The following is a 121896-nucleotide window of genomic DNA, read 5'->3' on the forward strand; positions in this document are numbered from 1 at the left end:
AACTAAAATATACTTTTCTAGAGGTTTTTGGGGTGCTGGACTCGAATCCGAAGTCCAAAAAATTTGATTGGCCTCCGTTTTTGAAATATTACCGTTATAAAAAGCAAAAAAGCGTAATTTTGGCTGTTTTCGAGGTTATGTTTTTATGTGGGATAATTCATTATAAACAAATTTGTAAGTGTGTCTATGAGAACATATATTATTCTTCCAAAAACTGTACAAATCTTTTCGATATCTCTTTTATTGGCTGAGATATCTTAAGATTCAGTCAATAAACCAAAGACAAACTTAACTTAATCTAAAGTTTAAGTTAATGGTTACTTTGGAATATTATTTCGAACATATAAATCTTCCAATATAAAAAAAAGTATGAAATTCGAGAAGTCGGTTTTAAGAAGCCCACTTGAGAAAATTTGACTCTCAAAGCAATTGCAATAAATTTCTTTAAAATTTATATAGGTAGAAACAGTTCTTATAATCTACAAGTTAACTAACCTAATATAGAAGTGCTTTGAACTGTTTTGTTTAACAGATACGAGTTCACAGTGGATAAACCTATGCATTCAGGAAAAAAATTCATATCTGTTTTTTTTTTTTTTAAAGATTTTCGAGAAAAAATCAAGGCCAAAAAAATAAAAAAATTTTCAAACATTTCCTCCAAATCAATCGAGTGGGACATTAAAAGAAAGGTCTCTTAAGCTCTATTAATCTATAAAATCCATGATTTCCTTTGTGGTCTGGTCTGGTTGCTGAGTTATTTGCAATCAACCGACAAGTCATGGGGCTAAGAAAACGATGTTTTAATAATTCTCTTGAATTAAAAAGTTTTTGTTTTCGATAATGGAAGCTTCCGAAATGTAAAGACGAAGAAGAAATTAATTAAATATCATTCCTATGAAGGAAATATTATTGAATTCAAAAGGTGCAAAATGTATATACTCTGTACATACACATAACTAACATTCCTATGCTAATAGGAAAATTCATTCAAATCATAAAAAAGGAACACAAACAAAATAAAAAAAAACCCTTTTGCGTTTGATTTTATCTGATTTTCTATAATTTCTTGCCCCTACTCTGAATGCAACACATAATTCTATACCTCTAATGAAGAAAACTTTTTGGGTAATTGCTAATTTTTGGCTATAACGCTCCTACCTCCATTTTATATGCGCTATACTCAACTCTGGAGAATATATATTATATAAGTATAAAGTATACAGCTATCAAACGCGGTCGACAGCTGCTGCTTTTATTGTTAATCCTGGATGGTGCTCTTAAAAAGATGACTGAATTTTGTTGTAGAGAAGAAGTAAGCAGCAAGAACTCTTTGCTCGTACGTGAATTTTAAGGCAAAAATTATTATAATATATATACTTTAGTATCACAGCTATAGAGGAAAAACTTTTTCAGCAAGTACAAGACTTTGGTATTCCTGTCACCTAAGTTCCACACATGGAGTGTGTGTAGCACACATAACTATAACTACCAACTACCAACCAACCCCCAACTCACTCCAATCCATTTTGACGTTTCCATATCCCTCCTCTCAGAAAAAGTCACAATAAAGAAATTTTATGCATGGATGTCTCTAATTGAGAACTTTATTCGGAAGGATATATATGTAGGTCTGGTATATGCACATTATTCATAGGTGCCATTTATTTTTAATAATTTATGTAAATAAATGAAGATTTTCTTATCTTTTCTTGTGCTTTTATGAATAAATTTCTTATAGGTTTATTTCAAAGAGCAATTCTTGGGGTTTTTGTTATTCTTGTTACCCTGAATGCTCTATAAAATGTTTCTTTTCTTCTTTTCTGTATCCCGAATTATTACTTTTTAAACCTTTGCTACAATTTTAGACTGCAAAAAATTCAAGGGGTGCCCTTTGACCAAAAAAAAAATGCATCAAAACAAAGGTCTTTTTAAGCTTTATTCATACTTGAAAACTATAAATTTCGTGGGGGTCTGGTTGCTGAGTTATTTGTAAACAAACAGAATTCCAGAAGCAGATACGGCGGATCTAGGGGGGGGGGGAAGGGGGGGGGCACGGGGGCACTTGCAACCCCAGAACTGGTTCATACCAGGGTTGCGAGTTTATGAATTAAAAAAAACACTAAGTCATAAGCTACTCTTTAACTTGTGAATTAAAAAATATTTTGAGAATTGAATAATATTCAATTCATAAGCTTTATTTGAATCTTGAATTCAAGAAGTAGGTACTTCATTCAGAAGCCCTTAAGAATTCCCGAATTAAAAACAATCTAATTCATAAGCTAGTTTTGAATTATGAATTGAAAAAATATTTTATTCATAAGCTATTTTTGAATTGTGAATTGGAATAATTTTTAATTCACAAGCTCTTAGAAAATTGATTTGTGAATTAACTATGTTGAAATTCATAAGCTCTCTCCGGAAAAACGAAAAGATGTGTTTGATGTATAAAAATATCGGCGAGTATAGTACGCTAGGCCTCAAAAAAGAGTTTTTGTCCCAAAGCCGATGAAAGTGGTTTTGTAGTAATGCAAGGATTCTTAGGGTTAGTTTTTGGTGATACTAGGATAGAATAAAAAAGTTGTGTTTTAGATTGTATGGGCAAGCTACCACCATTTATCGTTTTCAAAAGAGGCGCTGTTCAAGCACGATGGATGGCAACATGCTTTCTTTTCAGGAATTCTTTATTCAGCTTCAAAGGAAGGAAGGAATATTTATTATTGTTAATGCATAGTGCAATGCGTAACCAAATAGAATTATATTTTTATTTTAGTATGAAATATGTTTCAATATCATTCTTTGACAGATGATAGAGCATCATCATACTTTGCAATTAAAATATTCACATTAAAGTTATAATCAGGGATAGGATGTTGTGGAATTTGCCTTTTTTTCTTGCTTAATCGTACGACATTATAGATTAAATACAAACACGTTTCACGTCCCCCTCGTTCCAAATATATGTATTTTATTTTGCCTTTTTTTGCCTTTTCTTTCGTTATTGCCTTTTTTTCCCTTTTCTCTTGTTATTGCCTTTTTTTGTCTTTTCCTATTTTTTTTTTATCTTTTTAGCATCTTAAAGGTAATGCCTACACACAAAACACTCAAATATACAAACAAAAAGCTAACTTACTCAGTATATTACTTACTCAATATATCTATTCTATATTAAAAATTCACTAATTACCCCACACAAACAAAATTCGAATGAAAAGATCTACCTATGCAACTTGTTTGTCTGCTATTGCTACCATTTATTGTCTTCTACGTTCTATTGCGCGGCCGACAACCGACACGTATCAGAGTTCAAAAGCTAACTTTCTCAATTTACAATACTCCATTGAAGAAGTTCTCCAGATTTTGGACATAATCCAGTGAGATTTGGAAGCTGCGAAAGGGGCAGTCGCAAAAGATGTTTTTGAGGGACTCGAAAAAGTTGAACAAATAAATTGCGTAATTTATTCTAATTAAATAGAGAAAGCAATAGTCAAAACGGTAACGAACTTATGCCGTAGTTCGACCCCAGAGCACCCTGCAAATGTTGAAGTGGGCGATGTCGAGTTATTTAATTGGGGTCCAGTCGTCTCTACAGATGTAGAGAGATATTTTAGCTCCTTTAGAGCACTCTTAAGCCTGGTACGCTGCGCGCGCTAAATTTTAGCTCCCATACAAATTATCGAAAAATTTTAGCAGAGCTAAAATGAGTACCAAACAAATTATCGATAACTTGTATGGAAATTTTTATTTAACTAAAATTTAGCGCGAGCAGCGTACCAGGCTTTAAGGGACAAAACTGAAAATTTTAAAAAACTCATGATTGTTCCAAATTACTGCAATTAATTTTTATATTTCATTCTTTTCTCAATAAATGCCTTTTTATGCCTTTTTCGGAGTTTTATTTTGCCTTTTTTTAAGTTTTTAGGTCCACAAGATCCTATCCCTGGTTATAATAAATCATTCCGGGGGTCCTAAATAATTCTGTTTTAGTTATTTGATTTAATTCATAAATATAATTGACTCTGAATTGTTGTTTGTTAAATAAACTCAATAAAAACATTAAAAAAACATGATTGTTTCATATTTTTTTATAAAACGAATTTCAGTTGATTTATGATTAACGTTTGCTTTTATTGTCTGACATGATATTTTTACTTCTATTAGCCTGATATTTAAAAGAAGGCCTACAAAAATTCAAAATGAAAACAATTTCCAAGAAGTGATAAATATGTTAGGAAACTCCTCCATACCATAAACAATTCACTGCCGTTTCTACCAGTACCAGCTTTATTATAGGATTTTGGTACTCTTTTATATTTTTCTTCAAATTTTGCCAGATCCATCTGAGCAGTATATTTTGTCTTACGTCCATATGAGTAATGGATGAGATTTATCGCTGAGAGAAAAAAATAAATCTCATCTGCAAATTTATCAATTCCTAGAGACATGGGAGTGGTGCCATATGAAAGCTTATATTCTCAGCTACCCGATAGTGGTATAATCGGGTTTTGGATTTTTTTTTTTTTTCAAAATTCCGAGAAAATCGCCTTTGAAAGTTGGGGTAAAATTTTTTTTCGAACAATCTCCGAATCTTTGAACGCTCCTGGAAGCTAAACCGCTTGAGAGAAATTTTTGGGAGCAATGCAAAATGATAGCTTGTGTCATGCGCCTACGCTTGGCACATTGTCAGATTTTTAAAAAAATCATCTTCCATGTTAAACCGCCACATCATGCCTATTTTTTCAGAATCGGGCTTAACTTTTTTTTTACCTTTAAGTTCTCTCGGTTTGAGAACGCGTGCACCTACAGGGATGGGAATTGTACCCAAATGTAGGTTACCTTTTAATATCAAATTTTTTTTTCTTCATTTTTTTTTCAAAATTCCGAGGTATAGCCGTTTGAAGCTGGGCGGGCGAAAACGCTTCTGGAAGCTGAACGCTTTGACCTAGATATTAGAACATATCGGTCTCCTGGAATATTCGAAATTGCATTGGTTGTGCTTGTCGTCCCATTGACTCAAATCACAGTGGAAAGCACATTTTCGTCTTTAGATTTTACTTTAAACGAAAAGAGATATAATCTTATAATCTTGGGTCTAAAGAACTTTGAGAGTCTATTTAGTTCATACATTATTTAATACATAAACTTAGAAAAAACATCCTTTTCATATTTATTTTTGGAATATAAAGACATTCTTGACATATTCGACATTTTCCTTTAAATTGCCCATTTTTGATTTATTTTCAGCGAAAACTGTTAAAGGTTGACCTTTTCCATTTATCTATTGTAAAAATATTATTTTTATTTTCGTATTAAAATTTTCGTATCTCGTCGGATAGTCGAGTTATTGTCGAAAAATCTTCTTTGTGACTTTGTGTCAAATGGCGGAAAACACTCATTAGAAATCTTGGTCGAAAACTTCAAGTTAAGATTTTCTAAGCACCCCCATGTCATATCAAAAATGTAGCTCTCTCGGTTCATTTGCATTTTCAAATATATGTACATTATATTATATTGACTGGACTATAACAGATGATTTATGAATTGATTTTTCTACAATTCATAAGTCCCTGAGAGCTTCTGAATTGAATCTTTTCACAATTCACAAGTCAGACAGAGCTTATGAATTAAAATTTTGTCTTATTTACAATTACAAACTAGCTTGTGAATTGAATTTTTGTTCAATTCCTAATTAAAAACTAGCTACGAGTTAAATTTTTGTTTAATTCAAGATTCAAAACTAGCTTGCGAATTAGATTTTTTTTTTCAAATCATTGAGTTCTAAGAGCTTGAGAGTTGATTTTTTTTTAATTCACAAGCCAATTATTGACTCTTGAATTAAATATAAATAGCTTAAGCTTTTGCAACCCTGGTTCATACTTAAAGCAATTCAAATTATAGAATTGTTAAAATATATGAATAATATAACAGAAAGAACTTGATCGAAACTCTTATCTATTTCTGGCTGGAAATGCAAATTTTATTGTTTGTTGCATCCCTTATCCATGAAAAGCTCCACCTTACAAATAAATAAACGACTTTTTGTTGGGTAAACACGAATTTTTTTTTTTCGATTACAAAAAAAAGTGAATTTTCTAAGTGTTTTTTTTTTTTTTAACGTCAGTATGATTTTGGTGAAAAATTTTGGTATGGACAAGGTATGAATTGTATTCTAAAAAAAATTTAGTTGTATATGGAACTTAATTTTTTCATACTGAGGGGTTGAAGTACACACTTAAAAAAATTGCACTTTTCTCGTTTTTTTTTTTTTTTTAACATTAGTGTTTTTAAAATAGCGCACAACATTGTAAAGCCTATATATTATTAAACTAATGGATATGTAGAACAGTCTTGCATTTCAAGAGTTTGCCCAAGTTTGCACCCCCGAAAATAAAGACCCCTTGAAAAAAAAAAACTACTCAAAAGCGACCCTTACACTGAAAGAAAAAATAAATTGAAGTTAAAACGTCGTTGTTTCAAAGTTGAACTACTTTGATTTATGTGACTTTAAGATACGAAACCATCAAAAATTAACCTATTTTCCACGTTGATTTTAAAATGTCCATCTTCAACGCAAAATCATTCCGCATAATAGTTAAATCAATGTGGTTTTCATTGATTTCACGTGGTTTTATGGTGGCTTTTCCTTCAGTGTACTTATAGATTTTTATAAATATTATGTTTTGATAGCAGAGGGATACCTTTATGGAAATATGGAAAGAAATAGTGTTCCGAATTTCAAAAGAATCGGTGCAGTAGTTTTGAAGTTATGAGGTGAACTGGCTTTGAAAGCTTTAGTTGTGGGGAGAACGATTTAAAGTTTTTAACTCTGTACTTAAATGTTCGTAAGCGAAATAATAAAATACTCATAACTTGGTCAATTTGGCTCCAATAGACCTACAATTTGAACACAATATTTTTTAGATATAAAAATTTCCAGGGTTTCTCTGGAAAAAAGAATGTTTCAGTTTTTTTTTTTTTTAATTCTTATTAACTTTAATATTTATTAGAATGTAGTCTTTAGTATTTGACTAAAAACTACCAGGTCATTAAATAATGGTATAAATATGTCATAATATTGCAAAATTTTATACAAAATCAATTAAATAACGAAAACATTTTTTTTTTTTCTAAATTTCATCTTTAAAACTTAATTTCTCAAAAACTATTTAATAAAACAACTTGAGTCAAAAAATAAAATTAAGAATAAATTACTAACTTTAAGAAAAATTATAGCACAGGATTGTACGTGCATTTTATGATTTTTAATATTTGTTTTTTCACCCGGCTAATCGGGAGGTAAGTAGTGTGTAAGCACTTAAGTGACTTTTGCTGTACCAAGAAAATGAAATTTTTCCTTCCGAATAACTTTTATGTCATTTGGTACCTATTTGATGTGGAAAATGTGCCCACATATTTATGGCCAGGTTTTAGACCAAAATACCGCATTGTGCGGTGTTGAAATTCCCTGCTTGTCAGTCAGTTTTATGATACTTCACTTTATTTCTAACTGTTATTGCTGAGTTTTTTGCCAATCCGTCCCTTGTGCCCTCCCCCAGAAAAAAATCCTGGATCCGCCCTTGAAAAATTTTGATCCAAAGGGATACCTTTATGGCCTGACTCTTTTGAAGACATTAAACGAACTCTACCATCTTCTTAGAATGCAATATCATATGGTCGCATTTCTTAATTTGTACAGTGACTTAAAAAAAAAAGAACTATACATATTTCGAAGAAAAAGTCTGCCACCTCTTAGACTATCAGACTTTATTCACTAACTTTTGAAAATAAAACCTTTCAATCAAGTATGCACACTTTCATACACTTTCTCATCCTATATCTTATAAGCTTTTTTTATTTCATACCAACAATATAGACATATCTACTATATTTACATCTACATACATACAATATATATGCATGTACTCACTTATATCTATGTATGTATAAATTTTTTATTTACTTTTCTCGAGTACCTCTACATACAAACATACATAAAAGTTGGTAATATAAAACTTTGGTTTATTTGAAAAGATTTAGCACGGAACGAGTGGGTCTGATCGGGCCGGTTCGGTTCGGTTCGGGTATAGCTATACGGAAAGACATGTAACCACACGGCACGGGGCTCATTAAGATTAAAAAAGAAAAAGGAGATGCGAGTATAATCCTTCAGCCAAGTACATTTTGTATTAAAACATTTTTAGGTGAACGACACAGTCCCATTTTGGTATACTTGGTGTGTGTACCCAACTTACAACATCCACTCAACTTTACTTCTCCATTCCGATTCCACCATCCAGCACAGCCATCAACCATCACCATCATCACCCAGGTTTAAATTCCGGCACTACATAATTTAAGTTTACAATTCCATGTTATGAAATGAACGAATGAGGACTTTTTAATGAGCAAAAAGAGGGTGAAAAATTAAGAAATCCATTTATTTTTGTATATATATGTTATAAAATGTATGTACGGATTTGTATAAAAGAGAGGGGGCAACGAACGCAACGCAGCGTCCCAACTTGGAATTTTTTTTTTTTTTTAATACTGGAAGTTTTATGTAAATACAAATAAAAAATTTTTTTTTTTTTTTTAAATAAGTATATGTGAAATATATTTATTTTACCCTCGTTATAAAAATATGATGAAATTGTAATCTCATACCTATTTACTTGGAAAACTGCAGAGTTTTGTTTCGTTGCTCCTATCCAAACCAATCTTCTCCACATTTGGAGTTCCTCAAGGGAGTCACCTTGGGCCTCTTTTTTTTTTTTTGTTCTAAAAGTCAATGATGGACCGTTTCCTTTTAATGTTTGCAGATGATATGAAAATTTCAACTCAATCTGGGTCCAATTTTTTTCCAAAACGACTTTCGTCGCCTTTTCAATTGGTACAAGGGATGCCCTCGAACGACTTCCATATACATAAGTTAATCGTTTCTTAGAACAACTCTCCGGAATAACCTACTGCACTTATCATTCCCATCTGTTGCCCCCACCTCCATTCAAAACCCTTTACTTTTTCTTCTTTTTTAGGCTTGGTTTTAAATTTAAATTTTTGGTTTCTTTGATTTCCGTAAAACATCTTTTATGTGGGCCTTAGGGCCCCTTCTTAGTAAAACAAGAACAAAAAAAAAAAATAAATGTTAAATTAGTCCAATGGCTAATTTCACAGAGCCCTTTTAAATATGTATTTATCAGGCTTTTACATCCTAAAATGACGTTTTTTCCATGCAAAAAAACGTCTTTTAAAATTATTTTAAAAGCCTGTTAAATGTTTATGAAATCGACCATGAGTTAATTTTAATTAGATTAAAAGTTAAAGCTTTTACTAAGCTTAAATAAATAAATGACAAATTTAGATGCTTTTGCAATCTGTGGGCCATATTTGCCGTAATTTCGTTTTTGTTTCCAAAACGAACTTTAATTTTTTTTTATAAAACAATATATCCATTTCAGTTTTGGTGAAAAAAAATATTGCAGTTAGTTAATTTGGGATTTTGTCATTTTGTTTTGTCTGCAAAAATTATTATATTTTTTGGGGCCCCTAGATAATATGTAATTTTTCTTTCAAAGCAGCAATTTATTTTTTAGGACCCCTGAGGTAGTATTTTTTTTTTTTAATAATAAATATCTTATCTTTTTGCCTTCTCTAAATTATCTCCTGCCGGGGCCCTGGCGTGTCGGGGGCCCCGGGGCAGCGCCCCGCTTGTCTCATATTTGCAAACCTAAACTTTTTTACAGACTTGGAAAAAAAAGAATGTTTAAGTTTAATTGCAAATAACTCAACAACTAGACCTTTAAGAAATATTTACTGTTTCACAATGATTAGAGCTTAAAAAGCCCTTTTTTATGACTCACTAGATGGAATAGGCATTATTTTTGTACTTTTAAACCAAAACTTTTTTAGTGACTTGGATCCAAAGATATCTGCTTGCGACCAACCTAGACTAGACAGTTTTATGAGAGGTACCGAAAATAACAATTCAAATAATAATTATTTTGTTTATTTCAAAAAGTAGGTACCTACGACCTTATTTGTGATAGAACCTCATTCAATTAGTTCATACCGTTTATTTCTTTGTGCTGCGGGTAATATGGACCACTATGACTGTGAGGCAATATGACCCAGGCAAATCAGAAATATAGGAAACACATTAGAATTGTTCTAATCCGGGACCGCCATTCAGTTGGAAGTGTTGAGAAACAATATAACTTTCTCTCCCGGAATTTAGGTGATTTTATAAGGATTTTATAAGGAGTATTCCATTAGACTGGAGGATTGTACCGGAAGACTTAGCAGTTGAAATAAAAAATCTGCAAAAATTAGAGAATTTTTTGTTCGATACTTAGAATTAAATGATATCTATCCGACGTGGAACTTCAGAAAAAATAATAATATCAATGTAAGGACCACCCTAATATATACATTTATAAAGAAAAGGCTAGTAAGATGGTAGAAAGATATGTGTTTGAAAACTATTCCTACTATCCTACTTAATGTACCAAACAATATATGCATGAGACCCCTGAAACTACTGACCCGTACTTTACATAGCAGACCATGTCAGTGAAATGTATGCTAAAACTTTGAGCTTAAAAAACAACGCTTGTTTTAAATTTTGTCTCCCAAAACCAAGTGGGCCATTATACCCTCCATGTTTTTTTCTTTAACGAGTAAAAATAGAAATTGAATTTTTAAAGAAAAAGCTGCACCACCGCCATTTGGCTGAAAATTTCGTTGCACCACCGCCGCACCACGACATTTGTTACTCAAGTTAAAATAACTTTGAAGACGACTTAAACATTTGTATAAGTACGAGAATAGAATTTTTTTTTCATTCATAATATAATGGTGCGGACGTGGCGTGGTGCAGTCGTTGTGCGGTGGTTTAGAAACTTTTAAAATAGTGCGGACGTGGTGCATTGGTGTTGCGGCGCAATAGAAATTTCTGATTATAGTGCGGACGTGGTGCAGCGTTGGTGCGGCGGTCAAAAAGTGCTGCAGCGGTGGGTGGTGCGGCGGAATTTCATTTTTACTCGTTTTTCAATGTTTTTGTTGTTCCTTTTTTTCACTAAAATATTATTGTTGGTCCATATTTGACTACCTTATTTATATTTTGGCTATCTTTTCATATCGAATATTGTAATTATCGATGATATTATGAGATTTCATGCAGATGCTGGAGTGTTTAAAGAAAAATATATTCAGCAATTACTTACATATATACATTTTTATCCAACATAAAACCATTTAAAAGAAAAAGTATTAAGATCCGTTCCCCATTTGGAGTTTTTTTAATTTAATTCATCCCATATACAGTTTACTTATCATACCCTCTGAAATTTTAAACGTTGAAATTTTAACATAGGTACCTACATACATATCTTATACCAAGAGTTAACACACAAATCTATCTTTATATATATGTAGTACGCGTTCTTATGTATATATTTTTGAAAAACCCTAAGAAATAAGAAAGACAACCAAATATTTATTTATTTGAATAACGAGTTTTTCTCGAATCCTTTTTCCATCTCCTCTCGCTTTCACATGCTTCTCTTATATACCTACCTCTCTGCCATTGTACTTGTGTGCTGTATAGAAAAATACACCATCAGAGCAAATTATGAAAACGACCCATTTCGGAATAATATAAGAACGAAAACCAACGGCTTCATACATATAGAGACGATAACAATCTACTACACCATCAGCATCAGCACAAAAAAAAAAAAAAAAACATAAAACAAAAAAAGGGATAGAGACATCCACTCGCACCCTCACTTTTTTAAGTGGAAGATGGAGAGGCTGCTCCTGCTCCTGCTTTACTTTCAAACCCAAAAATCACACAAAAGGAAACTGTGTTGTAAGCCAGAATTCTTCTACAACCCAAAATCTTCAACCTCTTTTCCCTTTTGAAACCTCTTGTAAAAATCTCTCTCTGCGAACGTTTTTTGGTATTTAAAATGAATTTTTGTAGGTAGTCTTTTTATTTTTTGAAACGTGGTGGAACGGGTTGATTTTTGCCCCATCATTGGGATAGTGGGATTTTTTGTTAAAAAAAAAATTATATTATTTTTTGAGAAGGAATACAAACTTTTCTAATTCGTTTTGCAAAATGGAATCCATCATAACGTTCTCAAGAGAATGTCCTTTTTATTCTAAAAAAGACTTAAAAAAAAAAACACGCTTGATGTATGAATATACGAATAGCAACTCACACAAAGAAATCCAATCAGCTAGCTAAAAGTGGCAGGATGGGGGAGGACTTGGGACAAAATGTAGTATCTACTGAAATTTTCAAAGAATTCTATACCTATCTAAACAAAAAAAAAAAAAAAAAAAAAAAAAAAACATTTAACAACACAAAAAGGAATACTCCACTGTTTTTGCTTTTGTTCCTTGTATTTAAGAGGGTATAGGAGGGAAAAGGGGGTAGATATACTGTGTAGGTATCTTTTAACACTTTTAGCATCCTTAAAAAGAGTAAATTTAAGATAAGAGTTCCCGTATTGGTTGGGGTTGGTAAAAGTCAAGAGGTTGTTAAGCAAATTTATTGTTTTTTGTAAGAAAGCAACTATAGATGAAAAAAGGGATATGAAGGGAGGTTGGAGGTCGAAGGGTATAGATGTAGAAGGCCTTTTGCTATAGTTAAACTAAGATATACAGGAAGAAACGATAAACAAGCGATTTCTTTGGGGAAAACAAAACTATATAAAAGGGTGTGTGGCGACTGGGGTTGTCTTTGTAATACAAAAAAAAAAACATAAAACATACACAAAGACTTGAAGGACAATCTAATAAATGAAACTAGAATGTTAATAGTAATTTATTTTAAAATATTCTGTATATATGTAACGTTTTATGCTAAGAATATTTTTTTTAACATAAATTGTTTTGATTACGAAAGGCATATTTTGAAATGAAGTCTTATCGAGTGGAAAGAAGGTATTGGTATTTTAAATTTTTTTTTTCGGGACCCATAATTTTGTTAAAATAAAATAAAAAAAAAGCAAATAAAACATTTTATTGGCTTTTTCTAAATGTATTTGGGGAGTAATTTTTCTAGGAAACGAACAAAAATAACCCCAACTGCCAATACATCACAACTTTTTGTATATGACACGAAAACACTATAGCATAAAAAGAATACCAAGGGAATCACTGTTATTAATAACAATTTTGATTTTATCAAAAATGACTAAGAATAATTCAAAAGCTATTGCTATCTTTTGATGAAAACTATTTTTAATTGCCAAGTCGTATATTTTGAAATTGAAAACGTGTATTCTATGGATCTGTATCATCGGTATGTGGTTATAAAACCATTTTATAAATTTCTGACTTTCTCGTGTAAAAAACATAACCGTTTTCCAAATCTTTTTTTGTGACGTGTTAGCACATGGGTTTTGTGAATACAATTTTTTAGTTTATCTGGCAGCACCGACATAATACGAAATGTTAGCAACTTCAAGTCATTATGTGAAATTTAAAAAAAAAAACTCTAAACATTAAAATTTAGAGAAAGTAAGTAATGTAAGCAATAAGTATTTTTTATTGACTCATTGAACCAAGTTGGCTTAAATTACCTATACATTATTTGTTTTATGGTATTAAAACCATTCTACCACAGATAATAAAAACAAGATTTTCCAAAAGCTTTAACATATCATCTCGCTCATCTTCTTAAACGGGTAAAATGGCCTACTAAGAGCTCGGCTAAAATGGCATAGTGTGTTTCTTTACCTACTTTTTTTCACATTTTGATTTTTTATAGTTAAAATGGTTGGACAATATAAATTGTCTATACTAAGATTCAGTCCTGAATGGAGGCAGCTTTTGATGTAGAGCTGAGGCTGCTTTTCCAATAGCTGCTTTCAATCATTTTGCTTTTCCACTGTGAGAGCAGTTGCTATTGCTATTCATTCCATCTACTCACTGCTCAGCCTTACAATCCAACTCAATCCGAAATTGAGGAGCGTTTTTGCAGAACCCAACAAATGTATTTTGCAAATTTTTCAGAAAAAAAAACTGTTAACTTTTCAATACCAAAAATGTGAATTCCTTAAGTAAAAATATAGAAATATATGTTATATTGAAAAAAAAAAAAGGCTAAAACGCTCCTCAATTCAGCTGACTTTTTGGTAAGCATTCTGTTCTTCAAGTATCAAATGATTTGGCTCACAGAAAGGTCTGGGGATGATGACATTGAGCACCGCTTTTACTAAGAAAATGAAAAAGGAGCCTTGTTATTATTTTCTTAAAATTACTTTAATATTTTTTTTAATAAAAGTTCACCAGGCAATTGAACAAAAATAAAATGCACGACTGGGGGTCGCACATACTTGCTCTTATGTAGAAAGTTGCCTTTTAAAAAATTCATAAAAGAATTTTTTTAAGAAATTAAAAAATAATTAAAAAATAATATAAAATTTGTTTTCAATAACAAAAAATATCTCCTTAAATGTTTTTTTACCTTCAAACGACGTCTGCCATTTAATTTATTATTTAACAAAGAAATTTTCTAAGCAAATTTTTAAAATCTTTAGAGCCGTTTTTTTTTTTATTGGTTGCTTTAATATAAAAATTTTCAAAAATTTGATATGCCATTAAAAAGGAAATATTATTCAACACATAAATACAAAATAATAAGAACAATACATTGCGCGGTATTCAAGAAATTAATTTTTCAAAAAAAAAAAAAAATATATTAAACTTTTTTTTGTAAATCCAAAAATGATGCCTTTGAAATTTTTTCTTGATTTTAATATAAGATCTAATTGAACATTTTCGCACAAACATTTTTAATGAATCTTTCGTGTCTTCAACGAGAAAGTCAGATATTAAGAAAATGGTTCTATGGGAAATAGAGTTGAAAACGGTCAAAAAAATATTTTTTTTATTTCAAAAGTAAGACGTTTGCCGCATTAAATTTATTTTTTTTTAATAGAAATCGTTACAGCCGTTGTTGAGAAAAAAAAAACAGTTTGTTCATTTTGGTCATATGGAAATTACCTACCTACCGTTAATTTTGAGCCTAAAAATTTTCAGTTTTGGTGTTCAGTTGTGAATAGAGCTTTAAGGGACAGACTTTTCTTTTAAGTCTCACTCGATGGATTTGGAGGGAATTTTTTAAAATGCCTTGTTTTTTTTTTGTTTTTGTTTTTTTTTTTTTTGAAAATCTTGAAAAAATAGATATAAATAATAAAATATATAAGTTTTTACACCTAAACGGATAGCTCTGTTCACTTAGAACTCATATCTTTAAATTAAAACACTTGTTAAGTGATTTGAATCACAATAAGATATGTATTTATCTGCTTCCCAATATTTTAGAAGAAAAACATTTTTGTAAGTATTACCATAACTCAGCAACCAGACAACGGTAGAACTTTTGGTTTTCACCAAACACCTAGTAGAATTTAAAGAGACCTCTTTTTGATAGCACCTATAACCTATCCCTTGTTTTTTTTTTTTCGGATTGACTGGAAAAATGAAGAAACTAAGAATTTCAACTCAAAATTCTGTCAACACTCTGCTCTAGACCCAAATTTAAAGCTTTTTCGAATTTTTCGATAGGTATTCATTATTTGATTCCTTACATAAGCATAAACCTTTTAGGCCAAAAACTTTATTTAAGATTCAAATTTCCTGCTAGACCTCCTTTGACGTATCGAATATGTATATATACCAACCTATACGTAGCTATAATTCAACAAACTTTACATTTATGTCACGAACAATGCAAAATTATCATTCACATTGAGCGTATACTCGACTCCTTTAATTAATATTGTTAGAATTTAATTCGATAAAAAACACATTCCACGTGAGTATTTTTCTCATATCCTTCTTAAGATTGAATTTAAGTTTCTACATGAAGAACTTTTTTCTCTGGGGGTAGCAGGTAATCCAGGAAGCTTATTCAAAAACTACCCTTTTCACCCATCAGCCATCACCATCGTATACCTAACCTCTTTCAAAAATTAAAACAACGTTTTTTTTTTCCTAACGGATAGATGAGAAACAGCTCTACCTACTCCTACAACATTCGTTCGTTTTAAGTAAAGTTTCATTAAAAAAAAAAAATAAAATTAACAAAAAAAAAAAAAAAACAAACCGAAAAATATAATAAAAAAAAAGGAAAGCAAACACCATGGATGAAAATCAAGAAAGAATAAAAAAAAAAAATTAAAAACCGCGTGCGTGTGCGCGAATATTTTTAATCGTCACCACCCCCAAAAAAAAATTCCGTTTCCAAGACACAGCCAGAGAAAAAGGGATTCAAGAAAAAGCAAGGAGAATTTGACAAAAATACAAACGGAAAACTTATCCTGGTGTCAGATATTTGAGGGAACATCGGGTAAACAAAGGCTTATACCCTGTTTCATACTACATTCGTCTTGATGCTATTGCTGCCACACACGAACGAAAGTCGTTATTGTTTTCTTTTGATTTTTCTCGACACACCAAATCCCTTACCGCTCTCTCCCTCTTCATCCCCAAAGTTCTACTTCATACCAAGGATAGTGTAGATATGTACATACAGGTGCGGGGTACATAGACATACATTTTTGCCATTTCCATTTTTATTCTATTTAGAAGTTTAGAAGAACGTACCTACTTCGTATTTCATTCTCCTGGGGGATTGAATGGAAAAAGAAAATTGTGTGTGTTGTCCCCATCTTAGCGGGTGATGTGAGGAACTGTAATGGGCTTCTTCAAGGGATGAGGATCGTATTCGTATATGCGCGCACAGGCGCCACCAATCCGAGAGGTACCAAACGAAACCCAAGAAAAGAAATCCACTCCACTTCCACACTTGCTACACACATGATGGAAAAATTGTTCGCTGTATAGCTCTTAAGAATGAAAAAAAAAAATAAAAATAAAATAAAAGGGAAAAAAAAGTGAAGAAAACTCTCGAAGAAAAGAAGAAAAACCCACCAACACGGAGGAGGATGAATAGAGAGAAAAAATAAGGAAAACCAACCAACCAACCGCACACGCTGTACCAACACCAATCAAAAGTCTACAAGGACTCACAGAGCTCTGGCTCCACTTAAAGAAGACGCGATTTTTCCATTTTCACCCACTTCTTCTTTACCTTATCCTCCTCACTTCATCCAGCAGCGCCAGATATTCTTTGTTTTTTTCTTCTTTTTTTTTTTTTGTTTGTTTTTTTTTTTTTTGTTTTTTAATTCATCTTTTGCAAAGAAAAAGTTTTTCTATTTCTTCATATTCTGTGTGTGTGTGCGAAACACAGGCAACGAACAGGAGTAATGATGGCGGATTCTTAAGATTTTCTTTCATCGATCGAGTTAAATTGAATGAAGGTGACAATGTTGTTAAAATAAAAAAAAAAAAAAAACAATTTTGTTTACTTATATTTTGCAAAAATACTAAATTGGTGAACGCAAACAAACTCCCCTCTAGTATAACTAAGAAAAATACAATTTAATAAATACATCTTATCATAGGACAAGTCATCACGGTCAGGTCAACCCAACAATGCATCACAATCGTCACTTCAATAAGAGAACAAATTTAATTTTCTCTTAACCCTTTCGGACCCAGCGTTACTCTCATGTAACATTTTTTTTTAAAATTCGTAAAAAAATATTAAATTAAACAATTTTTTAGGTTACGATGGCTTAATTGAAAGATAATAATGCCTAGTTACTGGATTATTAAAAAAAAGTTAGTCAAATATCATACCTTTAATTTTTTTTTATCGAGAAAGGGACTGAAATTTTTTTTTTTGTACATATACAGGGTGGCCCAAAAGTTAACGTCGAAACGAAAACAGTAGATAGGGTAGGTGGTGACAGTTATCAGAAAAATAATAAAAAAAATGGCAGCCATACCTATCTATATTTTGTGAATTTAGGGCATTTGCAAAAAAAGTCGAAAAAATGGTCACCCTTAATTTTTAATTTTTCTCATTTTTTTCTGTTGTTACGGAACCTTGAATAACCTTGCTACCAAATGCATTCAAAATTTTTAACTCAGCTGCATCAGTTTTAAAGCAAATATTACTTTTTTGCCCAACTAAGTACTAAAAATTTTTACATGACTCTAATTCAATGAACCGTAGTGTAAAACAAATGCACTACGATGTTTCGGCAGGTTACCTTAAAAGTTGGTGCGTGTTCAATTCTCTTTTCAAAATGATATAACATTGTTGAGAATATTCCATAAATAACCGAGATAAAATTTATTTTCTTAAGAAATCCGACTTTTTTATTAGATAATTTTTCTGAAAGGTACTGAAAGGGAAAAATACATTAGTCACCACCTATTCTATCTACCGTTTTCGTTAACTTTTGGGACACCCTGTATGGTCATAATTTTGAAAAAAAAAGATATAAAAAATGTTACTGCAGAAAGTGTTTTGTTTTTTTTTTTTTTGCTTACATTATAGTTTCATAATAAGTTATTTTCTCAGCTCTTCGACTTTTTTTGGTGGTCATAGGCAGTGCATGTTACTTACATGTAACATGAGAAAAACACATTAGTTTTGCTATTTATTATTTTGGAAAATAACTTTTTGCTATTCATATTTCTTAGTTGTGATGTTTTTGACCCGATAATACCGAAAAAAACATTTTTTAATATTGATTTTCATAACTTGGGTTCGAAAGGGTTAATTGAAACAACAACCATCGACAAAAAGCTCCTTCCTAAGAAAAGAAGAACAATTACATGCATTTGTTTCAATCGAAGATTGTGATGACTTTTCTTATGATGAGTTGTCCTTTGATGTGCTGTGTTATGTTGGGTTGCGGTTGTAATGTACAACTTTCGCTTTTTTTCAGGAAAAACACAGCCAACTATGTATAATTAATTGTCTTTGAGGAGAGGCAAAAAAATAATTATGAAATGTATGAGGACCAATACAAATGATCTGGTTTTAGGTAAAACAGGGTCTTTTTTATTACCTACATCAGAATTTTTTTCAAGAATATAATTGCATCATTACACTACAGCGACGATATATTATAAATAATTTAACGACGAATTATAATGACCTTTGATGACCTCCGAGGAATATGTCGCGAGATATTTGTGAAAAACTGATTTTCGTGACCTTTTGACCCTTAACATTTTAAGTCGGCACGATATCAATGTCGATTTTTCAAATTTTCAACGACGTAATAAAGGTGTATACCATTAGGAATTTTATCGCAGATAAAACCTTAAATTACTGGATTATTTAATATTTAATAAGTCTCAAGCTGTAAAAACTAAAAATGAAAGGCAATGTCATACAAAAAAAAAAATTGCACTCCGTAAAAAAACATTATAATAGCCATAAAAAAAATTAAAGAAACATTAAAGTAAGTAAAAGGTTCTTGTAAATATGCAATTTCAAAAAAGCCCTGCTTTTGTAAGTAAGATCCAATTTTTAAAATAATAAACATATTTTGAACACTCCAGTGGATTTATAATTTGACCCACACCCAAATTTTTACTTGCGATATAGGTACTATAGGGCAAGTTTAGGATTCGTAAAAAAAATCGAACTTGAGATAACAATTTTACATGACATTACGATGATGGAGAATGCCAAAAAAGTGGGTCCGGCAATTCTGTCTGTCTGTCTGTCTGTCTGTCTGTCTGTCTGTCTGTCTGTCTGTCTGTCTGTCTGTAAGAACCTTGAGCTACAGCCTAAACTACTGAAGCGATTTTCTTCAAACTTGGTAGTTAACAGTTTTGGGTGATTCCCTAGAGGAGAAATTGAAGTTTTTTTTTTAGGACGAAAACTAACGGTACCTGTCATATAACGGAAACAGAAAAGTTGATTTATTTCAAAAACGGCTCTAACGATTTTGATTAAAATTTTTCTGCTTACTGTTACAGATAAGAGCCTCCTTTGATAATAAAAAAAATATTTTTTGTACCGTTATTAACGGTACCTGCCATAGAACGGTTTTTTGGATTTATGAATTTCTCAAAAACGACAAAACAGATTTCGACCAAATTTTTAATACAGAAACATTTAAACAATCATTATTTAAAAAAATTTTTAATTTTTCAAAAAACACATTTTTGGATTTTTAAAAAATATTTCAAAATTTTTTTTTGAAAAATCAATTTTTTGGAAACGAGTTGGTGAAAAAATTTGAAATTTTTTTATGTGTAAATTAATTATTTATTCAAAATTGCATATCAACTTTTTTTTTGAAAAATGTTAGAAATTTTGTATATATAAAAAATTATTTTTTTAAAAAACGACTCTAACGATTTTCGAAAATTTTTTTCTTAAAATTCCTTTTTATACTAGAAATAAAATGGCATACTTAGTTTTTTGTAAAAGATCATTTAAAACGGCATTTAATTATTTATAAAATCAGATTTTATTTTTTTTGCACCACTAACGAAATTCCGTGAAAATATCAAATTTTAAACTTTAACATTAGAGTAACTTTTACCATAAGAGCAAGTACGTGCGACCCCAGTCGTGCAATTTATTTTTTACTCATTCGATCGACAATTGGTTGAACATCATAAACCTGATTTTTCACACTCGTAAAATTCACCTTTTGGCCGCCATCTTGGATTTTAGTTCTTATTAAATATCTCAACTTCTTTTCATCCTAGGTGAAAGTTGGTCATACAAAAAACGTAGACAGTTAAATTTCGCGTTTTCTATGTTAAGAACACTTTTTCGATATTCTGAATAATAAAAATGTTACAAACCAAAGAGTAAAAAAAAAAAAAAAAAAAAAATAAGAAAATTTTTAAATTTTGAGCACTTTTTATCAAAATTATGAAAAAAACTTTAAGCGAAAAGAATTTTCACCTTAAAATTCTCTACACAGTTTTTACTATGCAGTTATTTTTTGTATCGCTATAAAGTTATTAATTACTTTTTTGTTAAAAAATGCCCTTTTTTCTGTGTTTTTTATCTTAACCTTTTTCTTAATTTTTTTTTTCAACCAAATCTTGAACTTTAAATTTATTATTTTATTTTTAAGTCTCTTCTTTGTTAAAAAAATTTTATTTTTTTTTTTCTTAACCAAAAAGTATTAATAACTCTTGTATTTACAACGATACAAAAAAAGTTGTAGAGAATTTTAAGGTAAAGAATCTTTTTTCGGAAGTTTTTTTCATAATTTTTATTAAAAGTGCTTAAAACTTGAAAATTTTCTTATTTTTGTTTTTGTTTTTTTTTTTTTACTTTTTGGTTTGTAACTTTTTTAATATTCAGAATATCGAAAAAGTGTTCTAAAAAACGCTAAATTTAACTATCTACTTTTTATTCCTAGAATGATTAAAAGTTGAGATATTTAATAAAAACTAAAATTGAAGATGGCGGCAAGAGGGTGAATTTCACGAGTGACAAAAATCAGGTTTATAATATTCACCCAATTCTCTATCGAATGAGCAAAACAAATTTGGGGTGGTACATGATTTTATATAATTTTACACTGCTGATGGAATACCTTAAAAAAGACAAATTACAATTTTCCCTTAATTTTGTTGTCATAAAAGCTTTTTCACTTAAGAGCAAGTACGTCCGATTTGGTCGTGCATTTTATTTATTTCAAAGTAGGCCTTTGTTGCAATTTAGGAGACAGAGCGGGGAGAGGGGCAGTTGAGGAAAAAGATTCCTTTGGACGAAGCCAAAAAAAGTATACCTAACAAGAAATTTTTTGTATTACTTCAGTACAGTTTGTAAGAAACAGTGGAAACTCATTTTTTTAAATATTTTTATTGTGACATTTATCCACAAAATTTACATATGTAATTAAGAATGACACAAACATTTTATTGTTATATTTAGTTAAAGATTATAATACGATGTCATTATTATTTCGCAATTGTCCCAAACATTATTTAATGTTGTTAAAAAATCTTAATTTTTATTGTGTAAGCCCCCTTGGGGATCATTTAGAAGTGCTCTTATATTTCAATTTAAATTCTATCATGGAATTGGCGTATTTTTGAATATACTCATCGATTTTTTTATATACTCTTACACCCTTACACTACAAAAGCAATGAAAATTATGTTTTCACACAACACACACTCCAGCAAGAGCAACAATAGTTGGTAATGAGGCAACTGGACAGTATTATATAAATACCTATAAGCACATAACAGCCCGCAGCTGGATTTTTTTTTTTATTATTAAATATATAAAATGGCCAGTGCATGCACTATTTCCCCGTCAATCAAGCACTTCATTCAAAGAATTGGTAGGATTTTTCTATAAATTCCTACCCTTTCCAAAAAAAAAAAAAAAATAAAATACAGGTCAAAAACTTGCTAAAAAGTCCGGTTTCAATTTGGAATTCTTACTTGAGGCACAACCGAAATCTAAATAGGGGACGAGAAATGATGCAAAACATCTGCATTTTTTTTATTTTCTGAAATAAAAAAAAAAAAAAACGAAATCCACTTAATTTAAATATTGGACTGATAATTCTACATTATATTGTCCCTTTTGCCTACATTTTTACCAATACTTCCATTTTGGGGTTGAAAAATGTCCTGATTTTAAATATTATTTTTTTTTTTTAAACTTTGTTTCATTTGCATTTATAAAATTACCCGTTTTTAAACAATGACTCTTGTTTGACCTTTTTTGGAAGAAATCTGATGACCGTTACATCAAGAAATCAGGTTTCTTTTCCCAGGACACAGCGAGTCCAAAAAGTGAAGCCTTTGACCAGCCACTGACCAAAAATACCCCTACATGAAATTCAAAAATAAGCTCATTAGTAATTCTCACTCTTATAGATCTTCTGTGTAAGAATAGTTTCAAGAAAAAGAAATAATATCCCCGAGTCTTCATTAAACCAGTTTATCTCCTTTACCTTCTTTGTTTTGTACCGTTGAAGTGTATTCAACAGTTCCTTGGACATCGTCCTCAAAAAAAAAAAAAAACATTAGAAGAATCGAATAACACAATGGACTGACCAGTGGTCAAACTCAACTCAATGCCAGAGACAGTGGCGGATACACAATCTCAACCCCTTTGGTATATGAGCTTCAAACGTGCATAGTAAAATAGAAGAATATCTACCCCCTTGCAACAATGAAATAATATTCAAAAAAGGACTCTGTCCTATAGTCCTTATTGTTCTTAGACATTGGTCAAGGGCTCAGCGTGAACATGTTTATAGATGATAAAAAAAAAAAAATTCTCACGAAAGACAATTCTATAAAGTATCGTAATAAAAAATGTTTCAAGAAATATTGCCACTTCCTTGTATAATGAATGGTAGACGCAGTCATATAGCAAAAGTGAATTCCGAAGAAAACTATCTTCTGAGACGAAAAAAAAATATCTAGCTAATTCGTGCAAAACCAGGGGCGGACTGGCCCACCGGGCATTCTGGATTTTTCCCGGTAGGCCCTCGGGCAAGAAAACATTTCTTAAAAGCACTTGAAATTCAATTTTTAAATTCACTCACGTCATGCTTCAAATCGGTTTCTGGCCTTTTTAGTCAGTATAAATCTATTGTGCCCCTTATGGATCTTTCGAGACCTATAGAGTTATGTTTGTGAGCCTCCTATGTATGTTTCGAGGCCCACAGAATTATGTTTGCGGCATTTAAGTCAACGTAGGCCTCCTATGGATCTTAGTGGGCCTACCGAATTCTGTTTGTGGGCCCCCTATGGATTTTCAAAGGGCCCCATATGGATATTTCGAGGCCCACAGAATCATGTTTATGGCGTTTAAGTCAATGAAGGCCTCCTATGGATCTTTAGGGGCCTACAGAATTCTGTTTGTGGGTCCCCTATGGATTTTCAGGGGGCCCCATATGGATCTTTCGAGGCCCACAGAATTATCTTTGTGGCCTTTAAGTCAATGAAGGCCTCCTATGGATCTTTAGAGGCCTACCGAATTCTGTTGGTGGGCCCCCTATGGATTTTCAGGGGGCCCCATATGGATCTTTCGAGGCCCACAGAATCATGTTTATGGTGTTTAAGTCAATGAAGGCCTCCTATGGATATTTAGGGGCCTACCGAATTCTGTTTGTGGGCCCCCTATGGATTTTCAGGGGGCCCCATATGGATATTTCGAGGCCCACAGAATCATGTTTATGGCGTTTAAGTCAATGAAGGCCTCCTATGGATCTTTAGGGGCCTACAGAATTCTGTTTGTGGGTCCCCTATGGATTTTCAGGGGGCCCCATATGGATCTTTCGAGGCCCACAGAATTATCTTTGTAGCCTTTAAGTCAATGAAGGCCTCCTATGGATCTTTAGAGGCCTACCGAATTCTGTTGGTGGGCCCCCTATGGATTTTCAGGGGGCCCCATATGGATCTTTCGAGGCCCACAGAATCATGTTTATGGTGTTTAAGTCAATGAAGGCCTCCTATGGATATTTAGGGGCCTACCGAATTCTGTTTGTGGGCCCCCTATGGATTTTCAGGGGGCCTCCTATGGATCTTAATGGGCCTACCGAATTCTGTTTGTGGGCCCCCTATGGATTTTCAGGGGGCCCCATATATATCTTGCGAGTCCCACAGAATCATGTTTATGGCGTTTAAGTCAATGAAGGCCTCCTATGGATCTTTAGGGGCCTACCGAATTCTGTTTGTGGGCCCCCTATGGATTTTCAGGGGGCCTCCTATGGATCTTAATGGGCCTACCGAATTCTGTTTGTGGGCCCCCTATGGATTTTCAGGGGGCCCCATATGGATCTTTCGAGGCCCACAGAATCATGTTTATGGAAGGCCTCCTATGGATCTTTAGGGGCCTACCGAATTCTGTTTGTGGGCCCCCTATGGATTTTCAGGGGGCCTCCTATGGATCTTAATGGGCCTACCGAATTCTGTTTGTGGGCCCCCTATGGATTTTCAGGGGGCCCCATATGGATCTTTCGAGGCCCACAGAATCATGTTTATGGAAGGCCTCCTATGGATCTTTAGGGGCCTACCGAATTCTGTTTGTGGGCCCCCTATGGATTTTCAGGGGGCCTCCTATGGATCTTAATGGGCCTACCGAATTCTGTTTGTGGGCCCCCTATGGATTTTCAGGGGGCCCCATATGGATCTTTCGAGGCCCACAGAATCATGTTTATGGAAGGCCTCCTATGGATCCTTAGGGGCCTACCTAATTCTGTTTGTGGGCCCCATATGGATCTTTCGAGGCCCACAGAATTATCTTTATGGCCTTTAAGTCAATAAAGGCCTCCTATGGATCTTTGGAGGCCTACCGAATTCTGTTTGGGGGCCCTATATGAATCTTTCGAGGAAAAAAAACAAAAAACAACAAAAACTTTATCTGTATAGATTGTTGAAAAATCTAAATGAAAATTACTTTCTTTCGATAAAAACAGTGGTGCCAAGGCACTTAATTTGTTGTGTTAAGCCTGAACTACATCAAAACACAAAGTCAAAAAAGTACAAAAAAGTAAACACGATGTTTTTTCTTCTTCCCCCTAGTAGCTTGTTTGTATATCTCTCTTTCATTTTAAAAAAAAGTATTCGGTTCAAAAAGCTTGAACAAGACCAAGCTTTCGATTTTCACAAAGTTTTAAAAACAAATACACTGAAACAATATTTTATATCCTTTCCGTAAAGTAGCTCTTCGATCACATAGTTCCTGTCATTTTCCGAAAAAAAAGCTCTTTTGACAAACAATTGAAATTTCAAATACATTCGATTCCCTATAAGTCGTACTGTATCTCTAACGATTCTCGAGCTACATGTGTTGTTTCAACCGTCCTTTGCTTCAACAGTACCTAATCTCCCCTATTTAGAGATTTAGGTGACAAGATATGAAATAAAAGTAACAAATTGAGTTTTTAAAAAATATTGAACTCTTAATTGATTTGCAGCAAAAAATATTTTGTTTTATTAATTATTTCTTATTATTAAGAAATGTTTTAGTGAAAGAATTGTAAAAAACAAAAATCTATTATGAGCGGAGGGAGCAAAATACAGTTGCAAGGTCGGGACTTTTCAAAATTTCGCAAAAACTTACCAAATTCTGAGAGTCCTAAAGTTAGCCTATCAGCATATTTCGTTTGATCCATTACTTTTGGGACACCCTGTGTATACAAAATATTTAACAAATTTTTAGCAAACACGAGTTGTGGTATAATTTCGGTGACCATATTTATGGGAGCAAAACCCGGGACAAAAAGCATTATAAAATCGTAATAGAATGCATAGATAAAGTTGCTTAGAATATCAAAGCTTTTTATGTACCTGATAACCAGGGATAGGATCTTGTGGACCTAAAAACTTAAAAAAAGGCAAAATAAAACTCCGAAAAAGGCATTAAAAGGCATTTATTGAAAAAAGAATGAAATATAAAAATTAATTGCAGTAATTTGGAACAATCATGAGTTTTTTAAAATTTTCAGTTAACAAGCGCCTGCGATTGTCCCTTAAAGCCTGGTACGCTGCTCGCGCTAAATTTTAGCTAAAATAAAATTTCCATACAAGTTATCGATAATAATTTGTATGGGACTCATTTTAGCTCTGCTAAAATTTTTCGATAATTTGTATGGGAGCTAAAATTTAGCGCGAGCAGCGTACCAGGCTTAAGAGTGCTCTAAAGGAGCTAAAATTATCTCTCTACATCTGTAGAGACGACTGGACCCCAATTAAATAACTCGACATCGCCCACTTCAACATTTGCAGGGTGCTCTGGGGTCGAACTACGGCATAAGTTCGTTACCGTTTTGACTATTGCTTTCTCTATTTGATTAGAAGAAAATGATAGAGACATAAAGCGTCAATACGTTAACGTACGTAGTTCGACCCCTGGATTTGTGTTCCAATGTATTACGCAATTTATTTGTTCAACTTTTTCGAGTCCCTCAAAGACATCTTTTGCGACTGCCCCTTTCGCAGCTTCCAAATCTCTCTGGATTATGTCCAAAATCTGGAAAACTTCTTCAATGGAGTATTGTAAATTGAGAATGTTAGCTTTTGAACTCTGATACGTGTCGGTTGTCGGCCGCGCAATAGAACGTAGAAGACAATAAATGGTAGCAATAGCAGACAAACAAGTTGCATATGTAGATCTTTTCATTCGAATTTTGTTTGTGTGGGGTAATTAGTGAATTTTTAATATAGAAGAGATATATTGAGTAAGTAATATACCTACTGAGTAAGTTAGCTTTTTGTTTGTATATTTGAGTGTTTTGTGTGTAGGCATTACCTTTAAGATGCTAAAAAGATAAAAAACATAGGAAAAGACAAAAAAAGGCAATAACAAGAGAAAAGGCAAAAAAAGGCAATAACGAAAGAAAAGGCAAAAAAAAGGCAAAATAAAATACATATATTTGGAACGAGGGGGACGTAAAACGTGTTTGTATTTAATCTATAATGTCGTACGATTAAGCAAGAAAAAAAGGCAAATTCCACAACATCCTATCCCTGCTGATAACTCACAAAAATATTTTGAATTTAATTTTATAAGAATTTTAATATCAATTTAAAAAATGATATAAAATTTAATAAATTTATCGAAGTACCTAATTTACCGGTTCAGTAAAAGGTACTGTTAGTAACTGTTAAAAATATTGTTTTTTTTTTGTGAAAATCGTGAAGTGTTGTTTTTTAACATCATCATTTTATTTTAAAAGATTTTTAAATTGTGAAATCTTAAATTTTAATTTAACTTTTAACATGTAATTAAAAGTTTTGAAATTTTAAATGGTTCATTATTTAAAACACTTTTTTTTGTGAAGCTTTAACATGACAAACAAAAGCACTGGATAAATTCACGAAAACTCTTAAAAACAAATGCTTTTATTTGAAAAAATAAATGATTTTTAGCATTTACATTTTCCAAACTTGGTCAATTAATTAAAAGTAGGTACAATTAATAAAAAGGACTGTCACCGACTAATTTCTATAAGTCGGTTAATGTGGTTGCAGTCCTTCAGTATTCAAGTACCAACCGAATATGGTGGTTTGGGTCTAAGCAACACCCAATACGGTCGTCTTTGCGAAATCATTGGCGCCAATGATTTGGGTGTTGGTATTACTTTGGGTGCCCATCAAAGTATCGGATTTAAGGGAATTCTTTTGTTCGGTATCCCTGAACAGAAGGCCAAGTACTTGCCTAAGGTTGCTACAGAACAGGTGTATGCTGCATTTGCCTTAACCGAACCCAGTTCAGGATCTGATGCTAGTTCAATTAGATCGAGAGCTGTTAAGAGTGCCGATGGCACACATTACGTATTGAATGGATCTAAAATTTGGATTTCAAATGGTGGAATTGCCGATATATTCACTGTTTTTGCACAAACCGAACAGGTTTAATGTGGTTGCAGTCCTCGTAAAATGCCACATGTTCCGAAAAAATAGATAAAACGTCCTTAACAATTATTCCTGACAGACCAACCCCTTATATTTAAGAAAAAGAAGGTGCAATAAAGACGAGATCATTAATAAAACATCAAGCTCTTCAAATGTCTCTGTTAAAAAATATTTCTAATGTTTTTTATTTATATTAAGAACATACATACATTTTGAAAAAAAGAGCTTGTTTCTAATTATTTTTCAACCACTGTATATAAAAAAAACAATTTCTGCATATCAACTTTTATTTTTAAATATTTCGAGTAAGTAAATAATTATGTAAGTATTTTGTGGCCCTTTTCCTAAAAGTCCCGGAAGGCCCTTTGCATCCCAGTCCGCCCCTGTGCAAAACAAAAACTAATCAATTTTAATAAATAGGTACTTGAAATACATTAACCTAAGATTAAGTAACTTGGTAAGAAATAAAAACTAAATTAAAGCGATTGAGTCGAACGACACGTAGGTCGTAGGGTAAAATTGGCTTCGAATATTGAAAAATAATTTTAAAAAAACTTAGAGGAGTGAAAAAATTGCCTTTTTATAAAAAAAAAATTATTTATTTCAAAATATTAAAATAAAAAAACAGTATTATTTTTCAAAAAAAAAAACAATTAATCCAAAAATTGAAAACTAGGCGTTTATGAGAAATCAGATAAGAAGAATACATGTCAAGTTAATGAAGGTTCAAAAAAAGTTTTTTTTTTCTTTTATTATTATATTATTTTTTGTAAGAAAAAAAAAATTAAAGCCCAATGGGTGTCTTGGGATCCCAAATAAAAATAACACTGGTGTACAGCCAAAATAGACGCTCAATCCCACTATTTTTTTCTAACGTACTTTGACCTCAGGGACTCGGAAATCACTTTAAAAAAAATTACGATGGAAACGTTTTCGAGATATGATTTTTCAAAGTTTTTTGTCGTTGTTTTTGTTTTTTTTTTTTAGAAGAGTTTTGTATTTTTTATTTTTCTAAAAAATCGTTTATCCCGAGCTATTTTTTTATTTTATAAAATGTAATTTTAAATAAAAAATGAAAAAAGACCAAAAATACTAGATTTTGAAAGTCCATATTTTATCCAATTTTAACCGTATTCAATTTGTGTGACCATTATGTTGTAAGATAAAATATCTTCTTTTCTCTTTTACATGTTCAATATCAATAAATGCTCAAATGATAAAAACAGACCATTTAGTAAAAACATCAAAAATTTCTTTTTTTTTTCTCTTTTTTGAATAGTTTTTCTTAAGTTTTTTTTACAATATTTCAATTTTAAATTTGTTTAAAAGTTTACATATCGATAGGAAATTTCATTATCTACAAAAAATTACTTAATAAAAATTTTCAAATTTGGCTTGCTTTTTAAGTTATTGAAAAAAAAAACTCAAAAAGTAACAGAAAAGTCAAAAATATCGACCGTTACAAAATAATTTTAATTTTTTTAATTTTATAATTTATCAATTGATTTTGAACAAAATTATATTTTTTTTATCTTTTCAAGAAAGTGTACTATAATAAATTTTAAACTATGAGGATTCGAAAGATTTTGATTTGTTCTTTTAGTAATAAAGTTTTTTGTTGCAAAAATTTTCTTGAAAAAATCGATTTTTAAAAATTTTTTTAAAACATTACACTTAAACATCTGAAGTGACCCAGAAAAATTGTTCTAGTGTTTGTTGTTTATTTACTTAGCTTTTAGACAGTTGTACAAAAAAAAATTCTGTTGTAGTTTTTATTATTTCGACCTTATTACAGAGTTTTTAAATAATTTTTGTATTAATTTTAAATATATTTTTATTAAAAGAGATTCGAATTAAAAAAAAAAATTATAAGAATTGAAATTAAATACTCGTCTTCTTTTGTTTTAATACAAGAATATTAAATTTAAATCAAACTGTACTTAAAATTTGTAGCTTTGGCTGAAAACGGTTTTCGAAGTAGTTTGCTCTGCAAAGGCTTTTACCTTATCTTTGTTGTATATAACTTCGTCATTATAGTGCTGGTGATATATGGTTGTTGGAATAAAAGGCATATTTCCGATTAGTTCTGGTTTGATGGCATTGAGTCTTTATGATGATTAAAATATCAAAACAATATTATTTGTATGATCAGGATGATATTTAAATATGAAATTTTTTTTGATATTTTATTATCAATTTTGCATATAAATTTCTCATTTCAAATGATTGAAAAATATTAAATAAAAAATTCTTAATGTGTACTTATTTAAAGGCCCTTTAAGTTTTTTTCGAAGTAAAATGTATACTTTACTGATAGGGTAAATTAGGGCATTATGGCATACCTAAGCACAAACTCAAATAACTTTACTACGGACTACAATTTTTACTTCAATCATTTTTTTTAATTAAATTTCATAAAAACGTAACATAAATAAATTATTTAAGAATAAAAATTCAAGCTTTTTAACAAAAAATAAATTAAATTAAAAATAGTCCAAAAAAAACCATATTGCCCTATGTACGGGCAATATGGCGAACCCCATTTACTTCGGAACCCTTTACTTTTTTTACGTATATTCAGCATTTCTGAAATATAATTGTAAATAAGTTTCATAAAATTAACGTTAAATTGAGGTTATTTTCAAATTTAAAAAAATGCAGAGTTACTTTTGAAATTAGTTTTACATAAGGGCATTATGGCGCAGTCGGGTATAATATAGCGCCATAATGCCCTTATTACATCTGCGCCATATTGCAAAATATACACATGTTCACAAAACTCCAAAAACTAAACACAATTCTTACTTCAGTTAAAATATAACAAGTGATATAACCAAACCAAAACTGTACTCTGCGTTTCACTCTTTACAACAAACACGTGCACTGTATACTTACCGAGATACACACAAACAAAAACAAAGCGATATTATATTGGAACCCAGAACCGGTATATTTTTTTTGTTTTCTTTTTTGTTTGGCACAAAAATAAAAGCACTGACCTGCGATCGTCACAAGGCTAGTGTTCGACGAAGGTCAAAGTTTCTGCATTGGTTTTATTTAAATGCGAGTATTGGAAGTATGGTAGTTGAGAGGTGCGCCATAATGCCCGGTGCGCCATAATGCCCGAAGTTACCCTATCACCTATAATAGAAAAAATAATATCACCACTATTTTATAAAGAATATTCACTTTCAGTAATGTTTTGTTTGATTTTAAAGAAAATACTTAAAATAATAAAAATAATACAAACGAAAAGAAAGAAATATCATTAAAATAAACTGAAACGTAAAATCTAGTCAACATTGATATTTTAATTGTCAAAGTGAGATTTTCACTATCCACCTAAAATAAAAAAATGTCAAAATGCTATGATAATCATATCAAAATTGATATTTTAATTGTTGGATGGCTTTTGTAACTCAAAAATGTTAATTTGATAGCTGTTATTAACAATTTTTTTTTTCAGTGTAAAAACTATGAATACTTTTTTAAGATATTCGAAAAAAAAAAATAATTTTTTAAAATACAATTTATTACAAGGGAATTGGTTTACTATTTCCTTAAAAGACTTGGAATTTTATTTGAAGAAGTGCAGTAGATTTGATTAAGTGGCAGTAAATTTATTTTTTGCAATAAATGCAGTAGATCTACTGCAATTGCAGCAAAGTGGCAACGCTGATCTTTGTATCCAAGCCTCTAATCAAATTTTGGTTTTAAACTGGTGCTGTACCTACAGAGTTCCTAAACACATTCTGTTAAGCTCTTTTCGATGAAATTTAACAAAAAAAGATTCATCTACCTATCTACTTATAACTTATTACATTTTCGTATTCTTTTTTCAAAAATTTTACACTTTATCGACCTAAAAAACTCCATTTAAATTTTTTTTTTTATTTTTCAAACCTATTTCCTTTTACTCTTTTTTTTTTTATTCTAATCAAAAATGTTATTTTTCAAAGTTTTCTACATCAAGTCGATGCTAGCCCCAAATTTTATTTTATTTTTCTTTGATGTTTTTTTTTTTTTTTAATAGTCTTATGGTGGGTATACCAATACAATTTCTTCAAGTAGGTATGTATGTGTAAGCCACTAACGCAAAAAAAAAATTAATCAAATTCCAACAATGTTTCTATATATGTATGAAAGAATGAATTCAAAAACATACCTACCGCTACAATATTTAATTTATTTACTTTACATGTTCTTTTCTTCTGATTTTCAAATTAATTTCTTCTTATATATAAATATATATAAAATGTTCATGTATAAAGAATCCATACGACTGCAGGTTAGTGAAAAAAAAAAAAAAAATTCAACCCTTCATACACATTTCTGTATCACAAAAACGAAAAATACCGACTCAACTTTTTCTTACTCGAAAATTTATCATTTTCCATTCTCGTTTGGGATGGCTGTTGCCTTTGTTGCTATAATCAGATTGAAGCAAGAATAATGGTGGAGGTGGTGGTAGTGGTGATGGTGATGGTGTTATTCACCCTTCATTCAGTTTAAAAATTTTTCCAGCAAAAAACTCCCCCGACAAAACTGTATACACTTTCGAAATCAAACATTTCATAACTACCCTTAGAGAACACCATACCGAAAATCCTCCACAGTTGAGCGCTATAAAGGTCCCAAATAAAGAAACTTAAAAAAAAAAAAAAAAAAAAAAACTACCAACCTCCTCTGTATCCTCCACCCTCACGACACGAGGCTGGCAGCCATGTTTCATTTATAATGAGCACCGTCGTCGTTTTGCCATAGAAAACATTCTTTAGCAATTTTTTGTCGGTTTCTTTTTTTGAAGAAAGAAAATCATCATCATCATACATAGCTACAGGGTGACACGCAAGGGGTGCGGTAAAAAGTTTAAGCTATGGGGTAGTCAATTCAGTACATTCGGTCCAAAAATATTTTTACCAAATATACTGAAAAGCAGAATAAAAATTGTAATTGATTTGTTAAGATTACCTACACCGAAAAAAAAATTTGATAATAACAGCTAGCAAATTAACATTTTTCAGTGACAAAAGTCGTCCAATAATTAAAATAACAATTTTGATATGATTATCATATATTTTTTAAATATTTTTTTATTTTAGGTGGATAGTGAAAATTTCACTTTGACAATTTAAATATCAATGTTGACTAGATTTTACGTTTCAGTTTATTTTAATGATATTTCTTTCTTTTTCGTTTTTATTATTTTTATTATTTTAAGTATTTTCTTTCTTTTTTCTTTAAAATCAAACAAAACATTACTGAAAGTGAATATTCTTTATAAAAAAGTGGTGATATTATTTTTTCTATTATAGGTGATATCAGTAAAGCATACATTTTACTTCGAAAAAAACACAAAGGGCCTTTAAATTAGTACACATTAACCCTTTCGAACCCAAGCTATGAAAATCAATAATAAAAAATGTTTTTTTCGGTATTATCGTGTCGAAGACATCACAACTAAGAAATATGAATAGTAAAAAGTTATTTTCCAAAATAATAAATAGCAAAACTAGTGTGTTATTCTCATGTTGCATGTAAGTAACATGCACTGCCTATGACCACCAAAAAAAGTCGGAGAGCTGAGAAAATAACTTTTTATGAAACTATAATGTATGCTACTTCTCCTAAGCAAAAAAACAAAACACTTTATGCATTAACATTTTTTATATCTTTTTTTCAAAATTATGACCATATATAAAAAAAAATTTTTTTGAAAAAAAAAAAAAATGTGAATTTCAGTCCCTTTCTCGAAAAAAAAAATTAAAGGTATGATATTTGACTAACTTTTTGTAAAAATCCAGTAACTAGGTATTATTATCTTTCAATTAAGCCATCGTAACCTAAAAAATTGTTTAATTTAATATTTTTTACGAATTTAAAAAAAAATGTTACATGAGAGTAACGCTGGGTCCGAAAGGGTTAAGAATTTTGTATTTAATATTTTGTATTTAATATTAATATTTTTCAATTGGAATTGATATGAAAAAATCGTAATAATACCTATATCAAAAAAAAAATTCCAAAATGTGACATTTTTGATAGTAAAAATATTGTTTTAACATTTTAAACATCATAATACACATTTTATAGAGAATTTTTGGTTGATATTTAAAAAATGTTTAAATGTTATGTTATGCAGACAAAAGAAAGATTTTAACCATTTTTTTTGTACCTTTTTATCCTTTTTTTTTCTTACTTTGACATAATTTTATTCTATAATTCTCTTTTTATTTCAGATTAAGTTTTGCGCAAATATATGTAGAGCTATTTAAAGAAAACTATAATTACCTAAAAACATACAAAACTGGTATAAATTGATAACCAAGTGAAAATGTCTAAGAGAGTTACATCAGAGTTTCAGAGACCAATGATAACTGTAGGGACACCCTGTATATAGTAAAATCGCCATATTTGTTGGACCATGTTAAAAAGTGAAACTTTGCGGGTGACCATTTTAACTTCTTACAGGTTAATCTAAAAGCATTTAAATAAGCTTTTCTTTCGTTTTTTTTTTCTATTTCTGGATTTTATTTTAGGAAAAGTATCTGCAATTGTTTTTAATAAAATTTGTATATGAATTTCAATCAAATTCAACCAACGAGGGGTTTTTGCGAGTGTTCATCGATTTTGAAAACATATTGTTTCGAAAAACAGTCATTTAAAGTTTTACACTTGATTTATGTACCTACTTAAGATTTATGTGCAGGTACCTATTGAGAATAGGATCAAAGAGTCGTCAAAGGTTTGATAACATATTTAGAAAGTATTTATTGAACTTGCTTGCAATTTTCTATTTAAATTATAAAATTAAGATAAATGGGCCAAAATTCTATTTAATTCCTAAAAATATCCCTTTTTTTGAATTTCATTTTTCTTGTAGAAAAGTACAAATTAGTAGAAAAACTATATTGAGTTCTAAAATTAACATTATTTACTTTTACAAGTTTGAAAACCAAATTTGGATCGAATTGTTTACAAATCACCGTAATATTGCGGTTTATCTTGGTAACGCAGTGGTATTTAAAGTTTTAAAGCTGATTTTTTGTAATAAGCTATTAACCCTTTCGAATCTAAGCTTTGAAAAACAATATTAAAAAATGTTTTTTCGGTATTATCGGGTCAAAAACATCACAACTAAGAAATATAATTAGCAAAAAGTTATTTTCCAAAATATTAAATAGCAAAATTAATGTGTTATTCTCATTCTAGATGTAAGTAACATCACTGCCTATGACCACCAAAAAAAGTCGGAGAACTGAGAAAATAACTTTTTATGAAACTATAATGTATGCTACTTCTTCTAAGCAAAAAAAAACAAAACACTTTCTGCATTAACATTTTTTATATCTTTTTTTCAAAATTATGACCATATATAAAAAAATTTTTTTTTGCCAAAAAAATGTGAATTTCAGTCCCTTTCTTGATAAAAAAAAATTTAAGGTATGATATTTGACTAACTTTTTGTAATAATCCAGTAACTAGGCATTATTATCGTAACCTTAAAAAATTCTTTAAATAAATATTTTTTACGAATTTAAAAAAAATGTTACATGAGAGTAACGCTGGGTCCGAAAGGGTTAAGAATATTGAATTGAAATTAATTTTTCTGTGATTTAACTTCATGGGGGACTTACATTGTTCCTATAGTTTCAAATAGGAATATCAGAGAGCTTAATTATATGATTTTACAAATAAAACTGAAATTTGCAGTAAAGTAACGCAGTTGTTTGGTTTTGATCACTTTCTCTTTAAACTGTCATAAATATTGAAATATCACTCCAAACATATCGGTGCAAATGTTATTTTTAGATTAAAGTATAACCATTCTATGTCAACTAAAATATATTGATAAAAATATACATATTTGTTTTTTTTTTTTTTAAATTCACAGTCCAAAGGGGCAACTTTTTAGGCACTATATAGTATTTTGGTAAAAATTTAAAAAAGTTTGATGAACAATGTCTGCAATTGTAATTAATATGTCTGTTTAATTATAAAGCGATAAATCTTGTGAATAAAAAAGCTGCAGATAAAAAAAAAACACGAAGCTCGATAGGATTAATATAATGTAGTTTTTAAAAGAATACATAAGTTGCAGTTTCTAACTGTAGTATGTTCTATTGTTTTGCTAGTTTTCCTCCCTTTTTTAGAAAAGTTGAAGCTATTGTAAGTTAATTTTTGGTAACGCAGTGATTTGAACTATTAAAAATATTTAATTAAAATTAATGTTTCTTTGATTTCATTTTACAGAAGGCTAACGTTCTTGCTTCTAACTCTAGTTTAAAATATTTATAAAAATTTCAATAATGGTGATTCTGGTAATGCAACAGTTATGCATGGACTGTTATTTAACATAATTTTAAAAGTCAATTTTGAGATTCTCTTTTTTTCACAACAAACAATTTATTTTGAAATCTGTTGAGAGGGAAAATTTTCGGACTGCGTTACGTCTCGTGACAAAAACTTTTACATTTATGTTCATATATGCAATAATAATTCATTTATAGTTCTAAATTATACATCAGAAATTAGTGCTAGCTAATTGTTTATTTTACAATAAATGTCATCATAATAGCCGTGTTTAATTGGTTCTCAGTATTTTACTGAGTAAATATTTAATGCTGTAAACAACAACAATAACAAACGATTCCTTTATTATTATTAATAATGGTCAAAATGTTTAGAAAAAAATCTCCTCTGTAAAGCAACAAATAAAAAACTTTTGTTTATCCTTAACAATCATTTATTGTTGTTTCCCGTGCAATATTTTACTGAGCCAAGTAATGAGTTACCAAACTAAAAAAAAACTTCTTATATCGGGTTCAAGCATTTTGAGTTTGAAAAATTTCAACAAAATATCATAGAATGTTTTTTTTTTTTATAACATTGCGTATGTTTTTTTTAAATATGTTGTGTTTTCGAGAAACTTCTATAGAAAAAAAACTTTTCTTTTTTTAGAAAATTTTATGGAAAAATGTAGGTATTCAAAATAATTTCAAAAATTTTTTTTTCGAAATAACAAAAGCTTCAAAACCTTCAAAATTGTTTTTTTTTTTTTTAATTTTGGATTTGTAGAACACGATTTTAACCAACAGCTTAAAGCATTTTCTATTAATTGCTTTGTTAACTTTAAATTACAGAATTTTTGTTTGAAAAGTAGGTACCTATAGCGGAGAACTTAGGTAATTTAATTTTGGGGTAGGTACTTAATTAGCAAATAATCAAAATAAAAACAAAGTTTCAAAATGTTTTATTGGGGCGTTTTCAAAAAAAAAAATTGATTTTTGAAACTAAAATTTTGAAATTAAAAAAACCATAATAAAATGAGTTTTTCGAATTTTTTACTTATTTTTAATAATAACGATGACTTGAACACTTTTGTAAAAAATGTTCCTTGAAATCGGTTGAATCGTTTACGAGTGAGTCAGAAATGACATTTCAAAAATTTCAAACCTTATTTGCCTTAGTTTATACCTAAAAAAATTTAAATCAATATAGTTAAAGCCGTTTTTTTGGTAAATGATTTTATTTTTTTTCATTTTAGTCAAATAGCAGGTTTTTTATTAATTTAAGTAGGTACTTTCTTTCTTTTTTCTTTAAAATAATATTTCTGTCTTTTTTATAAATTTAAATATTTTCTTTCTTTTTTCTTTAAAATGAAACAAAACATTACTGAAAGTGAATATTCTTTATAAATATAATAATGTGATACTATTTTCTCTATTATAATTACGTGGTATAATTTATTTTATAATTTTCTTCCCAAACTATGTGATGTAAAATCTTATTGCCAATCAAATTTTCTCAGTAATTCATAAATTAGTACAAATTAAGAGTTTTCTATATTTTTTAATGTGAAACAGATGAAAAATTGATTTATGATAAATTGACATAATAATGTCAAAAAAAATTTCAAAAATTTGATGTTACTTCATTATAATAAAAATATTGTTTTGATATTTTATTTATCATAAAACACATTTTTTCCAGCATTTTTTGCATTTGTTTTGTTAAAATGATATTGTTTTTTTTGTCGGTGTACCAGTTTTATATTAATTAAAATTATCACCCCTATTGCAATTGTCAGCAACTTTCAATTGATTGTTGTTTGTTGATAAATAGTGAAATTTTCTATTTTAAAAGCATTTATTTATGGAAAAGCTGGTCAATTTTTAATGGAATTTTCCTATTACTTTTCAATTAATAACGATTGGCATTCAAAACTTTTATTACGTAGATAATTAAAGCACTTAGGTACCTAATAAGATATTGAAAATTAACTTTTATCAACTGTCAATTGATAAGGGTGTAGGTTTTAATGATACATAACAACAATTTACCAACAACACAATTAAAACAGACATTGAAGTAAAACATTGTGCTGGATTTTTTCTGTATCTTATAGTTCACATCTGGTTACTACAGAAAGAAACATAAGACATCAGATAAAATCCAGTACTAATACAAATCGAGTTGTGCTTGAGGTAGGAAAGTACCAATCGTGAGTACAGAGTACTTTTCCACTTTTTGAAGAACTATGGTTCCAGTATTGGAATTCCAGGTTCTAAAAATAGTGACATCTGCTACCTATCTCAGACTGTAATTCATAATGACGCCTTCTATCTCAGATTGTAATTTATAATGGACCCTGCTATCTCAGTCGAACTAGACTTAAGAACCTGAATTATAAAATGTATAATATAAAAACTCTTTAAAATGAAACACCTGGTAAAAAAGGAAATAAAAAAGGTGAACCTCAAAAACAATAGTTTGTTGCTTTCTTTAGTAAAATCCTGGATCTAACGAGTTTACCCCAGCCTATGACAAAAAGCTCCTCACAAAATAATAAGGTAATACAAAATACAATGTAGGTATCTACTTTTTTTCGAGTTTTGTGAAGTTTTCGTCTAATTAAGGTCCATTTTTTGCCGCACGTCCTTTATCTAGAGAATCATGAAGGTGGACACTGGACACCAAAGCTAGGAAGATAGATATTTATGATTTTGGTATGATTTTTTTTTTTTGCATTATTTTCAAACTACTTACCTAGTAGGACCTTACAGGTATCTAACTAACAATATCTAATAGATCTATGATTAAACTCAATAAGAATGGAATTAAACTAAAACCAATGTCCCGCGGTGGTAGTATATTCTATATGATTGTTCATCCTACAAAATCCTTTCCCCTTGACCCGCGCACCTACAAACCTAATGTAACGCTAAAGTCCTTTATTATGAATAAAAGACAAAAAAAAAAAAAAAATAAAGAAAAACTCTCTACCACTACAACACGCCTTAGTATAGTTTAAAAAGTTAAAAAAAAAAATTCTACTTTACAAAAAAAAAATATATAAAACTTTCTTCCCTGCCTTGCCGCCGCCGTCCTCGGTTAGATTTGGTCTGCGGATTCAAAGTCTCCTTTTATACACATACACTCACTCATGCAGAGTATCATTACCAATGGTAATTTACCATACAACGGAGCAGAGTAGAAAAGTTGTGAAAATGAAATTCCATTGTAACACCGCAGCCACACACACTCACTCATATTGAGGACGCATCATATCGCTCGCATTAACTTAGCTCTAAGGAAGGAATATGGTGAAAAAAAATCCCTGTGAATCCTAGCTCCGCCCATTCTTGTATTACAGAGCCCTTCTCATTTTTTCTCATTTGGGATGTATTATAGATGTTGGATTTTGCTGGTGGTGTTCCTGATGCTGATGCTGGTTCTTCCTCGGAATCCTTTTTCCCTCTTAGTCTACAGCGTTGGCGCTGCTGTCAGTTTCTTTTCCTTGCTTTCATCTTTTCGTCTTTAAGTTTGTTGGTTGGGTTCCTTACGCCTTTGTTGCTGCTTGCTGGTTTATGATGCTTTTTTTTTCTACTCCTTTATTCTCTGAGAAGGAGAATTTCGTCCTTTATGATGGCTTCCGTGCCTTCGTTTCGCCTTGGTAAGGCGGTGGCGGTGGCAGAGGCGGCGTGCGGGGGGGGGCGGGGGTGAATATTGTACGATAATTTTTATGGTGCCGTGGAAGGTCTTCTTTTTGGAAAAGGAAAATTATATTATTAAAAAAATAAAGAGAAATTTTGCTATGAAGGAGCTGTATGCTGTACCATTAGCTGTAGGTGTATAGTTGAGATTGGGAGGTGTCTTTGTATGGGTTAAAGATGTTCGGTTGGTATGCTATGGTTTGGTATGGATATGGAATACTTTTGCTCCGTGTATTTAATAGCAGCTGGAGATTTTTATATATTTTTTTTTTTTTAATTTCTGGTGCTGAGTAATGTTGGTATATTTCATTCTTTTTCCTGCAAGTTAAGGTTTACAGCGAACGTTATGTGCTCTGGATCTATTCTTTTACCATTTCCATATCTGTGTTTGAGAGTTGGGCGGTTTGGTAATACCTAATTCGAAGCCAAAAGATAAGCATAGTTTTAGTTTTTTTTTTTTTTTTTTGTTTGCTATTTACAGTTTTGTTGTTGTATTATTTTTGTATTTTGTATTTTAGCAGAAAGAACGATACGATATCGTGATGGTGTCGATGGTCCTCCTGAAACGGATTTTTGGATGAGTATCGTCGCTCTTTCGTTTGTTATATAGGTATTTTATAGCGTTATAATAAAATAATGAGTATAAGGACAAAGTTGGGAGATAGGTAGAAGCCTGTTAGCAAGGGTGTACATACCATACGGGCAGACGGGGCAGTTCCCGGGGCCCCCAATGGATGCTAGGGCCCCACAGGAAAAACAAAATAATTAAGCAAAAACGTCTACGAAACACCTAAATGTAAAATATCTAAGGATTGAAATAAGATATCGACATAAATTAAATGCAGTTACAAAGGTTAGTGTTTTATATAAAAATTAAATTATTAGCGAAGTTTTTAAGTGTAGTATTAGAATTTAAATTTCTATTGAAATGGGTCAGGGGATGTCAAAGTAGCATTTTCTTAAATCCCCCATAAACGACGTCATTATTACAGAAAAGTTCTCAGTTTGAGTGCTGCATATAGCTTTTAAGGTTGAAATAGGTTCTAACAAATATAGCAAATACAAACAAGTTGTAAAAGAAATTTGTTCTGGGCGGGATTTTACACAATTTAAAAAAATCTGATTTTTTTGCGAAAATGTGCATTTTTCGGAGCCTTCTCGATTTCCTTTTTTCCATTGACGACTCAAAAAAGGGGATCAGATCAGGTTCTAGAGACCAGTCAGCATAAGTAATGAGCAGTTGGTAGTGAAATGAAAAAGATTAAGTCAATTCAGATGGGTTCTAACGCCTCATAAAATATCGATTTTCGTAAAAACGAGCAATCTTCAGAGAAGAAAAGTCCAAAAACGCTCCACTCTACTATGTACCTACTTCAATTTCAAAACTACTGCAAGACTGCCGGCCGCCCGGGTGATCTAGATCTTTTGAGGGCCTTTCGAAACAGGGGCTCCAAAAAACCAAACAAAATAATTATAGACAGTTAATATTCAGTCACCTCTCTTTTCAGGGGCTCAAGAAATTAAATAGGATGTGTTGCTTGTAAACAAGTAGTATAATATTTCTATCTCAAAAATTGTAGTTTAATGCTAATTTCCTGAGCAAAGTTGAAAATTCTTTGTTTTAATGTTTTAAAGATAAACTACTTTGATTTATGTTGCTTTAAAATAGGTTACCACCAAAAATTAACTTTTTTCCACGTTGATTTTAAAATTTTTATTTTCAATGCAAAATCACTCCGAATAATAGAGTTAATTCAATGTGGTTTTCATTAATTTTACGTTGTTTTATGGTGGCCTATCCTTCCAATGGAGAAGTTTTGGAAAAAATACCATTTTTGATCAGTAATTGTAGGGGAAAGTGGCCTAAAATGGCACCCCAAGGTAAAATGGCCCCCTTGCTAGAAATCGTAGAATCGAAAATAATTTGAAAGTTTTATGAACGCGATTCTTTAGTTTATCTGGCAAAACCAACATATACGAAATTTCAGCAACTTCAAGCCATTATTTTAAATTTGACAGGTCAAACTGTCTCTATCCACCTCAAAAAGTACACTCGTTAAAATTTTGTGAAATTTTTTGTGCAAAAAATAAGTATAAAAACCATTGTATTTTGGAAAATGAAGTTAATGTATGTACGCATGAAGTATATTTCTTATTAATTTACTGAAATAAGTTGGTTTAAAACGATTTAAAATTTTTTTTCTGCAAAAATTAAATTGAAAAAACTCAAAATGGGCAAAATGGCCTACTTAGTGCTCGGGTAAAATGGCATACCTATTTCACATGTCATTTTAAATTTTTTTTCACATTTTCATTTTTTTAAAGTGCAAATAGTTGCTATTTATGAACGATGTACAAAGTGGAAGTCCTGGACTGAGGAAAGCCCTTGATTCCGTCAAAAACCTGGAAAACAGCATCAAAAACATTCAAAGTTCCAAAAACTACAAAAACGAGACGACCAACCAACATGAACTGGGTTTTGAGTGACTCGTAGAAAGATCTGGGGGGATTAAGCACCACTTGTTCCAAGAAAATGGAAAAGGAGCCGTTTGACTCAATTTTGCATTTAAAATCACGTATGTTTGGACAGTGTGCCATTTTACCCTGGTAAATTTGATCAGTGAAATTTGTAGACGTCTTGAAAATTAAAAAAATCAAATACTTTTTGGAACTTTTTTAACTCGCAAATAAAAAAAAAATGTGAGAGTAATATATTAAACTTTGAAAAGTATATAGCATTTAAGTTTAAATGCTGCTGTTTTTCGAGATATATAGGACATTTTCCTTAGGGGGGCCATTTTAGGCCACCTTCCTCTAGTTTGTAGGTTTTCAAAACATACTGTTTTCAATTTTTCTTTATTTAAGAAAGTTTGCTCAAATCTATGTATAATCACTGTAAAAAAAAAAAACATTTTACAAACATTTTTTTTTAAAACATTTGCATAGGAACGTAATTAACAGGTAAAAACAAACAGTGCACTTACTAAACTTCAAATTGAAATAAAAACTGACCTATAGGAGCTTTAATATGTTGAATAAGGTAAACAAAATTAAACGAACCTTTTTTGTTTTCTTAAAAAAAAAAAAATAAATATACAAAAGGCCCCCAAATTAAGTCTTGCCCAGGGGCCCCATCAGCTCAACGTACGCCACTGCCTGTTTGTTTCTTTTTCATTTGCGACTGGAGATGACAGAAAAATTGGTAGCTTAGGTAAGTAGGTATACAACTAAGAATACAATTTTTTGTTTTTTTTTTTTTAAATAATTTATAATTCAGTTATTTTAACTTAATGAGCACTCTAAAAAATATTGTTAATGAACAAAGATCCTAATGGCTTCATCATATAAAAAAAATACTGCAAAGATAGTGAATTTGAGTTGCATGATACATAAGGAGCAGACCGCCCCAGGTGTCACCTATTTGGGGGTGACGCACGTTTTTTTTTTTTTGTAAAATAGTCCATTTTCGTGTCGCCCTTATTTGTTCCCCTTTTTTTAATTTTACATTTGAATTTAAATACAAATAAATTACTGGATAGGAAGTACTTGCTCTTGTAGTTAAAAATACATAAATATAAGCCAAAAGTAGGAAATTTAGCAAATCGGTTAGGTAACAGACAAAAAAATTTTTAAAATTCATTACCCTTGTATTTCATTTTGTATTGCGGAAAATTTCGCCGCACCAAAGTTGGACCTTCTCATTTGTATGAAAAAATTCGCTAAAACACTGCCGCATCATTTGATTTTGTATGAAAAATTGTATGTTGCGGCACGCGGTAGTACGGCGGTGCTGCGGCAATGGTGCGGCGGAATAGAATTTTTGAACATGGTGCGGCTGCATTGATGCGGTGGTGAGTCTATCAAAAAGCCGTGTGGTGCGGCGGAATTACATTCTTTCTCGGAAAACAAATTTAAATTCTCTTTACCCAATTTTTGTTGAACATTTAATTACCAAAAATTTTTCAAAATGATAAAAAAAATATGTACATGTTTTTAAAGTATGAATAAAATGAGACCTAAAATGTTAGTTTTCGCAAAAAACGACAATGCCATATTTCCACTAGGTATCCGAATTATTTCAGAAATAAAAAAACCGTTTTCCAGAAAATTGCAAGATATCGAAAAATTTGTAGGTACCCATGAGAGGTACAAGTTCTAAGTGAGATACGAACGGTATGCCAAAAACATCGTTTTTATACTACTCAGTAATCGAAATGATAGTTATGATTAAACCCAAATTTTTTTGAATTTCATTTATTGAAGTTATAGGTACCTACTTCTTATGGGACGTAGGGTATGAAAATTTGTTTTTTGACAAGAATGTCAAAGGGTTTATGGCGCGATCGCCATCTCCGAGACATTTGGGCAGCAGGGCTGTCGTTTCACCTTTAGAGTTTGTATAGTACTTTAGTATTTAAAAATGCAGTACGCAGCAGTACGGTAAAAAAAAACATGTTTCATGTCGCAAGTTGCATGGTGCAAGTTCATGTGGCAAGTAGCAAAAGGTATGCGGCATTCAGTATGAAAAATGCGGCATTATTTATAAATAAATAAAATAAAGAATAAAAGTACTGCTATAAAGGCAATCAATCGTAGATAAAATTTGATTTTTTTTTTTCTCAAAAATTTAGCCCCGGAAATTGGTATGAAGATTCTTGATTTCCAATTATTAAGATTTTTTCATGAATAACAACTATTAAATATACTCAGGGAAGTCAGATTGTCTTGGGTTAACGTATGGAAATAGCATCAAAAAATTTCCTAAGAATACCTTAAGATGAATTGTTAAAAAAATATACGCTGTTTGATTATTTTAATAATAATATAAAACAAAAATAGAGTTTTTTTTGACTTGTAGTCCAAAATGCGTTTCGCCCAGGTACAATAGTTGGGCTCATTAGTTAGATGCTGTTGTACCCTTTCTAAGACGCAAAATTTTGGTCGATGATTATTGAAATTACAGCATAAACTTACTGTGAATTCTAATATTTCTAGGGGAATTTGATTAAATTCGTGCACCTAAAATTTTGGACTACAAGTCAAAAAAAAAACTCTAAAATTGAATATTATTCATAAAGTCCACAAAACATAAACAAAAATTATGAAATTATTTTCATTATTTTAGTTTTCTGTTTTCTTTCTACTAAAACAAAAATAATAAAATAAAAATATAAAATGAAATTCATTTAATATACTGAGTGAGAAGTATAACTTCAGTCGAGTGTACGTACATGTTTACACACACTCTTTTTTACTTGCGATATAGGTACTATATGGCAAGTTTAGGATTCGTAAAAAAAATCGAACTCGAGATAACAATTTTACATGACATTACGATGATGGAGAATGCCAAAAAAGTGGGTCCGGCAATTCTGTCTGTCTGTCTGTCTGTCTGTGTGTCTGTCTCTATCTGGAGCTGCAGCCTAAACGAGTGAAGTGATTTTCTTCAAACTTGGTAGTTAGCAGTTTTTGGTGATTCCCTAGAGGGGAAATTGAAATTTTTTTTTTATGACCAAAACTAACGGTACCTGCCATATAACGGAAATAGAAAAGTTTATATTTTTCAAAAACCTCTCTAACGATTTTGATTAAAATTTTTGTGTATATTATTATACATAAAATAAAACTTTTGAAATAAAAAAAATATTTTTTGTACCGTTATTAACGGTACCTGTCATAGAACGGTTTCTTTTATTTATGAATATCTCGTACAAGACTAACCCGATTTCAGCGAATATTTTTATACAAAAGCGTTCAAGTAAAAATTTTAGAAAATTTTCAAAAAACACATTTTTGGATTTTTAAAAAATATTTCAAAATTTATTTTTGAAAAATCAATTTTTTGAAAACAGGTTTGTGAAAAATTTTGAAATTTCGTTTTTATGTGTAAACTTATTATTTCCTCAAAATGGCATACCCATATTTTTTTTGAAAAATGTTAGAAAATTTGTATATATAAAAAATTATTTTTTTAAAAAACGGCTCTGCCGATTTTGAAAATTTTTTTTTCTAAAAATTCCTTTTTATACAAGAAAGAAACTTGCATACTTGGTTTTTTGTAAAAGATCATTTAAAACGGTGTTTAATTAATAATAAAAACAGATTTTTTTTTTAATTTTCTATAATTTTCTTGAATAAAAAGCTTTGACATTAAAGTAACTTTAAGCATAAGAGCAAGTACGTGCGACCCCAGTCGTGCAATTTATTTTAATATGTTTCATTTTGGGGGCGACATATTTTTTTTTTTTTTTTTGTTCAATGGGTTAAACCTTGATTTTTTTTCTCGAAAATAATAAAAACTCTTATTTGTTAACCAAAAATTGGTTCGAAACCATGATCGGAAAATATTTGATTCCTATAATGTAAGAAAAAATAAATTTCGATTGCAAATAATTCAGCAACCATCAGATCTAAAAAAAGAACTTTAGGTTTTCAGTTATGAAAAGAGACCCATTTTTTGATATCTCACTCAATGAATTTGGAATTTGAAATTAGTTTTTTTTTTAATTTTTTTTTTTTTTTGTTCACGAAAATCTTAATAAAATAGATTTGCAAATTTTTTATCTGAGGCCTGTTCATTGTGAATCTAGGAGGAGGAGTAAGGGTAATTCTAAAATTATAAAGAAATCATTTCTTTTTTCACGTCAAAAAGCACAATAAATCATTTTTTTTAATCCGTGCAAAAATTGTTGGTTTTGCACTATGGTTTGTTTTTCCAACTTTATCTCAGGATAGCCCAACTTTTTTTTTCTTTATTCCACCACTTTTTCAAAACATACAAAAAAAAACTTTTTTTTATATCAGAAACCGAAAAATTTTTTTTTTCCTGTGAAAAAATCGTTAGTTTAAAACTGTGGTTTGTTTGTCCAAGGTTAGACCAGGAAAGACCAACTTTTATTTTCGCTTAGTTTAAAAATTACAAAAGCATTATTTTGTATTCACCTTACAAAAAAAATAATAGTACGTATACACCACAGTGACCTTGTTAATTTGTAATTTAAAAAAAAAGTAAATGTGGGCATTGCGCCTCAAATTTTATATATGTATTTGACTTAGAATTCTTACTTGATTGAGTGTAGTAGGGGAGAAGGGGGTACATTTGACATTTAGTTTTTAAAAGTCTGTATTTTCGAAAACTGTTGATTTATTGACTATTCAAGATTATACTAACAGTAAATTTTTTTGTTTTACAACATTTCAACATTTAAAAAAATAAAGTTTTCTAAAAAATGTCATTTTGTCAAAAGTGCCCCGGGACCGAGGCACATTTGACTTTAAAAGGGGTACATTTGACAATGGTGGATTAAACCCCACATCGTGTGCATTATGTTTTAAAAACTATCATCGGATCTTGCTCGTCTATTGTTTGATTAGAAAAAAAATACATTTTTGGTTTTAAACAATCTACTAAACAATATAACGAAAAATATAAATCAAAAAATGTATTTTCTAAAAAGAAGAAGAAAAAAAAAAAAAACCATAAAATATTTCAAAACATCCATCCATTTAAATCTTAATCAAAATTAATCGATGTCGATTTATTTTTAAATAATTTGTTTAATATATATTCCCCCAAAATCAACGTAAAACTGTGCTCACATTGCAAAAGTCAAAGGTGCCCCGAAGGAGCCTCATAACTGTTTTTCTTTTTTTTTTCAATAACTAATACTCTCTTTTTACAAAGTTGGTTTTAATTTACTAAACTTTAAGCATAGTGCTATCAAAATATTGATTCACCATTTTTTTTTTTTTTTTTTTTTTTTTTGACGGGAGGAAATCTTCAAAAGACACTTGGCAGTATTCGACACCAAGTAGTGTGGGACTCTTAACCACTAAAACCACCTCTTTATCAGGACCAATCTTGAGAGATCGACATCAAATTTTTCTTTCTTAACTTTGTAAAATCACTTTGGGGAAGTTTAAACTTTTAATACTTTCCCATGTTTTTTTAGACCATAAGCTCATGAGGCTTGGTTCTTCTTAATCTCCGAACATGGTTTCTTGTATTCAAGACGGACACCATTTCAGAATTGGTATGACTTTGCAGTCTCTGATTATGCGATACAGCGTATTTTTTAACAACTTCTGTAACCGTTTCTATTTGTAGGTCACGATGTAGATCGCTATTTCTTATGTACCAAGGTGCATTAACTATTCCACGAAGGACTTTGTTTTGGAATTTTTGGATGATTTCGGTATTTGTTTTCTTTGTACAGCCCCATAATTGGATACCATAGGTCCAAACAGGCTTTAGTACTTGATTATACAGCATTATTTTGTTTTGGGTTGATAAATCAGAGTTGTTACCAAGTAACCAGTACATTTTTCTATATTTCAAGTTTAGTTCTTCTCTTTTCTTTTTGATGTGCTCTTTCCACTTTAGCTTTGCATCCAAAGTCATTCCAAGGTATTTGGCCGTATTGGCGTAAGGTACAGCTTGATTACTAATGAATATTGGAATATTGTTTATCTTTTTATTTGTAAAGTTTATATGTGAAGATTTTGTTTCATTGAGTTTGATACGCCATTTTTCGGTCCAATCTCTGACTGTGTAGACGGCATATTGCAGCTTTACTGCTCCCCTAGAGACACATTTGTCGGGTACCAAAATTGCGGTATCATCTGCAAAAGTAGCCATTATGGTGTGATTCCCAACTGGGATATCCCTTGTGTATAGTAAATACAGGGTAGGACCTAGGACACTTCCTTGTGGTACACCGGCTTCTATTTTCTTCAATTCCGAATATTCTTGATCGTACCTTACTCTAAACAATCGGTCTGAGATGTACGATTTTAATATTTCATAGTACTGTCTGGGAAGATCCCTTTGCAGTTTGTACTCAAGTCCCTCATGCCAAACCTTGTCAAAGGCTTGAGCAACATCTAAGAAAATAGCTGAACAGACTTGTTTTTCTTCTAATGCTTTTTCTATTACATCCGTTATTCTATGAACTTGGTCTATCGTGGAATGTTTATTTCTAAAGCCAAACTGATGATTTGGGATTAACCTTCTTTCTTCTATAATTTTGCTAAGTCTCTTCAGAAGCAGTTTTTCAAAAACTTTTGCCATAATTGGTATAAGCGATATTGGTCTGTAAGACGTCACTTCTGTAGGTGGCTTACCTTGCTTGGGTATGACAATAACTTCAGCAATTTTCCAATGGTGTGGGACATACCGTTGCTTAAGGCATGCATTTATTATATATTGGAGTTTTATGAAGGCTTTCAAAGGCATATCTTTCATAACCTGAGCAGTAATTAGATCGTAACCTGGTGATTTTTTATTTGATAGTTGATGTAAACACATACTTTTTATTTCTTTTAATCTAACAATTGGTATTTCACTTTCATCTATCTTATCAACTAACTGTAAGCTATTTTCAGCCGCGTTTGTTGAGTATGGCTTAAAAACATTCGCAAGATGCTCCGCGAAAAGGTTAGCTTTTTCTTTTGGGTTACCGATCCATTTCCCATCTTGAGATTCACCATTAAAAAAACTTTTTTATTAGGTTCAGAAATCGCTTACATACCGGTGGTCAAAAATTAGATCAGAAATACAGAAAACACGAAAACACGTGGTACTCCGCGAAAAGTTAATGAAAGTCTGAGAAATTTAACAAAATTTCTTTAAATCAAATTAACCTTCTTTCTTCATCCAAACTATTCTTTTTTAAGGGCACGATCATACCGAAAAACGCAAAGTCAAATGTGCCCCGGTGTCAAATGTACCCCCGCTTACCCTACATATAAAATTCATTTTCTTTCATTTCACCTTATAAAAAACCACAAAATACATTTTTTTTTTTCAAGCATAAAAATCACTTATTTTTTTAGTTTGCCATATGAGCACATAGAAAAGTAACAACAAATATAGAATGGTGTTTGAGGTGATTTCTTTTTCAATTTTTACACTGAGAAAAAAACAAATTTTGATTTTTAAAAGGTTGGTAATTTGAAAAAAGTTTTTTTGCCATAATTTTTGAACTGAAAAAATGTTGGAATTTATTGGAATTACCAAGGTTAATTGAGAAAATTTATAAAAGTTTAAATATCATATAGGCTACAATGGGCTGATGTATTTGATAAAAAAGAACAAACTAATTTTAAATTCCGTCAGTTCTTCTCTTCGAAAAAGCCCCAACCGCTTCATTCGAAGTGGATAGGGGCCCTCACATCGCAGGCCACTGTATCCAGATCCACGAACGCTCTATCAAAACTACATTAAAATTCGGTTATAACGACCACTCACGGGAGAAAAATTTTCCGTCCTTATGAGCGGATGTTGTTATATCCGAGCGAAAAAAAAATATTGTAAGCAATAGTATAATTTCCTAATAAGCGAAGTCTCTATAAATGAATTCAACTGCAATTGATTCTCTCTTAGGCATCCTTGCAAATTAACAAAAATTACAAAAATGTGATTTTCAGCATATTTTGTCAATTTTCTTATTTTTCTCTTTAAACTTGTTTTACCTATTTACTTATAATTTATAATTAGTATTATTGATTTAAGAACCGTTATAATTTAGAAAAATTGAATCCAAAAGAAATTTATCTGCAGAAAGTAGCACCATCTGCATGTTAAAGGTTTGTAACATTTCAACCCCTTCGTTGAAAAAATAAAAAAGAAACTCTCACCCTTTTCTCATTCAATGAGAAAAGTTTGTTTTTTTTAAATCTTATTGGGAAGAAATTGAAAGAACAACGTTGCATACTTTTATGAGAATTTTAAAGCCAAAGAAAATTTTGAACCTTCATGGAGATAATTATTTTTTTTTACAAGATTGATTTTTGAAAAAAAAAAATGATTTTAATCTTGAAAAATAAAAAATTGCTTTAATATTTAGTGTTCTTTCGTTAGGGAACATAAATTATGTGAGTGTTTTCGAGGTTTTTTTTTATATCTAATAGGTCTCGAGATCGAGACTTTTTTAACCGTGTCGGGTCAAAAGACCGTTGAAATACTATGTCTAACAGAGATTTGTAACAGTTAAAAACCAACTCAACTTAAATCATTCAAATTATCTCTTAGGCATCGAGAACTTAAATTGCAAAAATTTTAAACTATAGTCAATGTCAAACTACTAAAATACAATTAAATGAATTTTTAAAACAAGAAAAAAAAAAATAACCATTCCCACATAAATATTTAAATTAAGAGAATTTATCCTTTGAAAGGATATTTTCTCTTACATTAAAAAATAATGTTTCTCTTTGAGTTGAATTCGGTTTCTAAGTTCGAGTTCCTTTGTATTCCACTTATTCAGTTCCCATTTTGTAGCTATCCCGTTATCATATCGCCATCATCACATCGCATCAAAGTCTCAACAAAAATCCCAATTGAGAAATATCCTTTTCTCAAGAACATTATAATACAAAGAGAACTTTTCTTCCTACCAACCTACCCTATCCACAACACAAAAACTACTCATATGTCATATTTGGGAAATAATTATTTGGGGTTTTCTCCGTGAACCTATTCTCACACATGCTGAGCAAGAAATAGCTTCACAAATTTATCTACCCAAACAGAGAGAGAATCTATATAATGAACATATCTTTTTAAAATGAGACTTTTTTATATTCCCACTCAATGTCAGTCAATGGCCCTTCAAATGAGCATAAGCAAAGAACCCAGAAGCCAGAATATAGGAGATATCCCATCCCCCAATGCCACTCTATCATACAAAGCATACACATATTCAGCTAATATGAGTAAGTATACATACGTATGTAGTTACCATGGTAATCCTTTTGGGGTTTTTGTATTCTAATCCCCACTCGCACGTATGAGGTATCAAAATGAAAAGAAGACAATTTTCTTCAATTCTCTTATCGTGCCCTTTGCTTCTCCTACATTTCCCCACATACACATTACACGTATAAGATTTTTATATTGAAAAAAGGACACGTATAGGACTTAAGGCATACAGATAGATCCTTTCGTTTTGCAGTCAAAATCGAAATTCGGAAAAACACATTCAAAATAATTTACACAAAGCGGAGGTTTATTTTAATAATAATAATAAATATTTTGTTAAATGCACTCAAAAAAAAAAAATAAATAAAAAAGTGAAACGGAATATATAATTTACCATACAAAGTTTGCCAAAAAAAAAAGACCCAATCAAAAAATAAAAAAAAAAAACAATCCAATAAGAAGGACAAAACTGATTGGACTACCTATATTCTCATTTAAATGGAACTAAAAAATGTTGTTTTAAAATATTTGTGAAATCAAGAAAAAAAAGTGATATACGACATCTTACGGTTAATAGAGTTCAATATCTAGTTTTTATGAACCTTTACGTGCGTGTCGAGGTAGGAAGGGTTGGTACAAGTTTAAGGGATTTTTTTTCAATCCGACGGCAGTGATAATTTTTTATTTTCAAATAGTTAGAATTTCCTTGTTTTCCATTGCGAGAAAAATGTTCAGCTTTCCTCTGTAATTTTGTTGGCTCCTAATCCTAATATATCTATCTTCATATGCACTCTAAGCGATAATTAGATAAATAATCGAAATTCTCATAAGACTCTCATGATTACCGGTGTTTTTTTTTTCAAACTAAATAAAAAAAATAAAATAGTTTTCTAATGTTTTCTGAATGTTGGTAATTCTTAAAATAAGATTTAGATTCTTTAGGTTCACTTCATGCAAAAACGGAAATTTTTATTTCTGTATGTGACAATTCACGTTCTCATATGTGAGTTTTAAATAGAATACAAAAAAAATAAAAAATTTGAATAAAATCCAAGTTTTAATTGAATTGGTCGCAAATCTATTTTAGTAACGCAATATTTTTTCATACAAAATATTGTTGTTTAAGGACATCAAAGTCTTAATTTCTAGTAATATCCCTTGTACGGCGTTTTTCATTCCCAGTTAATACTTAAGTACCTACCTATTTCACATAATAATAAAAAAAATTTAAACTGTGGAATAAAATCTTAGCTACTCTGCGTTACCATGTGAAAATATACTTCAAATAACTGTAGTTTAATTTTATGTACCTCATTTACTTCGATTTGTTGTAACACTTTAGATAAATGATAGTCATTGTTTAGTAGGAATAATTTAGAAAACATAATACCTTCAAATTCCAAAAAAGAGATGCGAGTGTTAATTGCGTTACCACTGAGTTACCGCTTTTATGAGATAAGTATGGACGAAATTTGTATTATTGTTATTCTTATATTAAGTTTTTATGCTAAAAGATTTGTTTTTCAATCAAGTTCAAAGTTAAGATACATTAGATAACAACTGTGTTACTACTCCATTGCGTTACCATAAATAATAAAGCAATTGTTGTATATCTATTTTTAAGTTATTAAGAATAATACTCTGGTTATAAGATAACCACTGCGTTACTATATGTCACCAGTTTTTTACAGCATTTGTATGATTATATTCGGGCTTCTGATCATAAGTAGAAGCTTCTAACTGTAATTTTACCTAATTTTTTTTTTATTTTTGCTATTTTTTCTCTGTTTTTTTTTTTAGAAAAGTTAAAGTTTTTGTAGGTAAGATAATTTTTGGTAACGCAATGATATAATTTATTAAGAATATTATTTAATTGAATTTAATATTTCTGTGATTTAACTGTATTAATTTTATTATTTTATAAACAAAATTGAAACTATTATATTGTATGCAATTACAGGTAACGCAGTTGTTTAGTTTTTCGATCACTTTATGTGTAAACTGTCATAAATATAAAATGCTATTGAAAACATCACTGCAAATGTTATAATATTACAGATTAAAGTAGAAAAAAATGATACTGATACAAATTTCAATATTTTTTTCAAAAATCACAATAGTAGGTAATTTACAATAGTATTTTGGCCCATGAACATAACTCAAAAGTTTTATAGATTGGCTGAAACAATAACTTTTAACTTTTTGTTTGTTATTTTTTTTTTTCTAAAATCTAACTGGATTTTTTCAATTTTGTTTTATTAAACATACTATTTAAAATTAAGTTACCAATTATAACGGGACTTGGTTTTAATTTTTTGCAAACTTATTTAATTTAAGAAATTTTTAAATTAACTAAACTTGTTTTTTATTTTAAAACAAAAATTGACATTTGATTCAGGAAATAATAAAAAATATTTTAAAAAAAATGTTTTTGAAAAAAGATTGAATTTTTAAAAATCCAAAAATGATTATTTTTTAATTTTTAACTCTAACTCGCTCTAGAGCCATATTTTGGAAGAAAAGTAAGGTTTTATTAGCAGTTGCTACTAAAAATATTTTTTTTAATCAAAAAGTAATTACATTCAAACAAAACTTATCTACAAAGGTCTCTCATATACATAAGTTGTAATCAAAAAGACGAGTTCCAGCGATTTACTTATTTTTCAGTGTATGTTATCTCATAACTTTGGACTGAGTGAACCAATTTTAATAATTTTTTTATTGGAAAGCCGGTGCCTGCAATTTAGCTATAGAAACTATGAGAAAAACAATAAAACCCAGTTTTGATCCAAGGAAGTCGGTTTTGTTTTTTTGATAAAAATGATTTATCTCAAAAAATGTATCAAAAAGTGAGTAAAAAGTTTGATCTCATCTTTTTGCATATATCCAATTATTTCATAGAAATGGTAATTTATCAGGTCCTATTCAGAAAAAAAATTAAAATAAGGAGTAAAATAAATTAATGAAAGAACCACGATACGATTAGGCATTTCAATCATTTTGTCTACTACACACATTACAACATTTGACAGCTTAGGAAATATTTTCAATTTAATTTGTGGTTTTTGAATAAAAAAAAAAAAAATTAATAAAAAAACTATTTGCATAAATTAATATTGTTCGCGTACCTTAAGGCTACAACCAAACAACTGCAGCACATACCCCTTTTTAATTTTGTATATTCGCGACAGCTATTCTCTGGACCGGACCGGACTGGACCGAACCGAACCGGATCTATGCCTCTATTTCTACCCTTATAAAGGATATTAATGATGGTTGGTGGTGGTGGTGGCGCGCTGCTGGTCAGTTACTTATACTAGAACTGACCACATTGGAAATCAATGAGCAATATTAGATTTTCCAAGAGTTGTTTGTATTGTGTTATGGTTGCATAGCCAGCTGCAGAAAAAAGTAAACATAGACACAATATTATTTTGTGAGCTTTGTCCAACATCGCAGAGTTGAGAGGTAGGGCATATGAATGAAATTTGGTGTTTTAGATGAGGATATCTGCGTTATGCACGCAGGCAACTTTTTTATACGTAGATACTATAAATACGTGTTTGATGTAATATTCATACATTGATTCGGCTAGGACAATGGTCGATAATAATATGAGTTAGAGTTTGCAATGTTAGTGACCCTTGTCCGAAAGTTTTCTTCTAATTTTTCTATTGAGGAGCAATGCGACGCAAAACTACGTGACATAGTGCGACGCTACGCGACACAATTGTTTTAGTTCATCTCATTATAGTATAGTATTTCTATGATCCTGAACTTTGCAGACAATTTGTGGTTTTTGCTTTTGACAAAACTAAATAATAACGCTCTTAGACTTTGATAAAACAATGCCATTGCCGGACGAGTTTTCAGATTTTGGTGAGTGTCCAATAGACCGGAGTGAAATTTGATTTTCTGACAATTATTTTCAAAATTATAGATACTTCCCGCAAAATTAGATTTTTAATATTATACAGGAGAGTAGTTCAAAGCCTCAAGTAGCACACTGGTGTATAAATTGGTGTAAATGCATTAATTTTGGTGTAAAATTGAGGAAATTGAAAAAATATGGTGTATTTCTCAAAATTATTGGTATACAAATTATACCACTGTCTTTTCTGTAAAAAATTTAAACATTTTTTTAAGATTCAGTGCAAAAAATACACCTATATTCAGTTGTTTTTATAATATACCATTAATGGTGCATAAAATTATTCGATTCTGAAATCCACCAAAACGGTATATTTTGTACACTCTCTTTGGTGTAGAAAGTACACCCTGTACACACTGCGCTCAATTTTTAGAGGGGGTAGTATCTAAAATTAGTAGACAAAATGTGTTTCGTTTTAAAATTTGGCAAACAAATTCATATTTAAATATTAGTTTCTTATGGCAATATTTTGAAAGTGAATAAAAATTCATTTTCATTTATTTCATAAGAAATGGTGTGAATTAGAATTCATCAAACTGTTTGAGGTAAAAAATAAACTTTGGCTCAAATTTTAAATTAGAATAATTTAAATGGTGTATTTTATCCATAGATTTATTGTGTATTTTTCAATTTCAAAGGGATAATTTTCACCAAAAACCAGATCATTTAATATACCACTAGCGCCATTTATACACCAAAAATCGGTATATTTTTTTAACCACCGGAGTTTATTATATACAAGCAAATGGTGTATTTTTTATATTAAAAATGTACATCACGAAAGTGCAAAAAATACACCAAATATTTTGGTGTATTTTAGACTTTTGTGCTACTTGAGGCTATAGTCTTAAAACTAATTTAAAGATTTTTTGTTTTTAATTTTTTTCCACCACAATACAATGCAAAAATGTACCTACACTGAGGGAAAAAATAAATTGAAGTTGAAACGTCGTTGTTTCAAAGATGAACTACTTTGATTTATGTGACTTTAAGATACGAAACCATCAAAGATTAACCATTTTTCCACGTTGATTTTAAAATGTTCATCTTCAACGCAAAATCATTCCGAATAATAGTTAAATCAATGTGGTTTTCATTTTCCTCTAATTTGCATTTAAATTTTTTTCAGTTTAGACATGGTACTTAAAAGGATTACATAAATAAATTATGGATCTAAATTTAAAAAAATAAATATAAATAAAGTTTTAAATTCAAAAAATTTAAAAAATGCAATGAGGAATAGGAGCTTTTTAAAGAAGAATAACAACATAAATTAATACAAAAAAAAAAAGAAACATTTAAAAAATGCAAGATATTTGTTTTATAAGCTCAATTTGTTCTTTGTTTTTTTCAATTTTCGATGCAAATGCGTGACCCCTAGCTATCACTTTAAAAGTTCAAAAAAAAAAATCTGTTAATACTTATGTCTATTTTTCAATTTTATTTTTACTCTACTGTCCAAACTTCAGAAGACAAAATTGCCTTCAAAGTTCAGGATAATTTTTTTTAAGAAGGTACGTAGAGCCAGCGTTGCCAACTAAGGCATAATTATGCCTTTTAGGCATAATTTTATTAGCTAAGGCATTGAGGTTTATTTTTTGCCAAAAAGGCATAATTTTTTTCATTCCACTTTGAATATATTTTAAAAGTTTCTTATAATTTTTTAAATGTTTTGATAAAAAAGACTAAATATTAATATATTATTATATCTTTTATATATTAAGGTTGTTCTAAGTTTTATTAACAGAATTGCTTTTTACCATTTAACTCTTGTTAGTTTTTTTTCTCGAAGAATTTTGTCCACATTAATCAATTTTACTAGACGAGAATCTACAAAAGCAATTTTGTTGCTATAAAAAGCCTAAAACGCTTGCAAATAGGCGATTATTTCTTAATGGTGAACAAAATTGGTCTCTAATTTCTTCCAATTATGTAAAGCAATTCCAATGTCTTAGTTTCCTTGAAAATTCCTTTCAAAGAAAATAAGTTTCCGTTGCATGACAAATAAGTTGCCTTATATAAAAATTAATTAATAAAACATTCCGTTATGTGTACGTGCAATTTTTGTATTTATTTATTTTTTTTTTAACATAAACTAAGAAATCTAAATTGAGGCATAATTTATTCGAAAAGGCATAATTTTTTTTCAAGTTAGGCATAATTTTGACTGAATAGGTTTGCAACGCTGCCTAGAGCCTAAATATATACATTATATTACGACTAGAAACTCCATCAATCGTATGAAGGTAGGTAGAGTAAATTCTGGTAATGTAGTAGAGGCGGGTAATGTGGTATACATGTTTTTTTTTAAGAAACGAACGATAATAGGAGGACTTCTTTTGAAGTAATAGATCACAACTTTTGTGTTATGAAAAATGCATACTCAAAAACACGAAAATATTCCAATACCTTTGAAAAACTTGATAAATCCTTATAAACGGTTTCTTCGTGGGCTTTTTATATGTTATTGATTAACGTGATTTCGGTATCAGTTTGGTTCAAATCTTACTTTAAATATATATTTTTTTAATTTATTGTAGGTACAATATCACTCTTTTCGCTAATGTGGTATACTAAACTCCCTTAGAATTATAACAACAATAACATTTATATTCTTTTCTTAAATTTTAAAAAACACAAGTAATTTTTATTTTTTTGTTATTTTTCCTTCATTCTCAATAAAAACAAATAAAAACATCTTTACTGCTTGTTTCAAAAATGAAGACACTCATTAATATATAATATTATATTGGGGAAGAGTATATGGTAAACTGGGGCACATTCGGCAATTTTTTTTCACTTGCCTTTTACTTCGTTGTTTATACTTGCAAGATATTTTTTGTTTTGCTCAACAGGTGGTTTCAACATTAAACTTTAGTTTTACGAAGAAAAAGTTTGTAATCTACTTACCAAAACGTTATAATAACGTTTTTAAAAATTCAATTCTGTTTAATGAAAGTGCCACGGGCCGGGGCAGTTTCGGCATTCAATGGGGCACATTTAGCATCGAAAAAAACTATTAAGAATACGTGAAAATTGTGTTCGAAACGTATTTTTATTTCCTTAAAAATACAATATAAACAAAATTTAAGGTTATACTATGAAACTTCAAAAATTTAAAATAAAAAAAAAATTATTTTTCTTCACTTTAACACTAAAAAAAATATAATATAAATATAAAACAAATCAAGCATAGGAATAGTCCGATGAAAATAGACATTTAACCCTGAAATAGTTCGCATAGAAAATGGTACAGAGCATTGAAATATCGATTAAAGTATAATGTCAAAAGTCCTTAAAAGTCCCATGTGTGCATAAAAAGTTATTCAAGTTTAAATGTCGAAAATGAAATTTTTTCATATATAATTTTGAAACGAGAGAAGCTATCAAAAAAAAAGTATATGAAAGACTTGTGGGTTTTCAAATTCCCTAAGACAATGTTGCGATAGTTTTTTTTCTAGGAGATATTGCTTAGAAGATATCGTGATTTTAAAATGTGTCAAATGTCGAAAATAACGGTTTTTTGCCTATTTCTCTTAAACGGTGATTCCTATCGAAAAGTTGTACCTATTTGAAAAACTGGTAGATAATATAAAAAGATTTTTTTTTATTTAGTCAAAACTAAAAAATGGGAATTTTTGTACCTAGTTTTTGAAATATGAGTTTTTTTTTTTTTTAAATATATTTTTAACTCACTTCATACACTATAACATTTTTCACAAAAAAATTAAGAAATGTCTTAGTAACAATCTTCGATTCAAAGGCAATGCGCTCTAAAGAGTGGTAGGTATTTATAGAAAATATCGTTTTTTGTCTATTTTAGTCAAATGCTCAATGTTTGGTCAAGCTTTTGAAAACCCGGGGTAGATTCGGCACTTGCTAAATGTGTCCCAATCAAAATGACGAATCTACCCCGATTGCCCAAAAGACAACATTTTTCGCACATAGTCTTACTACAATTAAAAATATCTAGCCTTTTTTTTATTTAATTCGACTTCCTTATTTAATGAACTAAAAAATTAGCGTAACCAGGATTTTCTACAATTAATTTTTCAATATAAAAATCACCTACTCGTCCACTAGCCAAAATTGCACCGGAGAACCAAAAAAGACAAAACAACACACAACTTTTCTTACCGCTAAACTTCAAATGCCAAACTAAGAGCGTGTTCATGAATTCAGTAAAGGATGCGTTCAGTGTCATTTTCATTTCTAAATTCATAGTGCATACAACCGAAAATGACTTTGACGAATGTGCCCCGATGATGAATCTACCCCAGTTTACCATACCACATTAACAGAAGTATGTGTACCACATTACCCTCCACTTGGCAAATGGGGCATTTTAGAGGACAGTTCACATTTTGATACAAAACTTTTTTTAGAAACAAAAAAACACTACAAAACATTCAAGACACGAAGCTTATATAGGTACTATTGAACATCTTCACAAATTTTCGATGAGTTTGATTCAATATTTTAATATATAGATATGTATTAAAAAAAGAAACATGTATACTACAATACCCGACTTTACTCTATCTTGTTCATCTGTTTCATCTTAATTTAAAAAAACAAACTCATTGGAACTTTACGAATGAAGTACTAGTTAGAGCGTCTTGGTTATAAGGCTATAGGTATGTGACATTTAATTTAAAAAATGGGGGTTCTGCAGAGACACAAGTAACGTTATAAGATGAAAAGTTTTATCCATAGCTCCATTCTCCCCTTCATCGAGTGATTTTTTTTTCTCACTCATACACGGAGAAAAAAGACAAGCTCTAAACAAACGGATTCTGTATTAAACAAAGTGGACGTTTTTTTTTTTTTTTTCTTTTTTTGTCAAGAAGACCTCCGTCTTAAATTAAGCGGACAAATCTTTTTTATTTCTTAAATGTGCTAATTTAAAAGAATACATTTCATTTAAGAAGAAAATCTTCTTATTTTTATGTCAACACATTTTTATAAAGAATTGATCCTTCAACTCTTGGGTCACTAGGCGAGTGCTTTACTATATGAAAATGAGGGAGAATCGGGTTTTTGGTATTAGATAAACTGCAAAAAAAATTCAAAATTTGTATAAGTTACAACTACCAAAAATTAAGAAGATTTCCATATTAATTTTAAATAGGTAATTTATTTTTTTTTTCGAAAATCTTTTCATATTAAAATGGAACCTTTTTATTTTTAAACGTTTTTTTTTTTAGATGAAAATTCTTATAAAAATAAAATGATGTTCACTTTAAATTAAACAGAATTTAAGCGGATTCCATTTATTTCGAAAAGAAATCTTATTGTTTTATGAAGATGTGATTTAAAGTGGATTTCATATTATTCTAAAGTGCTTTTTTTTCTCCGTGTAGAGCTAAAATCCATAATTTTAAATTTCTCAACAGAAAAAAAGCTACTACTGGGAAGGTATAAATAAAAAAGTTTAATATTCCTTTGGCTTTAAAACATCTTGAATCGTCGTCGTCGTTGTCCTCGTCTTCGTCGTCGTCCTTTTTCTTAGAAAAGGAAAAATTGATGACGCGAATTTCACCCCATTTACACACACGTTTTCTTATTCTCTATACCAACGTTTTTACTTCAATTTTTTTTTTTCTGACGCTAGGGCCCCCCTTTAACCACCCTCCGAATAGTCTGTTTAATTTTAATGCATGGAAATGTGTCATGCACACAAGGATAATAGACCAAAGGAAGAACAAAATATCCTTATGTGGGCGGAGAAGATATTTTTTTTTTCATTCCAAAGAGAAAAAAAAGTAAGATAAAGTTAAAATTAAAAAAAAAAAAAATAAGGAAAAAAAAAACAATCAAGTATGAGTGTAGCCGTGGCCCCTTTTCTTTGAAACTTGTTTCTGTGTTAACTGCATGTGTGAACACATACACACTTGCCTAGACATATGTATGTACATTGAAATATCCTTTCCTAAACATATCGGAACAAAAGATTAAGAAAAGAAAAAACCATTTCCACTTGCACGACCGACGACGCGACGACAAGGCAAGGTGCGGAGACGGTCGAGACTGTGCGGTGGTGAGGTGTTTGTGGTGTTGGTGGAAAATAATCATTGTGGAGCAACGCAGAAAAAAAAATTTAGAGATGGGGTTGTTTTATAAGCAGGTACCTATTCATAGAAAAAGAAGGTTCCTACAAGTTAAAAAAAATTAAGTTGGTACCTAAAAGAAAATTGAACTAAAAATCTTGAAAGTGAAACAACTTGAGCATATTATTGGCATCAGGGTCAAATTTTAAGTTCAAAACAGAGGTTAAATATTCCAAGTCCGCTTATTTTAAATTTTCACTCAATCACAAGATCCAAACAAAAAAATTTATTCCAATCCTTTCCTTGTACCTATAATACCAACCTCCTATACAGCCTTGCTCACTACCTACTCTCCTTTCTTTCAGTAAATAAGTTTGTCCATTCTGCACTTAAAATGCAATCTGAAAAAAAAATATCAGTTTTCTAAGAAATGTTCATTGCAATATTTCCTATGTACAAGAAAAATAAAAAAAGCAATGATAAAAGTACCTACTCTACTCGTCGTATATATAACAATTTTTTTTCTGTTTTATTCCTAAATGTGTTGGTGTACACCGGTAGCCCCGGTTTGGCAAAGTGTTTGTACAAGAAAAATAAAAGAAGAACGATGAGGAGGCACTACTACGATAGAAACGATGGAGCACCATTGGAACAATGTGCAGAAATAAAAAAAAAAAAATATATAGAAATAATTATATAATACACACCAGAAAGAGTAGAAGCAAAAAAAAAATCGTCCACGGTTGGCTATATTTCTGTAAGAATCCTTACGGTTGGTTAACAGGACGACAACGACGCCCGGTGGTGGTTGGTTGGTTGGCTGGCTGGCTAAATCGCCAGCAGTAAAAGCAGATAACTATGGAGGACGGAGGACTTTTTCTCTGTGCAATAATGTTGATAATGACTTGGACTAGCCTGTAGGTCCTTGTGCCTGTAGCCTGTCTCCTTCGTAGCTCTGATGGTAATGGTGTCGGTGTGTACCTACATCGACTGTCTAACGAAACGACACGACATTAAAAAGAAAACGTCTTCGTTTTCGAGTTGGCAAGAAGTGAGAAGGAATATTTTTTGTTGTTGTGTGAATGTTTGTACTTGTGTGCGAGTGGTGGACTCCAGTTTATAGTGAAATCGAGAAAAAGAAGAATGAGATTTGAAAGGATGCCGTTGTTTGAACAAAAAAAAAAATGTTCGTTCTTACCTATTCGACTTGAAAAATATTTATATTTTTTGTATTTGTCTTCTTTTGTTAGATAGATAAGAAGGCAATCATCTTACCTAAATACCTACCCTACCTTCTCCTACCTATGTTCTCAGTATCTACTACTTTTAATTAAACAATGTTATCTGTTTCTGATTGAGAAATGTCTGCTTCTGTTTCATCTTCTTTGGTAATAGAAATGGTTGGACGATTGTTAGAAAAGATTTCATGAAATTGATTTTTTTTTTTTTTTGTTTCTCAATTTTTTGATCAAGAAAAGATAAATTAGACCAATAAGCTAAGAATGTGTTCAAATGTTACCTATGTACCAAAAGGAAGGTAGGTAGTTCTTTTTATCGATATCTTACCTAAAAAGTTTTTTGTTGAAAAATTCGAAACTTCTTCGGCTTCAATTCACTGCCCGTCCAGACCGTTGTTTATCATTCCTTACCAAAAATAACATTAGTTTTTTTTCTAGCAGCTCTAGTTTTTAAATTATTCATACATGAAAAGGCATACAATTTTTCTCTGTTAAATTAGTTTTATTTAAAAAGTTTTTGTTAAAATTTTTACATTATACATTCGAAACAAATTTTTCCAACAAAACTTTAAAAACGCTTGTAATAATAAAATCAAAAAAAAAAATAGGATGAAGTTACCCCAAAAATGTGAAAAATTACAATATCTAAAAAATTGAGAAAGAAACCAGTGTGATTTTTAGGCTTAGTGAACCCAAATGCATTAGGTTCAATAAGAAAATTTCTGGAAAATGTTAACAAACAGTTAAAATAAGCATAACTTTAAAATAATTACCAACAAAATGTGGAAAACTAAAATATTAAAAAAAAAAATAGAGCTCCTAGAAAAAAATGAATGTGATTTTTAGGTTTACTGACCCCAAATACATTGAGTTTAATATACATTTTTCTGGGAAATTTTTAATAAAGGGGAGAGTGGGGCTAAATGTAACAGGGGTAAGAATTAACAGCTAAAAAAAGCGATGTTCCTTTCAATATTAAGAAACGCGTAAAGGAGAAAAATGCTCAATTTTTGCATATCTACCGGCACATTTTCTTCAGATGAAGATTAGACGACAGGGTGAGAAGGTACACTAGTGGTGCCCAAAAAATGCATGTTTGTAACTTTTTTTTTAAATTTTATTTTTGGTCTACCTCTTTACCCGAAAAAGATAGAGTGCTAAGTGTTTTTTTGTTATATGCAACTGTGTTTTGGCTCAAATTGCGTGTATATGTTATGTCTATATCAGTTTCGCTTTTTTTTTAAATTGATTTTATGTGCCAAATTTCATGCTGGGGCTAGTTGTAACATTTTTCCGGGGCAAGTTATATACCTATACTGAAAAATTGTTTACCTAATATAATTAACAACCCTGAATATGAATGCTTGTAATTGAATTTGTATTTATTTTGAAATTGGAAACACATTTTTGAACCACCACTTGAATTCATAAAGCTTATAAAACAATTTATGAATTCGAATAACTTTTATTTAAGACTACTGTCAAATTTTCTCTGGAAATCTTGGATTTGCTCCACTTTTTACAAATTTGCACCAAAATTTCATGACTGAGGTTTGTTTTTATTGTTATTAATTAAAAATAAATAAATATAAACAAATAAAGGTATTTTTCTCTTATTTTTAGTTCTTGGTACAACCTACCCCGGTATGTGTTACACTTTGCCCCGTATGTGGGGTAAGTTGAAACAACACGATTTTTTTTTTGGAAGCTTTATTTTTCAACATTACCGTTATGTTTTGCTAAATTTTTATGATAGATCTTGGAGCTAAAACATGGGTCTTTAATTTAAAAAAGGTCAGGTTGACCCACTTTCAAATTTGTAGGAGAACCATCGATTTTAGAAAAAAGTGTTACATTTGGCCCCACTCTCCCCAACGCCCAAAAAAAGAAAAACTTAAAAATTAGTATGAATATTTCCTTAAATATGAAACATTAAATAATTCAAGAACTAGAGCTGATAGAAAACACCAATATTATTTTTGAGCTTATTGAACCCAAATCTATAAAATTTGATATAGGTACATAAATCTTTCTGGAAAATTTTAAAAAGTTGAAATTTTTTGGCCAGTGATTATTAATTGAGCCCTTCCCGCCAAATAATCGTTAGTGTCAAATTAAATTATGAATTATGGACAACGGAGCGAAATTTTATTTTCTGGAAATTCAAATTTATACCTATTCCCCGCAAAAGTATTAACATAAAGTTTTAAGACTAATTTAATGATTTTATTCCACTGCAAGGGGTTGCAATGCAAAAAATTATGATTCCTTTGTATATTTTTTTCAGTGCAGAGTTGATACTAAAAATAATTATATTAAATAAATTAAGGAACTAAATTTTAAAAAAATATATAAAAATTAAGATTTAAACTAAAAAAAAAATTGAAAAATATTATTTATTCTGTAAGCTCTGATCTATTATTAGTTTTCTACGCTTAATTTTTAAGCTGTCAATTGCAATGGCCTTTTTAAAGAAGAATAAATCCATAAATAAATAAATGAAAAAAAAAAAAAACATTACAAAAATGCAGATATGCCTACCTTTCTTTGTTTTTCTCGATTTTTATGTGAATGCATGACCCCTACACTCAGAGAACAAAATAGTTATTATCGGGATAACTATTTAGTCAATCTTACTACTCGTATTCTTCAAATTAACTATTAAATAGTCAACTTTAACTATTAAAATAGTTATATGTGACTATTTAATAGTCAATAATAACTACACCGAAAAAAAAATTGATAATAACAGCTATCAAATTAACATTTTTCAGTGACAAAAGTCGTCCAACAATTAAAATATCAATTTTGATATTTTATCATATATCATTTTGACATTTTTTAATTTCAGGTGGATAGTGAAAATTTCACTTTGACAATTAAAATATCAATGTTGACTAGATTTTACGTTTTAGTTTATTATAATGAAACCGATTTCTTTCCTTTTTATTTTTATTATATTTATTATTTTAAGAATTTTCTTTCTTTTTTCAAAACATTACTGAAAGGGAATATTCTTTACAAAATAATGGTGATATTATTTTTTCTATTATAGGTGATATAATTGTTTTGTTATTTTCTCCCAAACTATGTGAAGTAAAATCTTAGTGCCGATCAAATTTTCTCAGTAAATCATACATTTTACTTCGAAAAAACACAAAGCGCCTTTAAATTAGTACACATTAAGAATTTTGTATTTAATATTTTTCAATAATTTGGAATGAGAAATTGATATGAAAAAATGATAATAAAATATCAAAAAAAATTTCCAAAATGTGACATTTAAATATCATCCTGATAATAAAAATGTTGTTTTAACATTTTAAATATCATAAAACACATTTTATAGAGCATTTTTGGCTGATATTTAAAAAGTGTTAATTTGATATTTAAAAAATGTTAAATTGATATTGGTTTTTTTTTCGGTGTATTTAAAATAGTTATCCCGTTTTTAACTATTAAAATAGTTATTTTTTTTCTCTGTGTAGTGGTCATTTTAAAAATTAAAAAAAATTTTTGATAATTTTCTGGCCCCAATGCAATTTTTGCGGGGGGTATGTTTATTGTTCAAGAAAATATGATAGTAAAATGATAATAGAAAAACATCGCCATGTCGCATACGATAATTTGGTAGGAAGGGCTCGTTATTTTTATGAACACAAAATTCTTTTGATGTCACATTCGATAGATTTGAAAGAAATTTTTGAATAGGTATGCATTTTTTTAAACAAGAGGTATCTACGTGTTAGGTTAGGATCATGACGTTATCTCGAACGAAAAAAAAATCTCGAATACCAAAAATCTCGAAAAATTTTTTAGGTTACTACCTCTTGGACTTTGTTCGAAAATTTGAATAAAAAATAGATTTGTAATTTTTTTCCAGAATGCCCTGTTCAGTGAACTCAAATCTTTAAACCCAAACTTTTTTCGAGACTTTGAGCTGAAAAATTGGTTCAGTAACCAGACCTCCAAGAAACTGCGGATTTGGAGGAAGTTTCTTAAAATGCCTTTTTTTCGGCAAGGAAAATCTGAGAAAACATGTTCATAAAGAAGTCATTTCATTGTATGGGGTTTTAATTCTTTGAACACATAAACTTAGAGTTCAACCAAAATTTGACTTAAGGCTGACTTAAATCTTGAATTGCAATTTAAAAAAAAAAAAAATATACCTACATAGATTGAAACTTTTTTTACTTCATGGTAGATTTAAATCTCCCTGCAACCCAGAATAGATAGATATTAATAAACTGCTATGCTAATTTACAGAATGTTATCAATCATATTACTTGACTCTACTTGGTAAAACGTCTAACCCCCAGTTTAAAATTTATTTAATAAAAATGATCCCCCATCACTGTCTTTATGAATGAACTCTGTCTGCCACAATTATTTACCTCTCAACGACACTTTAATTCCCGTATTTACAACGATGATGGTCTACTCTTTAGCCAGTCAGAGCTTGCCGCAAATCCGATTATAGAAATGTCCATTTCTCCCCACTTTCTTTCAAAAAAAAAAAATAAATAATAAAAAATAAACACATCCAACCCTACGAAAACTGAACAAAACAAAAAAAAAAAAAAACGAATCCAACAAAATTACAGAAAAACACCAAAAGAAAAATAAACCCAAAAAGGTCATAAAGGCTACTTAAGTGGTGTAAAATTACCACATGCGAATGACAGATTGCTACGTTTACAACGTCCTCACGTCGCACACGCCATAAATTTAAATGTAAATTACAGTTACATATACACACAGCCAACAAAAACAACACCCCCACCCCCATTATTCCCAATAGGTACATATATCTATCTACTGGAGGAATACCAGAATGAACGGCTAAGTGAAATCACACAAGCAAAACTTGGCCTCCGCGCTATTCATCTTCTATAAAGTTAAAGGTCTTTTCTCTTTATAGCAATGAAAAGGACAAAATAGGCAACAAAAAGAAGAAAACAAAAAATAATTTAAGGCAATTTTTAGTCCATTTGTGCTGAAAATCCATTTTGGTCCTTTGGCGGTTTTTTTCCCCCAAACCCAAATGTTCTATTCATATTCGGATTCAGATTCATCCCCACATATAAGCTTGACCTCGAACATGCTTTTTTTTCTGGAATCTCTTTTTTGTTGATAAGGGTGTAACAGTATTCAACGACAGCCCAATTTGACTAAAAAAAAAAAAAAAACTAAATCTTGTTAAAGAAGACAAAAGTGTGAAAAAAGATGGAAAAGTCCTTAAAAAATACAAGAAAATTTTGTCAAAATGGGGGAGAACGAATATTAAAAAAACCGCTGTTCCATGTTAACCCTTTTCATTTTTATTGGTTAGTTAGATTCATGAGACTTGCTTTGAGTAAAGTGAAATTAAATAAAAAAAAAAAACAACAGTAACAGGACTCAAATCATCGTTGCGGTGCGGATGACAACATCTTCACCGCTGCCGTACATTGTTGACGTCTTGTATTTTATTGTTGGTGCTGGATGCTGGGCTGAACACTCAAGGAGACACTCTAATTTATTTCATAAACACACACACACACACAAAAACATTAACATGTGACCACCAAAAATAAACCGAAAAAACGAACAACATGGTCAAGGTGTGTATCAATTTAAATGGACATTTTCATAGAACCGAGGAGTTTTTTTTTTTTTTCGTGTTGTATAATATTTTGTTGGTCCAAGTCAAAGCCCCTTTGCCTATTTGATGTCCTTGTTAGTACTTGGCAATATGCGGTGGTAACCACAAGAGGACATTCATTTTTATCCAATTAGTTTGTGTTCTTTTTTTTCTGGAGGATCTTATTTATTCTCTGCCGTCACTGCCCACACCTTCTCATTTCTATTTGTCCTTTGGTCATTCAGGAAAAGTTAGGTTTTCAATTTTTTTGTTTTGTTTTTTTTTTTTGAAGGTTTGCGGTAACCATCTCATAATTAAATAAGAACACAATGTAACATATAAATATATGATTGAGGGTGATTATGGGACATTTATTTTATATTAAAGTTTGAGATCTAATATTTGAATGAGTAGGTACTTACTTGCATTCAGAAGGAAAGAGTCTTGAGTTTCTGTTGCAGTTATGCATTTGTAGAATAAATCCAATATATCACTGCATAAGCATAAGCTTCTGATCGAAAATTGTGATGACTTGTCTCATGATAGGCTGTACATGATAGCCTATCATGAGACAAGTCATCACAATTTACGATCAGAAAAAATTATTTTTTAATTCATTTTATTTGAATGTTCTTCTTTTTGAGAAGGGACCTTTTTTAGTGCCTGTAGTTTTCATTTTGGGTTTTCTATGATGAATTGTCCTATGATAAACTGTGCAGTGATTATTTGTATTTTTGTTTTTTTTTTTATTTTATGGCTAAGATAAACCCCGGTCACTTCACCAATGAAAGGGACTCAAAGGATATCTGACAAAATCATCAGAGAGGTGCAAAAAAAATGTGTGACCACGATGTAATATTGATTCGAGTTGAATGTGATCCAGATAACTCGGTTCATTAAATGAAATTCTTGTCAATTTTCTGTATTAATAAATTTATAGTACAGGTTGGCTAGAAATTGAACTTGCATATATTTTGTTTGCGTTTTATTTCCTTAAAAAATCCAAAGCCACGTTGATGTCATTGTCGTGCCATGAAGAACAAAGAAGGTATAATCGCTTTCACAAATCTGATTAGGTAACACCTCATTTCATCTTTAAATATGATTTAGTGACAGCTACCCAGCTAATTAAAAATTATCTTCTTAGCAGACAAAAAAAAAAAAAATAAACAAACAAAAATACAGACCTAGGGAAAGAAAGTATAAAAGCCTTTTACATTATTCTCCTTTCAAAACTCATCCCAAGAGTAGAAATTAAGAAAAAAAAAAAAAAAAAAAAGAAACAATTTAAAACACTGCCTTCGCGTCGTCGTTTGAGGTTATGTATTCTAAGAAAGAAAACCCAGCAACCCAGTTTTTTTTTACAGTCTAAAAAACACTGGCATCTTGTCATCTTTTTTTTTTTATTAACGTGCCTTTAAGATCCTGACAATTTTATATTTATACTCGTATGGGTGAATACTAACATAAAAAAAATAATGGAACGTGTATGTAGACAATTAATGGTCTAGTATGTTGAGTGACTTCAGAAGAAGTGTTTTTAAAGACGTGTTTCATTGGACTTTCATTTAATAATATCCGAAAAAGAAAAATACTCGTTTTAACAATAAAAATGAATACATTAGATATATAATAACATATAATCCTATTAATTAATCAAAACGCAAAATTTGAATCAAAAGGGACTTAAACCCCGAAGCAACTGGTCGAAACCGCTTATTCCGAGTTTATTTGCATTTTTTCCACTTCCATTATATCTTTTTTTTTCATTAATTCTCACGGCGCGGCATCCCCTAAGGAGTATTGGAAAATGTTTTTTCTCCTTATTAAAAAAAAAGCAAAACCAGTAGCTTGTTTTGTTTTGTTATTTTTTTTTTTTTTTTTTTACATTTGCCTTTTTCAATTGAAACAAATCCCACTTTGTTCAAGTAAAATGTTTTTTGCTTCTCCCATAACCACGAATGTACACAAAAACCACATGATCCCAATAAAGTCCAGAAGAGAGCTCATCACGAGCGTGTTAAAAAATAACACAACGCAGAGTCCTTCGGGAACGAAGAAAGCATCACACACATCCATATCCATTCGGGCAAAATTAAGTGAAACACATTTTTTTATTCGACTTCCTATGCATCAAGGGGAGCTTGTCTGTTGAATGTGGATGAAACCGTTTGTATTTTTTTTTTTTTTTTGTTAAAAACCCTGACCACTGAATGAATTTGCTTATAGCTTGAGCAAAAAAAAAAAAAAAAAAAAAAAAACGGGCCGCTGATAATAAATTTGATTTCAAACATACCGTAGAAAGATTTGTAGTAACACACCCTTTGGGAAAAATTAACAAGAAAAACCAAAATAATTGTACAGATAGGTTGGATGTTTTTGCTCTAGGATGATGTAGGAAAACTAATATTTTTAAAGGAAAAAAAATGTTGCGTATACACCAGAGTGATCCACTTTTTTATAAAAAAGTTTACTTAAAAAACTCTATTTTGGATCGAAGAGGTTGAAGTATCAAATGATGTAAAAAACGAACAAATTAAAAAAAAAAATGTTACGTATACGCCACAGTGATCCACTTTTTGTTAATGAATGAGGTTGGAACTACTCCTTTTAACTTGATGGCTTAGAGTTAAAAATGATGTAGACGATTGTTTTGGTAATGTTAGTATTAAAAAGCTGCTTGTTATTTCTTATAAAACGTTTATTTGGATTTCGCTACGAAACCAATACTTGACCTCTTAATAATAAGTACCCTTACGATGTATGAACCAACATACCAAGTGTTTGGAGCGATATTAATCACTCTTTCGGCTAAATCTGTGATATTTTGCGGCAGCTTGGTATTAAATATCGTTAACAGATTGTTTTCTTTTTTTTTTTTTTTTTTCGCTAAATGATATGTTTTATGAAGCGAAGTGAGGTTTTAATTGTATTATCTCATTCGGTTGAATATGACATCACGCGTTTAAATACCTTGTGGATTTAGAAATCATTTGATTCCTTTTTATATCCAATATACGAAATCGATTGATAAGAGTAACTTTGATTGGAAATTTCACAAAAGCTAGATTTTGACATTTTATAGAAAAAGGTTCTAAAAAGGTGACCAAATCTTAAATTACTTAGGTAGAAATACCTAAAAAATAAAATGTATGTATGTAATTCAAATGTTCATTCGATAGCCGTGTTCATATGCCACCCACCCAAATAAAAAATATATAAATAATACAGAAATAAAGTTACATACGAACACACCTATCGATAAAAATGTGAGCTTCTTATTTTTTTATGCAGTCCGTTGCAAAACAGTGAATCGTGAAAATTCTATGTGCTTGAAAAAAAATTTAATTTATTATTATTTATTAAATTATTACCCTTTCGGTGCTACCTCTCCACTTGAACGTTGCAAAAGTTTTTGTTAACTTCTTAGTCTTGGGATGGCGACCGACAACATAGGAGATACACACATAAGATAAAAATACAGACATAAAACACTCAAATGTATATGTTTAGCATCCCTTTTGTTCCTTTTTTATGGGTATATCTTTTGAAATACAGAACATGGAATAAAATCGTATGTTGCCTTCCTTGTGCACGTGTATAAGTATTTTTTAATCCTTTCAGATATTCTTTTTAATTTTTTTTTTTTTTTTTTTTGATATAATGGACCGTAGCTTACAAAGTTATTTCATTATTCTGTGTGAAAGCTTTGCGTGTGGTGGGTAGCTGGTACCTGTCTATCTTTTTTTTTTACCATACAGACACCACTAAAGAATGCACACAGTGGATTTTATATTTGATATATTTCAGTTTCAAAACTTCTACCCCACACCACACACAACACACGGATTGAGTTTATTATTTTATTTTGTGAAAATGTTAATGTAAAAAATGGTGGTAAGGCTGAATGCGTGCAAATTTAATTATGGAGAAAAAAAAGTTACGTATACGCCATAGTAATCCACTTTTTCATAAAAGATTTCGTTAAAAATTCAACTTCGGAATTGTGGGCGAAGAAAAGAAAATTTAACTTTTTTGTAGAAAAAACTGTTTGGGATTTACTTTTTCATACAAGTTTTAGTTAAAAAAAAAACTATTCTTCAGGCTTAAGGCCTAAAAGTATCAAATGACGAACAAATTAAAAAATAAATATTGCGTATACACCACAGTGATCAACTACCTGTTTCGTAATAGATCAGGTTGGAAGAACTCCTTTCAACTTGCTGGCTTAGAGTTGAAAACGATGTAGAAAAACGATTATTTTTACAGAATAAAAATGTTGCGTATACACCACAGTGATCAACTTTTTCATAAAAGATTTAAGAAACTCTACTTTGGATCTTAGTGGTTAAAGTATCAAATGATGTTAAAAAAAAAACGAACAAATGAAAAAAATATTGCGTATACACCACAGTGATCCACTATTTCTTAATAGATAAGGTTGGAACTACTCCTTTCAACTTGATGGCTTAGAGTTTAAAATGATGTTTTTAAAGAATAAAAATGTTACGTAAACACCACAGTGATCTATTTTTTCATAAAAGATTTTCAAAAAAAATTTCCCATGGAGCTTATGGCTTAGATACAAAATGATGTAGGAAAAGTAATATTTTTAATGGAAAATATTGCGTATACACCACAGTGATCTACTTTTTCAAAAAAGGTTTAAAAAACTCAATTGTGGAGCTTAGAGGTTAAAGTATCAAATGATGTAAGAAAACGAACAAATTGAACAAATGTTGCGTATACGCCACAGTGATCCACTATTTCGTAATGGAGGAGGTTGGAACTACTCCTTTCAACTTGATGGCTTAGAGTTTAAAATGATGTTTTTAAAGAATAAAAATGTTACGTAAACACCATAGTGATATTTTTTTTTAATAAAAGATTTTCTAAAAAATGTTCCCACGGAGCTTAAGGCTTAGATACAAAATGATGTAGGAAAAGTAATATTTTTAATGGAAAATATTGCGTATACACCACAGTGATCTACTTTTTCAAAAAAGGTTTAAAAAACTCAATTGTGGAGCTTAGAGGTTAAAGTATCAAATGATGTAAGAAAACGAACAAATTGAACAAATGTTGCGTATACGCCACAGTGATCCACTATTTCGTAATGGAGGAGGTTGGAACTACTCCTTTCAACTTGATGGCTTAGAGTTTAAAATGATGTTTTAAAAGAATAAAAATGTTGCGTATACACCACAGTGATCTATTTTTTCATTAAAGGTTTGATATAAATTCTGTCACGGAGCTTAAGGCTTAGAGTACAAAATGATCTCAAGTAGCACACTTGTGTATAAATTGGTGTAAATTCATTAATTTTGGTGTAAAATTGAGAAAATTGAAAAAATATGGTGTATTTCTCAAAATTAGTGGTATAAAAATTATACCACTGTCTTTTCTGTACAAAATTTCAACATTTTTTTGAGATTCCGTGCAAAAAATACACCGATATTCAGTTGTTTTTATAATATACCATTAATGGTGCATAAAATTATTTGATTCTGAAATCAACCAAAACGGTTTATTTTGTACACTCTGTTTGGTGTAGGAAGCACACCCTGTGGACATAAAATTCACCAAAATGCATATGTGGGAGACGCCATATTTTTCATTGGAGGCCATTTAAAAATAGAAGACATCGATTAATTATTTTATTAAAATAGTATATTTATCGACCTAATAGTCCCGCATTCTTAGTTTTTTCGATTCATTATAAAATAACTTTTCTTAAAAAAATGTAAAACAACACAAAAATTATAATTTTTGAAAAATGGATTCTTAAAATCGAAAAAAAAAATCATTAATTCACTGACATTTTTGAGGCGCTCGATTTTTAGAGGGGGTAGCATCTAAAATTAGTAGATAGAATGTGTTTCGTTTTAAAATTTGGCAAACAAAATCATATTTAACCATTGGTTTCTTATGGCAATATTATGAAAGTGAATAAAAATTCATTTTCATTTATTTCATAAGAAATGGTGTGAATTAGAATTCATCAAACTGTTTGAGATAAAAAATAAACTTTGGTTCAAATTTTAAATCAGAATAATTTAAATGGTGTATTTTATCCATAGATTTATTGTGTATTTTTCAATTTCAAAGGGATAATTTTCACCAAAAACAGATCATTTAATATACCACTAGTGCCATTTATACACCAAAATCGGTATATTTTTTTAACCACCGGAGTTTATTTTATACGAGAAAATGGTGTATTTTTTATATTCAAAATGCATATCACGAAAGTGCAAAAAATACACCAAATATTTTGGTGTACCTATCTTAGACTTTTGTGCTACTTGAGATGTAGGAAAATTAATATTTTTAAAGAAAAAATTTTACGTATTCACCACAGTAATCCAATTTTTTATAAAAGGTTTAGTTAAAAATTCAACTTAAGAATTCTGAACGAAGAACTAGAAAAACCAACTCCTTTGTAGAAAAAATTCTTGCGTGTACACAATAGAAAATCTTTACTTAAAAAAAAAAAAAACTCTTCTTCGGACCTAAGGCCTAAAAGTATCAAAGGATGTAGAAAAACGAACGAATTTAAAATAAAAATTGCGTATACGCCACAGTGATCCACTATCTCATAATATATTAGGTTGGAAATAGGTACTCCTTTGAGCTTAGAATAAAAAATAATGTAGAAAAACAATAGTTTTTAATGAATAAAAATGTTTCGTATACCCCACAGTCATAAACTTTTAGGTAGAGTCGTTTTTTTGTTTTATAGAAACACGGAGCCCCTGTTTTTTTTTTATAAACATTTATAAAAGCATAAGAGTCGGGTCTTAAAACATCCCGCCTCTGATATATTTTGCGTTATTAATCAATAAATTAAAAAACAATACAACGAATTATCATGAGATGAAAAGAACCTCTCTTCTTTCGCCCTAAGACTTTATATATCCCTATCCACACCACACAAAATTAAAATGAAAAAAAAAAAAAAAAAAAAAAACCATTATGATCTATGGTCCTGCTTTATACAATATACAAAAACAAAAAATTAATTAATGTTTTTTTTTTTTTTTTCTGCTTGACATTTTGTTCCACCTCAAAGCTCTCAAACTCTCAGGGAAAATAACAACTTTTCCAATTCTCGCTGGATTATTTTATTTAAACTGATTCCACACAGTCATTGCCTGTCCTTCTTATAATCTCACAAGCAACCATGTCATGGCTCGTAAAAAAAGGAGGTGGTAATATGGTTCCTTATCCGTTTCATGCCGAATATACATGGGGAGACGGAGATGGAGATGGAGACATTGTCCTTTCTATATCAAAATCCAATTTAAAACTGTATATAAATATGCACAAGGACATATACCTATGCACAGGAAAATGGCTGGAAAAATTTTCATTTTATCAACACACTTGCTTTTCCAACCATTCGAATATACAAAATCCCCCACCGTTCACACAAAGACACATATCTTTGTAAGCGCACGATGGAAAGTCCTTAATTTGTAAGTCCAACAAAAAATGAAAAAAAAAATACGAGAAAAATGAAAAAAATAGTCCCCATGAAGAATAAAACACTTGCAAGTCATCTTCAAGCGGAAAAATCGAATAAGAAACGGGAAAGCGGAAAGTGGAAGGCGGACAAGTCCAAAAGCAAAAGGATAAGCGGAGAGAAAAATTAAAAAAAAAAAAAAAAAAAAAAAACACTCGAAGGACCTCAGTGTATTTGATGTGTTAGTGTCCGTTACAAATACCAACACATATCTATATCTTAGAACAAATCGTTTAATAGCGCGCAAGTGGTTCGCGGTTGGAGCTTTCTATTTTACCGTTACCGTTCCCGTCACCATTGCCAGTTGCCATCTATTTTCTTATAGATGCTGTAGGTAAAAATCCTTTTTCTATTTCCATTTCCATTGCCAGCAACCATTTAAGAGGTAAACTATAACTAGAGTTTGTAAATAAAATAAAATAAAAAAAAAAAAAATAATAAATAAGAAAATACTTGAGCAATGTACAAGCACATAGAAAAGTTGGGACGGACTATTTGAAATGGTCGTCCTCGTCCCCATCATTGTGGAGGTTGGAGGAGCAGCAGAGTAATTCGTATTCGTATTCGCCTGCCCGCGCAAGAATCCAATCTGTTTTTTTTTTTCTTCTTCTTACTGTTCTTCTGCTGGTGCTAGTGCTGGAGTTAGAGCTGGCTATATACGTATATCACATCCAAGTGGTGCGGAAGGTGGTTGTGAAGACATTCCTTTACCGTTTCAATACTTTTTTTTGCCGTTATTCCTCTCACTGCAATATTAGCATCAGCAGCAGCCAACAGCAGGGGGTGGTGGGTTTTATGTGTTTTTAGCTCCTTTATAAAGCTTGGTATCTCAGGGACGCTTGCGACGGACAATGAGCACAATAAAATAAAGAAGCAAAAAAAAAAAAACAGACGTTTCAATATGTATAGCTGTGTATATGTACGTACGTATCCTTTTTTAATGATTTTCTTGTTTTTTTTTTTTCTTTCTTTTCTCTGTATAATTACATTCCAGCACGGTGGAGTCTTTGGGGGACGAAGAAATGACGAGCGGGAGAGCAAGATAAGGAAACACAAATGGCAGCGGACCAGACTCTGCCGGGGATTTTTTTATATGCCAGAGAGAAGAGGTTTGCTAGTCCTTAAGTATTGTGTACATGATGGGCTTGCGGGCTTGGCAAACTTGGATGATGATGATGATGATGGTGATGTATATTCAAGCGGGGTTCTTATTCTTATGTTTTGCAACCTCTTACCGTCCTGTGCCTTCAGTTTGCTTGCTTTGGGGTTGGGTTATAGAGTTTGGGGTAGGTATACGATCCCAACTCAGGAAGTTTATATTGAATATATGTATGTATAAAAAAAAAAATAATATTATATATACGTAGGTATGTAGTTTTCTGTATTTTTTGTTCTTATTCTTTTCAGAGTAGGTATTTCATTTTTTTAATTGTCAGCAGAAAAAGTTTGCATCCTTTATTACTGAAAGAGAGGGACGAACGAATGATAACCATTTAGCTTTTGTATAGATATCGTTATACCTAGGTATAGGAAGATGTAGTTAAAAAAAAAAAAATCTGGGTTCACTGAGAGGGTTTTATTTGCCTTATTTGCTGAATTTGAATTATACATATAATGAAATTTATTTCCAGACATAGGGTTTCGCCTTTTAAGATAAAAATGAGTTGTTTATTTGTTTGTAGGTGTATGTGCTGATGGTGCGGTGGATGGCGGCATCGTCATCAGTCGTAGGGAAATGGTGAGTCTCTGTAGCCGTTGATGCATATCTTTAAAAAAAAAAATATTTTTCTAAATGGATTATACTTATTGGAGATTTGGGTTTGCTTAAGCGTGAGCAAGTGAGGTATAGCTTAGCATGAATGAGCAAAAATGTTTATGTGTTTGAATGAATATCTTGTGTTTTAATATTGGGAAACTTATTTATTTACAGGATGATTTGCATGTATAAGATTCTAAAGTGTGAGTGGATTAAGGAAGAGAGAGTGAATAATTTTCTTCAAATAGGTGGGTCATTTGAATTACGAATCAATATAAAAAAAAAGAGCCGATGTTAACTCAGTTAGCAAATATGGCCCACCCTTAGCATGACTCTTCACTGAACTTAAGCCCTATAAAAGTGTTTGTGCGTGCATTAAGTTTTTATTAACTCGTGGGTTTTAGTTTAGAAAATATGGCCATATTACCTACCAACAAATAGACCATATTTGCCATACTAGCTCTACCTACTTAAATTTTCGAATTTGTTGTCTTATGGAACTTTACACCCTTATTTACAGGATATTTTCATCGTTTTTGAAAATAGAAAAAAAAAGAAATTTTTTAACACTTAAATAATTTCTAAAATACAGGGTTTCACAATTTACAAAAAAAAAAACTGACTGACTGATTCGAATTATTTAGCACTTCTGCTGTTATCCTTAAAAATTTAAAATTTACTAGAATAAAAACTCTTATAGTACACTGAGGGAAAAATCAACTTAAAATCAACGAAAACCACGTTGATTCAACTATTTTTCGGAATGATTTTGATTTGAAGACGAAAATTTTAATATCAAAGTAGAACATCGTTAGTTTAAAAAGTGGTTTACCGTTATAAAACATCTTTAAATCAAAGTTGTTTCAACTTAAAAAAAAAATGAACAGCCGCTGGGGATTATACCTACAACTCTTGGGTTAATAGGCTAATACTTTACCAACGAGCTATCTCACTGTTGAAAATTAGAGTGATAAAATGCAACAAAAGCTGAAGTCCGACAAAAATAAAAAAAAAGAGTGTGTGTACACATGTACACGCGACTGAAGTTATACTTCTCATTCAGTATATGTAAATGAATTTCATTTGATATTTTTAATTTCTATTATTAAATTAATTAATCCACACATCATTTTTTTACATTTTTATCAAGTGAACAATAAATTAATTCTTTCATCCTCCTTGCGTCCATGTAGTTTTCAATTTATTCTGTGAAATTTACACATGTTGTGCGGTTCAGAACGTACGGTATACGCTTAACGAAACTAAATGAATTGAGCATAAAATGTGCGATATGGTTATTTTATGAGAATTGTGTGTGCTTCAGCACTAGTAGTAGCAATATTTAGCAAATTTCATGCCACATAGAGTCGATCTTCAGCAAACTTGTGATCTATGTAACAGGAGAGAGTCTGAAAATATTTACCACTTCATTGCTGTATGCCCAATTCTACAAGAAATCCGAAGATTACATTTCCAAGAATGTTCTCTGTCCGTAAATAGTCTTTACGAAATATTAAATGGCGCCCGTGGTTGGCTCACCTTGTACAAATATTGCAATCATGCTATGACTTATCGTAATAGTTTTTTGTTAAATTAGTTCTCACAACAAGTCTCTATTCAATTTAAGGGCTGCAAATTATTGCTTTTAATCAAATCTTTATGTTTCAAATCATTAAAATTGATATTCTTTTAATGTTTTAAATCATTAAAATTACTAGTTTTTATGTTGCAACTCATTAAAATTGCTCAAACGTTTCTCGCTCTCCCATAATATAATTTAATTAAAAAAAAAAAAAAAAAAAAAAAAAAAAAAATTTAAAAATATTAAAAATTTAAAATAATTGAAAATTTAAAAAATTTAAAATTTTAAAATTAAAAAATTAATATTTAATACTTCAAATTTAAAATTATATACAAATTTACTCCTCATATCTATGTTAATATAAACTTTTATCTAATATTTTGTGTAACAGTTATTTATGTAATTTATTATTTCAAATTTATTGTAAATCTTTTTGATACATCTTCTCTTTATATAATTTTATTTATTATACTGAAATGTCATTTCCGGCAGACGGCAGCATTGTCATGTCCGTATTTCCAATAGAAAAAGAAATTGTAATTTATCTAATGAATAAAGGAAGAATCTAATCTAATCTAATCTAGTAGCAATATGGAACTTGCAGAGTTGCTACAAAGCTCAAAAGTTAGCTGAGCTCAGCTCACAGCTCAGCTCAAATTTTGAGCTAGCTGACTTTTGAGCTATGTACCATAGCTCAGCTCATTTTAGCTGAGCTGAAAGTCAGCTGAGCTGATGGTTGAGCTGTGCTGTTGGGTGAGCTAAAGTAAAGTGAGCTGATCTGAGCTGTGATGGGTGAGAGGATAGGTACATTGATTTTTATTTGGAAAGTATAATGAAATATGAAGATATTTTAAACTTTTATAAAACACCATAGCTCAAGATGTTTGGTTCTAGTTATTAATGGAATTATTTTAACACATGGATATTTTTATAAATAAAACAGATAATTTTTCGTGATCTTTCTCTTGGTTTTTTTAACCCTAGAAATATAATCATAATATACGTCTCAGAGACGTATGATTCTAAAAAAGATTTTTGGTCTTATGTTAACACTTTTTGTCATATTTATTTAACTCATTACTAAGATTATTTTAAAGAAGTGATATAATAAATCAAATCAATTTAACAAAAACCCAGAAATTTGAATTGAATTAGAAAAAAAAAGTTCTTTACACGCCATACGTCTTACAGACGTAGATTACACTGGTCAACAAAATTGAACTTTTTTTTTGCCACAAGAACCAAGATATACTTTTCTAGAGGTTTCTGACGTTCTGAACTCGAATCTGAAGTCAGAAAAATTTGATTGGCCTCCGTTTTTGAGATATTACCGTTATAAAATGCTAAAAAACGTCATTTTGGCTGTTTTCGAGCTTCAAATTTTATGTGGGGTAATTCATTATAAACAAATCTGTACCGATGATTTTAAGAACAGATATTCTTCTTTCAAAAATTGTTTAAATTTTCCCGATATCTCTTTTATTGCTCGAGATATCTTAAGTTTCAGTTAGTAAGCCAAAGAGAAACTAAATTTAATCTAAAGTTTAAGTCCCTGGGCATACAATTTTTGCCACAAGAACCAAAATATACTTTTCTAGAGGTTTTTGAATCGCTAAACTCGAATCTACAGTCATAAAAATTCTATTAGCTTCCGTTCTTGAAATATAACCGTTATAAGAAAACCATTTTGTTGCATCTTATAACGGTAATATTTCCGGAACGGAGGCCAATAGAATTTTTTCGATTTCGGATTCGAGTTCAGCAACCCAAAAACCTCTAGAAAAGTATGTTTTGGTTCTTGTGGCAAAAAAAATTTAATTTGGTTGGCCAGTGCTGCTTCTGAGTCAAAGACTGGTACTTAATTTTTTAATATCTCGGACAGTAAAAGTGATATCGGAAAGATTTAAACATTTTTTGGAAGAATAAAACCAGTTCTTATAGACACCGTTATAATTTTTTTCAAAATGAATTACACCACATAAAAACAAAACCTCGAAAACAGCCAAAATGACGTTTTTCGGCATTTTCTAACGGTAATATTTCAAAAACGGAGGCCAATACATATTTTCTGACTTCATTTTCAAGTTCAGCACATCAAAAACATATAGAAAAGTATATTCTGGTTCTTGTGGCAAAAACCTTGTTGACCAGTGTTATCTTTCTAGGGTTAATAGTAAATATATTTCTATTTTTTTAGTAAAATATTTCTTTTTTAATCATAAAAAAATCAGGTACAATCCGGTTTTACGACTTTTTTCAAAATTCCGAGAAAATCGCGTTTGAAAGTTGGGGTAAATTTTTTTTTCGAGAAATCCCCGAATCTTTGAACGCTCCTGGAAGCTAAAGCGCTTGAGAGCAATTTTTGGGAGTGGTGCCAAATGATAGCTTGTGTCATGGGCCTACGCTTTGCACATTGTCAGATTTTTAAAAAATCGCTTTGCATGTTAAACCGCCACATCATGCCTATTTTTTCAAAATCGAGCCTATTTTTTTTTACCTTTAAGTTCTCCTGGTTTGAGAACGCGTGTACCTACAGGGATGGAAGTTGTACCCAAATGTAGGTTAGAGTCCCCGCTACCTTTTGGCATCAAAAAAATTTTTTTCATTTTTTTCAAAATTCCGAGATATAGGCGTTGCAAGGCTTTGATCTAGAGGGGAGTGGTGCCATATGAAAGCTTATATTCTCAGCTACCCGAAAGTGGTATAATCCGGTTTTTCGATTTTTTTCAAAATTCCGAGAAAATCGTGTTTGAAAGTTGGGGTAAATTTTTTTTTTCGAAAAATCCCCGAATCTTTGAACGCTCCTGGAAGCTAAGCCGCTTGAGAGCAATTTTTGGGAGTGATGCCAAATGATAGCTTGTGTCATGGGCCTACGCTTTGCACATTGTCAGATTTTTAAAAAATCGCTTTGCATGTTAAACCGCCACATCATGCCTATTTTTTCAGAATCGGGCTTAACTTTTTTTTACCTTTAAGTTATCCTGGTTTGAGAACGCGTGTACCTACAGGGATGGAAGTTGTACCCAAATGTAGGTTAGAGTCCCCGCTACCTTTTGGCATCAAAAAAATTTTTTTCATTTTTTTCAAAATTCCGAGATGTAGGCGTTGGAAGTTGGGGCGCTCACTTTTAGCTCAGCTCAAATGAGCTAAGCTATGGTACCTAGCTCAAATTTGAGCTGAGCTGTGAACTGAGCTGAAATGTTAGCTTTTTGCAACCCTGGCAACTTGCCACATGTAACTTGCCACATGCAACTTGCCACACACAATTTGCCACATGCAACTTGCCACACGCAACTTGCCACATACAACTTGCCACATGCAACTTGCCACATGCAACTTGCCACATACAACTTGCCACATGCAACTTGCCACATGAAACATGTAACTTGCTACGTGTTGTGTGTTTTATGTTTGCCGTACTGTGGCGTACTGCATTTTTAAATACTAAAGTACTGTGTACTCTAAAGGTGAAACGACAGCCCTGCTACCCAGGGTGATCGCGTCATAATCCCTTTGACATTCTTGTCAAAAAGTAAATTTTCATACCCACCCTCCCATAAGAAGTATAACTTCAAAAATTTCTTACGTTGTTTCAATTTTATTTTGAAAAAGTTTCATGTTAATTTTTTCAACATTAAAATCAACGTTGAACATTTTAAATCTTACGTTGCGTTTTTTCCCTCAGTGTAGTATTCCCGATTTAATTTAGGCAGTGTGTAAATTGCGTTAAATAGTTAACCCAGTGTAAAATTTTGGACACTATTGAGGTTAGTACCTGTGTGGATTATTAAAATTTTTTCTGCCAAACCATCTGCAAAAATAAATTAACTCAAATTTAACCCAATAAATTTTTAATAGCTCAACATTTTTTATTCATTTCAATAGTGTCAAAAATTTTACACGGGGTTAACTATTTAACGCAATTCACACACGGCCTTAGAACTTTGCTGCAAAATTGTAAAATCCGTGCGAGAAAAATTTCATTTTTCAATGTTTTTATACATAATAAAGTTGTACGAACTAATTTTTTGTATAAAGCCTAAGAATGGTTCAAATTTATTTCTTTAAAAAAATTTGTCTTGCTCGCAATTCATAGCAAACAACTTATCACTCTTTGTACCAATTTAAACAAGAGAGTAGGCCGCCGAATATTCGGCCAATTTATATTCAGTACATTTTTAAATTCTTCTACGATAAACAGAGCTATTTTAAAATTTTAACTACGAATTTCTCTCCAAAAAAAATACTTAAAAAGGATATTGGAAAGTTTTTCGCTTCGTTACAGTTCTAATGACCATTTGCTTTAGCGGAACTAAGAATCGGCTGCAGTTACATCTAGTTGAAAAAAAAGTTTTATGATTCCTAAAAAAAATGTTTGTTCGGTCTGTTTTTTATATGACAACCTATATAAATTTTATATCATCAGAAAGCCTATTTCACCTTTTATATGACGTATCAATCATATTTCTACCATGCCTACAAAAAAAGTAAGTTTTTTTTAAAGCCAACTATGTCGAAATTTCAAACTGAGATTGCTGGTTATCGGCAACAGATTCTCCACAGGTGTTTTTAGGTATTTTTCAAGTTTTTCAATTTAAGATTGTGTAACTTGTAGAGCACTTACCGTTATGTGTGATATATCAAATGCAAGGTAATATTAACAGCATGCGTATTAAAGTCAAATAAAATGTTGATGTGCTCTAGATCAAAAGATATTTGAAAAAGAACATCTTTTTACCGTTATCTCAGGATATTGAATATGAAATTAATTGAAATTTTGCACAAATAAAAAAATTAATTACCTACGACAGTATAAAATTTCATTTATCTATCTATCTAAAAAAGTTATAATCAATTGATTTTTCCTGTTGCTTTTTCGTTTAATCTTGTTTCAAATCACTACGATACTAAAGAAATTTTCACTTCAAAAATTGCGTAATATTATGCCTCATTGTTATCTTGGGTTCGATTTTTGTATGCCAAGTAAAAATTACTTTAAACGAGAAAACACGAACAGTAATAAAACTGATATGAATGTACGTGACAATAAATCAGAATTCTGCTTGTCATAATTTTACTTTACAAAATTCTGTATGACAGATTTCTGTGTGGTCAAAATACTGTAAGACCATAATTCTGTATGTCATTATACTGTTAATACTAAATTCTGTATGTCAAAATACAAATACACATTATACTAGTTTTGATTATAATTGTGTTGTTTTTATTGACAATAAAGACTTAATTTTACACTGAAAATAATAAATTTCGTAAAATTACGAAAATCGTTTCATACACTACATTTTCGTTGGCCCAACGAAACTTTCGTTGGCTCAACGAAAATATGTAATTTTTCGTAATATGAAAACCTTCATCAATTAATGAAAACGTTTCATACACTTTTTCTCCCTTTTACACAGAGAAAAATATGACCCGCTAAAAACTAACAGATTGCCATATTGTTTTACCGTCCATACATTTCATAAGGAAATCTTATTAAAATCAACGATTAATAAGGTTTTTTTTAAGGAGATTTCTTATTATTTTTATAGAGAAAATCTTATTAAAATTTGACTGAAAAGTTGATTTTTTTTGCAACTTAGCACTAGAACAAAAATCGCGATCAATATTTTCATGGCAGGTTGGTTCTCCAGTCTCCAGTTCGATTCCCAGCCTGGTCATCGTTTTTTTTTTTTTTTTTTTTTTGGTTTTTAAAACAATAAGGAAAACCCGATTGTTTTAATAAGGTTTCCTTCTTGGATGAAAACCATAGAGAAATCTTATTGTTTTTGTTCTATTTTATGTGGTCTATTTTTCTCTGTGTAAGTGCCAAAAAAATCCAATTCAATGAAAAGATTCATCAATTAACGAAAAATTTCATACTCATTTTAAAGAATAAAAATAAGAATTGTTTCCTTACTTTATCAAAGTTTTAATTAAGTAACGAAAAAATTCATTAACTTATGAAATTCAACATTAACTTACGAAAATCTTCATAAGCTTATGAAAATTCTTCATATACTAATGAAATATTACATTGGCTTATGAAAAAATACATCAGTTAACCAAAAAAATCGTTGCCTTACAAAAAAAAAAAAACGTAGACTTGGGTGCATTTCTGTTTTAATGATTAAAAATTTAATATTGCTTTATATAGTTCACATTAGGTTTTTGTTTAAAAATCTATGTAAGTTGAGCTGAATATAAAAAATATTTGCGTATTGACAACGTGTCTCACGATAAGTCGGACTCATCAGTTGACTTAAGTGAGCTCAACCTTGTCGAAACGCCAATTTTTGGTTTGGACTATTAAATCAATGATTTAACAGGTCCAATAAAATGTTTATAAAAAGAAAAATTAATGAAAAAAATCGTAGGTTAACGAAAAAATTCGTAATTCTACGAAAAGAATGTAAAAATAATCTAGTAAAAAAATAATTAATACAACGAAAAGTTTCGTTAGCTAACGAATATTTTTTCGTAATTTAATTAAAATATTCATAAAATTTACGAAAAAATTCGTTAGCTAACGAAAGTTCTTTCATAAATTAATCAAAAAATACCTTGACTAACGAAAAATATCACCGTGGTTAATTAAATTTTACATTAATCGATTAAAACTTTCGTAAAATGATGTAAAAATTCATTAACTCTCGATCAAAAATTTTTAGGAAAAATTTCATTAAAATACTACAGTTTTCATTGATTGATGAAGTTCTTCATTAACGTATGAAAGCCTTTTCGTTGAGCCAATTAAATTTTTCATCGGCTGAAAATTAATTAAATTTTTGTTGGCTCAACGAATTTTTTCCTTGTATTTACTAAAGAATTTGGTTCAGTGTATGCAAACATAATTATTAAAGTAAGAAAGTAGAATTAATTCCTTCCATCAAAAATTTGGAACTGGGTTACGAAATGGAAATTTTCTTTATTATCTGATCCAATTAACTGTTGTTCATATTGTTTTCTTATATATTCTTATAGAGAGAGAATCAATAACATAACTAAGAAATAAATTAAATATGTAAATCGATTTTCATCAATTTTTTTTTTTAGTGTGGTTTAACTTTTGGCGGTGGGTGTGAGTATAATTCATTAATAAATTCATTAATAAATAATTCATTGCCAAAAAAGACAAGGGAATTCAATAAATAGTTTAAGAGGCAAAACTAAAGTTAACGAAAAAGAATTAAATAAGTGTTCATCGCTTCCTTTTACCGTAGCTCCTAATAAGGTACCTATATTAATCATCATTAAAAGTCTTTATTAAGTTGATCTTTTAGAAAGCCATAGTGAAACCTTTATTAAATAAATCTGTATGTCAAAGTTCTGTAAAAATGCCGTAAAAAAATATAGTTTTGATAATGTAAAAAATTGCGCGTCCACGATATTTTTTTTTTACATTATTTTTACGAATTTTACTGTACACAATTTTGAAATACAGTATTTTGACCAACCAGAATTTTGTTATACCTACAGAATTTTTCTCGTACAACATTTTGCTCTATACAGTATTTCGACCCCAACCCAAATTTACTTACATTTCCTTACATTTCCAGTATGTATATTACATGCATTCATATTATTTTAAATAGACAACATTTGAAGTCAATTATTTAAACCACATAGAAGTTTTGTTTGTAGGTATTTACAGTGAATATTATTATATAGTTCCCGAAATAATGAAAAATAATTAACAGGAATGAGAATATGAGAATCCTCTGATTTGTATTAAAATACCAAATTTCTTTAAATAAAATGCCAATAAAAAAAAAAAATTCACCCCTCTCGATTGCAACAATTTTTTAGAACCGTTTACATCAATCGGAATTAGATTTTTCTCAAACTTTTCAGGATGTTCTCTAGGACTGTAAGGAAGCGAATCCATGATGATTTAATTTTAAGTTGCATGGTTTCCAATAGCTGGTACCTTACAATATTGCAATTTAATGATATCCTAGTTGGCTTATATTCCAATTTCGCAATCTGGATTCCCATTCTACTATCTCACTCCCTATTCTTATAGGAACTTAACTTCTGAAGATATGTTTACAAATTCCCTGAATCTGTTATATTATATTCTACCATCCCTTTAACATGCAACAATTTTCACAAAACACACATTCGTCTGTCAATGTATATCCTTTTTTTTTCATTCAATTGGTTTTACCCTTACCTAATTTAAACGACTTTAAATCCTTCTGTTGTAATTAGCCTCAAATACAAACGCTAATTGCCTGTAATTGTCACCACCAATACCTGACACAAAAAAAAAAAGGAAGAAGACCAAAATACTAAAAAAAAAACGTCAAATTGAATTTTTTTTTATTCAACCACAAGCATCAGGACGAATTGGTAACAGCAGAGTACCTATTTTTTTTTTTTGTTCATATTCCTTTTAACTGCCTTTAGGAAGATCAAACCAACAGAAACCACCAAGAGTGGTACGAAGAGTAGGTACAGAGGAAAAAAAAATCTCCAACAAAAATAAACACGACTTCTGCCTTGCATATAAATACCGTGTAATGGATGTTTGTTTTCGATTTTTTCATCATTTTTTTTTTTGCAGGGTAAAAGCCTCGTGGTCCTGCCTGACCTCTTCTCAATCCCCCATGTTAAGGTCTGGTCAACAGGTTAAATTGGAAAATAAATGCTGTCAAAATGTTTTTTTTTTTTTTTTTTTGTGTTTTTTTGTTTCTTCTTCCTTGTTTTGTCGGTTTCGACAACTGGATGTGACGGTGTCGGGGTAAAAGGGACACCACACGTTCCGCATAAAATGAACGATAGAAGAAGAACCTATAATGAAGTAAGCGATTAACTGCCAAACCTTCTACACAAAACGGTCTTTTGTCTCGTTTTGCTCGCTGTGAGTTTGTTGATTTTAACGCCGGCTTTAATCCTGGCCAAGGAGTAGGTATACACCAATATAAAAAAAAAAAAATGAAAAACAAAAAAATTGCTCCAAAAAAAATGAAAGGAATAAAAACCTAGCAGAGTAGAGTGTTCGGAAATGTGGCAATTAAAATTCCTTGAATTTCACATGGAGACGATTGTGGTGTTTCAGCAGCGAGAGCGATGGGGGTGTTAGGTGATTGAACATGCAAGGATATGAGTGCTACACTTGTAAAGGAGGCGGTTTTAGGGAGGCAATCACATGTAATTGTTTTGTTATTGGCAATAATTTAATGGCTATTTAAAATGTTTCAACATTGTTGTTGTTTTAAGAGTGGGCGATAAAGCGGTTATAAAAGGTAATTTAATACAGAATAGAGCTTAAAGAGATTTTTCGTTTGATGTCTAAAAAAAATTTTAAAATGTATTTTTTTTTTTTTTTTCAAATCTTATGAAGGTACTTTGCCGAAAAACAAAATTTATTTAAAAAAAAATCAGCGAGTGAGATATCAAAGGAAATGTCTTTTTAAGCTCTATTTCATAACTGAAAATCAAAAGTTTCTTGGAGGACTGGTTCCTGCAATATTTTCGTTGTTACATTCAGAAGGAAATATTTTCGGTTTAAGGTATCGAAACTAATTTGGGTTTACAGATATAAATTCACAATGAGCAGGCCTTTATATTAAGGTAATAATTTACAAATCTATGTTTTTTTTAGTATAGTATCCTGTCAAGAACATTAAAACTAAGAAATAATAAAAGTAAAAAGTTTTTTTCCAAAATAAAAAATAGCAAAACAAAAGTAATGTGTTACTCTCATGTAAGTTACATACGTAATAAAAGCCGGACAACTGAGAAAATTAACTTTTATATAATAATGTATACTACTTCTTACTAAATAGAGTCAGTTGGGGTAAGTGCGCGCACTTTTCACTTTAAGGCGAAATTGTGAAGATTCTGTAAGAGATATCAGCATAATTTTTTTTAGATTTGATAAATCTATACTTTGGGAACAAGAAAACACAGAAAAAAAGTTTTTTAATTTAAATATTTCATATGATTAAAAACAAAAACCAATTGAAGTCGAGGTGCGCACTCTTTCCCCAAAGTCAGGGTAAGATCGCTCAAAATCTTGGGTTATAATGTTATACTTAGTTAAACAAAACTTTATTTCAAAACTTTCAAGTTTTCACTAAAATGAATGAAAATGTTAATGAAAAAACAAATTAAGTTCAAATACAAAAACTTAAACTTTATTTATAAAACAAAACAAACAAAAAAATATTTCGAATTAAATTAGAAGATTACGGCCTTTCTTTTTTGGAATTCATGAATAACAGCCTTCGTTTTTCAAAATTCATGTTTCAAATGTTTCTGTCCTGTTGAAAAAAGAAAAGTTTAATTTGGGGAGAAGTGCGCGTTCTTACCCACAAATGGACTGCGCGATTTTACCCACAAAGGTACTTTTTTTCTATTTACCAAATTTATAATAAAATACAACAAAATCTAACAAATTTTTGACTTTAATCAAATATAAATATGCACAATTCCAAAATATGTACTACTCTCGGTATATAATGCTCCCACGCCGACGCTACACACTTTTCCCGCACAACTTTTTTTTTTGTTTTGAGCCGGGTGTTTTCAACCCGCTTTTAAAATAAAATGAAGCTGAGCACACAATCGCGAAGGTCATCACTTATTGACGTCTTACTAAGCGCTGATTTACTCATTTTTCGATTTAGTTTTTTTTGGACACAACTTGAGAAATAAGCACTGCGCGCTCTTACCCACTGAGCGATCTTACCCCAAATGACTCTACTACTTCTAGTAAATGTATACTACTCCTTCTAAGTAAAAAAAACTAAGCACTTTTTGGATTTACATTTTTGTATCTTTTTTTTCAAAATTATGGCCATATACAAAAAAAAAAACTTTAACAAAAAAAAAAAAAAAACAAATGTGAATCAGTCCCTTTTTTGATAACAAAAAATTAAAAATGTGGTATTTGACTATTTTTTTCAATAATCCAGTAATAAGACATTATTATCTTTTAATTACCTAAGCCATCGAAACCTAAAAAATTATTTAATGGAATAGGTATTTTTTAAGAATTTTTAAACAATGTTACATGAGAGTAACGCTGGGTTCGAAAGGGTTAACATTTTCGAGAAAAAGTCAATTGCCTATGAAAAAGGCATTACAATAATACTTTTTTTTTTTTTCTTACATCCTCATTTTCTTTAAACCATATCAAAACGAAGATAGTTCGTCTCAGTGAAAATTAAAATGTCGCTGTTTTTTTTCTTCAATTTTTCTGAGAAATTAGAAATGTACCTATCACCTTTAGAAAAGTCATTCGTCAATATTCCTAGTTGAAAGGGAAGAAAAAAAAAAAAAAAAACTGCCGTTTGTCCGAAACAAATATTCCCCAAAAAGGGAATTTGTTTCCAATAAGAAAATTAATCCTTAAACTTACTCTACTCCATAACAGATGGCACTTGTGATGATTCTTTTTTTTTTCTCTCTTTGACAGGGGTTGAAAATTTTCATTTCCCAATGGAATTGAAACAAAATTAGAAGTATGTGCCTAAGTGCAAGAAAGGATAATGAGAAGCAGGAAGGATTGAAAACTCTTTTTGATATGGACCAGGACCATTCGCCTATGGACATCATCATCACCTTAACAGTATAAAGGTACATTATGTCAAGAGGCAACAACGATGGATTTTGATTTTTTTTTTTTTGTTTTGTTTGTGTGTAAAGTGACATTTCGTTAAGTTTTGTGTTTTATTTTTTATTGTTTAAATTTAATGGTTTCAGTGAAATAAAGTAGATATGTTATTGAGAACTAATGTGCTAGTGTTTAATTATTTTTTTAATGTTTTTTTTAACGTTTTGAATGAAGAAATATCTTAATAAAAAGGATAGTGTGCCTTTGAATTGATTTAGTTTTTTTTTTTGGTTTTTTATGTTTACAAAACGATCCGTTGCTTTAAACCAAAATAAACCTAAAGAACTAAAAAATGATTTTGTTTAGTAGCAAGTTCTATGTTCTATCTTTAACGGATGCACCGATTTAAAACAATTTTTTTTTATTTTAAGAATCTGCGATTTTTTCAGTTCTGTTTTTTAAATGTCTGAGTGAATTATTAAGATCGAAAGCGGAGCAATATATAAATACTGGTAAGGCGTCAATTGAAATACTACAAGAAAGCTATAGTAGAGTAGGCAATGACACTGGAAACATTTTTTTCATCGAGGTAAAGAAAATTTAAAGTGTAGTGTAGGTAGTTTGTCCATCTAAAATTTTTCCCGAAAATTAGATAAAAGAACCTTATGTTTTATTCAACTATGTGAAAAATAAAATTTTGCGCAATTATTTTTACACTTCAAGCAGTTCGTTGACATACCTAATATTGAAAACAACATGGGTCCGAGGACAGAATCCTATGGAACACCTGCTTTTATGTTAAAGACCGAAGAATTGAAGACCTTTCATTGCCCACTTCCACTCGTATTGTTGCAAAGAAACCAAAATAATTGAACAAATTTCGACAAAGTATAAATAGAGCCGTGTTTTTGTTGCAGTTCAGTATTTTACTGAGTAAACATTTTATGCTGTTAATAATAACAATTTATTACTTTTATTTATTATTAATAATCCTATATTGTTCAAGGGTCGAAAATGTATAAATAGTAGGGTGCTTCTTAAAAATCAATTTTCGAAATTTTAATGGGACACCCTTTCATTTTGTTCTTCCTGCCTTAAATATAAATTGGATACAATTTGGTCCAGTTTAAACACGTTCGCTACCACAACTCAAAGTTTTGAAAAATACACCAAATTTTGTTTTTTTTTTTTTTCAGAAAATTTAAAAAATTGTAATCAGAATTAAGTAGGGGAAATACGTCCAAAATGACATACACGGCCAATATGACATACCAGCCTTAACTTGAAATGTGTACCACATGTAACCCTACCTCCTATCTTATAAGGTGAAACCAATGATTTTTGAAATTCTGTCAAAATAACAACTCAATTGACAGCCCCAAACCAAAAATATAAAGTAAAGTGTGTTTATAGGAGCTATTGTATTTTTTATGGGGTTGGACTAATTTTGTTATTTTGGGAGTTGTATGTAGTTTTTTTTGAATATTTTATTGGGTATAACGACAGTTTACAATTTAAAGTTAAAAACTTATTAATATTTTTTATGAAATCAGGGTTGAAAACAGTGTTTTGTATAAAAATGTATCAAAACTACGATATGGACAAAATGACATACCCTACCTATGGCCAAAACGACATACCTTCAACTTCATAGAAATTGTTGTTGTTTTTTAAATTTTAACTTTAAATATGTCAAATATATGGGTATAAGCGAACTTCCGACCGCCGATCATGGTTCAGGCTATGCGGGGGCCATTGAAGCTGCTAATCAAAACAAAATGGGCGGGTTTGCAACATCAAAAACATTCGGTGTCCCGCAGGCTACATTAAGGTGAAGCATACTGGACACCAAGTTTTTTAAGTCCTATACAAAGGATTAGGTGGATTCAAAGTAGCTTTCCTTTGAAAATCTACACTTGTTAACTAATTTTTGTATTTTTTTCATATAAAATGCCATATGTCGTTTTGTCCATATAACCTATGTCATTTTGTCCATGCCATATGGACAAAATGAATTTTGATACTTTTTTTTCAAAGTTTTAATTTATTTAAATTTATTTATTTTTTTAATACAAAAACTATTATAAAATATTCCTAATAATATAAAGAATGAATAAAAAATGCAAAGATTGTGTTATACACCACGGGTATTATTTTATTGACGAAAAAGCTTATGGTATGTCATATTGGACGTACTTCCCCTACTTTATATTAAATCTTTAACTGTTTTGAAAGAAGTTTTGATAAAAATACAGCGGAATAAAAATGAAGTTTAATTTTGAATATTTTTGAATTTGACATTTTTTTGTGTTATTCTGTAGAATAGCTTAATTGAAAAATTCAATGATTTTATCTGATTGTTTATGAGCATAATATCTTTATTCGACAGACAGTTAACTGACTGTTTATTAAAAGATTGAAAAATCTGGTCTTAAACGTACTTTGTATTGTAACAAAAAAAATTTTGTTGAAATTGATCTTTTTTTTTTTTACTAAAATCTTTAGTGAATGGTAGCGACCCCTTAATTTTAATATTAAAATCGGAAAAAATACCATACACTATGCTTATATGGTAGAACATAATGCAGGGGTGTCCCATTAAAAAATCGAAAAAAAAGATTTTTTCGACCATATAAGAAGCACCCTAATAAATAGGTATAGAAAAAATTTCTTTGTAAGCCTACAAATAAAAACTTTTTATATTTATCAATCATTTTTTGTTGTTAACAGTGTAAAATTTTACTGAGCTAAGTAGATACTGAGTTACCAAAAAAGAAAGAAAAAAACACGGCTTTGGTTAATACTATCGAAAACTTACGAAAAGTCGAGTAAAATGAGTAACGAATATAATCGACAACAGTAATGTGACTAAACAAAATTTTATTTGTGAAGAAGTGACCCTGCAATTACTAAAATATAGCTTTTTTAAATACTTTCGATAGAAACAGTATTTATTCGATTTTGATATTTTGCTGTTGGAAATGTCTTAGTGTTTTTTCCTGAAAAAAGGATATCTACTCGAAATTAGTTAGAAAATTAAAAGATAAAGGTTACAAAATATGATAAGAAGAGCTTTAGAAATCAGATTTATGTCATTTAATTCTGGCAGATACGAAGTCTAAAACAAATAAAGAAAAAACGAACATTTGCAAACAAAAAATGGTATACGCAGTAGTTTTTTCAAAATACCAATTAGCAACAAAAAAAAAATTCAGAATAGGTATTTAAGGTCTGGTTGACAAAAATTCTGTAAGTTGATATCGAAATAGGATGATTATTTTTAATAGTTTGTGACTTTGGTTGAATTTAAATTTATAGAAATTAGTGGAAAAAACTATAGGTATTAAGTGGGTTATAAATAAAACAAACAAAAATTGAATAAAACTTAAATTTTGATTGAATTGTTCGCAAATCACGGTAATGTTGTGGTCTATTTTGGTAACGCAGTTGTTTTTCATACAAAAAATATTGTTGTCCTAGCGCATCAGTGTCATAATATAACTAGAATTCCTCTAATTATTTCTCGTATAGGTTCGGCCTACATAATAATAAAATCTTAGCTAACCTGCGTTACCAAAACAAATTTAAAGTTATACTGCAGTTTAATTTTGTTCAACTTAATTTTACTTTTTAAATAAATGGGAGGGAGAATAAGATATACAATTCAAAGAAGTGCGAGTGTTTATTACGTGACCACTGCGTTACCACTTTTGTGAGATAAGTAAAGACGAAATTTGTATAATTGTTATTTTTGTATAAAGGTTTTATGCTATAACAAAATTTGACAGTGATGACATTTTTTCAATTAAGTTTATATTAACCCTTTCGAACCCAAGCTATGAAAATCAATATTAAAAAATGTTTTTTTTGGTATTATCGGGTCAAAAACATCACAACTAAGAAATATGAATAGCAAAAACTTATTTTCCAAAATAATAAATAGCAAAACTAGTGTGTTATTGTCATGTTGCATGTAGGTAACATGCACAGCTTATGACCACCAAAAAAAGTCGGAGAGCTGAGAAAATAACTTTTTATAAAACTATAATGTATGCTACTTCTTCTAAGCAAAAAAACAAAACACTTTCTGCATTAACATTTTTTATATCTTTTTTTTCAAAATTATGACCATATACCTATAAAAAAATTTTTTTTTTGCAAAAAAAAAAAAATGTGACTGAAATTCCCTTTCTTGATAAAAAAAAAATTAAAGGTATGATATTTGAATAACTCTTTGTAATAATCCAGTAACTAGGCATTATTATCTTTCAATTAAGCCGAATTTTTAAAAAAATGTTACATGAGAGTAACGCTGGGTCCGAAAGGGTTAATTTAAAATATAATTACCTAGATATTAACAACTGCGTTACTGCACCAATGCATTTTAGATATATTTTTAAGTTATTAATTTCAACAAATTTCACACCAATTAATTAAATTGAGTTTATTTAGGAGTGTTAGGGGAAGGTGGCCTAAAATGGCCCCCCTAAGGAAAATGTCCTACATCTCAAAAACAAGTAAAATTCAAACTTAAATGCTATATACTATTCAAAGTTTAATATATTACTCTAAAATTTTTTTCATTTGCGAGTTAAAAAAGTTCCATAAAGTATTTAAATTTTTTAATTTTCAAAACGTCTACAAATTTCACTGATCAAATTTACCCGGGTAAAATGGCACACTGTCAAAACAGACGTGATTTTAAATGCAAAATTGAGTCAAAGGGCTCCTTTTCCATTTTCTTGGAACAAGTGGTGCTTAATCCCCCCAGATCTTTCTACGAGTCATTCAAAATTTTACCCGAGCACTAAGTAGGCCATTTTGCCCATTTTGAGTTTTTTCAATTTAATTTTTATACCAAAAAATTTAAAATCGTTTTAAACCAACTTATTTCAGTAAATAAATAAGAAATACTTCATGCATACATACATTACCTTCTTTTTCCGAAACACAATGTTTTTTATACTTTTTTTTTCCAAAAAAAATTTCACAAAGTTTTAACGAGTGTACTTTTTGAGGTGGATAGAGACAGTTTGACCTGTCAAATTTCAAATAATGGCTTGAAGTTGCTGAAATTTCGTATATGTTGGTTTTGCTAGATAAACTAAAGAATCGCGTTCATAAAACTTTGTAATTATTTTCGATTCTACGATTTCTAGCAAGGGGGCCATTTTACCTTGGGGTGCCATTTTAGGCCACTTTCCCCTACTATGAATATAAATCATTTATTAAAATTTGAACAAGTCACATAACTTTATAAAAATGTTTAGGAGATATTAAAAAATTCAATAGAACCTTTTCTCAAATATAATAATACTATTTTGGTATAGTAAAGTTTTGTGTTAAATTATGCGTTAAAGATGAAAGAGGATGTTTCATAAGCCAACAAACGATGTTTAGTATAGATAAACTTGAGCCGACAGTTGTGAAGGAAATACAAGATAGTATATGGAATTATCCTTTTGGTTGAATTAAATTTTTCTTGAAAAAGTACAAATTAGTAGAAAAACTATATTGAGTTATAAAATTAACATTATTTATCATGGTAACGCAGTGATATTTAAAGTTTTAAAGCTGTCTTTTGGTAATAAACTATTAAGAATATTTAATTGAAATTAATTTTTCTGTGATTTAATTTCATATGAGACTTACGTTGTTCCTATAGTTTCAAATAGGAATATCAGAGAGCTTAATTATATGATTTTACAAATAAAAAAACTGAAATTTACAGTAAAGTAACGCAGTTGGTTTTGATCACTTTGTGTTTAAACTGTCATAAATATAGAAATATCATTCAAAACATCGGTGAAAATGTTATTTTACAATAGATTAAATTATAAACATTCTATGTAAATTAAAATATATAGAAATATATTGTTATAAATATCCATATTTTTTTTTTTTTTTTTTTTTCCAAAATTCACTGTCCAAAGGGACAACTTTTTAGAAACTAAATACAGTACATTCTCGATTAACGCAACTAATTAAAACAAGGGTGGTTGCAATGACCGAGGTTGTTGCAATGACCGAGTTAATATTTTTTAGGCTCAATCTGAGATGAAAAGCGAAAATATCAGAAAACCAATACTAACAAAAATATTTAATGCAACAAATTTTTGTTCAATAAAAAATAATTGATATGAAACGAAACAAATGGAAGTTATACTACTTTAATTATTTTATTTCGAAAAAATGTGATATTTTTGTTTAGATTTTTTAGTTTGTTAGATTTTTAAAATTGACATATGTACATATATCTCGCAGTTTTTGAACAATCAACATTTTTTCAATAAAGGTTAAAATTTGGTCAGTTCATCGAATTTTTGTATTGAAAGTTGCACTTATCGAGTCAATTTTTGTAGATGAGTTGCGATTACTGCGTCAACAATGATAAAAATTGAGGTGTTGCGAAAATCGAGGAGTTGCGTGAATCGAGAGTTGCGTTAATCGAGAACGTACTGTAGTATTTTGGCCCATATATTTGTTGATTTATAGGTATTTAAGTTTTATTACGTTACAGTTAAGTGAAATCCACACCACAACGTTACTTTATGTCACTAGTTTTTTATAGCATTTCTATGACTATATTTGGGCTTCAGATTGCTAAAATAAAATATGAAGCTTCTAACTGTAATATGAAATAATTTTTTTACATTTTTTTCCTAAGGTTTCTAAAAACTGTTGAAGTTTGTAGGTAAATTTTTGGTAACGCAATGATATAAAGGAAGAATATAATATGAATGAATATTTAATTGAAATTATTGTGTTTCTGTGATTTAACTTTATGGAAGACTAATGTTGTTACTATATAGTTTGAAATTGCCATATTTAAAAGCAAGTAACGTAGTCATAAATGTAGAAAAAAAAACATATAAAACATCACTGCAAAAGTTATGATATTAAATTTTATATAGGTAGATTAGAAAAAAAAATGAAAGATATTTCAACATTTTTTTTTATTTTCAAAATTATAATTGCTCTAAATTAGCTATCACAATCAACCTAATTAAAACTGAAATTGATAGTTAAACATTTTGGTTGGGTTAAATGCATACAAAAGTTTGGAAAAAACACTATTTCAAGCCGCTCCCTTATTTAACTTTATTCGTATAAAATTAACAAAGTTTCCTTCATTTTTTTTTTTTTTTTAATTGAATTTTCACAATATACCTAAGTATCAATTTATCGATTCAGCAAATACCTACAATACCTATCTTTTTATTAAAATATAGACAACTTTTCTTTTAACTAAAACAAACGCTGTAGTAATAATTAAGGTCACTTTCAAAACTACACACAACTATCCACCATTTTTATATACCTCTATATTTTTTTTTTTTTTCTGTTCAACCCTCTGGTCTTCTAAGGTAGCAGAAAAAAAAAATTAGGGAAGAAAATGGAATATTTCATCCCACACATTGCCTCTGTCCTACCTACACACACTCCATACACCACGGTTGGTGGTACACACCTTTTTTTCATACCCTTGTCTCATATTGTATTTCAAAAAGTATTCCACCCTTTTTGAAAACTAACCCCATAGCATAAAAAAAAAATTAAAATAAAAAAAACATGCAACCATTTTTATGCAGCCTGACCTTTTTTTCAATATAGAAATAAGTAAGTAGGTACCTATAGGTACGTTTTCGTACATATATGTGAAAAGACCAGGACGCTATGCGTCGCCTTGTCGGTCGGTCGGTCGTTTAATAAATAGTATGGACGAAGCTACTAAATAAACCCTTTTCATAACCATGACGATAATTCAATTTCCCATTGGAATGTACTAGACTTATTCGTAGCGTTACGATTTTTCTAGTTGGTTTCCGGAAAGAAAAAAAAAAAAATCAACAACAGCTGTTGGACTATCCAAATGGTGGTCTTTGGTCCGTACTCGCCGCCGCCGTTTAAAGTCGTTAGAGAAAATCACCCTTGAAGTTACACTATTTCGTCCTTTGACTTTATCATATTAATGGATATAGTGGAATATTCTCACACAACAAAAATGTTAAAAACTAATTTCAAAAATATAACATTAGGTTGTAGGTATCTATCTATATGTATTTTGTGTATGTTCACGATGGTAGAGGTAATTGACACGAATATCATTTTCTAAACAAATATTTTTCACAAAAACCATCCTCAAAGAACAAATAATAAAAAAAAAAAAAGAAGCTTTTATAGGTAGCACACACCTTTGGTGTGTGTGGTGTATCCTTATACTTATTCCTTTTTGTACGTTAAAATATAAGCTCTGAGACACTAAAAAAAGATGCAATTTTCTAAATTAGTGACTCCTTTGTTTGGTAAACTAATCATTTGGTCGTCAGTCAGCGTTGCCGGACGGTGCGGTGGTGGTGGCGGCGCACCGCATCGCGTCTCGCCAGTGGGGATGGCTAAATATAAAGTTTTTAATTAAATAAACATATTTTATGCTGCCATCATAAGTACTAAATACTCTATAGGTAGAGACTACAGATTGTAGTAAACTACAAAAACATACAGGTGGTAGAGGTTAGGTTGTTATAATCCAAGGACGAGCCAGATAGATTGAGATAATTACTTAATTTAATCATACAACATTTTGTATCCATCTAACATACATACAATATGTTTAGTTATTGAATTGTGTATATGTACCTACCTAATTATATGGACTATCATTATGTGACACAAGTCTATAGACTGAGTATCAATTGAAATTTAAAATTATCATTATTGCTATTTACAACTATCAATTGATAGTTGATAAAAGTTAAATTTCGATAACTTATTACATAATTTAAAAAATTTTTGAAAAATGATGGCAACTGTTAAAATATTGACCAGTTTTCTCATAAATAAGGTATAAGAATACCAAATATCTGTATTTATCAACAATCAATTGATAACACTGGTCTGCAAAATTTAACTATTTTTTTCTCCTTCAAATAATTTTTTTGATATTATGAAAGATTAGAGTTTCCTGAATCTAAGTCTGGTTTCAGAAAAATTCTATCAGGTACCACTTTTGTAAAAATGATTTTTGAAAAATGTGGGTAGTTTCTAAAAAATCATCCTTTTAGATTCATTTGATCTTGTATAAAATTAAAACTATTTGTCGCATTGAGCTCAAATTTGGAGGACTTATTTCTCATAATCGATTGACATGAAATATGTCCTTCTACATTAATGTTTACTCATATTTTAAAATACTGATTGACAAAAAAAGCAGAAATATCGAAATCCTTCACTTTTTAGTAAATCCTACATGAACAAAAACACCTTAATTAAGGAAATTGTAAAATATCAACACCCGCCATTATATTTAAAAAGTCAAATATGCAAAAAAAAAAAAAACATAATAAAATACATTAAACAAAATTTTTACGTGTTTTGTAATTTTTTATACTACTGTTCTATTTAGAAATATCTTATTTGTAATAAACCTATCGATAAACTGCCTTGTAAAGCTTCAGATTTGTTTCTCCTAGAAACAAAAGTATACTTTTCTTATAGTTTTTAATGAGCTGAGTTAGAATCCAAAGTCAAAAAATTCTATCGCATTGATGTATCATAAAATCAAGTTTTTTTTTAGAAAATCTCAAAAAAACTACTATATTTAAAAAACCTGAGCTGACCGAAATTTTTTGAGTTCGAATTCAAAATCAGCATACTAAAGTCCATTAGAAAAGTATACTTTTGTTTTAGGGAGAAAGATATATTCATTTTTAGAGATCAGTTTCTTTATGGTAAGATATGCCAAACACACTAAACTTACTTAAATTAAGATATCTCGGAGAAGAAGAGATATATTGAGAAGATTGAAACTGAATTTGAAAGAAAAAAATAAGTTCTTTTTAAACCATAACAATTTTAATTGAAAAAGATAACAATATGCCAAAATACTTCTTCGAAAACAGCAAAAAAAATGGGTTTTTGAGATTTTCTAATGGGAATATCTAAAAAACGTGACGTGTGTTAGGTCAATTCTGACTCGGAATCAGCATACGAAAATCCTTTAGAAAAGTATAGTTTTATTTAAAGGATGATTTCCTTGCAGACCAGTGTAATTGACAATCGCTATACGGGCGGATATGTGATAACTATTAAATAGTTTTTTTTTTATTTTAAATTTAAATAGTATACCTACCTTTTTTCAATCTACAAAAAAAACACAGATGATACTCGAAGTTATGATGATTCCCGTTCGTTAAGTAAGTTTTGGATACCAAACTGCGAAAAATAATTAGGCTGCGTGATGGCTAGTGCGGTTATGTGACGGATATCTATGTAAGGCCTGAGGTCAAATCCCCGAACCAAACAGGCGAATAACTAGTGTGAAAGCAAATTCGTAGGAAAGTTATGATGCCTCGACATCAAGAGATCATAACAGAACGGAATAAAAAGAAGAAGAAAGGCAAGTACCATTCTGCGTACAAATTTTCTTCTGACCAGCAGATAAGTACATACCTCCGACCAGGGGCCTATTTCACAGCTTACTACAACAGATACTTCTCGAAGCGTTTTTGAAGTGAAAACTTCTTTAGTATCGTAGTGATTTGAAACAAGATGAAACGAAAACGCGACACGACTTCAACTTGTTATAACTTTTTTGATTTAATAGATAGATGAATGAAATTTGTACTGTAGATAGGTAATTAAATAAATTATAATTGTACAAAATTTCAATTAATTTCATTTTCAAAATTCGGAGATAACGGTAAAAAGATGTTCTTTTCCAACACACGTTATATATTTTGATCTAGTGCACATACAAATTTGATTTAACTTTAATACGCATGCTGATAACACAACCTTTTATTTGATATATCAGACATAACGTTACGTGCTCTACAAGTTACACAATCTTAAATTAAAATTAAAAAATACCTCAAAACACCTGTGGAGATCTGTTGGCGATGACCATTGACCAGCTACCAGTGTAGAAAGTACCGTAATCTCAGTCTGGAAATTCCACATGGTTGACTTTAAAAAATTCTAACTTCTCTTGTAGACATCTTTGAAATAAGATTCATGCATCATTATACAAGGTGAAACAATAAGCTTTCACATGGTATAAAATTGTTTATAGGTTGTCAAACAAAAAAATTGATTTAATAGCATGAGAACAAAAAAATAAATTTTTTGTTTGCTTTTTGGATGAAATTTCATCGAGTTTAAAAAATTCTAGCTCTTTTTGTAGATGTCTCATAGACCTGATCGATATATATATTTTGAGACAACAAGCTTTCAGATGATATAAAATTTATATACATAGGTTGTCATATAAAAAAAATGGATTTGAAGGTGATAGAATAAAAATAGGTGGATTTTTTCTATTTTATTTTTTTTTTTTTTTTGCAAGAAAAATGATTTTTTAAGGTTTCACTTCTACCACGTGTTAATTGCACACATGATTTTTTTTTTTTTTTAACATTTGCAATATTAAGAGACCATAACAAGTATTTCCCGACGTTCAATTTGACTCAACTATTGATTTTTAAGGTCACTGATGTAGTTGATGTAGTAAGCGCTGAAACAGGCCCCAGGTCATTGTCTGCTTCTTTAAATAGTTCGACAGTATGAGGCCATCAGCTCCAGGTAGCGAACTTAAGTTTTTATATCTATATATGATCGATTTCACTGGTGTGGGGAATGGGATATTGTTGGCCTTCATCATCAACGTTGAATGGTATTATCTGCCTTTTGGACTGGAGCTTGGTTTCATCATCGCCATAACAAAGAAAGAAGTTATTTCTGCAACTACTCCACCTAAATATTCCTTTGTTCTTCTTTGCAGGCTTCAATTCGAGGTCTGTAATCTTAAAAAGTCCTTGAAGCCCCATCAAAGGCTGTGATTTGTGAAAATCTATAAATATGACAAATTTTTCATTCATTCAGTACGTAGGTATTGTATTTGTTTTTTTTTTTTTTTTTTTTAAACAAGATGCTTGTGAATCCTTGATCCTTCTTCGTAGCTTGACGAACTTTTAATACATTTCTTTTAACAAAAAAGGGAACTAAACTTGCAATGAAAAATTTCTTATCTGTTTCCATATTCTGCTGAAATTTAAAAAAAATATATATTCCCTTTTTCTTATTTAAAAAAAAAAAGGTTAAAACTTAACATTAATTTCTTAAAAAATAGGTCTTGTTTCATCCTCCTTGCTCACACTTCTTTTTATTTGTTTTTTTTTTTATCCATTTTACAATTGCGCGATGTTTCCGGGGGTTTCTTTGACCTTTGTGTTATGTTCTATGGCGCATAGAAAAAAAAAAAAAATAAGGAAAGACATTTCGTCCTTTAATTTTGTCCTTACACAAAAAGGATGGTGAACGGATGCCGTTGATTTCTTTAATTTCTTTTTTTCCTTTTTTTTTTTTTCTTCTTCAACCAGCATGTTTTTTCTTCATCACCCCAAATGAATGATAAATCCCCTCCGCACAAAAAGTTCTTCTGCAACTGTATCATCTTCTAACATGATTTGTTGAAAAAGGCCTACAAAGACACCCAAAAAAATAAAAATAAAAAAAAATACGTAAAATAAAAAAGAATTCCATTTCCTCTTCAGCTTTTTGTTATTTTTTTTTTTTTTTGCTTTTTATTTTTTGTTTCTTTTCTGGGCATTATCAATTTAAACGAGAGAGAGTTCAAAAGATGGAGAGGAAGATTTTAAATTAGCAATCTTTTTCTTAGACATACAAAAATATATGTAGGTATATAATTTTTAACTTCCGTATTTGTAGCTATAGTTGTTTGTTTGAATATGAGTAAGAAGGAGAAAAGGGATGTTAAAGCAGGCCTTAATTCTTTTCCTTAAAATACATTTCAAAATTTAAGAAAGAAAACAATTTTTTTTGTATTCTTTTTTCTTGTATTAAATATTAAGGTAGTGCGTTGCTTGCGAGTGGATATTGTTCCTGGCAACATCCATAAAAATGTTCATCATTTTTGCCTCTTAACTTGCGTAAGGGGATGATTAAAGCTTAATTTTTTTTTTGTTTGCTTTCGTCAGCTGCAAAATAATACTGTCGCTTGTTTATGCTGTTTTAAAATTATTACGATTTTTTTTTTTTTTTCATTTAAACGAATTTATGAATTGAAGAGATTTTTCATGTTAAATACTTTTATGGTGTTAGCCAGCATATAGATGTTGGGCAAGAAGTTTTCACTTAAAGAATACCTTTATTTTAAATTGAAAAACTCGTATGTTTCAATATTTTAGGATCGACTTGCAACACACAAAAATTCCAAGGACCTTTGTCATACCAATTTTTAAAACAAAATAAGCATCAAGGACCTTAAAATTGAATGAATATTATTGGGAAAACTGAATGAATATTTCAATTGGAAAAAAAAGCAGCAACCAGACTTCAAAGAAACTTTCGGTTTTCAGTTATGAATAGAGCTTAAAGAGACCTTTGTTTTTGAAAATGCTTATTTAAGCAAAGGGTACTCTTTTTTCGAAAACACCTATTATTGAAATTATAATACCTAAATGGATAGCCATGGTCACTATGAACTTATATAAGTATTTAAACCAAAACATGTTTAGTGACTCGGATCCAAAAATATCTTAAAAAAAAAAAAATATTTGGATTTCAATTACTCAGCAGCTAGACCATGGTTGCCAGAACGGTAGGTAAGTACTTGTCATAGGTACACCAATTTTGGTAAAGCTTAATTTTCTCAAAAACAGCTCCTACGATTTTGATCAAAAAAATTCAAGTATGTATTAGTTTCTAGATAAGGTCTATCTTTTTATAAAAACTATATAATTCTTTTTTTTTTCAAAAATCGTTAAAAACGGTATACCGACTTCCCATGGAACTGTTTTTTTTTTTAGATCTGATTATCTCCCAAACGATTTGCTCAATTTCAAAGAATTTATTCAATTAAAAGGTTTTTATATAAAAAATCAAATAAAAAAATAATAATTTTTGGAATTAAAAAAAACAAATATATTTTATATTTTTGTATTAAGGTGTTGATTAATAATTCTTTTTTTTTCAAAAATCGTTAAAAACGGTATACCGACTTCCCATGGAACTGTTTTTTTTTTAGATCTGATTATCTCCCAAACGATTTGCTCAATTTCAAAGAATTTATTCAATTAAAAGGTTTTTATATAAAAAATCAAATAAAAAAATAATAATTTTTGGAATTAAAAAAACAAATATATTTTATATTTTTGTATTAAGGTGTTGATTAATAATTCTTTTTTTTTTTCAAAAATCGTTAAAAACGGTATACCGACTTCCCATGGAACTGTTTTTTTTTTAGATCTGATTATCTCCCAAACGATTTGCTCAATTTCAAAGAATTTATTCAATTAAAAGGTTTTTATATAAAAAATCAAATAAAAAAATAATAATTTTTGGAATTAAAAAAACAAATATATTTTATATTTTTGTATTAAGGTGTTGATTAATAAAATTGTAACAAAATAAAAACTTTATTTTAAAACTTTTTTTTTTTCAAAAAATTACTTATAAAAAAACATAGTTAAACAAAAAACGGTTTTCATTTTTTTTTTTTCTAAAAATTGCAAATTTTAAAAGTAATTAAATTGCATATTTTAATCTTATTGTTTTTTAATAATATATTTATTTTTTTATTTTTATGCCTATACATTTGCCAAATTAGTATATAAAAAAGTCTTACAAATTTTCGTAATTTGAACTCTAAGAGCAAATTCTATTTTACTACCGTATTTCACCAAGAAAACGTACTAATTTTTAACCCAGTTGTCATAAATTAATTCACCTTGGTCACCCGAACCGCGTGCTTTATGTTTATGGAAAGATACCTGCAGACTAATTAAAGGTTAAACAAAATTTCAGCTTTAATAATAACTTAACAAAAATAAAACAAATTTGGTCTAAAAGCGTTCAAATCTCATCCAAAGACAACAAAACAAAAAAAAAAAAAATTAAAAAAGAAGTGAAAAGTTTTTCCGTCTCTCGTGGTTATTTAATTTTACATTCACATAAAAGAATTTTTCAAGAAATATTAAAAAAAAAAAAAAGACAACATCAAGAGAAGAAAACAAAACAACAACCACTTTGAGAAGAAAAAGTTTATTCTTGTGCTGTGTGCACTCCTCGTTCTTGTCCCATCCCATCCCAAACCAACATCGCATGAGTTAAAGGTGGAGGATAGATATCTTTCCTTTGCACCAAGGACACCGAGTTATACTCTTTTGGCCAGTAGAAAGCAAGCAAAGGTCAGTGGATACACTTTTTAAGCTGGTACAGAAAATTCTTCTTCATCTTCAAGTTTTTCAGATCATAATTTTCTCACAACACGAAGTACACCAAAAAAAAAAAAAAAAAAGAAGGAAAAAATGAAAAATAAAATGAAAATGAAAAATCACACGAAAAATCAACAAAAGTTGTGAAAAACTAAGTCAGAGAGTGTGGGTAGAAATTTGGTTGATGGCAAACTTGAGATATTTTAAAATCTATGCCCTTTGGCGCATCTCTTTGGGTAAAAGATATTTTTTGAACCCCTTTCCTGTTTCTGCCGTACCAATCGTAAAAGTTTTTTTTTATTCTTAAAAATCTTGGAAGGAACATTTTATTTTATTTTGTTTTACTTTTTTTTTTTCTTTCAGCATCATAAAAAGAGTCGTACCGCAATATAACTTTTTTTTTTCAAATTCTCTAAGCGTACAAATTACTTTAACATCAACACTTATCTAAAAATGTGTAATATACACTTGGATAAAACAGTTTTGCATCAAATCTGCTTTCCCTTCTAAGAACAGAGACATTTTAAAAAACTTCGTTCTTGTTGATTCTCATTGATTGGTGTCACCAAATCCATCTACCTTTTTCTATGTTTTTGAAAAAAAGTTAAATATTGCTTTAATTTTTTAACTCTTTCCTTTTAAGTTAATTAAATTTGAGTCCAAAAATTAAAAAAAAAAAAAAACTTATAATAAAATATCAAACAAATTTGTTCAGTTGGTCGAGAAATAACTCATCAAATTCTGTTCTTGGTTAAATTCAAACTTACTTGCACTTAAAAACTGCGCCTAACAAGTTCCGTTTCTCTATGAATGTGTGAATTTTTAAAATCCCTTCAAATGAATCATTATTTGCGTTACAAACTCTTTTATCACCACCACCAATAGAATCGTTAAACAAAATTAATTGTGCCGAAAAAAAATAATTAAATATTTCGAAATGATAGTCAACCTTTTTGAAAAAAAAAAAAAAAAAAAAAACAAACAAAATTGGGTGAGGTGCGAACGTGGAGAGGCGAGCAGTGGAGCGGGTACAGTTTCATAGGGCATCTTTAACCGAACAGAAAATCAAATTTTCATAAAGCAATTTTCACCACAGTTAATTAATTTTCTTTTTTTTTTTTTTTTCTTTGGATTTTTTCAATCTTGTCACGTAGAAAAAATTCTTGTTTACAGATGACAACACTTTAACTAGAGCTCTTGAAGTTCTTTTGTTGTTATGTAAATATTGTGTTTGCACGTCTGATAGAAACTCGGGGATTCATTCAGTCCTTATTTTTTGGTGGTGTTGTCTTTTGTTGGGACTTGTTTATTTCTTGGTGCTTTTTTTTCTTCTCTTTCACCTAAGGATTTTTGTATAGTTGGTCTTTTGGTGTTTGAGAGATATTTGTCTTTGGAAGAGATGGGCAATTAAAAAAAAAAATTGAAATCATTTTCTAAATTTATCCCAAGGCGAGTTTTTTTTTTTTGGACGAATGCGTCACCGATTTAGCGGAAAAAATCGTTATCAATTATATATTTTTTTTTTATTTTAAATTTTATGTTGTTAGTCTATTTAATTTCAAAATAAAATATAAAGTCAATTGAGTAGACAAAATGAATTTAATTTTCTCCAAAAAAAAGTAATGAAATCTGTTTTCTACTGAATACCCTATCCAGTCAATTATTTTAATTGTGTTATTGCAAATTATGATGTTAGTGAAGAGGATATTTTACTAGTCTGAGAAACAAATACCGTTTTTTCAATATCAAAATGACATTACTGTCTGGATTAAGATATACGAATTTGGTGACACCAATCAATGAGAATCAACAAGAACGAAGTTTTCTAAAATTTCAGCAAACGACATTTTGATTATTGTGGTGATGGTGATGATGCAGTCAAATATGTTTGTTTTTTCTTACATCCGGAAGCAAATACATAGCTCGAAAATGTTTTTGTTTGAAAATGTGAGTTTACAGTGCATTTAAATACAAAAATTACAATTCATTATTTTTCTGCTAACTTGAAATTTGTTTTCCTCAAAACTTTCTCGATCTTTGATGTTAAGGGTGTTGGGCAAGAAGATCTGTTTCTCTCAGCAACCCTTTCCGGGAGATCTTTTTTTCTAAAGAAAAATAAAATAAAATAGTTAGGTAGGTAGGTAATATGAAACCACATTTTTTGTCAAAATGTCATCAGTACAATTCACTTAGTTTTTTTTTTATCGCTGCACAAATATAGACCTATAACCCTTTCACGCATACAAAAATTGTAAAAATAACTATTAAACGCCCATTCTTTTACCTAGAAAACAAGCATAAATTGGTCAAAACGTGATGGTTACACTCTTAAATGCATATCTAGGATATAAAACATCCGGTTTGTAACTTGTTTGTAACCGCACAAAATGTTGAGCGGGTGTTTTCGTTTATAATATTTTTTTTTTAAGTTATACCAACACGTGTTATAGCAAAAACTTTAACCGTTGTTACCTTCCTTTGTTCGAAGAACATCTAACAGATTAACAGAGATACCTATATTCATCTTTTTTTTTTTTGTTTTTGTTTTCATACTAGTATTGCATTTTGACTCTTATATTTTTTTTGTTTTGTTTAATAGTAAAAAAGGGTTAAACCTCAAGGACTCCAGGCATAAATGATGGTCTGCGGTTAAAAGTATTTGTATTTCGCGGTAAAATAAATTATATCTCTATCGAAACAGAACAATGCCAAAGGTAAAGCAATCGAGGGATAACTGTATCAAGAGATCCACTTCATCAAAGAAAGAATAACACAGGAATTATAATAAAAAGGATCACAAAAAAAAAAAAAAAAATATAAACGACGACGAACGGTGACGAGAGAGAGAAAAAAAAAAAGTCTTCCTGCAATTACATTCGCGCTGAGATCTTTCTTTTTTTGTTTCGTTTAAAGTAGGCAAGACGATTTAACGAGAGAACGATCCTGCGATACTGACACACAAAAGAAAAACAGTTGAGGTGAAACAGATGGACAAAACGGTACAACCAAGTACCGTATAAATTGTATATGTGCAGTGCATGTAAGGTAATCAACATATTATGAGAAAAAAAAAAAAAAAAACAACAACCACCTGAGGGGAGCATTGATCCTGAACCACGAAATGGACAGAAGTGATTCACAAAGAAACACAACGCAGCGCAGGCTAAACTGAACTGACCTTTGAAATTGTAACATTTTCGCATATGTTGTGTTTTTTTTTTTATTTGGTTCTCACCCTCTCTTGTCAGATTTTTATTAATGGTATTTAATTGCAATAAATGCACTTTTAAAAAAAGTTTTTTAGTTTGCATTTTTGCATTATGTTTGTCTGTTTATCTGAACCTAAAAGAAACCCTACAGTAGGGTTAACAATTACCTAAATTAATTTATGTAAAACTTTGTTTCTAGGATCGTTTCGAGGATCTCCAAAAGGACCAAGAACTATCTTCTATATACTTCCACAATTAACTCACAACAACCGTATTTGCAATGGGATTTAGCTGATCTATTTTGAGTTACCTATAAATTAGTGACGCAGGGTCATAAGGCCCAAAAATAAAGCTCCTACTCTGTATTTGTGGGGCTAAGTGGGAAATAAGCCCCACATTCAGTTTAGGGCTGAAGACCCATAAAATATAAAAAAATTGGTATAATGTCCTTGGGCCTTATGTTCTTGCGCCGAAAGTAGGTAGGTATTATTACAAAACTAATTTAAAAAAAAAATGGAAGGAATTTTAAAAGAATTGGCAGATTCATATTGAAATGGAAATTTGACAGCTTTACCCCACGCGTTAAAATGTGGGTACACAAAATTACACTAATACATTTCAAAAAAAAAAAAAAAAAAATGATCCAAATCGTGTTCCATGAGCCACAAAAAAAGAATCAATTTTTTTGGGAGCGGGTCATAATTCTGTACGACAAAATTCTGTAGGGTCAAAATACTATAAGACCATAATTCTGTACGTCATTATACTGTAAATACAAAATTCTGTACGTCAAAATACTGTATGAACAAAATACTGACTTGCAAAATTCTGTTTTGTAAAATTCTGTAAGGCAAAATACTGTACAATACAGTATTTTTAAAGAAATTTAAAAAAAAAAACACTAAATAGTAACTTTAAATATAATTATTGACAGTAAAGTTGTAATTTTATAAAAACATAATTATTAAAGTAAAAAAGTAAATCAATTCTAGGAACACAAATCAAACTTTTCTTAAACATACAAAATACATTTTACAAAAAAAATGTCAAAATCAATATAAATTTAATTTTTTTTTTTTTCAATCCGTTTTAGGTATGCAACGTGGTTTAATTCAGATTGTTTTTTTTTTTTTAATAAGTGTAGTTTTGTTTTCTCTCTCTTTTTTCCGTATAGCTCCTAATAAAGTACCTAGATTAATCAGCATTAGAAGCTTGCCTCTTTATTAAGTTGATCTCTTAGAAATTCATAGTAAACCCTCGGGTTGGGGTCGAAATTCTGTATGTTGCGCGCGCTATTTTTTACATTATCAAAACGATATTTTTTACAGCATTTTTACAGAATTTTGATATACAGAATTTTGATGTACAGAATTTTGAAATACAGTATTTTAACCAACCAGAATTTTGCTACAAAGAATTTTGACTTTCAGAATTTTGTTCGTACAGCATTTTGCACATACAGAATTTTGACATACAGTATTTTGGCATAAAGAATTTTGCAACATACAGAATTTCGACCCCAACCCAATTTTTTATCAAAATCTGAACTACCCCTGGAAATCCCCATAAATATAGTTAGTTGTAGGATTAATTTGGTTAAAAAAAAATAGATAAAGCTTCGAGTTGATATCTATTTACCAATTTTTAAATCAAACCTTTATCATTAAAAATATTTGAATGTTGCTTGTCCATCTGAAATAATAAAAATTCACAGTTAACAAAAAAAAAAAAATGATAAAAAACAAAGTCATACCAAATGACAGGATGACAACTTCTCACAAAACGGTACTTTACAATGCATGCTGCTGATTTACATACATATTTCCAACACACAGGTTCCCCTAATTTATTTGTCGCGTTCTCTTTCAGGTAGGTATACCTAGGTAAAGTAGCCATAGAGTCAATTGAAATTTACAAAGCCTGCGATCTACGCTCTACGTCGCAGTCCATGTATCCTTTTAACCCATCCCGTTCTATTACTGAAAAAAATGATGATTAAGACAAGATAAAGGGTCCAGTGAATTCCTTTAACGGGATTATATTTTATTTTGTCCCTGCATGGCTATTTAAATAATAAAAAAAAAAAAAATAGAAAACAGGACTAAATTTGGACAACGAGTAGAGAGAATGAGTTTTATACGTGAAACGGGATATAAACACACAGGACACATCAGCACACACGTGAAAACGGAACCTATTCAATTTGAAAGGAAACTCAATACAACGTGCGGTAATAGAAAATGCTCACATCTCACATACCTATACCGGAAGATGTACCGTTGTCCATTATAGACATTTGTTCATGTGATTTTGATTTTGATTTTGATTCATTCATCCCTTGACATTTCCAGTTAGAGTCGCACAGAGTGTCCTGGTTAATGTAAAAATCTTAATTTATTCAAACTTTTTCATCATAACAAAAAAAAAAAAGGGTGACCGATGTTATGCATTTGAATATAGGTTTTTAATTTAATTTTTTTTTTTTTTTTTTTATTTTATTCTGTTCTGCTTTTGTTATGTTTTTGCCCTGACCATGTGCTTCCAGAAGAATAACGGATGTACTGATGCAAGGTGAGGATTCAAATCGAATGAGAAAAAATAGAGAAAGGGTTATTAGGATATGTGTGATGATGATGGGTGTTAAGTTCTCAGTCGGTCATTTGATCGCATATGCATGCAGGTACCTACACTAGCGAAGTTTAGATAGAGACCCTTTTCCAGTAATGTGGTCGCTGATCACATGTCCGAATAGCGTCAGATGTGGATTTAAATTGAGGATTATAGTTTTTTTTTTTTTTTTTTAACCCAACATACATCATCGGTACCTATAGGATGCGAAGGGAAATTAAATTAAATTAATGGAATGGAAAAGTGCCTTTTTCTAACTTTGATATGGATTCCTCTTGTGTGCAGCTGCATAAAATAGTGACAAGTTTAGTTTGATTTGGGCATATACCTAGGTAGTTTACAGTAGAAAAGCTAAGGTGATGAAATGTTTATTTCAAAAAGTAGAAGTAAAAAGCACGTAAATAAAGCTCGTAAAAATAAAGAAAATGGCAAGTTTTTTGAGTTTACAACACAAATATCAAGGTTTATTCTTCTTCGTGTTTGAAACACGTGTCTTAACACTTTTTTGTGCTTATATTTGATAAAGGATTTAAAATTGTTAATACAAAATTTGTTATTAAAATTCTCATTATTATGAACTCAATTAATTTGAATGCTCTTTAAAACTTTCTGTTCTCTTGATGAAATGTTCATTATGATGAATTGTCCTTTAATTTGTTGTCCATACATTTTATGTATCTAGTGATTATTTCCAGTTGCTATGGCTTGTCTATATCCCAGAGATATCGTTATGTTTATTTAAAAAAAAAAATTATTTTTTTATTATTTTTAATATTGATTGCTTATTTGTAATGAATTTCTTATAAAACCGTCCTGTATTTTTGTTTCTTCTGCAGGTAAAGGACATGTTAATTTTGGTGGGAATCTTCAATCTACATTTAGTTAAGGTGCCATCAGTTTCCTGTTTTACATCTCTGTGCATATAATTAAGCAATGTTGCAGTACTTTTTGAATAAAATATAAAATATAAACTATATACTGTTTTTGTTCAAAATTATAAATAACTTTAAACACAAATGCTTTTTTTTTATTTTTAAATTAATTTCAATAATTCAAGAGTGTGAAGGAAAAAGAAAACAGGTTTGTAGAAAATATTGGTTTAAAAGCTCTGAATATTCAAACCATTCAATTGTCAAGCATTGAATAATAAAAAAAAATTAATAGACAAAATCTTACGCTCACTGGATAAAACCAAGAAATTAACAAGGTTTTAGTCAAAGTCAAGTCATTAAAAAAAAAAATTCCTCCAAATCCCTCGAGTGAGATTAACGGCCATATTATTCACTAGTTTAAAAAAATACATCTGGATGTAAAATTGTAAAATTTCAAAAATAAATCCAAATCCAAAATAGTTATCCCGATTTTAACTATGAAAATAGTTAACCCTTTCGAACCCAAGCTATGAAAATCAACATTAAAAAATGTTTTTTCAGTATTATCGTGTCGAAGACATCACAACTAAGAAATATGAATAGTAAAAAGTTATTTTCCAAAATAATAAATAGCAAAACTAATGTGTTACTCTCATTTTACATGTAAGTAACATGCACTGCCTATGACCAACAAAAAAAATCGGACAACTGAGAAAATAACTTTTTATGAAACTATAATGTATGCTACTTCTTCTAAGCCAAAAAACTAAACACTTTCTGCATTAACATTTTTTTAATCTTTTTTTTCAAAATTATGACCATATATAAAAAAAAATTTTTTTGTAAAAAAAAGAAAAAAAAATGTGAATTTCAGTGCCTTTTTCGATAAAAAAAAATAAAGGTAGGTATAATATTTGACTAACTTTTTGTAATAATCCAGTAACTAGGCATTATTATCTTTCAAATAAGCCATCGAAACTTAAAAAATTATTTAATTTAATATTTTTTACGAATTTTTAAAAATATGTTACATGAGAGTAACGCTGGGTCCGAAAGGGTTAAAAAAAAAATAGTTAAAAATTACTACTTTTTTCTCTGTCTGATAGTGAACATTATGGATTTTTGACATTTTATTTTCTTTGCATCCAGATGTATTTTTTAAACTGGTGAATAATATGGCCGTAAGATTCAGAAATAAAAACCAAAAGTTCCTAACTATCAGTATCAGGTCTGATTTTTGAGATATTTCCAACTAAAAATATTTTTTTTTATCTTCAGACTTAAGACTCGAAACAGATTTTGATACATTTAGGTCCAAAAATTAAAAATTTGTCCTTAGTTTCATATCTTTGACAAAAAAAAAAAAATCAAAATTCGCTAAAAAAAAGAAGGTCTCGTGTCAAAATTGTACGAAATTCAAATTTATTTATGTCTTGATAATGTCTTTTAAATCGATGATGGTTTCGGACACGAAAAAGCATGAATTACGTTACACCTGACCTGAGCTTGTTGACAGAGGAGAATCGATTGCAAGTTAATCTAAAAAGCGACGAAGTCTAACTTAAGACAGTCATACGTATGTGAGGGAGTCTACTCAACAGTGAGACAGTCCAAACCAGACATAACGCAAAACTTTGCATTTTTTTCATATAAATTTGTGATTGTTTTCCAGCAGATGAAGTTCCGTTTTTGCCGTCTTTTGAAAAAAAAAAGGCAAAAAGTAATTTTTCCCGCAAGAGAAAAAGTGTAATTAGATTTGTTGGAAGTAACAGTTTAACATTTAGAGTTTTGAATGTGAATAGATTCTAAATTAATATATTTAAATATTAATAATTTGGATAACCAACAGTGAGACAGTGTTTTGTTTATTATCTACTTGTTTATCTTTTATTTTGTTTATTTCAATACAGGTACCATGAATCGGTTTGAGTATGAAAAATTCACAAAAGAGGCCACGAAAAAAGCAGTGGCTCTTGTTAAAAATGGAAATTTATTTATTTTAATTAAATTTTTTTATTTTTTTTTTATATGCCTTCTATATTTATTTTGTTTTTTTAATTAATTAAACTTTAATAGGTATAAATTTATTAAAAATACAAAAAAAAAAAATGGAAATTTATTTATTTTATTTAATTCATTATTTTGTTACGTTTTCTGAGTTCTATTTATTTATTTTTCTTTTTTTTTTACATGCCTTCTATATTTATTTTGTTTTCTTTTTTTTATTTATTTAATTAAACTTAAACTATTAAAAGGTACAAATTTATTAAAAATACAAAAAATAAATTGCACGACTGGGGTCGCACGTACTTGCTCTTATGCTTAAAGTAACTATAATGTTAAAGCTTTTTATTCAAGAAATTTAAAATTCGATATTTTTAAGTAGTATAAAAAAATTAAATCTGTTTTTATAATTAATAAAACTCCGTTTTAAAATATCTTAAAAAAAAAAACAAATATGCCATTTTATTTCTCGTATAAAAAGGTATTTTTAGAAAAAAAATTTTGAAAATTGTAGGAGCCGTTTTTTAAAAAAATAATTTTTTATATATAAAATTTTTTTAACATTTTTCAAAAAAAAAGTTGGTATGCCATTTTGAAGAAATAATTAATTTACACATAAAAACTAAATTTCAAAATTTTTCATTGATCCGTTTTCAAAAAATTGATTTTTCAAAAAAAAATTTTGAAATATTTTTTAAAAAACCAAAAATGCGTTTTTTGAAAATTTTCTAAAATTTTAATATTATCTTTACTTACACACTTTTGTATAAAAATTGTCATTTAAATCGGGTTAATTTTGTACGAGATATTCAGAAACGAAAAAAACCGTTCTATGACAGGTACCGTTAATAACGGTACAAAAAATATTTTTTTTATTTAAAAAGTTGGCCCTTATGTGTAGTATTACACACAAAAATTTTAATCAAAATCGTTAGAGCCGTTTTTGAAAAAAATTAACTTTTCTATTTCCGTTATATGGCAGGTACCGTTAGTTTTGGTCATAAAAAAAAAATTTCAATTTCCCCTCTAGGGAATCACCAAAAACTGCTAACTACCAAGTTTGAAGAAAATCACTTCACTCGTTTAGGCTGCAGCTCCAGATAGAGACAGACGGACAGACAGACAGACAGACAGACAGACAGACAGACAGACAGAATTGCCGGACCCACTTTTTTGGCATTCTCCATCACCGTAATGTCATGTAAAATTGTTATCTCGAGTTCGATTTTTTTTACGAATCCTAAACTTGCCCTATAGTACCTATATCGCAAGTAAAAAATGGAAATTTATTTAATTTATTTAATTTATTATTGTGTTACGTTTTCTGAGTTCTATTTATTTATTTTTCTTTTTTTGTACATGCCTTCTATATTTACTTCGTTTTTTTTTTCTTTTATTTAATTAAACTTTAAATATTAATAGGTACAAATTTATTAAAAATACAAAAAAAATGGAAATTTATTTAATTTATTTAATTTATTATTGTGTTACGTTTTCTGAGTTGCATTTATTTTTTTTTTTTTTTTTTTTTATATGCTTTCTATATTTATTTTGTTTTTTTCTTTATTTAGTTAAATTTAAAATATTAATAAAACTTAAAAAAAAAAACTGTAATTTGTTTTTATGTTGGGACAACTGTACCAATTTTTTTTTTCAAATATATTCTTTATTCAACTGAAGCTCAAAACATGAAGCTAAGTTTAGCTGTCAATATCACCTTGAAAGTCTGAAAAGTTTTTCAAAATTTTTGATTTTAAAAATGAATTGTCTCACTGTTGGGGTAGAATATAAAGAATCTGCAGATCAGGGTGTTAAAACCGTCCGTCGAACGATTTGTCTTTTACATCAGAGTTCTAAGTTTCGAATCCAATCCTTTTTTTTTTTTTGTTGACAAATAATTTTTTTATATCTCTTATGCCGTTATCAAGAAAAATTATCGTCTGCAAACCGACATTTTTGTTTTATTTTTTCAACAGACATTAACACTAAAAATTTATTATTTTGATAAATAAGTTAAAAAATATTTCTATAACAATAAAAATTAATGAATTTTTTTGTAAATATCTACTTTTTTTTTAAGTATAGGTGTTTTTTCATCAGCAAGAGATTTTGGTATATAACAATTTGTAGGAATTTACGAACAAAAAATAAATATATATATATTTGATCAGAGCTCATACTCAGTTTGTATAGGAAGATAATCAATAACATAATAAAAAAAAAAAAAACAAAAACCATATAATTAAAAAAATAAATTATATGTAGGTATTATTACCAACTCATATAAATACGTAAAAACATATACGTTTAAATTGTATCTACTTCATCCCTTTTAGCCATTTAAATCAGTTATATATAATAGTATATTGTACGTTAATTTTCATCCACGATGCTCATCGCGTTTATCTGCTAGCATTTTCCACTTAACTTCCTACATCCAGCTCAGTCCTCTTTGCCTGGCCTATCCAGCACCCCTGCACCCTGCACTGCGTCCATCTCTACTATACAAAATGCAGATTAACGAAATTGCATTAAAACTCCCGAAAGAGTCGGAAAATAAGCCATTTCAGCATCAGCATCAGTATTTTATGCCCATATATTTGTGTATATGTATAATGATTATGCTTCAGAACGGGATGGAAACATTCAAAAAAGACCACTACCACATTAAAATACAATGCATCCACTTTAATAGTCCAAGAATTAAATAATGTTGGATACCGCGCCTTTTTTTTCATACCTAGGCACCAGGCAAAACGAGAAAGATAGCACCTATTGCGTTTTTGTCCGTTCGCATATCCTGGCAATTCCTGCAACTGGAATGAGGTATTTTATTTTCAACATTTAGCCTATGTATATTTTATAGTACGAGTATATGCTGGAAACTGCCTCAGCCGTCAGCCTCTGCCACATGGGGTAATTTTGACAGCATTTTATTTTTATGTTCTGATAAATAAAAGTATATTATAATTTTTTCTTCAATCCTGGATTTTTTTTTTATTTAAAAAAAATAATTTTTAATTTTTTATATTTTTTTTTTTCTTATTTTTTAAAACTTCACGTTTAACAAGTTTTTTGTTTTGCGCTTATATCATTCTCTCAGCTGATTTGGTTGTGTATGTTTCTTTATATTCTGATTGGAATTTAAGAGTCCGAAGGGGAATAGAAGAGCTTTTAATCTGTAAAACATACAAAAAATTTCTGTCCACCCTCACTGCTGCGATTGCAATCCCCATAAAAAACAAACAAAAAAAAAAACACTTATAAATAAATTATTCATGAAAATTAACTGCATCACGTTTCTTTTTTGCAAAATAATACGTAATATGAATTAACAAACAAGGGAATGAATACTTTTTATATGAGGGTAATCAGAATCGGGTTTGTTTTTCATAATAAAATATCTCGGTTTTTTTTTTTTAAGTAGATATAAACTAATAAAGAGATGTCTGAGATGGGAGCGTATCGGAATCCTGCTTTTTATTTTCCCATCTTCTAAAATAACGATTTTTAAAATCCCGCCTTCCAAAAAATTCTTATTCAAAATTCCGGAACAAAAAAACGGGAATATAAGAAACGGATTTGGACGATTTTGCTTAAAATGACTTGTTTCTTTTTTGAAAATCCAAACAAAAAAAATAAACCACAACTTGTTTTGAGACTTTGATCCGAAAATATCTGGTTCCGAATGTAATAATTCAGTAATCAAGAAACTTTTGGTTTTCAACTATGAATCGAGCTTGAAGAGACCTTTCTTTTGATGCCTCACTCGATGGATTTGGAGGTTTTTTTTTTTAAACCAAAACTTGTTTCTAGACTCTGATCCGAAGTTTCTTGTTCTTGGAGGTTTTGTTACTGAATTATTTGCGACATTGCTGGTCAATTGCCTTCTTAAATCAAACTATATATATTAGGGTGGGTTTTTTTTGATTTGGTACTTCGAAAACTCGATTGCTAGACACCTCTAGAATATACTCACCAAATATGAGCTCTTTATCTTAATGGGAAGGTCCTCCGCTTTTCATTGGTTTGGATGCGAATATCTTCTAAACGGTTAAAGCAACCAATTTGAGGCCAAGGACTTTTTTTGTAGAACATTTAAGCCCCTACAATAATCCATCTTACTAATTTAATAATAATGACTTTTCAGTGAATTAGAAAATTTTGTTTAACTTTGACCTCGAATATCTTTCAAATTGTTAGATAAATAAAAAAAGTTAATAGGACCTTTTTTGTGGAGCAATCTGTTTCCTACAAGAATATGTCATGCGCGTTTGATTATTATAGTTTTTCAATTTGTTACACAATTAAGAACAAAAAACAAATTTTTAAAGATTTTCTCGATTTTTGGACCTCAAATATCTACTAAACGGTTAGATAATTAAAAAAAGTGAATTTAACCTTTTTTGTAGAGCGTTCAATTTTCTACAAGAATATGTAAAAAAAATTGGCTAAAAACTCAATTAATAAAAAAAATATTTTTTTTTAGTAGAAGCTTGATGTAAAAATGGAAAATTGAAAAGCGGAGGACTATCCCATTAAGATAAAGAGCTCATATTTGGTGAGTATATTCTAGAGGTGTCTAGCAATCGAGTTTTCGAAGTACCAAATCCAAAAAAACGAATTTCCATTTTTTTTGACCCACCCTAATATATATATAGTATATAGCGGCTGGAAAGAGTAATCTTCTCTTTGTTGTTTGTATTATTAGTGGACAACGGAGGTAGACGAAGTTTTTTTTATACTAATGGTGGATTTTTTATCTAGTATCTAAGGCGGTTTTGAGTGTATATATGTGGTTTTACCTTCATTCAGTGTCAGTTTACGCGGTCAAAAAATATTTTTAATCGCAAATCGGTTATTCAATCATAACCGAGAAGACATATTATCCATTTTATCAAGCTTATTTCGTTGAAGAAGCAATTTTTATTTTTCTTGAAACTTGGTGACTCTTATAGGCGCTCTTCATAAAGCTGATTTCCTAGAAGTTTTATGAGAAACTAATTAAACGAAGCCAAATTTTTCATAGACAAAGACGGTAAAGCTGGAGCTGGAGGCCCATCTTGTTAGTACATAATAAGATTTATGATGATGTTGCAAAACTTACCTAAATTAATGGGTCTATTTGTGTACTGCCTCAAAGAGACATATTTCAACATTTTGTTAGCCCAATTTCTAACTGTGTAGTTTTTAACACTAATGTTGAAAAAAGTAGAAATATTTCTGTTTTAGGTAGGACCCATACAGACTTAGTATTTGCATAAAATCCAAAAAAAAAAAAAACTGGTCTGTATGTTACAGTCATACAAAATCAAAGAGGATACCTTAAATATTTGTTGTAACTGCATTGTAAATAATAATTTTCTTAAACAACAAAAATGATTTTGCATCCTTAGCTTTTTTCCCAAGTATCATAAAATATATTAGTTTTCTGGTAAACTTTTAAATAATTTTTATGTTTATCATTGTTTTGTTTATGAGAATAAATTAATAAAACATTAGTTAGTTTTAAATCACTTTTATTTCAAATTTATGAATTACACAGATAAAGTATACTAAATCTAGCAGTTTGACAATTTTTTGTGTACATTATTATTAAAAATTTTGTTAAATGAAAAAAAAAAAAAATAATTAAACTAATTATAATTAAAAATCTCCTTCTTAAATTGTATAAAGCATTCCAACCATTTTAAAACAATATGATTACCACACATCTCTCGAAGAAAATTAGCCTCAAAGTCAAAAATTATCTAGAGCAAGAAAAAATAAAATGCAAAACTGGGGTCGCACGTACTTGCTGTTGCAGTTTAAAACACTTTTATGTTAGTTTATTTGTAGATTTTAAGAGCTGCCTCTATACATAATTATATGTTGGGGAACACAGAGAAAAATATGACCCGCTAAAAACTAACAGATTGCCATATTGTTTAACCGTCCATACATTTCATAAGGAAATCTTATTAAAATCAACGATTAATAAGGTTTTTTTAAGAAGATTTCTTATTATTTTTAAAGAGAAAATCTTATTAAAATTTGACTGAAAAGTTGATTTTTTTTGCAACTTAGCACTAGAACAAAAATCGCGATCAATATTTTCATGGCAGGTTGGTTCAGGTGGTAAGGTGGGCGACTAATGATTTGAAGTCTCCAGTTCGATTCCCAGCCTGGTCATCGTTTTTTTTATTTTTTTGCAGATTTTAAAACAATAAGGAAAACCCGATTGTTTTAATAAGGTTTCCTTCTTGGATGAAAACCATAGAGAAATCTTATTGTTTTTGTTCTATTTTATGTGGTCTATTTTTCTCTGTGAAGAGCCGACATTAAGGGCAAAATTTTGTTAAAAAAAAATATTTTTTTATTTGACTTTTTTTGAAAAAAATAAAACTGCAGTTTTATTGCATGCTTTGAATATTACGTCTGCAAAGTTTAATGAAAATCGTTAGAGCCTTTTTTTTAGTTATTTGGTTTGAATTGAAAAATTTGTATGGGAGGTACACTTTTTTGACTTTTTTGAGAAAAAATAAAAAAATGCAATTTGCCATGAAACCCAAACGAACATAAAATTTTTTTGCATAGAGAATATGCACCAAACATGTTGAATTCAACTTAGGATTTCTCAGAGAGGAAAAGAGATATTAAAAAGATTTAAACAGATTTTGAAAGAAGAAGTTTAGTTCTTTTAAAAACCGCCACAAATTTAATTATAACAAATTATCACGCAAAAGGACATAACCTCA

The 121896-nt window shown here is 29.9% G+C and overlaps 1 long non-coding RNA gene across 1 annotated transcript; it reads left to right on the forward strand.

Annotated features, from left to right (window-relative positions):
- The first annotated feature begins 52388 nt into the window (after positions 1-52388).
- On the forward strand, positions 52389-113225 carry LOC129920641 (uncharacterized). The gene is made up of 3 exons (XR_008773282.1): positions 52389-52559; positions 91073-91233; positions 113120-113225. It is a non-coding gene; the product is annotated as an uncharacterized LOC129920641 (long non-coding RNA).
- The last annotated feature ends 8671 nt before the right edge of the window (positions 113226-121896 follow it).

Source organism: Episyrphus balteatus, chromosome X (genome assembly GCF_945859705.1).
Source record: "Episyrphus balteatus chromosome X, idEpiBalt1.1, whole genome shotgun sequence".
Classification (NCBI taxonomy): Eukaryota; Metazoa; Arthropoda; class Insecta; order Diptera; family Syrphidae; genus Episyrphus; species Episyrphus balteatus.